Source organism: Theropithecus gelada, chromosome 10 (assembly GCF_003255815.1).
Source record: "Theropithecus gelada isolate Dixy chromosome 10, Tgel_1.0, whole genome shotgun sequence".
NCBI classification, from domain to species: Eukaryota; Metazoa; Chordata; class Mammalia; order Primates; family Cercopithecidae; genus Theropithecus; species Theropithecus gelada.
The window spans coordinates 53,267,016-53,409,834 of NC_037678.1; the positions used below are offsets into that span (position 1 = coordinate 53,267,016).

Here is a 142,819-nt window from a genome sequence, read left to right on the forward strand (position 1 = left end):
CATTCTGACAGCACTTGGGGAGGCTGAGGAAGGTGGACCACCTGAGGTCAGGAGTTTGAGATTAGCCTGGCCAACATGGTGAAACCCCATCTCTACAAAAAATACAAAAAATTAGCCAGGTGTGGTGGCAGGTGCCTGTAATCCCAGCTACTCGGGAGGCTGAGGCAGGGGAATCACTTGGACCCAGGAGGAGGAGGTTGCAGTGAGCCGAGATTGCACCATTGCACTCCAGCCTGGGCAACAAGAGCAAAACCCTGTCTCAAAAAAAGAAAAAAAACAGTACAACAAAAAGATTGTAGGTGGGTGATATTGGGGTCAGAATAGGAGGGTCCTGGTTCTCTAGTCAATAGCCATGTGACTTGGACAAGCTTTGTCACCTCCTTGAGCCTCAGTTTCCCTGTCTGTAAGAAGAGAATAGTAACGCTGACCTCACAGAGTCAGAGCCAGGTCATGTGGTGAGGCACTTGGCACATATTAGCAAGTCAGGATGACCTTCCCGATCTTCCTCAGGGAAACTAACATCTTTACAGGAAGTGATGACCCAGGAATGGCTGGATGGGGGTGGCAGGGGGTAGGGAGAGGGATTTCAAGCAGAGGAAACAACATTCCCACTTTTCATCACCCCACTACCACCTCCCTGGTCCAGCCACCATAGTCTCTTGCCTGAACCATTGCAGCCACCTCTTCCCTAGGTTCCCTGATTCCCTCTGACCCCTCTCAGTCTGCTGTGCACATAACAGTCAGAACAACCTTTTGATTGATTGATTGATTGATTGATTGATTGGATTGATTTCTAGAGATAGGGTCTTGTAGTGCAATCAGTTCACTACAACCTCAAACTTCTGGGCTCAAGTGATCCTCCTGCCTCAGCTTCCCAAGTAGCTGGGACTGCAGGTGTGCTCACCACCACACCCAACCTGATCCTTTAAAACACAGGCAGAAGGAGCAAGGAAACCAGGTCTCAGAAGGCAACAGCCAGCCCACATGGAACTTATATGCCTAATGAGGAGTTTGGGCTTTAACCAGAGGACAATGGGCAGCTACTGAAGGATTTAAAGCAGGAGAGTGACGCCATGGTGGGATCTGTGTTTCAGAATAGCCTTCCCTCCCCATCAGGCTATAGCCTGGGGAGAGATTGGAAGGGGACATTTTAGCTCCATTGCTTGTCTTCTACCCCTTAGGAAAACCACTTTCATTCTCTTGGTCAGTGTCTTCAGCTATAAAATGGGCATCACCACTTTTTGTAGCCACAAAAATCACGACCTGTTTTTTGTAGCGACCTTGACCAGGGTGAACAATGTAGCAGGCATCTGTTGCTTTGCCTGCCTGGCAGCCATTCTCCACAATTGTCCTTTGAGAACACCCCTCTCTACTCTCATTCAGATGGGGCTGAGTCACCTTTGCAGCTTCAAAGGCAGCACGTGCCCCAGGCTTGGCAGTCAGAGTATGCCATCTCCCTGACCACACTGATTGGTTCAGCAGTGGACACAGGACCTGGGTCAAGCCGTAAGACTTCATCCTAGGATATTTGCTGGAACTATGGGAAAAGAGGCCTTCTCTTCAGCTGCGAGGCTGGTTGGAGGGAAACCTGAAGTTGTCAAAGACCATTACAGGGAAAAGCCTGCCTGAGAACGAGGTCAACTGAGAGGAAAACAGAGCTGAGACATGGAGAGAGATTCCTGGCAACATTGCTTGAGCTCCTGGATCCAGCCATGCCTGAATGCAGCCCCTGGAATTTTTGTTACAGGAGCCACATGGTTTTGCTCAGTTCAGGTTAAGTCGGGTCTCCTATCACCTGCATCAAAAGTCCTGACTGATTCACACAGGGAGAGGTTCAGAAAGACTGAGAAGCCCAATGGAGTTCAGAGCTTCTGAGCTCAGTCACAAGACGAGAAGGGCGATCAGGGCAAAGGAAGGCTAAGCCCCACTCCAAACTCAGATCCCACCCAGGAACTCATGGAGGGCCCTGCAGTCCAGCCTGACTGTTCCCACTGAGAGCTACCCCTGGGGCCCACCCCCACTCACGCAAGGACTGCTGGCACTCCAGTCCCTGGTGGCTCCAGTACTCCACACAGCCAGCCCGCTCTTCCAGCGGGGGACAGGGGACACCTGCATTCCTCGGCTCCTGCAGGACATGCCTCTGGTGTACACGGTAGGAGACCTGGCAGGGCTTCACACAGCGACTCCAGCCACTCCACTGTGCCGCAGTGCAGGAGACTGCTGGAAGAGAAGGTGGTGTCTTCAACGGAGACCTCTGTGGGGTTTAGCTAGCCAGCATCCAAGTCTTCTCCACCTTCCCTACAATCTGAACCCCCAAAACACCACACCAAGTGCTAGAACTCTTGCAAACCTCAGTCTATGTCTTCCTTGAAAGTTTCCCTATGGCAACTGTTCATACGTCCACCTAAACTTAGAATTCCACCTTTATCCAAGCATCCTATTGATGATCACTTCATTCATTCCTTCAATAAACATTTCCTAAGCACTTAAGGCAACTGATGCCTCGATTTCTTCTTTTGGCAAATGGGAATAAGAATAGTATCTAACAGGGTGGCCTTAAGGGTTCAACCAAATGTGAAATATAAAGCATTTGCTCCTGGCACATAGCAGGTGTTTAATAAACACTAACTATTCCTCTACATCAGTGAAAATGAGCCACAGCTGCACTATCAGTAACCTGAAGGGGAAATAAACTACTTGCAAAAGGATTCACATGTCTAACGTGATGCTTTTTATGTACAGTCTTTGTTTGTTTGTTTGTTTGTTTGAGACGATGTCTCGCTGTATCGCCAGGCTGAAGTGCAGTGGTCTGATCTCGGCTCACTGCTACCTCCGCCTCCCGGGTTCAAGCGATTCTCCTGCCTCAGCCTCCTTAGTAGCTGGGATTACAGGCACCCACCACCATACCCAGCTAATTTTTTTGTATTTTTAGTAGAGAAAGGGTTTCTCCATGTTGGCCAGACTGATCTCAAACTCCTGACCTCAAGTGATCCACCCACCTCGGCCTCCCAAAGTGCTGGGATTACAGGTGTGAGCCACCGCGCCCGGCCTATATACAGTTTTTAAAACCTGCAAAAGGGTACTAGAAAGTATTTAGGCATTCATACAGGTATAGTAAATACATACACATGCAGCCAGTCCTCATGATTTACAGATTCTGTATTTGCTACTTTGCTTATTTGTTAAAATTATTTTTAACCCTAAAATCAATAGTTGCAGCACATTTGTAGTTACTCACGGACAAGCGAAGATGAGTGAAAAATTTGAGTTACTCAATGTGCAGGTTCCAAGCCGAAGTCAAACAGGGCCCCACTCTGTCTTCTTGTTCCAGCCTCATATGGATGTTACCAGAGGACAGAGACAGTAGAGACAGGTCTATGTAGCACAAGAAGCTCCAGCCCTGGGCCAGTTGGATGGGGTTTGAATCCCAACTCCAGCACCTGTTAGGGAGGCAGCCTCGGGCGAGTCTCCTAACACTTCCTAACACTCTTATAAAATGAAGAAAATGGAATTGATCAGAATGAGTTGTTTTTAGGATCTAAAGCATAATCTAAGTGAGATATGTGTGTACATATTTCCCCTAAGGGCCACTGGTTAATTCGGTATTGGTTAATTCAGTCTTTGTGGCAACTTTACAGAACATAACTACTGTGGATCACAAGAACTTCCTGTAGCCAGGTGCCATCACTCACACCTGTAATCCCAGGACTTTGGGAGGCCAAGGCAGGAGGATTGCTTGAGCCCAGGAGTTTGAGACCAGCCTGGGCAACATGGTGAAATCCCATCTCTACCAAAAAAGAAAAGTACAAAAACTAGCCAGGCATGGTGGTGCATGCCTGTAGCCCCAGCTACTAGGAAGAGTGAGGCAGAAGGATCGCTTGAGCCTGGGAGGTGGAGGTTGCAGGGAGCCGAGATTGCACCACTGCACTCCAGCCTGAGCGACAGATCAAGATTCTGTGGGGAAAAAAAAGTACGATATATATTTATGTACATAAACACACACACACACACACACGCATGGGAATTTTAAATGTCAAATTCTGCATTGTGATTATCTCTGGGGAGAGTGAGAAAGAAGGTGACTGCAGGAGGGAAACAGACACTCCAGTGGCAATTGTCAAGGTTTGTTTCTTAGCTTTTCCCGAGGGTTTGTTGTGTTATCTCTCTACATCGGTGGTGTATGTCCGAAATATTTCATCATCACAAAAGAAACATGCTGGGTTCCCCCACCCTTGAGGTGATTCACCTGTCTACCACAGGCAGTATTTCTAATGATGTCGCCCCTGGGACCAATGCTTCTTCATTCCAAGTCCACAGTCCCAGCTCAGGACTGGAGCAAATCAGACAGGGAAAGGCAGTCTGGCAGAAACGGAATCTGGGCACTTCCCCAGCGAGAGACTTTCTACGGATGTGCCAGCAGGTTTTGTCAACGGCGCACACACATTTGCTGCACATGCAAGGCGGCTACCACCGTCAGAATTAATTCACTCATTCCCCAAATATTTAGCAAGCATCTGCAGCGAGCCCAGAACTGTCTTGGATGCCGGAGACACAGAGTTTAACAAGAAAGATGAGGTCTGTCTTCAGGAAAAGCACTCCCAGCTATGAGACATGTCCTAATTCAGCAACGTGAAAATGTGAAGGGGGAAAAAAATCGTGCGCATCCTTAATGAAGGAATGGCGTTATTGCGCTGAAGACAAACAGCAGTGCCTCTGGCATGTCAAGAAGTCACATATTCTTTGCATAAATCTCAGAGGTTTAAACATTTTTTCTTGGAGCAAAGAATCCTTCAATCTGCCCATCTTAGCAGAGTTGAAATGCTCAGAGGGAAGGAAGGAAAAAGAAAGAAAGGAAGGTAAATGAGAGAAGAAAGGAAACAGAAAGAGGGAGGGCAAGGAGGAGGGAGGGGAGAAATCCAGTGTGACAACCTAAGAACGACCAAGTGCTTTCCTTATCCATCTAATAACCCCATTCATTGTGCTTTGGGTGCTAAACCAAGCAAGTCATATACGTGACTTCATTTAATTCTCACAACAGTCTCCTGAAGCTCTGTACTCCCTATTCATACTCAGCCCTCAGCAAGCCTGTGCATCTCCCAGCCTCTCCCTGGCTGCCAGTAGGGTTGAACCAGTGGGGAACACCAGCAGGGATGAGAGGGGCAGAGGGCAGGAGGAGAGTGCACCCAAGGTGTTTCTTGTCCCCCATTTTGGGGAATGGGGCCCTCGGCTGCGGATCCTACCCTCACAGGCTCCAATAATACCATTTCCTCCTGTCCTGTACTGCTGCCCCCACCTCTGTGAATACAGCCCTTGTTTTCTATTATACCCTTCTGGGGGTACCATCTGTCACTTGCCAGGACCCCAACTCCTAATGTGTTTGCACTATTGTCAAACCCAGCTCAGGGATGAGGCCACTGGGGCTTAAGAGGCAGAATCCCTAAGTCGAGTCAAGGATGCAGAGTCAGACAAACCTGGATTTGAACCACAGTCTCGGGTTTGCTGCAATGGTGAATGCAAAGCACTGGCCATATTGTAAATGCCCAATTCAACGGTCTTTATGCATTCCTTCAACAACAATTTAGGACCTACTGTGTGCAGATCACTGGGCTGGGTGCTGGGAACGCAGATGAGCAAAGCAGGTACGGCCCTGCCCTGGAGGAGCTGACATTCAGTGGGGGAAACAAACAATAAACAATAACACATAACCATGTAATTTCAACTAGTGATGGGTGCTCTGAGAAAAAAACAGCAGGTTAAGAGTGACAAGGGTTGGGGGAGAGGCAGGGAAAAAAAGAAAGAGTGCCAAGGGTGGGTTAACAAGAAACTATTTTAGGCAGGAGTCAAGGAAATCCTCCAAGACAGAGGACATCTGAACAGAGACCCCAAGGAGGTGATGAAGGGAACTGTGTAGGAATCTCGGGGAAAGTATTCTGGGCACAAGTGCAAAGTCGCTGAGGCACGATAAAGGCAGGATATTGGAGGGACAGTGAGGAGGCCAGTGTAGCTGCAGGAAAATAAGCCAGAGGGAAAGTGGTAGGAAGTGCCATCAGAGAGGGAGGGGACAGATATAGCATACAGGGCCTTGAGGACTGTTGTAAGGAGTTCAGATTTTATTGTAGGCATGATGAAAAGCCATTGCCGAGTTCTGAGCAGAGGTGTGATGTGGTGACGCCAAAGGTTTCAAAAGGATGACTGCCCATCTCTCTGGGTGGGGGTGAGGGTAGAAGCATGATGGCTCCTGCAGTTTCCCAGGAGAGAAAAGATTATCTACAGTAGAAGAAGCTACTAGAAGAATGAGTTTTGTGTCACTGGAAGTGTTCACAAAGTGACTAAAAACCCTAGCAGGAAGACTGCAGACCAGATTCAAGCACTAGCTGGACAGCCGGACCAAGGGGGATCCCCAAAGTCCACCACAATCTCCTGCTCTGCCTGCCAGGCAGCTGAGAGATTTTGCAGAAAATTAGGCAGACACCACCCTGCACGTGTTCTACCCATCTCGCTGGCAGCACGCACGCAAGAGAGAACCATCATCACCCCTCGCATAGGCCCAGGATCACAAACTCAATACATCTGTGGTTATTCGCGCCGTGCCTGCCTCCTCCACTAGAGTGTCAGCTCCACAGCAATGGGGTCCTCATTTGTCATGTTCCCTGCTGTGTCCCATCACCAAGCACAGGGCCTGGCACACAGCAACTCAGGAAGTGATGTGCCACTGAACACTGAGTGAGCAAATCTTGCCTTAGCAACAACAAACGAAATACAACCACGGGCTGACATTGCAAAAAAGCACCACCAGATAGCGATGTTCCTCAAAGCAAAGCCTGGCCCGCTTTTCCTGACTAAAGGAGAACTTCTAGCTTCCCAGTCTTACAGAAAGGTGGAGGGCAGTGGTAAGGCTGTTCACTGAGTCCTGGATACCCAGATAACATCATGCCAGCTGAGCCTGCCATGGCCAGGCCACATTTCCCACAGACCCCTTAGAATTGCTGAACCCCATCCTTACAGGCCCAGGCTCATGAAGGAACATCTTTTTTTTTTTTTTAAGATGGAGTGTCGCTCTGTCGCCCAGGTTGGAGTGCAGTGGCGCCATCTCGGCTCCCTGCAAATTGCACCTCCCTGGTTCAAACGATCTTCCTGCCTCAGCCTCCTGAGCAGCTGGCACTATAGGCACATGCCACCACACCCAGCTAATTTTTGTATTTTTAATAGAGACAGGGTTTCACTATGTTGGCCAGGCTGGTCTCAAACTCCTGATCTTGTGATCCACCTGCCTCGGCCTCTCAAAATGCTGGCATGAGCCATGGTGCCTGGCCAAGGAACCTCTTTCTACATTATCCAAACGCTGCTCTCTCCTCTGAACCTCACTGCCCAGCCTCCTTACCATCTGCCCTCCTTATTGTCTACCAAAAGGATTTTCTAGAATACAGTTCTGGCCTGTGCCCTGAAATCCCTCAGCGGTTCCCATCTCCTACTGAGGAGGTTCAAGAAAGATCTTTGATAGTGGATCATAGATGGAGACCCCCACAAGCTCAGCGGCTAAACATCTACCTTTTCCTGCAACTCATCCACAGTCATTTACCGCGCCCTCCTCCAATTCAATGTCTCGGCACACTGTACCCAAAGTTTCCCAAAGCACGTGGTCTCCCACAGCTGAGTAGTACCCTCCCAGCCTCCTTTCCCCCATCTTCTGGGAACACCACCTCAGTTTTCTCTTGAGAAACCAACACTGCCTGCTCTCAGTTCACATGGTTTGGACAGGGCTGATCTCACCCTCTCGTTCCTGGTGTGAGGCAGGTGACCCCGACATGGCCAATTGATATATTCCTTCCCCCTAGGCTCAGTGATTGATTGGGTCAGCAATGATCCCATTTAATCCAAACTGGGCCCATGAGAACCAGAGCAAGACTCCATCTCTAGAAGAAGGGGGTGGGGCGGGCGAGGGGGAGGCAGCGTCCTTCCCACTAATGATTCAACTAAAATAGCCCCTAATACAGCGCTGTAGGTACTACTCTGGAGCGGCCTTTACCAGGAATGCTTGGACTAGTCCGCTGGCCACGCCCAGCACGCGGACCGCAGAGGGACTTCACCTGCGTATCTATCAGGCCTCTCGGCTTCTGGATCCGCCTGCCCGAGTTCTAACCAGCTTGGGTACACTAGTTTTGGAATCACTCAGCCCATTCCGCCTTCGCTTTGAGCGTCCATCCTTGTTCTCCAAGCGTGAGCCCTTTTCTTGGTTTCTCCATTCGCCTTGTCAACTCCATTCGCCTTGTGACCCCTCCGCCCGAAAGAAGCTTGCAACCCCTCCTCCCTCGCAGCGCTCTGGCCCCAAGCCCATCCCCCAGCTAGGGCTCTCAGATAAAATACTGAACTCCGAGATAGATTTCAATTTCAGAAAAACAACCAATAATTTTTTAGTGTAAGTATATCCCATGAAATATTTAGGACATATTTTTCTCTAGAAAGATTTGTTTATCTGAAATTCGAGTTTAACTGGGTATGCTATATTTTGATTTGCGAAATCTGGCACCCTACCTCAACCCAAGCGCCTCCGCCGCCTCGAAGCCCTCCAACCTTCATGACCCCCGACCCCTTCCTCCCTCGCACCAGGCGCTCTCCTTCCTGCCTGCGCCTCTTGTGCTCATTTCCTTTCCACCAGCTGCATCCTGCACCTGGGCCGAATCCCCCACCTTCCTGTCGCCCTTCAAGCCCTGTGCGCAGTCCTTGCGCCCCTCCTCGAAAGCACCGCTCAACTCTCCACGAGTCCTTCTCCTTCAGGTCCCCCGAGATGAGCGCACCCAGGTTCGTAGCCTGCGCGTCTTTCCCGACTCGCAGCTCCACAGCCCGTGCTTCCCCTTTAGGTCCTGAGCGTCTGCGTCCCTCCTTGCCCGCGCGACCCCCTGCACGTCCCGCCTGCCCCGCAGCGCACCCTTCCAGTCCCCAAGCGCCCCGCCCTCGGCCTGTGTGCCCCCTCCAAGCCCAGAGCCCCCTAGGTGCTAGGCTCCCTTCCTCCGCGCGTCCCCCTCCCCAGCTCCCCTCCCCTCTGAGCGTTCCGCTAGTGCCTTGCCCGTCCCCGCGCAGACCCGCGTGTAGTCTGCGCAGCAGTCCCGCGCCGCGCGGCACGCTTGGTGGCAGAAGCAGCGCTGGGCCCCGCGGGCGACGCACATCGGGTCACGGCCGGGACAGCAGCGACCCAGCGCGGCGCAGCCCTGCCAGGGCAAGAGCACGCCCAACGGCCCCCGCTTCCAGGCCCCCGTGGCCACCTCAGCCAGGACAAGCGACAGGGACAGGATCCACGCCACGCAGGCCCATGGTCGGGCTCAAGCTGGGTACCGGGACCCCAACGGGGACAGATCCTGTGCAGTCTGCCTTGAGTTGGGAGCGGAGGCTCCCAGACCCGACCCCTCCTCGGACCCACCTCCTACCTGTCACCGAACTGATATCCACCCCCATTCGTACCGTCCAAACTTTGCGCAGCTTTTTGTGGTGGTGAAATACCAAGATATGGTCATAATAACCTCAAAAACTTTGCAAAGCTCCTCATTGCCTCCAGGTTCCAGGAAGACAGTGGCGATACAGCCCCTATGCCATTAATTGTAATAGCAAAAATACCAACAGTAACTGCTAATATTATTAAAATAGTAGTAACCACCATAATAATTGCCAGGGAACCAGGCGGTATGTGTTATCCATATTGCCCAAGCCTGGGTCTCTTGGGTGCCCTTTCATTTTTCACCGTATTCTACCACCTTGGCTATTATTTCCTGGGTGTTGCTCTTTAAATGGACTTCTTTTTAAACTTAAAGTTTAAAAAGTGCCGTTTTTGTTTTTTTATTTTTATTTTTTTTAATGCCACATCACTCAAGAGAATGAGAAGAAAAACCTACCAAACCCACAGACTGGGAAAAATTATTTGTAAAAGACACGCCTGATAAAGAACTGCTGTCCAAAATATATAAAGAACTTTTAGAACTCAATAACAAGAAGACAAAAGACCTCATTTAAAAAATAGGCAAAAGGCCGGGCGCGGTGGCTCAAGCCTGTAATCCCAGCACTTTGGGAGGCTGAGACGGGTGGATCACAAGGTCAGGAGATCGAGACCATCCTGGCTAACACGGTGAAACCCCGTCTCTACTAAAAAATACAAAAAACTAGCCGGGCGAGGTGGCGGGCGCCTGTGGTCCCAGCTGCTCCGGAGGCTGAGGCAGGAGAATGGCGTAAACCCGGGAGGCGGAGCTTGCAGTGAGCTGAGATCCGGCCACTGCACTCCAGCCCGGGCGACAGAGCGAGACTCCGTCTCAAAAAAAAAAAATAGGCAAAAGAGCCCAGGCAACATGGCTCACATCTGTAATCCTAGCAGTTTGGGAGGCCGAGGTGTGTGGATCACCTGAGGTCAGGAGTTCGAGACCAGCCTGAACAACATGGTGAAACCCCAACTCTACTAAAAATACAAAATTTTAGCCAGGTGTGGTGGCGGGTGCCTGTAATCCCAGCTATTCAGGAGCCTGAGGCAGGAGAATCGCTTGAACCCAAGAGGGGGAGGTAGCAGTGAGCCAAGATTGCACCATTGCACTCCAGCCTGGGCAACAAGAGCAAAAAAAAAAAAAAAAATAGGCAAAAGAACTAAGCAGATACCTCAACCAAAGAAGATATACAGATGGCAAATAAACATATGAAGCAATGCTCAACATCACAGGTCATTAGGAGATTGCAAATGAAAATACTAATGAGATACCACTACATGTCTATTCAAAGGATTAAAATCCTAAACGCTGGTGAGGACATGGAGCAAAGGGAACTCTTATTCATTGCTGGTGGGAAAACAAAATGGTATAGCCATTATGGGAGACAGTTAGGCAGTTTCTTACAAAATGAAATGTACTCTTACCATATAATCCAATATTCATGCTCCTTGGTATTTACCCAAATGAGCTGAAAATGTTTTTCCATACAAAGACCCGCACACAGATGTTCCTAGCAGCTTTGTTAATGATTCCCCAAACTTGGGAGCAACCAAGGTGTCCTTCAGGAGGTGAATGGATAAATATACTGTGGGAAATCCAGGCAATGGAATATTATTCAGCACTAAAAAAAAAATAAGCTATGAAGCCACAAAAAGACATGGAAGAAACTCAAGTGCATTAAACTGAAAGAAGACAATCTGAAAAAGACTACATACTCTATGATTCCAACTATACGACATTCTGGAAAAAGCAAAACCATGAAGACAGTAAAATTATCAGCAGTTTCCTGGGGTTAAGCTGGAGGAAGGGATGAATAGGTGGAGCACAGAGGATTTTTAGAGCAGTGAAACTATTCTGCGTGATGCTATAATGGTGGATACATGTTATTGTACATTTGTCCAAACCCATAGAATGTGCAGCACCAAGAGTGAACCCTAAGGCAAACTATGGGCTTTGGATGGTAAGGATGTATCAGTGCAGGTTCATCGATTGTAACAAATGTACCACTGGTGTACGACCTCGGTAGTGGGAAAAACTGAGGGGTGCGGGGAGCAGGGAATATATGAGAACTCTGTACTTTCTGTTCAATTTTGCTGTGAACCTAAAACTTCTCTAAAAAATAAAGTCTATTTTAATAAGAAAAGGAAATGGGGCCAGGCGCGGTGGCTCACACCTGTAATCCCAGCACTTTGGGAGGCCGAGACGGGCAGATCACAAGGTCAGGAGATCGAGACCATCCTGGCTAACATGGTGAAACCCCGTCTCCACTAAAAATATAAAAAATTAGCCAGGTGTGGTGGCAGGTGCCTGTAGTCCCAGCTACTGGGAGACTGAGGCAAGTGAATGGTGTGAACCCGGGAGGCAGAGCTTGCAGTGAGCCGAGATCGCACCACTGTACTCCAACCTAGGTGACAGTGAGACTCCATCTCAAAAAAAAAAAAAAAAGAAAAGAAAAGAAAAAGAAAAGGAAAGGAAAGGAAAAAATATATCACTACCATAAATGGAAAACCAGCAAAATTTTTCATAAATACAGAGAAGAGACCAGGCAAGGTGGCTCGTGCCTGTAATCCCAGTACTTTTGGAGGCCGAGGCAGGTGCATCACCTGAGGTCAGGAGTTCAAGACCAGCCTGGCCAATGTGGTGAAACCCCATCTCTACTAAAAATACAAAAATTAGCTGGGTGTGGCAGCGGGCACCTGTAATCCCAACTACTTGGGAGGCTGTGGTAGGAGAATTGCTTGAACCTGGAAGGTGGAGGTTGCAGTGAACCAAGATTGTGCCACTGTACTCTAGCCTGGGCAACAAGTGAGACTCTGTCTCAAAAAATAAAAATAAAAACAAAAAAGAGAGAAGGAAGGAAAGGTAGAAAGATAGGGGAGGTGCAAGGATAACACTGTAAGTGAGCTAAATCCTCATGTACTGGAGCAAAAATCAATAAATAACGTCTAAAGCTGATAAATCAATGAATGGCTACATTCAAGCATTACTTAGCTCTATGGAAATAAACAACTAGAAGAAATCGCTATAAAGGCTAGAAGTGGTTGTCATGACAATTAAGCATATGAAGATGCTCAACCTTCTAACAATATATTTCAAATGTAAAAGTACATAAATATATTTCTTACCAATTCTACAGCAGAGATTTAAAAATGTTGATTTTTATTCAGATAGAATTGGGGAAGGTGCAGAGAAAGGGGCACTTAAGTATGAAGTCTGCAAACAAGAGCATCAATGTAGTCTCATTTTGTCAATACCTATTAAAATCACAAAAGCACAGCCTATAATCCCAGTACTTTGGAAGGCTGAGGTGGGAGGATTGCTTGAGCCCAGACGTTTGAGACCAGCCTGGGCAACATGGGAAGACCCTGTCTCTACTAAAAATAAAATTTAAATATTAGCCAGGCAGGGTGGCACACACCTGCAGTTCCAGCTACTCAGGAGGCTGAGATGGAAGGATCACTTCAGCCTGGGAAGTCAAGCTACAGTGAGCCATGATCGTGCCACTGCAATCCAGCCTGGGTGACAGAGCGAGACCCTGTCTCAAAAATAAATGAGTAAATAAAAATTTTTAAAACAACAAAAGCACACATCTTTTGATTCAATAATCTTTACTGAGAGAGGCATACATGTGCCAGAAAACATGAGTACAAGATTATTTGCTGTTTCACTGTAATATCAAAAGGTTGGCATCAACCTCAATGTCCCTCAGTAGGGGCTGGTTACATGAATTATGGTCCATCCCTACAGTGGAATATTGTGCAGTCCCCTAAAATAATAAAGCAGTTATTTACTGACTGATAGGGAAGACCTCCAAAATATATTGTTAAGTGGAAAAGCAAGGTGCAGAACAATATTTGTAACAAGTTGCCCTTTCTGTGTTGGTGGTGGTGGTGGTTGTTATTGTTGTTTTTGTTGTTGTTTTTGAGACAGTGTTTCCCTCCTGTTGCCCAGGCTGGAGTGCAATGGCATAACCTCAACTCACTGCAACCTCCGCCTCCTAAGTTCAAGCAATTCTCCTGCCTCAGCCTCCCAAGTAAGTGGGATTACAGGCATGAGCCACCACACCTGGCTAATTTTGTATTTTTAGTAGAGACAAGGGTTTCACCATGTAGGTCAGGCTGGTCTTGAACTCCTGACCTCAGGTGATCCACCCACCTCAGCCTCCCAAAGTGCTGGGATTACAGGCATGAGCCACCATTCCCAGCTCTTTCTGTTTTATTTTATTTTTTTTTTTTTTGAGACGGAGTCTCGCTCTGTCGCCCAGGCTGGAGTGCAGTGGCCGGATCTCAGCTCACTGCAAGCTCCGCCTCCCGGGTTCACGCCATTCTCCGGCCTCAGCCTCCCGAGTAGCTGGGACTACAGGCGCCCGCCACCTCGCCCGGCTAGTTTTTTGTATTTCTTAATAGAGACGGGGCGGGCGCGGTGGCTCAAGCCTGTAATCCCAGCACTTTGGGAGGCCGAGACGGGCGGATCACGAGGTCAGGAGATCGAGACCATCCTGGCTAACAGGGTGAAACCCCGTCTCTGTTTTATTTTTTTAATGCTGTTTATATTATATGCTGACATATGCATAGCACATCTCTGGAAGGAGATGTAATACACTGGTAAAAGTGGTTGGCTTTAGGGAGAGGAGCTGGGTGGGGAGATGGAAGGAGGGGGACTTAATCTCTTTACCTTTTTTGTACCTTTTGAAATTTTTAGCATATGCCTTGTATTACGTATTCCAATAAATGTGAAAGAAATGTTAAGCAATTGCCTCTGGAGAACTGAACAAGGAGTGTTTTGTTTTGTTTTGTTTTGTTTCATTTTGTTTTGTTTGAGACAGGGTCTCACTGTCACTAGGCTGGAGTATAGTGGCATAATCACAGCTCACTGCAGTCTAGACCTCCCAGGCTCAGGTGATCCTCCCACTTCAGCCTCTCGAGTACCTGGGACTACAGGCATGTGCCACCACATCCAGCTAATTTTTGTATTTTTTGTAGAGACGGGGTTTTACCATGTTTGCCAGGCTGGTCTCAAACTCTTGGCCTCACGTGATCTGCCCACCTCAGAGCCATTGCGCCTGGCCAGGAACACTTTTATACATATATATATATATATATATATACACACACACACACACACACACACACACACACACACAACGATTAATAGGTACTTTTTTTGGTGGGGGTTGGGGGGATGGAGTCTCCGTCACCCAGGCTGGAGTGCAGTGGTGTAATCTCAGCTCACTGCAACCTCTGCCTCCCGGGTTCAAGTGAGTCTCCTGCCTCACCCTCCTGAGTACCTGGGATTACAGGTGCCCACTACCATGCCCGGCTAATTTTTGTATTTTTAGTAGAGATGGGGTTTCACCATGTTGGCCAGGCTGGTCTTGAACACCTGACCTCAAGTGATCTGCCTGCCTTGGCCTCCCAAAGTGCTGGGATTAAAGGCTTGAGCCATCATGCCCGGCCTGATTAATGTGTATTTTCCAAAATGTTTACAAAGAAAGATCTGCAAACATTTACAAAGAAAGAGAGAGCTCTCTAGAAGAGAGGAGGTCCCTATGACATAAGGGTCCAGAGAGGGTAGGCAGCCACTCCCAACCACGGTGTGTCCCCATGACAAGGACCAGTGGCTTCCTATGAAGTTCCCAGTCTCCTTTATCTGATGTTTCTCTGTTCTGCCAGGTTTGAAGCATCTAAGTAACCAGTGACCCAGTTCTCAGAAAAATCTCCCCTGCAGTCCTTTTGTAAGGACCCTGGGCACAGCAGGGCACTTGGCAGTTGCCAGCTTTCTGGGCACAAAGAGAAAATTATTCTTCTCCCCACTAAGGCAGGAAAGGGGGAGCCTTCAGAGTGTGGAGGGCTGCCCAGCTGAGGTCTGCTCAGCCACCTCTCCATGGGTCTGGGTGAAGAGGGCTGTGCTCTGTTGGGGGCAGGGGACTGGTCAGTCTCCCTTTGCAATGAACTCCTGTCTCCATTATCTACTGCTGTGGAATGAGCCACCCCAGAATGTAGAGCCTTAAAACAACAGTGCGTCACTATCTCTCCTGGTCCTGTGGGTTTCTCCCTTGGGGTTTCTTATGCTGGTGCAGCTGTAGCCAAAGTCATCACAAGGTTTGATTGGACTGGATGTCTAAAACAAATTCTTCTCTCTCGTGGCTGGTGCCTCAGCTGAGATGGCTGGAACAACCACAGCCCTGGTTGACCATCTTTTCCCTCCATACTGGGCTTCCCACACGCTTAGCTTGGGCTTCCTCACATCATGGTGGCTCAGAGTAGTCAGACTTCTTTGATGGCAACTGGTTTACCCCAGAGCAGTATTCAAAAACGCTAAGGTAGAAACTGTGAGGTTTCCTGTGACCTGGCCTCAGAAGCCAGGCTGTCACTTCTGCTGCTTTTTATTGGTTCCATGGTGCCAGCCCAGAGGAATGTGGCTGGGGCCGAGCAAGAGTGTGAACTGCAGCGTGCAGTTCTTGGCGGGCCATTTCCCACAGCCAGCTACCATGATGCTGCTTGTCATTCAGTACTTTCTTCTCTTAGTTCTCTTCCTACCTCACTGTCCACAACTTCTTAACCTCTTCAGGTGGTTCTTCCTCATCTTGTGGCTTTGAATTAATCAAGTGCCCAAAGCTCAGGCTTGGGCCTCTTCTCTCCCATTTCGTCCAGACTCATGGCTCTAAACATTAATAAGCTGACAACTTCTGAGTTTACATCCCCAGCCTGGACTTCTCCCCTGAAGTCTAGATTCTAGTCTCCAACTGCCAACCTGGCATCTCTGCTTGGATATCTCACAGGGACCTTGATGTTTGGCAGCTCCAAAGCCACCTTTCAGCCAGGCGTGGTGGCTCACGCCTGCAGTCCCAGCACTTTGGGAGGCCAAAATGGAGGATCACTTCAAGCCAAAAGTTTGGGACCTGCCTGGGCAACATAGGGAGATCCTGCCCCTACAAACAAATTAAAAAATTAACCAGGCGTGGTGGCATGCATCTATAGTCCCAACTACTCTGGAGGCTAAGGTAGGTGGATCTCTTGAGCCTGGGAGGTCAAGGCTGCAGTGAACCATGATAGCGCCACCACACTCCAGCCTGGGTGACAGAGCAAGACCCTGTCTCAAAAAAAAACAAAACAGGCCGGGCACGGTGGCTCAAGCCTGTAATCCCAGCACTTTGGGAGGCCGAGATGGGCGGATCACGAGGTCAGGAGATCGAGACCATCCTGGCTAACACGGTGAAACCCCGTCTCTACTAAAAAATACAAAAAAACTAGCCGGGCGAGGTGGCGAGCGCCTGTAGTCCCAGCTGCTCGGGAGGCTGAGGCAGGAGAATGGCGTGAACCCGGGAGGCGGAGCTTGCAGTGAGCTGAGATCCGGCCACTGCACTCCAGCCTGGGCGACAGAGCAAGACTCCGTCTCAAAAAAAAAAAAAAAAAAAAAAACAAAACAACACACACACACACACACACACAAAGTAAAATAAAATAAAATAAAATAAAATAAAGGGGCCTTTCATCCTTTGCTCTCAGTCAATGTTCTCCTTACAAAGTTTCCCCAAATCAGCTACTAGCAGCTCTGTCTTTCCAGTTGCTCAGGTCGAATATCTTGGAGTTGGCCTGGATTCCTCTGTGTTGTCACCCTTAGCAAATTCTTCAAATATCCATCATGGCTCACTTGAACCAGGTGAAAAAAAACAAACAAAAAAAAAAACAAAAAAACCTCATAATTTGTTTTCTTCCACCTTTGTCTCCCAAGGTCTGTCCTCCAACCAGCAGCCAGGGATTTTATTAAACTTAAGTCAGATCATGTCCCTTCTCTGCTCAGAAACCTCTAATGTTTTCTCATCTCACTCAGTGGAACTGCAAGGGCCTACATGACCCGACGCCCTGTTATCACTTTTTCCTTTTTTTGAGACAGAGTCTCTCTGTGTCACTCAGGCTGGAGTGTAGTGGTATGATCTCAACTCAATATAATCTCCGCCTTTTGGGTTCAAGCAATTCTCATGCCTCGAGTGGCTGGGACTACAGGCACCTGCCACCACACCCGGCTAATTTTTGTATTTTCAGTAGAGATCAGGTTTCACCATGTTGGCCAGGCTGGTCTTGAACTCCTGACCTCGGCCTCCCAAAGTGGTGGGATTACAGGTGTGAGCCACGATGCTCAGCTGCCCTGTTATCTCTCTAACTCCGTGACTTGGTACTCTCTCTCTTGCTGTCATCACTGGAGCCACACTACCTTGGCTGTTCTTAGAACACTTCAGGCAGGTTTGTGCCCCAGGGCCTTTGCTCTTGCTGTTCTTGCTGCTGGAATGCTCTTTCCCGTATCCTCTTGGCTTGTTTCATTTCCTTCAGCTCTCTATTCAGATGTCTCCCTCTCACCGAGGTCTCTGCAGACCACCTGATATAAAGTAAGAATGCTTAGTCTCCTCCTGCCCCCAGCCCTGCGTAACCTCCTCCACATGATTTTCTGCATTTTAGCATCATCTAACGTGTTATGTTTTTATTTATTTGTTTGCTTTTTGTGCACTTCCCCTGACCAGAAGTTAAGCTACATGAGAAAGAGACTTAGTTTAAATGGTAGGCAGACTTCTCAGATGACTCCCACTGACCTAGGCGTTCACACCTGTGTTTTCACTTATGTAATTTATTTCCCTGAAGTGTGGGCTGGACCTAGTGACTCACTTCCAATGAATAGAATAAGGCAAACATGATGGGATGTCACTTCCATGAGGAGGCTACAAGATACCATGAGGACTTCCTTTCTGCTCACTTTTTCCCCACTCACTCACTCCTTTGATAAAACCAGGTGGCATGCTGTGAGCTGCCCAAGGGAGAGGCACATGTGGCAAGGAACGGACCTCACCCAAGAACCCTTAGAACGGAATCCCTCCAACGAAAAAGACGGAGAGCTTGGAAGCAAATCTTTCCCTAAGCAGATCCTTCCCCAGTCAAGCCTTAAGATGAGAATGCAGCCCCACCCAACAGCTGGACTGTTGCCTATGAGAGGCCCCAAAGCAGAGGACCTAGCTAAGCCACACCTGGATCCCAACCTACAGAAATCATGAATGAATAAATGTTGTTTCAAGCCACTAAGATTGGGAAGTAATTTGTTATGAAGCAATAGATAACTAACACAGTTTATTTCAGAGGTATCTGCCATGCCTAAGCTGTGTTTGTTGTGGAAAAGTTATGTTCAGTTTGCAAGGAAGCATTTAGCATGGTAAGGAAGAGCACAAGCTCTGAAGTTGGACAGCCCTGAATTCACATTCCAGCTCTGCTCCTGACTTGCTGTGTGATTTGGGGAGAGTCATTTCACCTCTCTGGACCTTAGTTTTCTCATGTACAAATATAGCTTCCTACATTCACTCAATAAGTATGTATTAAGTCTCAACTTTCTATTTTTATCACATCCAGCATGCATCCAATTCCTCAGCAAATCCTGTCATCTTCACCTTCAAAATATACAGATAGGCTATACCAATGTTGGGGACTCAAGAGTGAACAAAACAGATGCAGCCCCTGGTTTCATGGAGCTTGCAGTCTGAAGGGCAGAAATATATTACACAGATAATCACACAAATATTTAGTTAATAGCTGTGATAAGTGCTGTGCATGAAAGATCAGCGAGCTATGTGAGCACATCAGAGGTGCCTCATCTCTTCTGCAAGTCAGGGAGGGCTTCTCTGAGGAGGTGGCTGAGGAAGGAGGTGGCTGAGGAGAAAGCTGAGACCAATACAGAGAGTCACTCCTGCAAAAGTGCTAAAGTTGAATCCCACTGGATCCATCCGGGTTACCTGCACATTCTGGAGCCAGGAAGATGAAAATGCTGATTGGCCAGGCCTAGGTCATGCCCCTCCCCAGGAGCCAGGGTTTAGGGTCAGCTTCACCCAAATCACAGGTACTAAAAGTGGTGGAAGAATGATTCTCCCTGGAAAACACTGGGGTGAGGTGTTATCAGAAAAGGTGTAAATACTGGGCAGAAAGAAACAACAGCCATCCACAGTAGGACTTAAAATTTTATCTAGAGTTTTTAATCTTAGAGTTTGAACTTCACCTTCCCCATGGATGGGCTTCCAGAGCCCAACTCCTCCCCTGACGATGATAAAATTAGATAAAATTCATCAATCCCACTTTGAGGACACCACTATATTAAAATGTAGCGTTTTAGACATTTAACATATGTAAAGAACCCTTACTACTCAACAATAAGAAAACAGCCCAATAAAAGAAAAAGCAACAAAATTTTCAACAGACACTTCACAAAATAATACACGCAAATGGCCAATAAGCACATAAAAAGATACTCAATAGCATTAGGCATTAGGGAAATGCATATTAAAATCATAATGAGATACCACTTCATATTCATTAGAATGGCAAACATTAGAAAGAGTGATCATCACAGGGTTGGTGAGGATGTGGAGTGCATAAAACTCTCACCCGGGGCTGGTGGGAACACAAAATGAGATAAATCACTTTGGAAAACAGTTCGGTAGTTTCTTGAAAAGTGAAATGTACCTACCATGTGACATGACTCAGTCATTCCACTCCTAGGTGTCTGCCCAAGAGAAACTAAAATATTTGTCCACACAAAGATTTGTACACATATGTTCACAGCAGCCTTATTTGTAATCACCATAAATTAGAAGCAACTTAAAAAGTCCATCCACAGATGAATGGATAGACAAATTGTGATATATCCATACCATGGGATATACTCAGCAATAAAAAGCAACAAATTATTGATTCCTACAACATAGATGAATCTCAAAATTATCATGTTGAGTGAAAGAAGCCAGGCAAAAGCATATATATGCATGCTGCGTGATTCCATTTACATAAAATCTAGAAAATGCAAACTAATTTATAGTGACAGAAGTTGTTCAGTAGTGGAGGGGATGCAGGGGGGAAGGAACCACAAAGGGACACATGGAAACTTTTGGGGGTGATGGATATGTGCTCTACCCTAGTTGGGGAGATGGTTTAATGGGTCTATGTCAAGAGTAATTAAATTGGGGCTGGGCTTGGAGGTTCATGTGTATAATACCAACACCTTGGGAAGCCAAGGCAGGAGGACTGCTTGAGCCCAGGAGTTCCAGACCAGCCCTAGGCAACAAAGTGAGGAAGGAAGATTGTTTTATTTATTACGGAAGATTTATTATCTCTACAAATAATAAAATAAAAAAATTTTAAAGACCAATCAAGTCTTATACTTTAAATATGTGCCACCATCCAGGTACACTGTCTCAAGGCCTGTAATCCCAACATTTTGGGAGGGCGAGGAGGGCTGATCACTTCAGGCCAGTAGTTCAAGACCAGCCTGGCCAACATGGTGAAACCCAGTCTCTACTAAAAATACAAAAATTAGCCAGGAGTGGTGGCAGGTGCCTGTAATCCCAGCTACTCAGGATGCTGAGTCAGGAGAATCACCTGAACCCAGGAGGCGAAGGTTGCAGTGAGCCAAGATTGTGCCACTGCACTCCAGTCTGGGTGACAGAGTGACTCCATCTCAAAAAATAAATAAATAAATATATGCCATGTACTGTACTTTAATTATACCCCAATAAAGTTTGGGGGTAAACTTTGTCTGGAGAAGAAAACAAACAGAAAAAGAAATATATTTGGAAGACTATACACCAAAGAGTTAAGTATAATAATTACCTTCGAAGAGTGGGAAAGGGGACAAGAGCTGTCACTTTAAGTTGTTTACAACAGGCATGTATTACTTATGAGTTTAAGGAAAAAAGCAATACTGGTTTTGCCCGCAAGCCTCAGCCCAGCCTTTAGGAGACCGTCACATATCCGGAAACCAACCAGGTCATTCTGCCAAACAAAGATACTTCCTGGATTTGAGTCAAGGGTTTCTGGGGGCAAGTTCCCATCTGAAGACAATGAAAACTGTGCTCCCTCAGAAGAAGGACTTTATTTATACCTTATATCTACATTCCGGACTGGGGCCCGCACGGGATGATAGCCTAGGAAGATAATGGAGTCATTAATCTCTCTCAAGGTTAGGCTCCTGCCTGCCAGCTTCCCATCTGGGTAATTAAACCAGCTGGCAGCCCTGTTATCAGTCTCTGCGGTGTCTGCAGGGCAGAGGAGGAGGGCGCCTCTGGACACGGCACTGGCTTCTCCAGAAAGGCAGGTTCCTGGGTAACCTTAGGAGAAGCAAACTAAGCCCACACTGGGGTATTCAGGCCTGACTCTGGCTAGGAAGGAGAGCCAAGACCTAGGCAAACATGGCCCTCCTGGCACATCAGGGAGTTGGGAACAGATGTCTGAACTTTTGCATTCATGTGGTTGCCCAGGTGTAAGCTTCTAACCTCACCCTAACCTTTAATTCTTTGAATGCCACGGGAGTTGCCTACCCCACAGCTAGTCCTCCATGAGCCCCACTTTCTTCCTTCCTCACTAAGACCACCAAGATGTTTCAGGGGAGCGCCCCTCTGCCTGCCCGAGAAGGTAGACGTTGACCAGGCCTGGCCCTCGCTCCCTAGAGCATGGTCCAGCATCAGCATCCCCGGAAGTGTAGTGGAAATGCCCAATTTCAGGCCCATCCAGACCTGCCGAATCAGAATCTTCATTTTAACTCCCTGGAGATTTGATCATACTCATTCACAAACCTGGCTGAACGTGAGGAACACCTGGAGAGTTTTCCATGATATCAGTGCCCGGGATCTTCTGCTACATATTTTGACTTAATCAGTCTGGAATACAACCTGGACATCAGTATTTTTTTAAGTTGTGATGTACGTTTAGTAGCATGTGTAAGGTGCACAAACTTTAAATGGATAGCTTGATTTTTTTTTTTTTAGACAGTCTCACTCTGTTGTCCAGGCTGAAGCACAGTGACACAATCATAGCTCACTGCAGCCTCAACCTCCTGGGCTCAAACGATCCTCCTGCCTCAGCCTCCCTAGTAGCTGGGACTACAGGCATACATTGCCATGCCTGGTTAATGCTAAAGTTTTTTAAAATTTATTTTTAGTACAGAGGGAGTCTTGCCATGTTGCCCAGGCAGGCTGATCTCAAACTCCTGAGCTCAAACAATCCTCCTGCCTTGTCCTCCCAAAGTGCTGGGATTACAGGCTCAAGCCACAGTGCCCAGCTCAGCTTGATATTTTTTACACATGCGTACACACATGCAACCACCACCCAGAGGATGGGATAGAACATTTCCAACACCCCAGAAAGTTCCCTCTTGCTCCATCAAGGTAAGGTGGCAAACCATCCCAATTTGCCCAGGATTGAGGGGATTTTCCGGGACAAAGGACTTTCAGTACTAAAACCAGGAAACTCCCAAGCAAACCACAAGTTGGTCACACTACTTCAGGGTCTATACTCCAATGCAGCCTACAGAGGTAACCACCATTCCGATGTCTATGCAGCAGTAGCTTTAAGAGTTCCCTGGATAATTCCAATGCGCAGCCAGGGCCAATTCTAGTGTGTATCACAACTATCTGGAGCCCTTGTTAGAATCCATTGCTGGGCCTCACCCCTAGACTTTCTAATTCAGTAGGTCTGGGGTGCAGCCCCAAAATATGTATTTCTTTTTCTCTTTTTTTTTTTCTTTTTTTTGAGATAGAGTCTTGCTCTGTTGCCCAGGCTGGAGTGCAGTAACATGATCTAGGCTCGCCACAACCTCCGCCTCCCAGGTTCAAGCGATTCTCCTGTCTCAGCCTCCCGAGTAGCTGAGACTACAGGCATGCATCACCATGCCTGGCTAACTTTTGTATTTTTAGTAGAGACGGGGTTTCACTGTGTTGGCCTGGCTGGTCTCGAACTGCAGACCTTGTGATCCGCCCGCCTCGGCCTCCCAAAGTGCTGGGATTACAGGCATGAGCCACCGCGCCCAGCCCAAAATATGTATTTCTAACAAGCTTCCCAGGCGATGTGATGCAGGTGCAGCTGGTCCCAGCACTTCAGTTTGAGACTTCTGGCCTGAGCCAATCACAGTCATTCTACTCCCCTAGCTATGACTGGCTTAAGCTTGAAGCACATGACACACATCTGGCTAATGAGATGTAAGGAGAAGGCTGCTGCGACTTCTGGGGCAACATTCCCAGAGACTCTATTAAAATGGTACTCCTGGCTTGTGCCACACGGCAGCCATTGGCTGGGATGAGTGATGGGGGTTGGACAAAGGGGCTCCTGGGAAAGATTTCCCCACTGATAGAGAGATGCCTGGAAGGGTACGTGCTCCTCTTCCTTTGAAAGTTCAGTCATGTCTGGGTGTGGTCCCTGGTATTGTGTACTTGACCTTGTAACCTTCAGGCAACAAGCCTGGGGACAACACACCAACCATCCAGGATGGCAGGCAGAAAAGTGGGAGAGATCTCGGGCCCTTGAAGAACTTGTTGAAATGGTGGATCAGCCAACCCTAAATGGTCCTCCTTAGGCACATGTCTCAAGCTCCACCACAGACCCACTGAACCAGAATCTGCATTTTAGCTGAGAACCATCCAAAAGCACTGCTCCAATTTATACAGCAGCACACATGCTTTGGATTTTCTGGGCCTTTCTATTTAGCCCCACGTACTTTTTTTTTTTTTTTTTTTTGAGACAGAGTCTCACTCTGTCACCCAGGCTGGAGTGCAGTGGCCTGATCTCAGGTCACTGCAACCTCCACCTCCCAGACACAAGCGATTCTCCTGCCTCAGCTCCTGAGCAGCTGGGATTACAAGCGTGTGCCACCATGCTTCGCTAATTTTTGTATTTTTAGTAGAAACAGGGTTTCACAATGTTGCCCATGGTGGTCTTGAACTCCTGACCTCAGGTGATTCACCTGCCTTGGCCTCTCAAAGTGCTAGGGTTACAGGAATGAGCCACCACGCCTGGCCCCATCTACTAATAGCATGAAATCATATTATTAACCACGTGAAAACAAAAAATCACAGGCACTACATACAGAAGCTCCCTAGCCAATTTTTCCATGCATCTCATTGGCCAGAACTAGGTTGCATTCATCAGCTGCAGAGGAAGTTGGGAAGGTAAGGGTCTGGCCTCATCTGCTTCTGTCATGGGAGAAGGAAGCAAAGACCCAAGAGGGGAAAACAGCTGTTGGGTAGAAACCATCAGTGTCTACCACAAATAAATATTATTAATGCCCATTTTCAGAGGTTAAGACAAGGCTCAGAGGTGTGAAGTCACTTGCCTAAGGTCACACAGCTAAAAAGTACCTGCCACTTTGTAAGAAACTGGTGTAACTTTTTTTTTTTTTTTTTTTTGAGACGGAGTCTCGCTTTGTCACCCAGGCTGGAGTGCAGTGGCGTGATCTCGGCTCACTGCAAGCTCCGCCTCCCGGGTTTACACCATTCTCCTGCCTCAGCCTCCCGAGTAGCTGGGACTACAGGCGCCCACCACCGCGCCCAGCTAATTTTTTTTTGTATTTTTAGTAGAGACGGGGTTTCAACGTATTAGCCAGGATGGTCTCGATCTCCTGACCTCGTGATCCACCCGCCTCGGCCTCCCAAAGTGCTGGGATTACAGGCGTGAGCCACTGCGCCCGGCCTGGTGTAAATGTTTACAAATGAGAGGGCCGAGTCAGTTAGTGTGTGAAATGGGCCTTGAACCCAGATTCTGTAAAGTCCAATATAGTGATCTAGCCACTTCCTCAAGTTGCCTTCCTTTTGCCTTTTGTGTGTGTTTATATCTTAAGAAAGATTTTTTTGGCTGGGCACAGTGGCTCATGCCTGTAACGTGGTGAAACCCCATCTTTACCAAAAAATTAGCTGAGCATGATGGTGGGCGCCTGTAATCCCAGCTACTTGGGAAGCCAAGGCAGAAGAATTGCTTGAATCCAAGAGGCAGAGGTTGCAGTGAGCCAAGATGGTGCCATTGCACTCCAGCCTGGGCAACAAGAGCAAGACTCCATCTCAAAAAAAAAAAAAAAAAGTTTTTTTTTTTTTTAAAGACAGAGCTAAATCAGGGAGCAGTAAGGTACCCATGTGACTTCCTGAGTGGCTAGCCACAGTCAGAGAGAAGAGGTGAATGCCTGATACAACTGGAATTTTCCCAGCTGCTTCTGGATGCCACCCAACCCAAAACGCATATGGAACCATTAGACACACAGGCAAATCTTAGTTTCACTGTTTTCTGCCAAATGTCTAGCTGTGTCCACTGATAAATGATAAAGCTCAGGGTGGAGCCGGGTGCTTAACTTTCCCTGATGGTTCACTTTCTAGCTCAATTTCCCTTCCTGGCAGAGGGTTTGAGAAACTGGAGCCCCATGATTTAGAGATGAGGAAAATTCCTCCTAAGCAAACGAAACACGCTGAGTGTTTATGGAAATGTCTGGAGTTTGACATTTTTATTCTACTTTGAGTCCAGCTCTGATAAGTGTTTAACTGATGTCTGTCGTATGTGTCTGGGGCCCAAATTTATCATGAACAAGTTTTTCAGCAGCTGAAGAAGAACGTTGGACACAATTCTGTGTAGTGTTGCCAAGTTCATTCTCATCTCTGAGCCTTTGCACTTTCTGTCCCCGCTCCCAGAATGCTCTTCCCTTTCAGATTTTCTTGTGCCCAGCTCCTATTCATCCTTCAGATCTTGGCTCACATGTCACATCCTCAGAGAGGCCTTTCCTGAATATTGTAATCAAAGTAACCCTCTAGTAATTTTCTTTCCCATCTTTTTTTTTTTTTTTTTTTTTTTTGAGATAGGGTCTTGCTTTGTTGCCCAGGCTGGAGTGCAGTGGTGCAATCTCAGCTCACTGCAACTTCTGCCTCTCGGGTTCAAGCAATTCTCCTGCCTTAGCTTCCCAAGTAGCTGGGAACTCCCGACCTCAGGTGATCCACCCACCTCGGCCTCCCAAAGTGCTGGGATTACAGGCATGAACCACCGTGCCCGGGGATTTCATTCTTTTTTCATGGCTGTGTAGTATTCTGTTGTGTATATGTACCACATTTTCTTTATTCCAGTGCTGATGGGCACCTAGGTTGATTCCATGTCTTTGCTATTGTGAACAGTGCTGTGATGAACATATGTGTGCATGAAGAGCTAATGTCGAAACATGTTCTATTTAGATGTCCTCTCTCCTTAGGCTCGCTCTCTCTCTTTTTGAGACAGAGTCTCACTCTGTTGCCCAGGCTGTAGTGTGGTGTGATCTCAGCTCACTGCAACCTCTGCCTCCCGGGTTCAAGCAATTCTTGTGTTTCAGCTTCCCAGGCATTAAAGAGATTTATAGGCCAGGCACAGTGGCTCACACCTATAATCCCAGCACTTTGGGAGGCCGAGGTTGGTGCATCACTTGAGGCCAGAAGTTCGAGACCAGCCTGGCCAACATGGTAAACGTTCATCTCTACTAAAAATACAATTAGCCGGGTATGGTGACACACCCCTGTAATTCCAGCTACTTGGGAGGCTGAGGCAGGAGAATTGCTTGACCCCGGGAAGCAGAGGTTGCAGTAAGCCGAGATCACCCCACTGCACTCCAGCGTGGTGACAGAGCAAGACTGCATCTCAAAAAAAAAAAGAATGAAATCATGCCCTTTGCAGCAACATGGATGCAGCTGGAGGCCACTATCATAAGCGAATTACCACAGAAACAGAAAAGCAAATACCATATGTTCTCACATATATATGGGAGCTAAACATTAGGTACACGTGGACACATACAGATGAAACATTAGACACCAGGGACTACAAGAGGGGGAAGAGAGGGATGGGGCAGGGGGTGAAAAACCCTCTACTAGGTACCTTGCTCACTAGCTGGATGACAGGCTCAATCATACCCAAACCTCAGCATCACGAAATATATCCTTGTAACAATCCTGCACGTGTACCCCCTGAATCTAAAGTAAAAGTTGATTTTTTTTTTAATGTGCTCTTGGGTTAGATCTTAGACCATAACAAGGATATTAGTAGAAAAATGGCAACATTTGAATGAAGTCTATAGAACAGATTGGTAATTCTTAAAGTATGGTGTTTAAGACCCTTTCAGGGGGGTGCAAGGTCAAAAGAATTTTCATAATGATAGTAAGACTTTATCTTTTAACATTCCCCTGTGTGACATTTGCATTAAATGATATAAAAACAAAAGAGAGCAAAGCTGCTAGCTCCTTAGCATGAATCAAAGTAGTGGCACCTAATTCTATTAGTAATCACTGTATTCTTCACCTCTACAAGCCCACAGTAACAAGAAAAGACAGCCAGTTTCACTTAGGAATGTCCTTGATAAAGCAGTACAAATTGCTAATTTTATTGCATGTCAACCCTTGAATACACTTTTAAAATGTGTTTTTAAAATTCTGTGTGAGGTCGGACACGGTGGCTCACGCCTGCAATCCTAACACTTTGGGAGGCCAAGGCAGGTGGATCACTTGAGGTCAAGAGTTGAAGACCAGCCTGGCTAACATGGCGAAACCCCGTCTCTACTAGAAATACAAAAATTAGCTGGGTGTGGTGGTGGGCACTTGTAGTCCCAGATGCTCAGGAGGCTGAGGCAGGAGAATCACTTGAACCTGGGAGGCGGAGGCTGCAGTGAGCCGAGATCGCGCCACTGCACTCCAGCCTGGGCAACAGAGTGAGACTGTCTTAGAAACAGTCTCAGCCAAGCATGGTGGCTCATGCCTGAAATCCCAGCACTTTGGGAGGCCGAGGCAGGCGGAGATCGCTTGAACCCAGGAGTTCAAGATCAGCCTGGGCAACTTGGCGAAACCCATCTCTACAAAAAAATACAAAAATTAACCAGGTGTAGTGGTGCATGCCTGTAGTTCCAGCTACTCGGGAGGCTGAAGTGGGAGGATCACTTGAGCCCAGGAGGTAGAATTGCAGTGAGCCGAGATCATCCTGGGCCACAGAGTGAGACTGTCTCCAAAAAAAGAAAAAAAAGAAAGAAAGAAACAAAACCAGAATCTCACTCTGTTGCCCAGGCTGGAAGATATCACCTCTATGTGGCATCTACACATAAAAGTCAAAGTCATAGGAGAGAAGCAGAGAGAATTGTGTTCAGGAGATATTGATCAAAGGGTACAAAATTCCAGTTAAACAGGAGGAATAACTTCAAGAGCTCTATTGTACATCATGGTGACTATAGTCAATAAGAATACTCTGTGTACTTAAAAATTGCTCAAGAGATTTTGTGTTCTCATCACAAAAAAATGTGAAGTATCATGCCTGTTATCACAGCACTTTGAGAGGCTGAAGTGGGCAGATCACCTGAAGTCAGGAGTTTGAGACCAGTGTGAGCAAAATGGTGAAACCCGTCTCTACTAAACACAAAAAATTAGCCGGGCATGGTGGCAGATGTCTGTAATCCCAGCTACTTGGGAGGCTGAAGCAGGAGACTCGCTTAAACCTGGGAGACGGAGGTAGCAGTGAGCTGAGATTGCGCCACTGTACTCCAGCCTGGGCAACAAGAGCAAAACTCTGCCTCTTTAAAAAAAAAAAAAAAAAAAAAAAAAAAGTGAAGTAATACATATTTTAATTGGCCTGAGTTAGCCATTCCACAACATACATATATTTCAAAACATCGTGTTATACACTGTAAATATATACAACTTTTATTTGTCCATTAAATATAAAATGTGATGTCACCTGATGTGCACAGCATCATCATCTATGATGCTTTCTTGCCAAAATATTTAACTTGATCTTATCAAAACTTTAGAATGACTCTCCAATTTACAGAGGATGCAGGATACAGAGGAACAAATGAAATGACACCCCCAGAAGGCAACACTCAGATGAATCCAGAAGGTGAGACGTTCTCCAGGACAAGCTTCTATGGTAAAGGGGAAGAAAGGGTGGTGCTAGGTTGGAAGAACCTGAAGGACCTAATGGCCTCCAGTCACATATACCCTCTGCCAGCTGTACAGGACTTTTGTGGACAAATGGGAAATTTATTGATGTGAAAAAATGGAGATGGTTAACTGACAGAGGTTACAAAACAGCATTATTGGCCGGGCACAGTGGCTTACACCTGTAATCCCAGCACTATGGGAGGCCAAGGCAGGTGGATCACTTGAGGTGGGGAGTTCGAGACCAGTGTTGCCAACATAGCGAAACCCCATCCCTACTAAAAATACAAAAAATTAGCTGGGCGTGGTGGCGGGCAACTGTAGTCCCAGCTACTCGGGAGGCTGAGGCAGGAGAATCACTTGAACCTGGGAGGCAGAGGTTGCAGTGAGCCAAGATCACACCACTGCATTCCAGCCTGGGCAACAGAGTAAGACTGTCTTAAAAACAAAAACAAACAAACAAACAAAAAACAGCATTATGGTATGATCCCACTTTGGTAAAAAATACATATAGTGTATATATAAACATGTAGAAAAAGACCTAGAAGTGGCCTGACGCAGGGGTTCACACCTGTAATCCCAGCACTTTGGGAGGCCGAGGCGGGCGGATCACCTGAATCAGGAGTTCGAGACCAGCCTGGACAACATGGTGAAACCCTGTCTGTACTAAAAATACAAAAATTAGCCAGGCGTGGTGGCGGGCACCTGTAATCCCAGCTACTCGGGAGGCTGAAGCAGGAGAATCGCTTGAACCCGGGAGGTAGAGGTTGCAGTGAGCTGAGGCTCTTTTCAAAAAAAAAAAAAAAAAAAAAAGACCTAGAAGTATATAAAATAAAATAGGGTTCAACAATGGAGTCTGAGTTGTGTCAGTATTTTCTTGTTTTTATCCTTTTATATTTCCCTCAATAGTGCACCACATATTCTCCTCTGGTTTTTGTTGTTGTTTGTTGTTTATTTTTTCTGATCTAGTAATGAAGTTTTTTTAACATTTCAGTTGGAAATAACATTGATTCACAGAGAACTGCAAAAATAGTATGTAGAATATCAAGTACACTTCACCCAGCTTCCCCCAAGTGTGACATCTTTTTTTTTCTGTTTTGTAATTTTAATTGAAGAAATTGCTTTTTTTGTTGTTGTTTTGCTTTTAAACAGGGTCATCAGCCTGGCAGTCACAGAGAACGCATTTGGCAACTTCCTGCAATTGTTGTGGAAATGACAGCAGACCATGGTCCAAGCCAGAATGGAGAAGCCGGGCCTGGCAGAAGAAACCAGCAGGCAGCTCTGGGAGGCCATTTGCACAGAGCTTATTTTGAAGTCCTGGGGTTTAAATCCCAACTCCGCCTCTGGATAGTCACAACCCGCTGGATAGAGAATAGTTCAAGCAGAGTGTAATTTGAGAATAACAAAAGTGTGCCCAGGATATAAGGAAACCACATAAGCTAGTGTTGACCCATGAAGCACCCCCTACACCTGACAGGGCAGGCAGGAAGCAGTTACCCGAGCCTGGAAAGTCAGGTGGGGAAGCACTTGAGGGCCTGTGGCCTTAGACAGAGGCGGCCAGGCTGAGGCATGTGCCTTAGGGGAACACACATCTCAGCCTCACCCTCCCTGCCTCCTGGGGAACCTTGAGGCCACCAGACAAGGAACTGTTAATGCAGTTCATGCTCCAGAAGCATGGAGCAGAGAGGAGCAGAGGGGACAAGGGTGACAAGGGGATCTGGAGGCGCCAAGGAAGACACTGGCAGAGCCATTTATTGTGCATCTGAGGCAAGTCACTTCCCCTGCCCAATCTGTTTCCTTATCTGTAAAACTGGGATATTACCTCACTCACCTGAGGTGAAGAATAAATTATTTAAAACATACCATGGTGGCTCACACCAGTAATCCCAATACTTTGGGAGGTTGAGGCAGGAGGATCGCTTGAGCCCAGGAGAGATCAGCCTGGGCAACAAAGGGAGACACTGTCTGTACAAAAAAATAGAAAAATCAGCCGGGTGTGGTAGCACACGCCTGTAGTCCCAGCTATTCAGGAGGCTGAGGCAGGAGGCTCGCTTGAGCCCCGGAGTTTGAGGCTGCAGTGAGCTGCGATCACACCACTGGACTCCAGCATGGGGGACAGAGTGAGACTCTGCCTCAAAAACTAAATAAATAAAAATAAAACATGGAAAGTACCTAGCATGAAGCCCAGTAGGAAATTTTTTAAAAGGCAGTTGTTATTATAACTCAAGTGGGGAGAAATCAGGCTGAGAGAGGTACGTTAGAGTTGGCTGAAAGGTACGACAGCGAGGGATGTTTCAGGCAGCCTAACATACACTATGAAAAACACCACCACACTCAACAAGCGGCCTCTCTCCCTATGAAAACATCAGGCCAACCTGGGCAGAGGCAGAAGACTGCACATGCTGCCATTTTAATATCAGGGCAAAAAAAAAAGTTCTCGCCCACTCGGCCCACTCCCATCTCAACCCTTCCTACCCACACAGTAGGGCCAGTCTATTTTAGCAAAAGACCATTTAGTTAAAGGAGCCTGACAAGGGAAAGGATCCAGATTTCTCCTTTTCTGTCTTTTAAAAAAAGTCACAGATATAAATAAGCCCAAGACGGTCTGTTTCTGCCACCTTCTAGACAGACCTGTGATGAATTAATATCAGGACCATGGGAGGCTGTGACCGAAGGATGGGTTTGGCTGGCTGCAGACCCTGCCAATTCCACAAGCCCAGGCTTTGAAGCCAGTTTGGAAACTAGCCATTGGGAAACTCCACAAACCTCAATTTCTCCCAGACAATTTTGGAGGAAAAACCCAAGTCAGCAAAGAATATGGAAATTACTGAGAAGGTACGAGGTCCACGGAGGCTGCATCTTAAAGAATGAATGCCATCGACCAGGCGTAGTGGTTCACACCTGTAATCCCAGCACTTTGGGAGGCCGAGGCGGGTGGATCATGAGGTTAGGAGATCAAGACCATCCTGGCCAACATGGCGAAACCCCGTCTCTACTAAAAATACAAAAATTAGCTGGATGTGGTGGTGCGCGCCTGTAATCCCAGCTACTCGGGAGGCTGAGGCAGGAGAATTGCTTGAACTAGGGAGGCAGAGGTTGCAGAGAGCTGAGATCACGCCACTGCACTCCAGCCTGGCGACAGAGCGAGACTCCATTTCAAGAAAAAAAAAAAAAAAGAAAGAAAGAAATTCAAATTTAACTGACCATCCTATGTTTCAGCTGGCATCCCAGCTCAGGAATGACAAGAACAGTGCTGAAAGGGACACAAGCTACAGAGGTCTCCAGCTGGTGGCCTCCAGGCCATATGAGGCCCATGCATGTGTGTTGCTCAGTCTTCACAGTTTACAAAATTGGAACAGGCTACAAACATTTTAAAGAACTTTAAAGGATTTCTGGCCTCTTTAAAAATGGGAAGCTCCAACCATGCAGGTAGAAGCTGCCCCACTATGGGAACATAATGGAGACAGAAGGGAACGTGGAAAAGTGAAAACTGATCACTGACTTGTTAGGATGGAGAGACTGTGGATAAATCTGTTTAGGGGTTGTTTATCACATGAGGAGTCTGTAAGTGACAGTGGCAATAGCCCACGCCTGGGGAACTGGCCCTCTGCAGGCTCCACTGCTGCGGTCCCAGAAGTGCTGGCTGCAGTGTCTGAAAAACTTGCCCATCTGCACCATCTCTGCCAGACAGACTTGGACTTCCCCCTTTCCAGGCACAAGATGAAGGCCTCTTGCCATGGGCTGGAGAAATCAGTCCCTACAGCACCCCCTGCAGACACAGGCTGGAGTTGCAAGTCCTGGGAGGGACCTGCTCTATCTTCTCTGGCAATCATGGCCACTACTAGAGGAACTCAGGCAGGCAAAATCTAAGAAAAGAAAAAGAAGATTGAGCCAATGGATAATACATAGCAAATCCAGGATTTGAACTCAAGTCTAACTCCAGAGACTATGTTTGTTAACATTTTTAAAAGCACTTTGGGAGGGTGAGGCAGGAGGATCGCTTGTGGCCAGGAGTTCGAGATCAACTCCAGCAATATAGTGAGACCCCTATCTCTACAAAAAATTTAAAAATTAGCTGAGTGTGGTAGCACACACCTGTAGTCCCAGCTACTCAGGACGCTGAGGTAGGAGGATTGCTTGAGCCTGGGAAGTCAAGGCTGCAGTGAGCTGTGGTTGTACCACTGCACTCTAGCCTGGGTGACAGAGCAAGACCCTGTCTCAAAAATAAATAATAAAAAAATTGCCAATCAAACTATTTTTAATTTTGCTGTACAGTTCTATAAATCTGGGTTTTTGTTTTGTTTTGTTTTGAGGCGGAGTCTCACTCTATTGCCCAGGCTAGAGTGAAATTGTGCAATCTCAGCTCACTGCAGCCTCCGCCTTCCAGGTTCAAGCGATTCTCCTGCCTCAGCCTCCCAAGTGGCTGGGATTACAGGCATGCACCACCACGCCCAGCTAATTTTTGTATTTTTAGTAGAGATGGGGTTTCATGATGTTGGCTGGGGTGGTCTCAAATTCCTAACCTCAGGTGATCCACCTACCTTAGGGGTTGGCCTCCCCAAGTGCTGGGATTACAGGCGTAAGCCACCATGCCTGGCCCAGTACTATGAATCTTAACACATGTACACATTCATGTAACCACTACCGCACTCATGATACCCCAAAGACTTCCTTGTGCGATCCCTTCACATCCATATCTGCCACCCATCCTAACTTCTGGCAACACCATCATCTCTTCCCAATCATACCTTTGTCTTTTCCAGAATGTCAAATGGAATCACACAGCATGTGACCATTTGAGATTTGAGGCTGGCTTCCCTCACTCAGCGTCACGTCTCCGGGGTTCATCCAAGTTGTTGCACAATCACTAGTTTATTCCTTTTCACTCTGATGAAGATGACTATTACTGACCTAACCCTGTGGCCAAGCATTTAGAGGACACATTTTCATTTGATCCTCACAGTAACTCCAGGAGGAAAGACATGTTATGCCCACTTTATAGACAGGAGATCTGGGGAAGTTACTGCTGACTGCCAGGAGCTGGGAATAAGCAAGCCCAAGCTCCAAACCGTTTGTAAAACTGCTCTGTTCCCAGAAAACGTATAGTGAGGTACGGGGGATATAATACCACCACCTCTCAGCTAAAATTCTGGAAGACATTGTGAATCTCTTATTTTTTCCCACAGCTTCCCAGAAATGCTTGTGTGGGTTTTTTTGTTTGTTTTTGTTTTGAGATGGAGTCTCACTCTGTTGTCAGGCTACAGTGCAGTGGTGCAATCTCAGCTCACTGTAACCTCCACCTTCAGGGTTCAAGTGATTCCCCTGCCTCAACCTCCCAAGTAGCTGGGACTACAGGTGCATGCTACCATGCCCAGCTAATTTTTTATTTTATTTTATTTTATTTTATTTTTTTTTGAGACGGAGTCTCGCTGTGCTCCCAGGCTGGAGTGCAGTGGCGTGATGTCGGCTCACTACAAGCTCCGCCTCCCGGGTTCACGCCATTCTCCCACCTCAGCCTCCCAAGTAGCTGAGACTACAGGCGCCCGCCACCACGCCCGGCTAGTTTTTTTTTGTATTTTTAGTAGAGACAGGGATTCACCATGTTAGCCAGGATAGTCTCGATCTCCTGACCTCGTGATCCACTCGCCTCGGCCTCCCAAAGTGCTGGGATTACAGGCTTGAGCCACCGCGCCCGGCCTAATTTTTTATTTTTAGTAGAGACGGGTTTTCACCATGTTGGCCAGGATGGTCTCGATCTCTTGACCTCGTGATCTGCCCTCCTTGGCCTCCCAAAGTGCTGGGATTACAGGCGTGAGCCACTGCGCCTGGCCATGCTTGTGCTTTTACCCATGCAGTTGGTGAGGGTCTTAAGCAAAGGCCCTGGCAAATTAGGGGCCTAGGATAGTACTGGTTCACATCCCAGCTTCCAAGAACCACCTTCAAGGTGTATGAACTCACCAAACCTCCCTGAGCCTGTTTTCCTATCTATAAAATAGGGTAGTAACAGAGTTGGGGTATAGATTAAATAAGGTAATAGCACAGTATCAGCACGTGGCAAGCCCCCAATAAACCTCATTTCACAGATGAGGAAACTGAAGCTTATAGAAGGAAAGGACTCCTCAGTCAAGAAGACGAAGAGCTAAAACTAGACTGAAGCATCAAATGTTTGGTGGGACTCGTGGGAGCTAAAGCTAGAGATGGGTTGCAAATGGTTTGATCATTAGAGGCCTACAACTACCTTGGAGCTCAAAAAAGCAACAGCAAAGCTGAGACTATAGGTGTGGCTGGGAGTTCTCCAGGAAGCTGGCCCTTGGCTGGCAGGTATTTGGGGCCATTTCTGACCTCCGTGGTATCTCAACAACACAGAAATCCAGCAAAAGCATTTGAGCTTTTAAGAGCCAGAAATTATCTCCTTCCTGTATCCATTAGACTGCATTTAAGTAACATGCTGCAATTAAGCCAACGGTCACAAATACAAGTGCCAGGCCAGGCACAGTGGATCACTCCTGTAATCCCAGTACTTTGGGAGGCCTAGGCAGGTGGATCACTTGAGGACAGGAGTTCGAGACCAGCCTGGCCAACATGGTGAAAACTCACCTCTACTAAAAATACAAAAATTAAGACACACTGTGCGGGCATCTGTAATCCCAGCTACTCAGGAGGCTGAAACAGGAGAATTGTGTGAACACAAGAGGCGAAGGTTGCAGGGAGCTGAGATTGCACTCCAGCCTGGGGGACAGAGCAAGACTCCGTCTACAAAAACCCCAGAAATACAAGAGCCAGACTGGCAGAATCAAATGCATGCTCTGCCACTTACCAGCTGTATAACACAGTATACACATATACAGATGTATATACACATATGTATATAGCATACACATAGGCAGTATGTGTTAGGCAGTAGGTAAAAACATGGCCAGGCATGGTGGCTCATGCCTGTAATTCTAGCACTTTGGGAGGCCAAATAGGGAGGATCCCTTGAGCCCAGGAGTTTGAAACCAGCCTGAGCAACACAGAGTCTCTATTTAAAAAAATTAAAAACCAGGTAAGGGAATAGAAAGTGATAGGGAAGATGATTGGTTCCCCAGAGGGAATATTTGAGCAAATACCTGAAAGACACAAGGCAGACAGCCATGCAAAGCTCTGCAGGTCTAGGGCTGGTCATTCCAGGCAGAGGGAAAAACAAGTGCTAAGATACTGAGGTTGGAATAATCCTAAAGGAATGGAGAAGTCAGGGGGCCCATGTGGCTAAGATTGAAAGGGAAGAGATGAAGTTGGGAGGTTAAGGGAAGGGGAAGGTCATGTAGGCCCTGATGGACTTTGGCTTTTACTGTGTGAGGTGGGGAGACACTGGAGGCTTCTGAGCAAAGAGCTCCATACCTAATTCAGGTTTTCACAGATCGCTCTGGTTCCATCTGAATTGACTGTAGGGAGCAAAGGTTGAAGTAGAGACCGGTATTCCAAGCTTGTTTGATGGTCTGTACCAAGGTGGTAGCAATGAAGATGCTAAGGGGGTGGGTTTCAGACGTATTTTGAAGGTAGAACCAATAGGATTTGCTGAGGGATTCACATGGTACATGAGGTTGATTCCATAGCTCCTGACCAGCTGGACTGCTGGTGTTGCCAATACCTGGAAAGGGAAGATTATAGGAAGCACAGACTTGTAGGGAATGGGGTTAGGGGAGTGAAGCATCAGGCATCTAGTTTTGGACATGTTAAGTCAAATGCATGTTAAGTATGAAAATGCAGATTGGGGCCAGACATAAACGCTTCAAATGCTGTGCAGAGAAACTGAAGTAGACTTAGGTAATGGAGATGACTTAGGTAATGACTAAGGTAATGGAGATGCCCATGTCAGGACCTTTAGAGTGGGCATTACAGAGTTGTGAATTTACTGCTTTGTAGCAAGTTATCTCAAAACCTAGTGGCTTGAAATATATTTCCCATAGGTCAGAAATCCACGCACAATCTGGGTGGGTCCTGTTTCAAGGTTTCTCACAAGCATCTCTGAGAAGTCTGCTGGGGTGGCATTCATCAAGCCTCCACTATAGAAAGTAATCCAACAACCATGTGTACTTACAAACTTACATGGTTGTTGGATTACTCCTCCCACACTAATGGTTCACCCTCAGTTGATTGCTACATTGGCCTCTCCCAACATGGCAGCTTATTTAAAAGTGAGCAAGCTAGGCCAGGCGTGGTGGCTCATGCCTGTAATCCCAACACTTTGGGAGGCAGAGGCCTGCAGATCACTTGGGGTCAGGAGTTCAAGACCAGCCTGGCCAAAATGGTGAACCCCCTCTACTAACTATGTAAAAATTAGCCAGGCGTGGTAATCCAAGCTACTTGGGAGGGTGAGGCAGGAGAATTTGCTTAAACCCAGGGGGCAGAGGTTGCAGTGAGCTATCTCAAAAAAAAAAAAAAAAAGAATAAGAAAAAGAGCTAGTAAGACTCAGAAGTTACACTAGGTCCAGCTTAGTCAAGGGGAGGGGATTCTGAGTCAATACCAGGAGCCGTTTTAGAAATCTAGAGGTCCCAGGCCAGGCGCAGTGGCTCACGTCTGTAATCCCAGCAGTTTGGGAGGCCGAGGTGGGCAGATCACAAGGTCAGGAGATGGAGACCATCCTGGCTAACACAGTGAAACCCCATCTCTACTAAAAATACAAAAAAACTAGCCAGGTGTGGTGGCAGGCGCCTGTAGTCCCAGCTACTCAGGAGGCTGAGGAAGGAGAATGGTGTGAACCCGGGAGGCAGAGCTTGCAGTGAGTCGAGATCACTCCACTGCACTCCAGCCTGGGAGACAGAGCGAGACTCCGCCTCAAAAAAAAAAAAAAAAATTTAGAGGTCCCATCTTTGAGGTGATATTTTAAGATACTTAAAAATTATTCAGTGTGTATTATTTTAAATAAAAAAAATCATCATTGATAAATGATACAGCCTATATTTGCAATTTTCTATGAAGTTTATAAACACAAATACCATAGCCCAAATCATCCTTACTCATCTCATGCAACCATTAAGGCCCAATACCCACGATTTAACATATACAATCTTGCACAGGTGTAAGCACACAAGTGAGATACCTTTGTATTGACCCTCTGCTTCTCTGCCCCTGGAGTTCGAATTCTGGCCCAAGTGTGCTTGCTTATTCTTAGGTTTCCAATGCAGAAGCCAATCATGAGGCACTTAACACCTGTGGAAAGCCATGCTTTGTCCACAGAAACCAACTGCCCACTAGGGTGATTTTCCCCTCAAAAAACTAAAACCAAATGAAACTGCAAATACCCAACTACTACTTGTTATTCCTGTTCAATGGTTATCTCCAATGGCCAAACAAACAGCATTTTGATTTAAAAGATTTTATTTTCTTTATCCAGGTAGGCAGTTAGAAATTTCAGCAAAGTCTAACAATGACATTCTTCAAAGTGGGCATAGCCTTTTAAACCCAGGCTATGTATACAATAACCTTGTGGAACTGGTTCAGCCAGATCTTCACTTTCATGAAAGCACAGGGTCTGTTCTTTTCTTTCCAGAGGACTCCTCTCATATTCCTTCGCCAGTTTCTAAGAAAGAAGGTGGATTACAATCAATGCTCCATTCTGGTCTATGGTGCTTCCTGTTGAGGGTATGAAAATATGTATGTGACTAAGACTTGGTCACTCCAAGCCCATCTCTTTATCGGTACAGCCAAGTACTCATAAAAGGAGCAGGGAAACTTCCCAGTCTCTAATAAGACAACTAATTCTGTACTTTTATTGAATCCCATATTGTACCTGTGTTGGCAAAACGTTTAACCTTCATCTAAAAATGACTTCATGTCACAGTAAACACAGAAGACAGAAACCCAGAATGAGGACACTACCAGTAAAAATCTTTTAAAGGATGAGAAGCTGAGCAGTGGGGTGTGTGGCTGTAGTTGCAGCTATGGAGGATATTGAGGTGGGAGTTTCCCTTGAGGCCTTGAGTTTCAAGCAATCATGCCTGTGAATAGCTACTACACTCCAGCCTGGGTAAACGTAGCAAGGCTGCAACTCTACAAAAAAATAAAACATTAGCCAGGCATGGCAGTGTGTGCCTTTAGTCCCAGCTACTTGGGAGGCTGAGGCAGGAGGATCAAGGACGCAGTATGCCATGACTGCACCATTGCACTCCAGCCTGGGTGCTGGAGAGACCCCATTTTCTTAAAAGAAATTGGATACCTTTGTGTTCATTCAAGAGACAACCCAAAAGTAAGGCCGGGCGCGGTGGCTCACGCCTGTAATCCCTGCACTTTGGGAGGCCAAGGCGGGCGGATCACGAGGTCAGGAGATCGAGACCATCCTGGCTAACAAGGTGAAACCCCGTCTCTACTAAAATACAAAAAAAATTAGCCGGGCGCGGTGGCGGGCGCCTGTAGTCCCAGCTACTCGGGAGGCTGAGGCAGGAGAATGGCGCGAACCCGGGAGGCGGAGCTTGCAGTGAGCCGAGATGGTGCCACTGCACTCCAGCCTGGGGGACAGAGTGAAGACTCCGCCTCAAAAAAAAAAAAAAAAGAGACAACCCAAAAGTAATGTGTACTAAAGACATTTTAGGGGCAAATAAGGATACTTTAATAAAGTTATACCAGGCTTAGGATCTATTTAACATCTTAGAGGGTAATTTTATATGCAAGAAGTCTTATTACATGAATGTTGGACTTTAGTGAACTATGCACATTCATACATCCATAAACAAAATACTTCTAAGATGAATCATCACTAACTGACATGAACTACAATTTCTTTTTGAGGTTTTGGTTTTTTTATGTAAAAGTTGGAGAATTATCACGAGCCACTCCTCATCTATGATGGCAAGCTTTGCAACACAGGTATTTGGTGAAAGAACTTCCCTGTGTTAATGCAATTTATTGAGTGATTGTAAAGGTCAGCAGAAGGAAAGCATACAATCATGTCTCAGACCGCAGTATGCTTATCTGCTGTAAATTCCAGCCATGTGATCAGACATGGAGGCAGTGTCCCCAAGGGACACAGAAAAGGAGTGGTGTTACTTTCTCTTTAAAGGGGGTGGAAGGTGTAGCTTCAAACATCTGTCTCTGCTATGTCTGTCTCTCCCGGGTTCACTCATTGACAAAGCTGCCATGTTAACAGGCCCATGTAACAAGGAGCTAGGGTGGCTCATGGCAGTAGTATGAAGAATCTTACACCTGAACCTCACAAGAATTAAGTAAATTGACTCCCAACTTAAATACAACTTGGAGCTCCTTATCTAAGTGCATTGGCCAGGGAAAATTAGCTCCACCCAATGTTCAATCACTTTGTCATCCTTTCTTACAAGACTGTTAGGTATGATGGGTTTCTCTTCAAAGTTTAACTTCCTTGTTCTTTGGTCAACTTCCTCATACGTTCCCACTCCTAATTACCCATTCTGTAAACATTTCTCCCACCAATTCCAACCTGTAACCCGCATCTGTTATTTGGAAAAGTCCTCCTTACTCCTAGCAACCAGCTCTGTAAACTGCTCTTCCCACCGCTGTAACCCACACCCCTCCTGTTTAACATAGCCAATTGGCCCCAACACTCTTCCCCTTGGGAGAGGAGGCATCAGCGTCATAAATGCCCCCTTAACCAGCTCAGAAGTCCCAAATCTAAAAAAACACTCAAGCCCTTGTTAAGATGACCCTTATGAGGTAGAAAATCAAATTGATCAATTTTTAGGACCCCAATTGTATGGTTGGGTCAAGCTTATGTCCATTTTAGGCATTTCCTTCTTAAAAGAACTATGATCCATAGGGTTGCTATGGTAGTCTGGGAACATGAACACCCTACTGGTCAAAATGTTCCTGCTGCAGAGCAAAAATTCCCAGCCCAAAATCCCAGTGGAGTAACAACGCAGCTCACTGAGAAAATGAGACCTTAGGGATATGATAGTCAGGGGAGTTTGGGAGTCAGTATCCTGAACTGAGAATATTTCCTGAGCATTCAACATACAAGGGATGGATGAAGGACCCACGGAATTCCTAAATAGGCTTAAAGAACAGATGAGACAATATGCAGGTTTAGAAATGGAAGACCCACTGCGACAAGGGATGCTAAAGCTTCATTCTGCTACTAAGATTTGGCCAGACATCCCTAAAAAAACTACAAAAGATAGAGAATTGGAAAGATCGTCCCAGAGACAAACTTCTTAGAGAAGCATGTAAATAGGGATGAAGAACAGCAGAAACAAAAGGCAAAAATCATGCTGTCTACCTTACGACAGGGAGCTCTGCAATAGGAGACACAAGGAAGTAAAACTTATAAACCCTCTAGGCCACCAGCAACCAAACTCTATACAAAGAGTAAGGGAATAAAACCTGGAAGTCACAGTGCAGGACAGGGAAGAGGGGAAAACAATGTTTCAAATGTGGAAGAGTAGGTCACTTCAAAATGCCCCAAAAGGGAAAAAGAGAAAAAATACCATTCCACTTACAGCCTTTGAGGAAGAACAGGGAGGTCAGGGGCTCTGTCTCTTTTACCTTGCGTCCCACCAAGAGCCCTTGATAAATTTAGAGGTGGGACCCAAATGTGAACTTACAACCTTTTTAACAGATTCAGCTGCAACTCGCTCCTGTTTCCTCCCATCTATCACCTATTCTTCAGAAGAACTTTCTATCTCAGGGATTAAAGATTTAAAGCAAAAATCTTAAAAAGACAGAGATCAAATACAAAACTCGATCAGCCCATGTTAAATTCCTGTTAGTCCCTGAGGCTGGAACTAACTTATTAGGAAGAGACTTAATGCTAAAACTAGGTATAGGCTCACATGTTGGCCCAGAGAGATTCCTCGTCTCATTAAATCTACTTACCACCACAGAAGAAAAATACATTTGTCTTGATGTACGGGCAGGAAAAAGAAATCAGGGAGGCTGGGCGTGCTGGCTCACGCTTGAAATACCAGCACCTGGGAGTCCAACATGGGCAGATCATGAGGTCAGGAGTTTGAGACCAGCCTGGCCAATATGGTGAAACTCCATCTCTACTAAAAATACAAAAATTAGCTGGGCGCAGTGGCAGGCGCCTGTAATCCCAGCTACTCAGGAAGCTGAGGCAGGAGAATTGCTTGAACCCAGGAGGCAGAGGTTGCAGCGAGCTTAAGATCACACCATTGCACTCCAGCTTGGGTGACAGAGCAAGACTCCAACTCAAAAAAAAAAAAAAAAAAAAAAATCAGGAAAGACTTCAAGTCACTCCAATGCATATAAAGCTAAAGACCCCAGGGGAAATAGTAAGAAAAAGGCAATATCCCATTCCCCTAGAGGGCAGAATAGGCTTAAAGCCTGGAGTTGAAGGTCTCATTCAGGACGACTCCCTGAACCCTATGTCCCCCTATAACACCCTAATATTACCTGTAAAGAAATCAGACAGGTCATATCGACTAGTACAAGATCTCTGGGCTACCAACCAAATAGTCCAGACTACCCACCCTGTTGTCCCCAATCCTTACACCATCCTCAGCAGAATGGTTCAGAGTAATAGATTTAAAAGATGCCTTCTGGGCATGCCCCTTGGCTGAAGACAAGAGATGTACTTTTGAGTGGGAAAAATCCTCATTCTGGATGGAAGCAGCAGTACCAATGCAGAGTCCTACCCCAAGGGTTTACAGATTCACCTAATTAAATCAGACTGCCCCTCGGAAAGATACTGGCCTCTCTATGAGAGGACTGCCTTATTTACACTCTACTACTGACATTCCTACCTTTGAAACAAAGGATCAAATTATATACTTGGTTTATCTTCCACTTTCTCTTCCCTCAGAACTAAAGGTCTTTTAGCACAGATGCCACCTTTACAGTTCCTGGCACATCAATACCAGCCTGGAGATCACATCCTCATCAAGAGCTGGAAGGAGGGAAAACTTGAGCCAGCTTGGAAAGGACCATACCTAGTACTCCTAACAACTGAAACAGCAGCCCGAACCGCTGAAAAGGGGTGGACCCGTCATACCTGAGTCAAAAGAGGATCGCCATCTTCAGAGTCATGTGCTATTTTTGTTCCAGGACCAATTTCTACCAACCTAAAGCTAAGAAAACTTTAACCCTCTTATACTGCCTTCTTTTTTCCTCTCTCTACCGTCAGCTACCTTATCATTAATGTAACTAGATCAAGCTCACCTCAATCACGTTTGATGCCTGTCTTGTCATACCCTGTGGGGATCTCCAAAACCAGAGGCAGCTGGCCTCCTCAGAAAAGTATATCTGCCGTTCCAAGATAAATTCTAAATCCTCACACGACCCTTGCATGGGAGCTGCAACATCAGGGATAGACCCCATGAGATCTTTCGAAATGCGCTTCATTGCTCCTCCAACCCCTTCTTCTAAACAAACACCCAATGACAAAACCAAAGTGACCATTGTAGAGGTTAAAGATCTAAAGCAAACTCTACCAACTGTAACAGGGTACCAAGATGCAAATGCCTGGGTGAAATGGATAAAATATTCTGTCCACTCTCTAAACAAAGCGATTGTTATGCTTATGCACATGGTAAACCAGAGCCCCAGATTGTCCCCTTTCCACTCAGATGGCCCTCCAGCCACTGAGGCATGAGTTGCATGGTAGCTCTCTTCCAAGACCCCACAGCCTGGGGCAATAAGCTATGCCAAACTCGCTGCTGTTCCCTGAAGTCCGACACCCTGCAGGTCAGCCCCCGAGGGTCATCCAGCATCCCTCTTTCCAATGCCAATTTTACCTGTCTCTCTCACAGGGGGAGAACTTGGCATTCCTTGGAGACCTAACGAGACGCAGTGAGCTTAAGCCCTTCCAGGAGCTTACCAATCAGTCGTCCCCTATTCATCCTCTAGCAGATGTATGGTGGTATTGTGGTGGACCATTACTGAATACTATGCCAAGTAACTTGGAGTGGCACTTGTGCTCTAATCCAATTGGCTACTCCCTTTCACCCTGGCATTTCAACCAGAAAACATAAAACATAAAAACAAAACATCGTAAAACAATGGATGTCCCTCGTGACTCTCATGTTTATAGATACTAGATAAACTTAAGGCCCTAAATCAAATAGCTACAAGGTTTGAATCCATGTTGTTCTGGTGGCCAACTCTAAATAAAAATAGATTGGGCCGGGAGCAGTGGCACACGCCTGTAATCCCAGCACTTTAGGAGGCCGAGGCAGGTGGATCACGAGGTCAGGCATTTGAGACCAGCCCGACCAACATAGTGACAACCCATGTCTACTAAAAATACAATAAATTAGCCAGGCGTGATGGCACACGCCTGTAGCCCAGCTACGCAGGAGGCTGAGGACGGAGAGTAGCTTGAACCCGGGAGGTAGAGGTTGCAGTGAACCGAGATTACACCATTGCACTCCAGCCTGGGCGACATTGAGACTCCAACTCAAAAGAAAAAAAAAAAAAAGGTAAGCCAGCAACATTTCATTAATTATACTAGGGATGCTATTAAGGGAATAGCTGAACAATTAGGGCCCACCAGTCAAATGGCCCAGGAAAACACAATAGCATTAGACATGACACTAGCAGAGAAAGGTGTAGTTTGTGTCATGATTGGAACCCAGTGTTGTACTTTTATCCCTAATAATACTGCTCCTGATGGAACCATAACAAAGGCACAAGGACTTACTACTTTATCCAATAAGCTAGCTAAAAATTCTGGAATAAACGACCTCTTCATGAATTTAATGGAAAAATCGTTTGGCAAATGGAAAGGATTTACGTCCTCAATCATCACCTCTCTTGCCATCAGCTCATTCTTGCAGGAGGCTGTATCATACCCTGTATCTCAGGATTAATACAAAAGCTTATTTGAACAGCTATCACCAAAATCTTCCTCAATCCTTCCTCGCCTTATTCAGGTAAGTTTCTCATTTGAGGACCAAGAGGAACAAAGACATGCTAAAAAAGTCTCAAGAGAAAGAATTATAAAAATCAAAAGGGGGAAATTGTTAGATATAATGGGTTTCTTCCTTATTCTTAAGGTCAACTTCCTCATACCTGCCTGCTCCTAGTTACCGGTTCCATAAACAACTTCTCTGGCCAATCCCAACCTGTATCCTGTTCCTTATTTGGAAAAGTCCCCTTCACTCCTAGCAACCCGCTCTGTAAACAAGTTTCCTGCCCTTCCCACAGCTGTAACCTACACCCCTCCTGTTTAAAATAGCCAATCAGGACTAGTTTAGATTGTGCTGTAGACTCCAGCCAATGGGGATAGAACACAGAAACAGGGACTACTTGCATTAGGGATAAAAAATGCCTCTCTTTTGTTTTGTTCGGTGTGCTCTTGCCAGGAATGCTAGCAACACCCTCCAGCAGAAGTAAATTTGCCTTGCTGAGAAATCTTGTGTTCCAGTGCTCATTTTCTTTGCAACTCCAAGCTCTTACTTCCAACAAAGACCTATTAATACCAACAGGCCAATGTCAGTCCTAATGACTTATTCTTCCAGTTTTACACCCAACTTGGAAATGGGTCCTGAAGCTAGGCCCAGTTGGACAAATTTTGCTGTGGGGTTTGACAGCTAGAAAGCAGAAACCTCACCTGACTGAATCAAGCCGAGATCAACACACTGGTGCATGTGGCTCCCAACCTATAGAAAGTTAATAGATCAAAATAAGCCATCTGAATGCTGGAAAAAAGAGAAGCCCAATTCCCATGAACAAGCAATAATCTCTGATAAAGATAAGCAGAAAACAAAGATATGAGTTATTACTGGGGCCAATGCATCAGACAAAACTGGCCAATAGTGTAGAGATCAACAGGGTCGATCTGATGGGGAAAGAAGCTGTATCATCAGCTGCAAAGGCCACATTTGAGTCATACAGGAAGTAGGGTGACAAACCCACACTGAAAAGCAGCTACAACCCCCTCCATAGAGCCTATGTCTACTCAGCCAAGGAAGACATGTTGGCACCACTTACCAGTTTTATATGTATATATATATTCTATTCCCAACACCTGCATTCATCCTGGTTCAATCAAAGCCTGGTTTTGGCCAACAATAAACCTGAAATTAAAAAAAAGCAGAAAAATGAGCTCCCATCAGTTAGATGCCCAGGGGAGATGGGACAAAGGAGCTACTCAAGCTGGCATATCAGACAGAAACTGGCTTAGAAAAGTTAGATCAACATGGTCGATCTGTCGGGGAAAAAAGCTAAGTCATCATATATGCCAGCAGGAAGTTCTTGAGTGAGGAGTAAGATTCGAAAGCCATGAGGAGTAAGATTTAGTTGGTATGTTTGGTATCTGCAAATCTGCATGCAGGGTTTAAGCACCACTGTGTTGTATCCTGTAACTGGCAATAATTTAGTAGACAAAACAAACACCCCTGTCTTCGGTGCTTCCACTCTATTTGAGTATATAGGCCCATGATAGAAGCCAGCGTGGCTGGAAGAGTTGAGGAAGTAGTCGGCATTTACTGAGTTGGGAAGTGAACGAGTGCCAAGAGGTTGCATTTTAACACAAGTTACCTGACAAAAGAACAATCTGGAACAATAAGCTTCACATGTGTTCCCATGAAGCCCAGACTTTATAAATGCCTCACTCCTGGACTCCAGCAAAAATATTAGTTATGTAGTCGGGCACTGGTTTGAGGGGCTAGTTCAACAGAAAAACACATTTGGCTTTCCAAAATATGTCAATAAATCACCCCTCCACTTGGAAATTTAAGTGTCCCACACACAGGAAGAATGGAATCCAAAAAGATGTTTAAGTGGCACTAAAATGTTAAACGCCTTTTCATTAACAAGGTTCTTCCACTTTAGGCATTTCTCTTAAACCTGTTTCTTCACCAGAAACCTAGGTCCAATAGTTAAGTTGTGAGAATAAAACATTCAGAACATTTTTTTTTTGAGACGGAGTCTGACTCTGTTGCCCCGGCTGTAGTGCAGTGGCGCAATCTCGGCTCACTACAACCTCCGCCGCCCGGGTTCAGGCAACTCTCCTGCCGCAGCTTTCCGAGTTGCTGGGATTACAAGGGCCCACCACCACGCCCAGCTAATTTCTGTATTTTTAATAGAGACGGGGTTTCAACCCGTTAGCCAGGCTGGTCTCGAAATCTTGACCTCAGGTGACCCACCTGCCTCAGCCTCCCCAAGTGCTGGGATTACAGGGGTGAGCCACAGCGCCCGGCCGTCAGAACACTTTAAATACCTAACGGGTACTCGATAAAAACTGCTTTATTAAATCCCACGTTTTCCCAGGAAGCTAAAGCTTCTCAAAGCACGTGTTTTCTACAGTAGGCCCATAGGAGACAAAGTCTTACTCGTCAGGAGATCGAAGGTTGTAGATGTCTGCACGTGGCTTCCTTGGAGGCCCAGTGGTGACTCCCTCCTCCAAAATCCATTCTATACCCGCTGGCTGCTCTAACCTGTGAACCAACAAATAAAGGGCGTCAACCGCCATCTTCCCACGGTCAGAAATGAACAAGACCAAGACTTTAGAGGCCGATGTATCAGAACTAACTGGCAAAATATAAGACGTCAGCATTGTCGATCTGATGGGGAAAAAAGTGAAAAGTCATCATTTACACCAGCCAAGGGCTTCTCAGGCCCGTGCAGAAGGCACTGGCTTTTCCAGCTCTATAAACTCATTTCTCCCACGCCCTTAAGGCCTGTTTGGGATCAGAGCCGGAGAAGCCACGAGAGGGAGATTAGGGCTGGCCGCGGAAACGACCGCACAAAGAAGGGAAGGGAGGACCAGGGGTCTCCAACGAAGAACATGGAGTTTCCACTCACCACCCACAAAACGGGAACTCACGGGCAGGACGATAGCGTATGAAGCCTGGCTGTAAGCCGCACAACCACCACACCGCGAGCGCCCCCGACGCAAAGGAACGAATGGGCGCCTAAACCTCCCTTATATAACCAAGGATGGCTCTCGCACCTGCGCACTGGATCCGAGGCGGTCTCTTTTCCGCCCGCTCCGCGCGGGCCCCCCCTGGGAAATGTAGTCTCGAGCCGCACAGCCCGAGGCGCTCTAGTAGATGTCAAGGCCGCATCTAGCCCCGCCCCCTTCCCTGTACACGCTGGGCCACCCGGGCTCGTCTGCTTCCCCGCCATGTCGCGCTTCACACGCACCAAACCGCTCGACTGGTCCCCCTTCCTCTGGGGCCGACTGAGGCCCGCAAAGGCTCTGGGCGCAGTCATCCCGCCCCCTGCGGTCCGCTCCCCTCCACCGCGCCCGCCTGAGCCCGCCGGCTCCGCCGCCCGGGGGAGCTGAGGTGACGCCCTCCTCGAGGGCGGAGGCGCAGGCTGTGCCTGGGCCAGGCCCTCGCGCTCTCCACCCGGGGCCCCCGCCTCCTCCTTTTCCTCCTCTGGGCCGCCCGCCCGGCTCCGCCCAGGGTCTGCGGGGAACGGAAACCGAAAGTGCGCGGCGCCGGGCGGGGCCACCGACCTGCCTGGGCCGAAGCCCCAGTACTCGCCGGCGGCAGTGAAAGGACGCGCCGGACCCGGGTGAGTGGCCCCGCAACTGCCCCTGCCCCTGCCTCTTCCTTGCCCCGCCGCGACCCCCGGCGCCCGCGCCGCCCGGCCACTGCTTCTGCCCGGAAGACCTGTCACCCTCTCAAGCCCCCAGCGCCCCCGTCACCCACTCAGAGCCCCTGGCCCCTCAGCGCCCCGTCGCCCCCTCAACCCCCAGACCCCCGTCACCCACTCAGCCTTGTCACCTCCTTAATCCCCGGGGGCTTCAGACCCAGACCTCCATCACCCACTCAGCGCCCCGTCACCCACTCAGCCCCTGGCCCATCTCAGCGCCCCGTCGCCCCTTCGGCTCACCTGTACTCTCTTTAGTGTCCCCATCCCCTCTGAGCTGGCCCGTCGCTCTCCCCAGCACCCCCGACACCATCACCGCTTCTGCCCTCAACACTTCGATCTCCTCTACCCCCACCCCTGTCTGTGCCCTCCCTTCTGCCACTGGCACCCCCTCATTCCTCCGGCCTCACCACCTGTCACCTTATCAATCCCCCTCTTCTACAAAGCACCTCGGCACCCCCTTCAGCCTGCTCCCTACCCCCCACCTCCGTCCTCAGCAAGAACCTCCAGCTGCTCCCTGCCACCCTCTCCGGGAGTCCCCCATAACCCCGCCACCTCACAGCCTTGGCGCTCCCTGACCCCATAACATTTCCATTAGGGACAGTGGGATTCCCCAGGAGCCTGGAGACTTTTCCCAAACCCAGCTCTGCCTCCGGCCTCAGCCTCCTGCGTCCCACCCTGGTGATGACCAGCGCCTCTCATTCTGACCCCAGGCCAGCTTGATCATCACTGATTTTCTTCTTCGTGCCCTTTAGGCCTTGATTCACCCCCCAAAAAAACACTTCAGTCTGTTTTCGATCCCAGCATTTCCTGTTCATATCTACTCCTCTCTTGCCTTTTCTTTTTAACATTTCTTTTTTTCTTCCGTTTCTTTAAATTTTCTGGAGTTTCTATTTTAGCATTTTTCAACCAGGGGAAGAAGGAATTTTCCCCTCGGAGAATTGAAAATAAACAAACAAACTCTAAATACTGAGCCTGCGCCAGGGGGGCTGGGTTTGATAAGATGAGGGAGGGGAGTTACCAGAGATATTCCCATGGGGAAGAAAAGAGACTCCTTTTTCAGATGAGGATAAAAGCTGCCCCTCATATAATGCCAAATGTAGTCACAGTTTCCAAGTATGAATATTTTAAAACTCGGTGAAGACCGTCTCAAAAATCCCTTTGCTGAGGACTCTGAGTCACCCACTCTTTCCTTAGACCCAGCCCACACAATGTGTATGAGTTGGGTTGAGAAGTTCCCTTAAAGGGGCTTCCTCTTCCTCTTATAGGAGCAGTGTCAAAAATCATCAAGGTAGAAGAATGAGGAGGAAGAAAGAATATCAGATTTCCAGTTGGTCCTGAGGAAACAGCACCTCGTAGTTGCCAAGCCTCCTGGTTATTGAAACATGTAATTTCTTTCTCTTGATTCAGTAGAGCAGAGAGCTTAATCATTTGGCTCCATTCCAAAGAGTAGGCTAAGGGGATAACTGCTCACTAATTATTTATAAACTATAGGGTACTGCAAGCTATTTGGGTACTATGTAAGTGGCAGATTTGTAAATGCCAGATAGGGTGGTGACTACATGATTTTGGTTAACAAAAATGTACTCCTTTTTGCCCTGGCAACAATATTATCTGCTTCTTAGGAAAGGAAAATGAAACCTAGCAACTGATTAAGTAACTTGGCTAAAGGCATAAACGAAACAGCAGTTTTGAATGGGAATTGATGACATTCCCTCTACCCTAAGAAAGTCCAAGGGTAAAAGAAAGGGGAATTCTATCTCTTGAAATCAGCTAAATTGTGAATTTAATACTTTATATCATAATTGGGCATTTGCAGAGTTGAGCACTTGTGCTCTAGATTAAAATCTGTATTTAACCCTTAGTTAACAAATCATTAAAATGTTAACAAAGGCAGAAGGACTGGCTTGATGATGTTGGGGTTTTTGCTGCTAGATGCTGTGTTTCGAGGACACTGATAACTCAACATGTACAGTTTTCCAGATAACAGAAAGTAACGTGGAGGAATTCAGGTGACTCAGACATGGAGGAGAGAAGACCTCATCTGGATGCCAGGCCCAGGAATTCCCATACCAACCACAGAGGTAAGCAAGGTTTCCTACCTAATGAGAAGGAAATTCTAGTAATAAGAAAAGGAAATCAGGCTCTCTATGAATGAGCAGGCCTACCTAAGATTATCTGCATCTCTCAAGTAAAGAATGACTATGGCTGGATGCAGTGGCTAAAGTCTATAATCGTAGCACTTTGGGAGCCTGAGGCAGGAGGATTGTTTGAGCCCAGGCGATTGAGACCAGCCTGAGCAACATGGTAATAGCCTTTCTCTACAAAACATATAAAAATTAGCCACATGGTGCTATGTGCCTGTAGTCCCAGCTACTTAGGCTACTGGGGAGGCTGAAGTGGGAGGATCCCTTGAACCTCAGGAAGGGGTGGGTGCAGAGGGCAGAGGTTGCTCTGGACTATGATCTGGCCCCTGCACTCCAGCTTGGGTGACAGAGACCTTGTCTCAAAAAAAAAAGAATGACTTATTTCTTAATTACAGCATGAATTACTCTGAAAAATAGCCAACCCTCCGCTTTTCCTAAGAGAACTGATGAATGGATGCAGTTCACTGTAACAAAAACAGTGATAGAGTTTCAGAAAGGGAAGTAATGTTTGGTGTAGAGCAGCATCCAACAGAAACAACGTAAGCCAAGAGCATAATTTTTTATTTTCTAGAAACATCATTTTAAAACGTAAGAAGAAACAGATGAAATTTATTTATTTATTTATTTATTTATTTATTTTGAGATGGAGTCTTGCTCTGTTGCCCAGGCTGGAGTGCCGTGGCACGATTTCGGCTCACTACAACCTCCACCTCCCAGGTTTAAGCGATTTTCCTGCCTCAGCCTCCTGAGTAGCTGGGATTACAGGCACCTGCCACCATGCCCGGCTAATTTTTGTATTGTTAGTAGACAGAGGGTTTCACCATGTTGGACCAGGATGGTCTCAAACTCCTAACCTCAGGTGATCCACCCGCCTCTGCCTCCCAAAGTACTAGCATTACAGGCGTGAGCCACCGCGCCCGGCCTTGAAATTTATTTTTTAAATTTGATGACAATTTAATAAAATTTAGTAATTTAATAATGTCTTATTTAACCCAGTATAACCAAAATATTATCATTTGATTGTAATAATTGACTATAGTTTATTATCATACTTTAATAATTCACATATATTTATTTCCCTCAAATACTCATTTTAAGATACTATCAACATAAAAATTTTTAATGTAATGCTTAACAGTCCTTGGTACTAGCCTTCAAAATCTCCTGTGTGTTTTACACATCTTAATTCAAAGTAGTTACATTTCACAAACATAGCAGCCACATGTGGCTAATGGCTTTGTATTGGATAGCGCAGATCATGAATCCTAGTCACCAAAGCTAAATTAGTTCCAAGAGCATCACTCTACTAAAGGAATTATTCTGCTTGCTCAACACTTTCTAAAACTGAACAACCAAATGGATTCCTGTTTTTCCGGAAGTTTGCAATGTGTTTTCCAAAGAGTTTTAGTTGTGCAACAAGTGAGGAAGAACTATGGGCTCTTATGAGCTATGTGAATGGTTTGTTTTTTTGTTTTGATGTTTTGAGACAGGGTCTTGCTCTGTTGCCCGGGCTGGATTGCCATGGCACAATCTTGGCTTATTGCAGCCCCGACCTCCTGGGCTCAAGCAGTCATTCCACCTCAGCCTCCCAAATAGCTGGGACCACAGGCATGCACCATCACGTGTGGCTCATTTTTGTGTTTTTAGTAGAGACAGAGTTTCTCCATGTTGCCCAGGCTGGTCTGAAACTCCTGAGCTCAAGCTATCTGCCTGCCTCAGCCTCCCAAAGTGCTGGGATTACAGGCATGAGCCACCACACCCAGCCATGAATGCTGAAAGAATAAATGATACGATTTTCCATTCTTCCACAACATAGCGTCTTCTAATCAGATAAAAATATTAAAAGTAGTACTTTCTTCTGATTTTAGGGGTAGTTTGAAAAGTAAATACGTGAGTTACACTTGTACAAATTTAGGGTTCAGTTGTAGATCATTTATATTTTACTGAATATTCCTTTATGTTGTCACATTAAAATCTCAGCCGGGCACGGTGGCTCACACCTGTAATCCCAGCACTTTGGGAGGCCAAGGCAGGCGGATCATGAGGTCAGGAGATTGAGACCATCCAGGCTAACACAGTGAAACCCAATCTCTACTAAAAATACAAAAAATTAGCCAGGTGTGGTGGCGGGTGCCTGTAGTCCCAGCTACTCGGGAGGCTGAGGTAGGAGAATGGTGTGAACCTGGGAGGCGGAGGTTGTAGTGAGCCGAGATTGTGCCACTGGACTCCAGCCTGGGTGACAGAGCCAGACTCCCTGTCAAAAAAAAAAAAAAATTAAAAAAAAAAATTCTCTACAAAATGCAAAACAAGGGAAAGTGTACATAAATGGATTTAGTATCTGATGTCAGGAAATGGTATAATCATCTCAAATATAACATGCATTTAGAGCTTTTATAACTTTTTAATCAAATCATTGTATACAGTCATATTTTGTTTGTTTTTAAAATCTCCATGTCATTCTGCTAAGTTAGGTCAGCCCCTGAATCAGTTTTAGCAAAAAGGAAAGTGAAAAAAACTGGACTTGGGTATGCTGGGCTTCCTGTATAAGGGTTGGTCATTGGTAAGTACTATGAGGGTGAAGTTCATGCTACAGAAAGGAGGAAAACTTGAGTTTCATTTTTCAGTTTCTTTCACAGTCCGTTAGCTCAAAAACATCTTAGTAAAGGAAACCCCACCTTTCTCTTTCCCATTCAAAGTGCATTTGCTGATGCTGGACAGCATTCAGGTAGTACTTCCCTTTGTAATATTATTTCACTTGATGTCTCTGTTGGCTGTGATAATTGTTTAGTGGTAGAACCAGTGGCCCCCTTAGAATCAATAGGATATTCCCAATTACTGCTACTAGTAATAACTAACATTTATGGAGAGTTTTTAATGTGTCCAGTACTATACTAAGCACTTTATAAACATTTAATCTTTATAAAAACCCGGCCAGCGGGCACGGTGGCTCAAGCCTGTAATCCCAGCACTTTGGGAGGCCGAGACGGGCGGATCACGAGGTCAGGAGATCGAGACCATCCTGGCGAACACGGTGAAACCCCGTCTCTACTAAAAAATACAAAAAACTAGCCGGGCGAGATGGCGGGCACCTGTGGTCCCAGCTACTCGGGAGGCTGAGGCAGGAGAATGGCGTAAGCCCGGGAGGCGGAGCTTGCAGTGAGCCGAGATCGCGCCACTGCACTCCAGCCTGGGCGACAGAGCCAGACTCCGTCTCAAAAAAAAAAAAAAAAAAAAAAACCCGGCCAGGCACAGTGGCTTATGCCAGTAATCCCAGCACTTCCAGCTGAGGTGGGTGGATCACAATGTCAGGAGTTCAAGACCAGCCTGGCCAAGATAGTGAAACCCCATCTCTACTAAAAATATAAAAATTAGCCGGGCGCGGTGGCGGACGTCTGTAATCCCAGCTAATTGGGAGCCGAGGCAGGAGAATCGCTTGAACCTGGGAGGCAGAGGTTGCAGTGAGCCGAGATCACGCCACTGCACTCCAGCCTGGGAGACAGAGCGAGACTCCGCCTAAAAAAAAAAAAAAACGCAGAAACTGAGACTTAGAGAAATTATACAACTTGGCAAAGGTTATATAGTAAGGAAGTGGCCAGGCCAAGGTTTGAACCAAGTCAGTTTGGCCTCTAAACTCATGTTCTGAGTGTTATTTGGTACTGGGGTGAGATTAGAAGCAATGAGACATACTGTATGTATTTCTTTTCTTTTTTTTTTTTTTGAGGCGGAGTCTTGATCTGTCACCCAGGCTGGAGTACAGTGGCGCAATCTCAGCTTACTGCAAGCTCTGCCTCCCAGGTTCACGCTGTTCTCCTGCCTCAGCCTCCCGAGTAGCTGGGACTACAGGCGCCTGCCACCACGCCCAGCTAATTTTTTTGTATTTTTAGTAGAAACGGGGTTTCACCATGTTAGCCAGGATGGTCTCGATCCCCTGACTTCGTGGTCCGCCCGCGTCAGCCTCCCAAAGTGCTGGGATTACAGGCGTGAGCCACTGCGCCCGGCCTATGTATTTATTTTCTAACACATATCAGATACTCAACAAATGTTTATTCCTTTTCCCTTTTGCATCTTTTGGAAAAATAATATTTTCCTAACCTCTACAGCAACAATAATTGTCTTTCATTTATCATATGACTTGGTAGAAACCATTTTTCTCATCATATAAAACCTGAGCTCTTCAGTTATTTTGGAAAATGAAAACATGTTCGTTGTTGTTCTATTGGGTTTCCAACAGAACTTGGTTCTTGTGGTTACTCAGTATTTCATTGTGTTTAGGCCCTATGGATGGAGAGTTACCACCAAGAGCTAGAAATCAGGCCAGTAACCCACCAGCCAGTGCTCTCCGAGGAGGAGTCAGCCATCCTGGAAGGCATCCTAGGGCCAACAACCATCCTGCTGCTTACTGGCAGAGGGAAGAGAGATTTAGGGCCATGGGCAGGAACCCACATCAAGGAAGAAGAAACCAGGAGGGGCATGCCAGTGACGAAGCTAGAGACCAAAGACATGATCAGGAGAATGACACCAGGTGGAGAAATGGCAACCAGGAGTGTAGGAACCGCAGACCACCATGGTCCAATGACAACTTCCAGCAGTGGCGGACTCCCCACCAGAAGCCTACAGAACAGCCACAGCAGGCGAAGAAACTGGGCTACAAGTTCTTAGAAAGTCTTCTGCAGAAAGACCCTTCTGAGGTGGTCATCACACTTGCCACAAGTTTAGGGCTGAAAGAGCTCCTTTCTCATTCTTCCATGAAATCTAACTTCCTTGAGCTCATATGCCAGGTTCTTCGGAAGGCTTGCAGCTCCAAAATGGATCGTCAGAGTGTTCTCCACGTACTGGGCATATTGAAAAACTCCAAATTTCTCAAAGTCTGCCTGCCTGCTTATGTGGTAGGGATGATCACTGAACCCATCCCTGACATCCGAAACCAGTATCCAGAGCACATAAGCAACATCATCTCCCTCCTCCAGGACCTTGTAAGTGTCTTCCCTGCCAGCTCTGTGCAGGAAACTTCCATGCTGGTTTCCCTCCTACCAACCTCTCTTAATGCTCTGAGAGCCTCTGGTGTTGACATAGAAGAGGAGACAGAGAAGAACCTGGAAAAGGTACAGACTATCATTGAACATCTGCAGGAAAAGAGGCGAGAGGGCACTTTGAGAGTGGATACTTACACTCTAGTGCAGCCTGAGGCAGAAGACCATGTTGAGAGCTACCGAACCATGCCCATTTACCCTACCTACAATGAAGTGCACTTGGATGAGAGGCCCTTCCTTCGCCCCAATATCATTTCTGGAAAATATGACAGCACTGCTATCTATCTGGATACCCATTTCCGGCTCCTGCGAGAAGATTTCGTCAGACCTTTACGGGAAGGCATTTTGGAACTTCTCCAAAGCTTTGAAGACCAGGGCCTGAGAAAGAGAAAGTTTGATGACATCCGAATCTACTTTGACACCAGGATTATCACCCCCATGTGTTCATCATCAGGCATAGTCTACAAGGTGCAGTTTGACACAAAACCACTGAAGTTTGTTCGCTGGCAGAATTCCAAACGATTGCTCTATGGGTCTTTGGTATGCATGTCCAAGGACAACTTTGAGACATTTCTTTTTGCCACCGTATCTAACAGGGAGCAGGAAGATCTCTGTCGAGGAATTGTCCAGCTCTGCTTCAATGAGCAGAGCCAACAGCTGCTAGCAGAAGTCCAGCCCTCTGACTCTTTCCTCATGGTGGAGACAACTGCATACTTTGAGGCTTATAGGCATGTCCTGGAAGGACTCCAGGAGGTCCAGGAAGAAGATGTCCCTTTTCAGAGGAATATCGTGGAGTGTGACTCTCATGTGAAGGAGCCAAGGTACTTGCTAATGGGGGGCAGATATGACTTTACCCCCTTAATAGAGAATCCCTCAACCACTGGGGAATTTCTAAGAAATGTCGAGGGCTTGAGACATCCCAGAATTAATGTCTTAGATCCTAGCCAGTGGCCCTCAAAAGAAGCCCTGAAGCTGGATGACTCCCAGATGGAAGCCTTGCAGTTTGCTCTCACAAGGGAACTGGCTATTATTCAAGGACCTCCTGGAACAGGTAAGACAAAATGTTTCAGAGTACATAAGGTCTGCTTTGTAAGATAAGCAAGGGACAGAGCCTTGACTCTAGATTTCTAGAATGTCTTCTTATTTACTTATTTATTTTATTTTCCAACTTTTATTTTAGGTTTAGGGGTACCTGTGCAGGTTTGTTACATGTGTAAATTGTGTGTTGCAGAGGTTTGGTGTACAGATTATTTTGTCATCCAGGTAATGAGTATAGCACCTGATAGGTAGTTTTTTGTTGTTGTTGTTTTTGGAGACAGAGTCTCACTCTGTCACCCAGGCTGGCGTGCAGTGGCACGATTCCAGCTCACTGCAACCTCCGCCTCCTGGGTTCAAGCAGTTCTCCTGCCTCAGCCTCCTGAGTAGCTGGGATTACAGGCGTGCGCCACCACGCCCAGCTAATTTTGTATTTTTAGTAGAGACAGGGTTTCACCGTGTTAGCCAGGCTGATCTTGAACTCCCGACCTCAGGTAATCCACCCACTTTGGTCTCCCAAAGTGCTGGGATTACAGGTGTGAGCCACTGCACTCAGCTCTTGATAGGTAGTTTTTAGATCCTCACCCTCCTCCCACCCTACCCTGAAGTAGGCCCTGGTGCCTGTTCCCTTCTTTGTGTCCATGTGTACTCAATGTTTAGCTCCCACTTATGAGTGAGAACATGTGGTATTTAGTTTTGTGTTCCTTAATTAATTTGCTTAGGATAATGGCCTCCAACTCCATCCACTTTGCTGCAAAGGACATGATTTTGTTCTTTTTCATAGCTGCATAGTATTCATGGTGTATATATGCCACATTTTCTTTAATCAGTCCACCATTGTTGGGCATCTAGGTTGAGTCTATATCTTTGCTATTGTGAATAGTGCTATGATGAACATGCATATGCATGTGTCTTTATGGGAGAATGATTTATATTCCTTCCCGTTATATACCCAATATTGGGACTGCTACGTCAAATGGCATTTCTGTTTTAAGTTGCTTGAGAAATCTCCAAACTGCTTTCCACAGTGGCTGCACTAATGTACATTCCCACCAGCAGTGTATAAACTTTCCCTTTTCTCTGCAACCTCGCCAGCATCTGTGATATTTTGACTTTTTATAGTAGCCATTCTGACTAGTGTGAGATGGTATCTCATTGTGGTTTTGATTTGCATTTCTCTAATAATTAATGATGTTGATGTTGAGCATTTTTTTCTTATGCTTGTTGGCCATGTGTATGTCTTCTTTTGAGAAGTGTCTGTTCATGTCCTTTGCTCATTTTTTAATGGGGTTCTTTAATTCCAGATATTAGACCTTAGATGGATGCAGAGTTTGCAAATATTTTCTCTCATTCTGTAGGTTGTCTGTTTATTCTGTTGATAGTTTCTTTTGCTGTGCAGAAGCTCTTTAGTTTAATTAGGTACCACTTGTCCATTTTTGGTTTTGTTGCAATAGAATATCTAGTTAATAACATTCCTCCCGAAATGGGCATAAAAATTGTTTATAAAGTAGCTGGTTATAGGAATTTTCCAATAGGAACCCATCGTCATGCATAGTAATAGATACAGGACTGCTAGAGGTCAAATGTAGTGAGATGTGTGATCTCTGCTTTATATAATTGGTTCTATTTTGTATTATTTTAAAGTAAATAGTATCAAATATATAATAGCACTATGTGTGAAGCAACATTTTGCTTGCTTTACATATGTTAACTAATTGCATCCTCACAACCTTGTGAAATAGAAACCATTACTAAAACCATTATACAGTTGGCTGGGTGCGGTGGCTCACTCCTGTAATCTCAGCACTTTGGGATGCCGAGGCAGGTGGATCACAAGGTCAGGAGATCGAGACCATCCTGGCTGACACAGTGAAACCCCATCTCTACTAAAAATATAAAAAATTAGCCGGGCCAGGTGGCGGGCGCCTGTAGTCCCAGCTACTCGGGGGGCTGAGGCAGGAGAATGAGGCAGGAGATTTTTGAGGACAGTGTCTACCTTACCAGCCTGACACAATGTGAGAATTTAGCAGGCGAGGCATGGTGGCTCACGCCTGTGATCCCAGCACTTTGGGAGGCCGAAGCGGGCAGATCACAGGGTCAAGAGATCAAGACCATCCTGGCCAACATTGTGAAACCCTGTCTCTACTAAAAATACAAAAATTAGCTGGGCATAGTGGCACGCGCCTGTAGTCCCAGCTACTTGAAAGGCTGAGGCAGGAGAATCGCTTGAGCCCAGGAGGCAGAGGTTGTGGTGAGCCAAGATCACACCATTGCACTCCAACCTGGGCAACAAGAGTGAAACTCCATCTCAAAAAAAAAAAAAAGAATGCAGCAGTTTTTAGTCTAATTAATTAATGAATGGCTATTTACTAATGAACCTGTAACTCATTCCAATGTTGATTTCTACAAGTTTTCCCCTCCCATCACAAAAGCAAATCTACCATGTATATAAAAAGTATTTCTAAAGAATTTGCTGCAAGATTGGAAACAACATATATGTCATCAATAGAAAACTGACTAAAACTACCTTACAGCTGTAAAAAGAAAACGGGGGACGGGACGAGATTCTCGTGTGTATTGATAGAGAACAACCTTTTTCAAGATACGTTAAGTGGCCGGTCACAGTGGCTCAATCCTGTAATCCCAGCACTTTGGGAGGCCGAGACAGGCGGATCACGAGGTCAGGAGATCGAGACCATCCTGGCTAACACGGTGAAACCCCGTCTCTACTAAAAAATACAAAAAACTAGCTTGGCGAGGTGGCGGGCGCCTGTAGTCCCAGCTACTCGGGAGGCTGAGGCCGGAGAATGGCGTGAACCCAGGAGGCGGAGCTTGTAGTAAGCTGAGATCTGGCCACTGCGCTCCAGCCTGGGCGACAGAGCAAGACTCTGTCTCAAAAAAAAAAAAAAAAGATAGTTAAGTGAAAAAAAATCAAGATGTAGAATGGTGAAAATAGTCTGTTACTATTACTATTTTAAGGAGAAAAGGGGAAGGCTAGAAAAAGAATATACATTTGTATTTGTTTGTATATACATGGATATACTACCACTGTAAAGTTACAAAAGAAACTGGTAACATTGGTTGCTTCCACCCAGAGAACTGGGTGACAGAGTACAAGAGGGACTTTTCACAATATACCATGTATGCTTCTTAGATTTTAAACTATCTTAATGTATTAAATTAAAAAAACAAGATTTTGCTCTAAGTAATTACTTTATTTAGAAAATACCTAAATTATTAAATTCCTTTTTCCTTATTTTCTAGGCAAAACCTATGTGGGTCTAAAAATTGTTCAGGCCCTCCTAACCAACGAGTCTGTTTGGCAAATTAGCCTCCAGAAGTTCCCCATCTTGGTTGTGTGTTATACTAATCATGCTTTGGACCAGTTTCTGGAAGGTAATATTTATAGGCAAATTTGCTCTCTATCAAGATGTTGATGATTGAACCATCAGCAACCCAGTAGCTTTCTATTGCTCTTCGAACAAAGTTGACAGTCCTTATCATCACTTACATGGCCGTTTGTGATCTGTCCCAGCTGGACTGTGAACCACAGCTCCTACTTCTTAACCTTGTTCTCCCTAACTCCAGCAACACTGGTTATCTTCAGTTCCTTGAAAGCCTCTATGTCCTCCATTGGCCCATGCCATCCTCGTGCCTGGAATAGTTTTTCCCTCTCCATCTTGAGCTTATTCAACCTGGCTGGCCTTACTCATTCTTCTAGTCCCACTTTAAATCTCTCTTCTCAGGTGGACTTTTTCTGTAGCCCTGAAGTGAAGTCTCTTTTGCATTTTTTATTTTTTTATAATCTATTTTATGTATCTCTACCCTAGATGAGGATTGGTCCTTTTCTTGCTGTATTCACATATCCTGGCACATATTAGGCACTCAAAAACTACTAAGTAACATTAATGGATGAATGAATATGCTCTTCCTGTATTTTTCATTCTTCTATACTGCCCTTTCACCTAGATAAATCTTTATTCTTAGAGTCTGAGTTTAAATATTAGATTCTTAAGAATAGATCCCTACGCCACCCAGACTAGGTGATGTCCCCTGCTACCAGTACTCACTACATTTATTGCTGTCGTATTGATTATTTAATAAGTAACTTCTTGCCAGAGACAAAGAAATGATAACAAATCAGAAACTGGGCCTGTTTTTCTACTGCTATATCTTCAGAACTTGGCACATGCCTAGAACATATGAACAATCAGTAAATCTGCAGAGTGAAAAATATGTAACATCTCCTGGATGCTTGCTTTGTGCTGGACCCTAGCTAGGAGCTTTAAAGATTTTCTTTCATTTATCCAGACTGTAGCCCTATGTGGGAGATGTTGCCATCTCTAAATCACAGACAGAGAAACTGAGACTCAAGTAACTTGCCCCAGGTTACACAGCAATAAGTGGTAGAGCTAAGAGTTAGATCCCTAGTTGTATGATTGCAGAACTTGTACTCTTTAAGCGCTATACTTTACTGCTCTGCAGGTCACATCTTCTCGGGGACCTTCTCACTCATTAATGGGGTACATTTCCTTTAAGCACAAGTGTGTTCTCTAAGGAACCAGACTAGATCCCAAATACACACAGCTCTCACCTGAGAGAACCTAGCATAGCTCCTTTCAACTCTGCCGTGCTCCACTTTGCTCCACAGGCATCTACAAGTGTCAGAAGACCAGCATTGTGCGGGTGGGTGGAAGGAGCAACAGTGAAATCCTGAAGCAGTTCACCCTAAGGGAGCTGAGGAACAAGCGGGAATTCCGCCGCAACCTCCCCATGCACCTCCGAAGGGCCTACATGAGTGTAAGTCCCAGCTCTGAAATATCTGAGGTAACGAGGGACCTAAACAAGATAGCAGTGGCTTTCTGCATAGGCAGCCCAGGGTAGATGTAGAGGCTCCTCAAAGCTCTGGAGGACCCAGGTTCCTTTCAGCATTGTATTCTGCTAATCCTTTGGTATGACCTTTGCCTTCACAATCCAAGATGGAGAAAAGACAAGGACACACTGCCCATCCCACCCTCCCTTAAGGCTCCTTCCCCCATACCACCCACAGCACCTCTATGTAGAGCCAACTGACCAGGGAAATGTCATCTTTTAGCTGGGCAGCAATGTCCCCAATCAAAATCTGGATTCTTATTACTAAGGAAAAGAGAGAGAACAGATATTGTGAAGCTTGAAGTCTCTGCCACAGTATTCTTGGCCTGTTTGTTTTTCTGTTGTGTAGGTTGAGAATCTCAAATCAGAAAATCCAAAATCAAAACTTTCTGAATGCCAACATTATTTTTTTTCTTTTTTCTTTTTTTTTTTTTTTTTTGAGACAGGGTCTTGCCCAGTTGCCCAGGCTGGAGTGCAGTGGCACAGTCTCAGGTCACTGCAACCTCCACCTCCTGGGTTCAAGTCATTCTGTTGACTCAGCCTCCTGAGTAGCTGGGATTACAGGCACCTGCCATCACACCTGTCTAATTTTTGTATTGTTAGTAGAGACAGGATTTCACTATGTTGGCCAGGTTGGTCTCGAACTCCTGACATCAGGTTATCTGCCCGCCTCAGCCTCCCAAAGTGCTGGGATTACAGGTGTGAGCCACTGCGCCCTGCCCAACATTATTTCACATTTTGGATTTTCAGATTTGGGATGCTCAACCAGTAAGTATAAATGCAAATATTCCAAAATCTGAAACACTTCTAGTCCCAAGAATTTTGGATAAGGGATATTCAACCTGCATTCCTTGTTTTCTTTTTTTTACTGATTGGTAGGAATCTTTCAGAGATTTTGATTTTTTTTTTTTTTTTTGAGACGGAGTCTCACTCTGTCACCTAGGCTGGAGTGCAGTGGCACCATCTCAGCTCACTGCAACCTCTACCTCCCGGGTTCAAGCAATTCTTGTGCCTCAGCCTCCCAAGTAACTGGGATTACAGGTACTCACCCCCATGCCTGGCTAATTTTTGCATTTTTAGTAGAGACGGTGTTTTGCCATGTTGGCCAGGCTGGTCTTGAACTCCAGACCGCAAGTGATCCACCTGCCTCAGCCTCCCAAAGTGCTGGGATTACAGGCATGAGCCACCACGCCCGGCCGATACTAGTTCTTTGGTTTCAAGACCACAATAATGTGCCTTGGGAAATTGGTTTGTTGACCAGTCTATTTATTCTCCCTCCTTACTGTCCTGTCTTAGCTTTGTTTTCCCTCAAGGTGAGGACTGAGTTTGGGGGATGATGATATTTCCTCATCATTTCTTTCCCTCTCTTCTTGGCAGATCATGACACAGATGAAGGAGTCAGAGCAAGAGCTTCATGAAGGAGCCAAGACCTTGGAGTGCACCATGCGCGGTGTCCTACGGGAACAGTACCTGCAGAAGTACATCTCACCTCAGCACTGGGAAAGTCTCATGAATGGACCAGTGCAGGTAGGGGTCATCCTGGGGGACACAAATATGTCTCTGGCCTCAGTACTTTGAGGTAGCCTCCAGGAGAATCATCAGTCCAAAACTTTAGCTGTTTGATAATCTGATGCTGCCACAATGTGCAGAGTTACCTTTTGTGATGAGAGGCAGCTGAATATGCTGGTCAGGAACAAAACTCTGGAACCAGCCTGCTGGGGTTTTTTGTTTTTTGTTTGTTTTTTTTTTTTTTGAGACAGAGTCTCGCTTAGTCACCCAGACTGGAGTGCAATGGCGCGATCTCGGCTCACTGCAAGCTCCGCCTCCCGGGTTCACGCCATTCTCCTGCCTCAGCCTCCCGAGTAGCTGGGACTACAGGCGCCCGCCGCCTCGCCCGGCTGATTTTTTGCATTTTTAGTAGAGACGGGGTTTCACCGTGTTAGCCAGGATGGTCTCGATCTCCTGACCTCGTGATCCGCCCGCCTCGGCCTCCCAAAGTGCTGGGATTACAGGCGTGAGCCACTGCGCCCGGCCTGCCTGCTGGGTTTTAATCTGGGCTTGGCTCTGGACAAGTTACTTAATTTCCTGTGGCTGTTTCCTCTTTTATAAAATGGGGATAATAATAAGCATTAAGTTGAACCATATGAAATTGCCAATATCTATAATATTGATTTGCAAAAAGGCAATTTCTTACAGATATTTGTTCTTACAGGATTGTTATTTAGATGAGCAAGGTAGTATTTGTAAACTTATTAATTTAGTAACTGTACTATGTGTTTGTTAAATGAACAAAATCATAACCAGAGGCAAACTAGCACAGATAGAGAACTTGGGAGTTGATAGATATAGTCATGCAGACTGACTATGTGACTTGGGCTCATGTGATCCTCAGTGATCAAACATGGATGATAATAATGCCTGCCTTCAAAAGATATTGTAAGAAATAACTGAGACAGTCTGTGTAAAGTGGCGGGCCAGGAACCCAGTGAAATGGTAGCTTTATTATCATTAGGTTGCTGATTTATAGGATTACAAATCCAAAAGCTTACAGAGGTCATTCAGGTCTTACAAATAAGTGAAGCAATCTAGATTTGAAATATTAAGAAGCAGAGAGGACTGTGGCAAACTGGAACAGATGTGGTAGCAACCCAGCTCCAGCCATTTGTTGCCATAGCTCCTGATTTTGTCAAAATAGGCAGGACAATTTTTTAAATTCTCTTTTTTTTTTTTCCCCCGAGACAGAATCTCACTCTCTCACCCCAGGCTGGAGTGCAATGGTGCAATCTTGGCTCACTACAACCTCCGCCTCCTGGTTTCAAGCGATTCTCTTGCCTCGGCCTCTTGAGTAGCTAGGATTACAGGCACCTGCCATCATGCCTGGCTAATTTTTGTAGAGACTGGGTTTCACCACGTTGGCTAGGCTGGTCTTGAACTTCTGACCTCAGGTGACCCACCCACCTCGGCCTTCCAAAGTGCTGGGATTATAGGCATGAGCCACCGTGCCCAGCCCTTTGATTTTTAAAATTCTATGCAAGTCATGTTAAATGTTCCAGTTGTCCAAGGAGATGCCAGTTTGCAGCCTATGAACTGTTTTTTTTGTTTTGTTTTGTTTTGTTTTTTAGCGATATAATGTTTCTTTTTTAATTTTTTTTAACTTATATTCAGTGGTACATGTGCAGGTTTGTTACATAGGTAAACTTGTGTCATGGCAGTTTGTTGTATGTCACCTAGATATTAAGCCTAGTACTCATCAGTTATTTTTCCTGCTCCCTTCCCTCCTCCCACCCTCCACCCTTCGATAGGCCCCAGTGTGTTGATCCGCTCTATGCGACCATGTGTTTTCATCATTTAACTCCCACTTATAAGTGAGAACATGCAGTATTTGGTTTTCTGTTCTTGTGTTAGTTTGCTAAAGATAATGCCCTCAAACTCCATTCATGTCCTTGCAAAGGACATGATCTCATTCTTTTTTTATGGCTGCATAGTATTCCATGGTGTATATGTACCACGTTTTCTTTATCCAGTCCTTTATTGATGGGCATTTAGGTTGATTAGATGTCTTTGCTGTTGTGAATAGTACAGCCTATAAACTTTAAGGGAATTACTTTTGATTCTTTTTTCTTTTGAGATAGGGTCTTGAGCCCAGGCTGGAGGGCAGTGGCATAATCATAGCTCACTGCGGCCTTGGCCTCCTGGGCTCAAGCAGTCCTCCCACCTCAGCCTCCTGAGTAACTGGGATTATATGCACATGCCATCACACCCAGCTTTTTTAAGAGAGTCTTGCTTTGTCACCCAGGCCGGAGTGTAGTGGCACAATCTCCACTCACTGCAACCTCCGCCTCCCGGGTTCAAGCAGTTCTCCTGCCTCAACCCCCTGAGTAGCTGGGACTACAGGCATGCACCACTATGCCTGGCTAATTTTTGTTTTTGTTTTGTTTTGTTTTGTTTTTGAGATGGAGTCTCACTCTGTCCCTCAGGCTGGAGTGCAATGGCGGGATCTCGGCTCACTGCAAGCTCCGCCTCCCGGGTTCACGCCATTCTCCTGCCTCAGCCTCCTGAGTAGCTGGGACTACAGGCGCCCGCCACCGTGCCCAGCTAATGTTTCTTTTGTATTTTTAGTAGAGACGGAGTTTCACTGTGGTCTCGATCTCCTGACCTTGTGATCCGCCTGCCTCGGCCTCCCAAAGTGCTGGGATTACAGGCGTGAGCCACCACGCCCAGCCTAATTTTTGAATTTTTAATAGAAACGGGGTTTCTCCATGTTGGCCAGGCTGGTCTCGAACTCCTGACCTCAGGTGATCTGCCTTGCCTCGGCCTCCCAAAGTGTTGGGATTACAGGCGCAAGCCACCACGCCCAGTCTTTTTTTTTTTTTTTTTTAAGACATGGGGTCTCACCATATTGCCCAGGCTGGTCTTGAATTTCTGGGCTCAGGCAGTCCTCCTGCCTTGGCCTTCCAAATTGCTGGGATTAGAGGCATGGGCTACCATGCCCCAATCTGCTTTTGATTCTTTGAGGAGACCCTGCCTTCACATTGGTTGTCATAGAATCCTCACAAATGATCTTTCTTCTTTCCTTAGGATAGTGAATGGATTTGCTTCCAGCACTGGAAGCATTCCATGATGCTGGAGTGGCTAGGTCTTGGTGTCGGTTCTTTCACCCAAAGTGTTTCTCCAGCAGGACCTGAGAATACAGGTAAGAAGTGCATGTCTTACTAGAATCAAATCTTAAGGTAGAATATAGTAAATACCAGAACAGGGAGACTTAAAAATAATTCCCAGAATAAATAAAGAGCTATAAGTCAGTCAGAGAAAGACAAATAGCTTAAAATAAGGAAAAGAGAAAATACTTTTTTTTTTTTTTTGAGATGGAGTTTCACTCCTTTTTTTTTTTTTTTTTTTTTTTTTGAGACGGAGTCTCGCGCTGTCACCCAGGCTGGAGTGCAGTGGCGCGATCTCGGCTCACTGCAAGCTCCGCCTCCCGGGTTCACGCCATTCTCCTGCCTCAGCCTCCTGAGTAGCTGGGACTACAGGCGCCCGCCACCGCGCCCGGCTAATTTTTTGTATTTTTAGTAGAGACGGGGTTTCACTGTGGTCTCGATCTCCTGACCTTGTGATCCGCCCGCCTCGGCCTCCCAAAGTGCTGGGATTACAGGCGTGAGCCACCGCGCCCGGCCGGAGTTTCACTCTTGTTGCTCAGACTGGAGTGCAATGGCGCGATCTCGGCTCATCGCAACCTCTGCCTCCTGGGTTCAAGTGATTCTCCTCTCCTGCCTCAGCCTCCCAAGTAGCTGGGATTACAGGCATGTGCCACCACGCCCAGTTAATGAGATAAAAGACTTCTAACAGGCACATCACAAAATAGGAAATCTTACTGTTCAATAGATATATGAAAAGTACTCATTAAAAACTAGAGGAATTAAAACCACAATGAGATACTATTACATACGCACCAGTTTGGCAACAATTAAAGTTTGATATAACCCCATGTTGATGAGAATTTGAAGCAATGGAAACTCTGTGCACTGCTGCTGGGGATATTTAAATTTATATAACCACTTTATCATACCAGAAAATCAGAACTCAAATGTTCATCAACATTTCTTCAATAGATGGATCAATTAAGTCAACTCAGATAGTGAAATACTGTACAGCAGTGAAAAGGAATGAATCACAGCATATACAGTAACACATATGAATCTCAAAAACATGCTGAATGAAAAAGGCAAGTTAGCCAGGCATGGTGGCGCATGCCTGTAATCCCAGCACTTTGCAAGTACAAGGCAGGAGGATCGTTTGAGCCCAGAAGTTGGAGACCAGCCTGGGCAACATAATGAGACCCTGTCTTTATCAAAAAAAAAAAAACAAAACCAAAAAATAGCTGGTTGTGGTGGTGGTGCCTGTAGTCCCAGCTACATAGGTGGCTGAGGCGAGGGGATGGCTTGAGCTCAGGAGGTTGAGGCTGCAGTAAGCCAGGACTGCAATGCTGTACTACAGCCTGAGTGACAGACATGGTCTAAAAAAAAAAAAAAAAGACAAGTTATGGAAACATATATACTAGACAGTGTATTACTTTGATACAGTATAAATGTGGTAACATTATCTTTTAGAAAGGAAATGAGTAATATAAAATTCGGGTTAGGAAGGCTCACAAAGGTCTTCAAAAAACTTGGCAGTTTTCTACTTAAATTGGGTGGAGGGTACGTGGGTATTTTATATATTTTTATTATCCTTTATATTACGTATTTACATTGAATGCTCTCCATTGTATATGTATTTGGTATAAGTAAAACCTTTTATTTATTTATTTATTTTGTATTTATTTATTTTATTTTTTTATTTTTTTTTATTTTTTTTTTTGAGACTAAGTCTCACAGTCTCACTCTGTCCCCCAGGCTGGAGTGCAAAGGCGTGATCTTGGCTCACTGCAACCTCTGCCTCCCAGGTTTGAGCAATTCTCCTGCCTCAGCCTCCCAAGTAGCTGGGATTACAGGCACAGTCACCATGCCCAGCTTATTTTGTATTTTTAGTAAAGATGGGGTTTCCCCCTGTTGGCCAGGCTGGTCTTGAGCTCTCACCTCAGATGATCTGCCCGCCTCGGCCTCCCAAAGTGCTGGGATTACAGGCATGAGCCACCGCGCCCAGCCTTATTTATTTATTTTTGAGATGGAGTCTTGCTCTGTTGCCCAGGCTGGAGCGCAATGGCATGATCTCGACTCACTGCAACTTCCACCTCCTGGATTCAAGCGATTCTCCTGCCTCAGCCTCCCAAGTAGCTGGAACTACAGGCATGCACCACCACACCTGGCTAACTGGCTAATTTTTGTATTTTTAGTAGAGACAGAGTTTCTTTTTTTTTTTTTTGAGACCGAGTCTCGCTCTGTCGCCCAGGCTGGAGTACAGTGGCGCGATCTCCACTCACTGCAAGCTCCGCCACCTCCGGGTTCACGCCATTCTCCTGCCTCAGCCTCCCGAGTAGCTGGGACTACAGGTGCCCGTCACCATGCCCGGCTAATTTTTTTTTGTATTTTTAGTAGAGACAGGGTTTCACTGTGTTAGCCAGGATGGTCTTGATCTCCTGACCTCGTGATCCACCCGCCTTGGCCTCCCAAAGTGCTGGGATTACAGGCATGAGCCACTACACGGCTGAGACAGGGTTTCACCGTGTTGGCCAGGCTGGTCTCGAACTCCTGACATCAGGTCATCCACCCGCCTCAGCCTCCCAGAGTGCTGGGATGCAGGCATAAGCCCCACGCACAGCCAAAACCTTTCTTTAAAAGGCATACATTCATATGATTTTTTAAAATGTAAAACATGTAACAAAAAGTATATAAGGAGACCTAAGCCTTTCCTAACTCTCCTCTCATTCCTTCTAGTTTCTTGTCTCAAAAATAATCATACAGGACCCGGTGCAGTGGCTCACGCCTGTAATCCCAGCACTTTGGGAGGCCGAGGCAGGCACATCACCTGAGGTCGGGAGTTTGAGACCAGCCTGACCAACATGGAGAAACCCTGTCTCTACTAAAAATTCAAAATTAGCTGGGCATGGTTGTGCATGCCTGTAATCCCAACTACTTGGGAGGCTGAGGCAGGAGAATCACTTGAAGCCGGGAGGTGGAGGTTGTGGTGAGCCAAGATTGTGCCATTGCACTCCATCCTGGGCCACAAGAGCGAAACTCCATCTCAAAAAAAAAAAAAAAATCACATAAACCCTTGATAATGTCTTCATGCATCTGAGCTCGTGTAGGTGCCCTCTTCTGTCCCTTAGCTTCAAGAGTTTCTATCTCTGGCCAGGCACAGTGGCTCACGCCTGTAATCCCAGCACTTTGGGAAGCCGAGGCAGGCAGATCACAAGGTCAGGAGTTCGAGACCAGCCTGGCCAACATGGTGAAACCCCATCTCTACTAAAAATACCAAAATTAGCCAGGCGTGGTGCTGGGTGCCTGTAATCCCAGCTACTCGGGAGGCTGAGGCCAGAGAATCACTTGAACCCAGGGGGCAGAGGTTGCAGTGAGCCAAGATCACACCACCACACTCCATCCTGGGCAACAGAGTGAGACTTCGTCTCAAAAAAAAAAAAAAAGAGTTTTCATCTCTATCTGTTTCTCTTAGCCCAGGCAGAAGGGGATGAGGAGGAAGAAGGGGAGGAGGAGAGTTCGCTGATTGAGATTGCAGAGGAAGCTGACCTGATTCAAGCAGACCGAGTGATTGAGGAGGAAGAGGTGGTGAGGCCCCAGCGACGGAAGAAGGAAGAGAGTGGGGCAGACCAGGAGTTGGCTAAAATGCTTCTGGCCATGAGGCTAGACCATTGTGGCCCTGGGACAGCAGCTGGACAGGAGCAAGCCACGGGAGAGTGGCAGGTAAACTCACTTCCTTGGGTTGAAACAGGCCTGAGAGTGTTCTGACCATTTATTTTCCCCCACTTCTGATACAGTATATTCACCTCATCATTGCAATTAACTAAGTACCTGTATTACAGCCTACCCTGGTATAAGATGGGTGTACTAATTCCCATGGATATAAATACTACAGTTCTTCAGAGGGCCTCTGGCAAGAAATGCCAGCTTAGAAAGACAGGTAGCAGGTAGCCAAGTGCTTTTGTAGAACTTGTGGAAGAATGTAGCACATATGAGTCAGGTCAAACACGGTCTCAGCACTTAATGCCTTCAGGAGTGTTGTCTTCTCATTTCAAATGAGTTTGTAAACATGTACTAAGATTTTAGAGGATTAAAGCAAGCAATGAAATGAGACCTCCAGGCTGGATGGAATATTCCTCCTTCATTCACCCTGGAATTTGACACTTCTCTTAAAGCCAGAATTGTATGAATGCCCAGGTGTCTTCATGTAGCTTTCCCTCTGCTCCTTTTGGTGGAGCCTAGTAGCCCTCACTATTTACCATGCATAACTACGATGATCGAGGATTAGATACTCAAAATAAGAATTTGTAAACCTTACCAATGATTCGAGAACTTTGAAGGGCAACTTTGGATGCTGTTTTCACCTGAGTGCTGGGTTTGCCCCTGATCTCCTAGTTCAGTTCAGTATCACTATATGTGGTGAGCAGAGTCATGATCTCAATTCTTAGAAGCATGGTTTCAGCATCTCTCCCAGGAGGCATCAGGAAAGGTTGATTTGTTTCATTTTGAAGCAGCAGGGAGATCTTTATTTAGTGACATCTGTTTGACTTGCGAGTCCTTCTAAAGGCTCATAGCCTCAGACTCAGTGACAGAAGAGAGCACTTTCTCATAAACTGCTTTCTACCCACTTGTTAAAGGTACTGTGTTGATACGATGGCAGTAGGACCATTTTAGCAGGCACTGTGCCAAGTCCTGTGTGAAGCACCAGTTGCTGGGCACTGGTTGTGTAGCATTCAACAAGAAAATACCACCCCCATGACTTTCATGGCATACATTTTAGGAACAAGAAACAGGCTATGGTCAAAGATGTTTAATGATAACTAGTGCTAGCAGTAGTATAAATGCTTTCCATGTATTTATTCCTGACAAGCCAACAATCCTATAAAGAGATACTATTATTATTCTCATTTTATAGAAGGTGATACTGAGGGACACAGAGGGTAGGTCATTTACCTTAGGTTCCACAACCTAGTAAGAGGTAGAGTAGGGCTTTGAAGTCAGGCAAACTGGCTCCAGAGTCCTTGTTTAGCCACTCTACAGTGGAAGAGCTGTTGGGAGAATGTAAGACACTTGACATTAATCAGGGATGCCAGCCCTTTTTCTTGTGCTGTGGCCCCTGCCTTGGGCTTAAAACCAAGCCTGCCTCTGCTGGTATTGATGTCTGCAGACCCAGCGCAACCAGAAAAAGAAAATGAAAAAAAGAGTGAAGGATGAGCTTCGCAAACTGAACACCATGACTGCAGCCGAGGCCAATGAGATCGAGGATGTTTGGCAGCTGGACCTCAGTTCTCGCTGGCAGCTTTATAGGTACTGTGTTCCACATCCAGCCAACCCATGTAATTTCCCCAGGAAGTTCTGTTCCTGGAACGTTTTCCTTTTCTGTTCCTGGAACATTCTCCACCTCCGTTCAAACATTCTCCACCTCCAAGACCTTCAACGAACCACTGAGCTGAGTGATAGGGATACAGCCATGGGATAGAATAGACACTTTGCTCTACCTTCATGGAGCCTATGGAGTCTATCCAGGGCAACAAATTAATTATTACCTTCATGGAGCCTATGGAGTCTATCCAGGGTAACAAATTAATCACATAATTCCAGAAATAAAAAGTTACAAATGGGTATAAAAACTCAGAAAAGAACAGAGCGGTAACAGGCACAGTGACTCACACCTGTAATCCCAGCACTTTGGGAGGCTGAGGCTAGAGAATCACTTGAGGCCCAGAGTTCAAGACCAGCCTGGGCAACATAGTGAGACACCTCATCTCTACAGGGGGGAAAAAAAAAGAGTAGTAGAAAGCCGTTGGAAAGTTTTACAGCGATTAGTGACATCATCACTTTTAAAGTCTCTTATTCTCTTCCCATAGTTAACCTTTGTTCTTTATCTCACCCCTTTCCTTAGCTCCTGACCACTCTGGACATCTTTCTGTTGGGCATTTTGGATTCTTGGTTCCCTGAATATATCTGTTTGTCACTATGCTCCAAAGGTCCAAGGTTCTTCCACCTTCTCAAAGAGCATGTGGCTTTCTTTCCTTGGTTCTTCCCATTCTCCAGGCTCTGGCTACAGTTGTACCAGGCTGACACCCGCCGGAAGATCCTCAGCTATGAACGCCAGTACCGCACATCAGCAGAAAGAATGGCTGAGCTGAGACTCCAGGAAGACCTGCACATTCTTAAAGATGCCCAGGTTGTAGGAATGACAACCACAGGTGAGAAACTGTGGAGAAATTTACCTGTTGCATCTAAGTTCACTTCTGGTGCCAGATTATCTAAGGACAGGTAAAGAGGAACTTCTTTGGTAGGTTAGAGGAAAATAACATGAAAAGCTACTGAAAGCACCCATATTTTGAGAACTTTTGGTGAAATTCACTCACTTTCGCCAGGCGCAGTGGCTCACGCCTGTAATCCCAGCACTTTGGGAGGCCAAGGCAGGTGGATCACCTGAGGTCATGAGTTTGCAATCAGCCTAGTCATCATGGTGAAATCTCATCTCTACTAAAAATACAAAAACTGGCCAGGCGTAGTGGTGGGCACCTGTAATCCTAGCTACTCGGGAGGCTGGGGCACAAGAATCACTTGAACCTGGGAGGTGGAGGTTGCAGTGAGCCAAGATTGCACCACTGTGCACTCCAGCCTGGGTGACAGAATGAGTCTTTGTCTCAAAAAACAAAAGAAAAGAAAAGAAATTCACTCACTTTCTCCTACTGGGTTTGAAACTCTAACAGTGACCAACACAGCTTTAATGTTCTGGAGACCACCCAGAACGCTATAAGGACTACTTGTCGCTGATCCAGGTTCAGGGAAGATACAAAAGCGGATTCCCAGAGGCTCAGTGGCCCTGTGGGTCCTGTGCCTCAGCCCAGAGGAGCCTTTCTCTTCTTTCCTCACTTGAGGTGCTGCCAAATACCGCCAGATCCTACAGAAGGTGGAGCCGAGGATTGTCATAGTGGAAGAAGCTGCGGAAGTCCTTGAGGCCCATACCATTGCCACATTGAGCAAAGCTTGCCAGCATCTCATTCTGATTGGGGACCACCAGCAGGTAAAACAGGAGCCCCCCTAGAAGATGGGCTGGCTCTCTTTGGGGGTGAGATCATAAAGGAAGACCCTGGCCTCTGCTTCAACAGTCCTCAAGCTTATTATTAGCTTTTTGTGATTCCTCTTGCCTTCACCTCCCACATTCAGTCTAAGAGCAGGTGCTATTAGATTTGGGGTATATTTTAGTGGCAACATCATTTATTTCATCCATTCCTTCTGCTGTTTACCTAGTCCACCATGGTCTCTCGAGTGGACTGTATTATAATAGCATGCTCCTCAGTCTCCCTGCTTTCATTTTTGCGACCCTCTAATGCACTCTACATAAAGGAGCCAAAGTGAATTTAAAAAAAAAAAAAAGAAAGAAAAAGGTAGATAGATAATATCACTTTCCAGCTAAAAACCCTCCAGTGGTTTCCCATTGCACTTGAATAAAAATCAAGCTTCTTAAAGTGGCCCACAAAGGCTTGTGTGATCAGGTTTCAGCTTATTTATCTGACTTCATCCCATTTGCTTATGGTGTCCCTCTGTGTCCTTTCCACTCCCCATTATGGATCTTGCTTTTCAAATGAATGAAGAACTGGCAACCTCTGCCATGCTAGTGTCTACTCAGATGTCACTGTTCAGAGGCCTAGCTAGAAAAAACCCACCATGGGGCACTCTGTCATACCACCTTTAGTTCTACTAATCCTTAACCCTTGTCATTATTAATCCTTAAACTGTGAATATGTAGAAGAGTACCTGGCACATAGCACTTGAAAAACATTTGATGGTTGGTTGGATGGATGGAAGTATGGATGGTTAAATGACTTTATCAGTAGAGAATCTTCAGCCATGTTTCTCTTCTCAGCTGCGCCCCAGTGCCAACGTGTATGATCTGGCCAAGAACTTCAACCTTGAGGTGTCCCTTTTTGAACGGCTAGTGAAAGTAAACATTCCCTTTGTCCGTCTGAACTACCAGGTGAGAAGCTGGGCCTCTGTTATTACCAAATGCCCAGGAGAAAGCTCTTGGGAAGCTGCCAGTTGCCCGCAAAAGAGGTCTCATATAAATAAAAATAATGTAATACTGAAATGACTCTGTCAACCTCACATTTTCTGTTTTAAAACACCACAAGATCACCCTGTGTTGAGTTTTTGTTGGACAAAGGATCTGTTTATGTTATGCCTTCTCATTATTTTTTTCAAATGATAATCTCTATATCTCTAGATTTTCTTTCCTTTTTTTTTTTTTAAGAAAAATAGAGGCCAGGTGTGGTGGTTCACACCTGTAATCCTAGCACTTTGGGAGGCCGAGGTGGGTCGATCATGAGGTCAGGCATTCGAGATCAGCCTGGCCAACATGGTGAAACCCTGTCTCTACTAAAAATACAAAAATTAGCCTGGCATGGTGGTGGGCGCCTGTAATCCCAGCTACTCGGGAGGCTGAGGCAGGAGAATCGCTTAAACCCAGGAGGCAGAGGTTGCAGTGAGCCGAGATCATGCCACTGCACTGCAGCCTGGTGATAGAGTGAGATTCCATCTCAAAAAAAAAAAAAAAAATAGAGGCCAGGTGTGGTGGCTTACGCCTGTAATCTCAGCACTTTGGGAGGCCAAGGCGGGCGAATCACGTGAGGTCAGGAGTTCGTGAGCAGCCTGGCCAACGTGGCAAAACACTGTCGTTGCTAAAAATACAAAAAATTAGCCAGGTGTTGTGCCTCATGCCTGTAGTCCCAGCTACTTTTGGAAGGCTGAGGCAGGAGAATCACTAGAACCTGGGAGGCAGAGGTTGCAGTGAGCTGAGATTGTGCCACTGCACCCCAGCCTTGGCGACACGTCTCAAAAAAAAAAAGAAAAAAAAATAGAGACGAGGGCTCACTATGTTGCCAGGCTGGTCTCGAACTCCTGAGCTCAAGTGATCCTCCTGCCTTGGCCTCCCAAAGTGATGGGATTACAGATATGAGCCATCACAACTGGCCCTCCCTAAATTTTCTAACAGCAACCTCATCTTTAAAGAAATTGTCCGTGTGTGCTCTGCCCATGTTTCTAATGACATGCATGTGTTTTTTCAGCACCGTATGTGCCCTGAAATTGCCCGCCTTTTGACCCCCCACATTTACCAGGATCTGGAGAATCATCCATCTGTTCTTAACTATGAGAAGATTAAGGTGAGTCTCTCTTACCCGATCTTTCTTGGATGGTGTCAGCAACCTGAAAAGGCTGTAATTTTCTCAAGATGAAAAAGCTTTTCAGCAGCTGGGCACGGTGGCTCACACCTGTAATCCCAGCACTTTGGGAGGCCGAGGTGGGCAGATCACTTGAGGTCAGGAGTTCAAGACCAGCCTAACTAACATGGTGAAACCCTGTCTCTACTAAAATACAAAAATTAGCCGGGCATGGTGGCAAGCACTTGTAATCCTAGCTACTCAGAAGGCTGAGGCAGGAGAATTGCTTGAACCCACAAGGTGGAGGTTGCAGTGAGCTGAGATCGTGCCACACCACTGCACTCCAGGCTGGGCAGCGGAGAGAGACTCCCTCTCAAAAAGAAAGCCTTTCAGAAGGGAGTAGAGCCAGCTTTTTAAAAGCTGGTTACTGGGAGGAAATTGAAATACCAGGGGTTTTTAATCCCAACTCTGCCTGTTAGTAGCCATGTAACCTTAAGCAAGTTATATAAGAATTCTGGCCAGGCGCGGTGGCTAATGCCCGTAATCCCAGAACTTTGTGAGGCCAAGGCAGGCGAATCACGAGGTCAAGAGATCGAGACCATCCTGGCCAACATGGTGAAACCCCGTCTCTACTAAAAATATAAAAATTAGCTGGGTGTGGTGGCGTGTGCTTGGCTGGGTGTGGTGGCTCATGCCTATAATCCTAGTACTTTGGGAGGCCAAGATGGGCAGATCACCTGAGGTCAGGAGTTTGAGACTAGCCTGGCCAACATGGTGAAACCCCGTCTCTACTAAAAATACAAAAATTAACTGGGCATGGTGGTGGGTGCCTGTAATCCCAACTATTTGGGAGGCTGAGGCAAGAGGATTGCTTGAACCTGGGAGGTGGAGGTTGCGGTGAGCCAAGACCGTGCCATTGTACTCCAGCCTACGCAACAAGAGTGAAACTCTGTCTCAAAAAAAAAAAAAAAAAAAAAAAAAAAAATTGTCAGCTGAGGCCAAGAGTTCAAAACCAGGCTGGGGAACATAGCAAGACTGTTTCTATTTTAAAAATAAATAAATTCTGAGTATCAGGTTCTTCTGGACAATAAGAATAATGGCTCCTGCCATATCCCATTACTGTATGGAAGGAGGTAATGTATATAAAGCAGTCAGCACAGTGGAGTGCTCAGTAAGTTAGCTGCTCTGTCATCATCACAGCACTGCTTGTTCTCTCAGCTATAATGGTTGGGTTGTGGATGGCTGTTTTTTTATTTTTTTTTGAGATGGAGTCTCACTCTGTCACCCAGGCTGGAGTGCAGTGACATGATCTCAGCTCACTGCAATCTCTGCATCCTGGGTTCAAACTATTCTCCCGTCTCAGCCTCCTGAATAGCTGGGATTATAGGCGGCCACTGCCACGCCCAGCTAATTTTTGTATTTTTAGTAGGGACGGGGTTTCGCCATGTGGGCCAGGCTGGTCTCAAACTCCTGACCTCAGGTGATCCACCCACCTTGGCCTCTCAAAGTGCTGGGATTATAGGCGTGAGCCACTGTACCCGGCCAGCTGTTTTAAATATTAACATCAAACAAGTACTTTGAAAACTGAAAGAGACATAATCTTTTATTTTCATAACTTGCTGTGGCCCCAAAGCACACAGTGACTAACTAAAGATAGTGATGTTGAGGGTACAAAAAGCCTTCCAAGGTCTCTCTCTGGAGCAGTCAGTGGCCAGTGCATGTGAAGAGAGGAAGAAAAAAACAAGTGCCATGAGTGAACCTTTTAACATGTCACTTCTTTTCCCTGTCAGGGGGTGTCTTCCAACCTTTTCTTTGTAGAACACAGCTTTCCTGAACAGGAAATCCAAGAGGGCAAAAGCCATCAGAACCAGCACGAGGCTCACTTTGTGGTAGAGCTGTGCAAGTACTTCCTGTGCCAGGAATACCTGCCTTCCCAGATCACCATCCTCACTACCTATACCGGGCAGCTCTTCTGCCTGCGCAAACTGATGCCTGCCAAGACATTTGCTGGCGTCAGGGTCCATGTTGTGGACAAATACCAAGGGGAAGAGAATGACATCATCCTCCTCTCCCTAGTGCGGAGCAACCAAGAAGGCAAGGTGGGTTTTCTGCAGATATCCAACCGCATCTGTGTGGCCTTGTCCCGAGCCAAGAAGGGAATGTACTGCATCGGAAACATGCAGATGCTGGCCAAGGTGCCCCTGTGGAGCAAGATCATTCATACACTTCGAGAGAACAATCAAATAGGCCCCATGCTCCGGCTCTGCTGCCAGAACCACCCTGATACCCACACCTTAGTATCCAAAGCTTCTGACTTCCAAAAAGTACCCGAAGGAGGCTGCAGCCTGCCCTGTGAGTTCCGCCTGGGCTGTGGGCATGTCTGCACCCGTGCCTGCCACCCTTATGACTCTTCACACAAGGAGTTCCAGTGCATGAAGCCATGCCAGAAGGTCATCTGTCAGGATGGGCACCGGTGTCCCCTTGTTTGCTTCCAGGAGTGTCAGCCTTGTCAGGTGAAGGTGCCCAAAACCATTCCTCGGTGCGGCCATGAACAAATGGTCCCTTGTTCCGTGCCTGAGTCAGATTTCTGCTGCCAGGAGCCTTGCTCCAAGTCTCTGAGATGTGGGCACAGATGCAGCCACCCATGTGGTGAGGACTGTGTGCAGTTGTGTTCAGAAATGGTCACCGTAAAACTCAAGTGTGGGCACAGTCAGCAGGTAAAATGTGGTCATGTGGAAGACCTCATGTATGGTGGTCTGCCAGTCAAGTGTACCACAAAGTGTGGCACTATCTTGGACTGTGGGCATCCTTGCCCAGGCTCCTGCCACAGCTGCTTTGAAGGGCGTTTCCATGAACGCTGTCAGCAGCCCTGCAAGCGCCTGCTTATCTGCTCACACAAGTGCCAGGAACCATGCACTGGTGAGTGCCCACCCTGCCAACGGACCTGTCAGAACCGCTGTGTCCACAGCCAGTGCAAGAAGAAATGTGGGGAGCTGTGTAGCCCCTGCGTGGAACCCTGTGTCTGGCGCTGCCAGCACTACCAGTGCACCAAACTCTGCTCTGAGCCCTGCAACCGACCCCCATGCTATGTGCCTTGTACTAAGCTGCTAGTTTGTGGCCACCCCTGCATTGGTCTCTGTGGGGAGCCATGCCCCAAGAAATGCCGGATCTGCCACATGGATGAGGTCACTCAAATATTCTTTGGCTTTGAGGATGAGCCTGATGCCCGCTTTGTGCAGCTGGAAGACTGCAGCCACATCTTTGAGGTGCAAGCCCTAGACCGCTACATGAATGAACAGAAGGATGATGAAGTCGCCATCAGGTTGAAAGTCTGCCCTATCTGCCAGGTGCCCATCCGCAAAAACCTGAGGTATGGAACTAGCATAAAACAGCGGCTAGAAGAGATTGAAATCATCAAGGAAAAGATCCAGGGTTCAGCAGGGGAAATAGCAACCAGCCAGGAACGGCTTAAGGCCCTGCTGGAGAGGAAGACCCTCCTCCACCAGCTGCTTCCTGAAGACTTCCTGATGATAAAAGAGAAGCTGGCCCAGAAAAATTTGTCAGTGAAGGACCTGGGTCTGGTTGAGAATTACATCAGCTTCTATGACCACCTGGCCAGCCTGTGGGATTCCCTGAAAAAGATGCATGTCTTAGAACAGAAAAGAGTGAGGACTCGACTAGACCAGGTCCATGAGTGGCTGGCCAAGAAGCGCTTGAGCTTCACTAGCCAGGAACTAAGTGACCTCCGAAGCGAAATCCAGAGGCTCACGTACCTGGTGAACCTTCTGACCCGCTACAAGATAGCAGAGAAGAAGGTGAAAGATAGCATAGCAGTAGAGGTCTATAGTGTCCAGAATATCCTTGAGAAAACATGTAAGTTCACCCAAGAGGATGAACAACTTGTGCAGGAAAAGATGGAAGCTCTGAAAGCTACCCTTCCCTGCTCTGGCCTGGGCATCTCAGAGGAAGAGCGAGTGCAGATTGTCAGCGCCATAGGTTATCCTCGTGGTCACTGGTTCAAGTGCCGCAATGGCCATATCTATGTGATTGGCGATTGTGGGGGAGCCATGGAGAGGGGCACGTGTCCTGACTGTAAGGAAGTGATTGGTGGCACAAATCATACTCTGGAAAGAAGCAACCAGCTTGCTTCTGAAATGGATGGAGCCCAGCATGCTGCCTGGTCTGACACAGCCAACAACTTGATGAACTTTGAGGAGATCCAGAGAATGATGTAGGAAGATGGTATACCACTGCCTTTTGCTCTTGCCACCGAATGACTGGGGCCAGCTCCCTTTTGAAGGAACCGAAGTTTGTTTTTTATTTTAGGCCAGGCGCGGTGGCTTATGCCTGTAATCCCAGCACTTTGGGAGGCCGAGGCAGGTGGATCACAAGGTCAGGAGTTCGAGACCAGCCTGACCAACATGGTAAAACCCCGTCTCTACTAAAAATGCAAAAATTAGCTGGGCGTTGTGGTGGGCGCCTGTAATCCCAGCTACTTGGGAGGTTGAGGTAGGAGAATCGCTTAACCCCCAGAGGCGGAGGTTGCAGTGAGCTGAGATCATGCCATTGCACTCCAGTCTGGGCAATAAGAGCAAGACTCTGTCTCAAAAACAAAACAAAAAAAATCATCCTTTTTAGTCTTAGCACCTATTTAAGGATCCACTTTTAGGGCTCGCCCACATTTGTTTCTAGATTTATCCCTGCGCTAGAGTAAGCACTTTATCTCCAGAACTGAGAGCAAAGTTAACAAATCTCACCTCTTCTCCCCTGCAAATTAGTGGACAGACTCCTGGAATATGTTTGGGGCTTCCACCTAGGGCCACCTAGTGGTATCTCTGGGTCTTTACTTGGTCAAATGTTTATTCTATGTTCCCCAGGAACAGAGTATGAGCTCATTGATGCAGACTGATTCTAACTGCCAGGCCCTAATTTGCAAACTAACTCTCATAATAAACAGAGGCCCAGAGTTGTTTATGAACTGCTTATCTCTTAAAAGGAGCACAAGAACCCCTCCTGCCCTCCTTGGGCACCCTGCCTCCAGGAGATGGAGGCATGTAATAAGACAAAGACTGCACCAACTCACCCTGACCCAGTTACATAGTCACCGAGAGTGGGGAAGATGGGACAGCCCACATGCTGCATAAGATGGGCCTTATGCAGCAGGCCCAGGTCGTCATTAAGGAGTGACCCCTTTCCTGTAACCTGCACTTTGGGATGGTGGAAATTTCTTTACCTGCTGTCTGACAGGTTTGGTGGCACTGCTGGTTACCCCTGGGCCCTGAGTGGAGCTAAAGTCACATTTGGTACCAGCAGCACCTATCCCAAGTGTGATCCTTCATCCCAACACTCCCTCTTGGAGCTTTTGCCTGGGTAGGGCTAGCATGCCAGCAGCTTCTGCAGGCTCCAAACTCAGGCCAGAAGCCAGACCCAGGCCTGCTGCCTGCATCTGCATTCCCTCCTTCCAGTGTTCCTTAGAACAGACATTTAGGTATCTCAGGTCCTTTCTAAGTGTCCCTTTCCTATGTATGCATTTCCTTTTTTTGTCTTTACTATGCACTTTAGCTTATAAAGCCAATTAAAAACGATGATTGAGAAAATCAGTGGTCCATGTGTATCCTCAATTTTCAGAAGCAACTCAGCCAAAGACAGTGAAGACAGGGACAAGGCAGGCACTGTCCACAATGAGGCTGTGATTTTGTTTTTGTGATACAGGATTTTTATTTACCTGGTGAATGAATCATTTTTACCCATGGTAAAAAGAACATTTTTCAACCTGTACAAAGGGTATACTTGAAGTTTCCTTCCCCAGAGGCAAACCCTGCACTTCCTGAGTCCTCCCAGAGAGAGCTTATGCACATGTAATACATATCCCTTAGGCCAGGCATGGTGGCTCACATCTGTAATCCCAGCACTTTGGGAGGCCACAGTGGGCAGATCGCCTGAGCCCAGGAGTTCAAGACCAGCCTGGGCAACATGGCGAAACCATCTCCACAAAAAAAATACAAAAATAAGCCAGTTGTGCTTGCTCACACCTGTGGTCCTAGCTACTCCAAAGGCTGAGGTGGAAGGATTACCTGAGCCTGGGGAGGTCGAGGTTGCAGTGAGCAGTGAAGCCACTGTACTCCAGCCTGGGCAAGAGTGAGAAAAAAGGTTCAAAAAAAGGAAAAGAAAAAGTACACAGTTCTGCACTTGGTTTTTTTAGCTTAATAACCTACTTTCTGTAAAATCCAGTAAGACAGTAGTCTGAACTGTACTCCTATCACACAGTTGTGCCATCATTTTCTGAATTGGACCCTCTGTTGGTGACTTAGGTGCAGCCTGAATGAATAGCTTTGACCACACTCTTTAGTATCTAGGGTATGTGCTACTGGATAACTTACAATTTTTAAGCTGGGGGTAGGGTGGTTAAGTACTCCCTGAAATTATAACAAACTATACAGTTTTCCCAGGTGGGGCCCTACAGCTTTCATCTCATTCTGAGTCAGAAAAGGATGAGAACCGACATTCTTACAGGATCAAAACTGGTTTTTGGCCACGTATGGTGGCTCATGCCTGTAATCTCAGCACTTTGGGAGGCCGAGGTAGGTGAATCACCTGAGGTCAGGAGTTCAAGACCAGCCTGGCCAACATGGTGAAACCCTGTCTCTCCTAAAAATACAAAAATTAGCCAGGCGTGGTAGCGGACGCCTGTAATCACAGGTATTCGGAGGCTGAGGCAGGAGACTCACTTGAACCCAGGAGGTAGAGGTTGCAATGAGCCAAGATTGTGTCACTGCACTCCAGCCTGGGGGACAAGAGACTCTGGTTTTTGCAGCAAGTAACTAATTTATGGTGTCAAGACTCCTGTCCTTTTTGGGCTTCCATTTCTCCAGCAGCATTTCCACAGTACAGCAGCAAGAGGTAGGGTGTGGGTTCAAGTAGATGTTGGTTGAAAACCTGAATTCCTAGCTGTGCAACTCTGGAAAGTTAGTCTTTCCAAGCCTCTGTTTATTGGAAAATGAGGATATCACTGCCTGCCTCACAGGAGTGCAGTGAGTTGATTGGATTCTATTCAGCACACAGAATATCTGGTGCATGGTTGGCATTCATGCTAAAGTTCTCTTCTGTTGATGTTTTAGAACTAAGAGTTATCATTTAGCTATCTTCAGCTATCATTTAGCTCTTAGTTCTAGAATATCAACAGAAGAGAACTTTTTTTTTTTTTTTAAGAGACAGGGTCTCGCTATGTTCCCCAGGCTAGAAGAGAACTTCTACCAAGAATTTCCTCACTCCATACCCAGTTCCTCTATAAGCATAAAGGTGATGCATTCCAGTGGTATATGGTGATACCAAGCTAGTAGACTGTGGGCACACTTTGCCATTGAGGACGAGATAGTAATAAGATATACACTTGGATTGGTTTCTCTTCCAAAAATAGTTCCATTTAATATAGTCATTATGTGAAAGCTAATCAGCAAGAAAGGAGATTGATAGACATGCTTAGGAAAATAGCTACATACCATACCACCACACCAAACTTTTTTTTTGTTTTTTGAACAAACGGAGAAAAGACAGACCAGCCAGGATGACTTCCCACAGGGAAGGGATTTAAGGGCTGCCCCCATGAATTTCTTCAGGCCACAACAGCTACTTCCTCCTCTTGTATCTGTAAGAAAATCAGAGAGTGAAGACCAGAATGAGGATGGAGAAGCTCCTTTTCCATGAAAGGTTTTTATCCCTAATCCCAAACAGCCATAACCTATGCCCCTCCAAAACAGCCAGTATCACCTGGATTTAGATTTAAAGTTTCCTCCTCGTCTCTGGTGGGGCAAGCCCAACTGTTTCCTTTCTTCAAAAGAAGGGCTGTGAAAGAGAAGATGAGATGCTGAAATGAGCAAGCTGTTGAACAAATGGGTGTTGTCTCACCCCCACCCTACCCAGCTCCTACATGAAGCAGCAGCATCTCTGGGATGCATCATTTTCAGGCCCTAAGTTCTAAGCCTTTATGTGTTTCCACCTGATAACGTGTGTTTCTGGAAGTCAGGGCCCAACTTTAAAATAAGGTTGAAAGAGGCCCTTCTTAAGTATATACAACTACTTGGGAAGCTTAGTCTGCCCCTATCCCAACCTTGGGCTGGGGAAAGTGGCGTGGGACAACATGCCTAAGAGCAAGCCAGGACTCTGTTTGGGGTTCTGTAGGATGGAACTTGAGATGAGTTATCACTCCCCTGAAGGAAAGCTCCATTTCTGAACCCAACAATGTACTATTTCTCCTCCAAGGCAGGAACAGTGCTAACTGAACACCCGTCTCCTGGTCTCATCTCGGGATCCTCAGGTGGCCCTGAGAGGGGTGGGGGGTGAAGAACAGACAGGTACCCTTGAATTTACATAGTATAAAGCTATAGGTATGTGAGAACTGGGAACGGGGAAGGAGGGAGAAGACTCATAGCTTCCATTAGAATACCAAGGGCTCCATGATGACTTAAAATCCTACCCAGCTCGATACTGTTTCAGGGCCTTCTTGCTTGTGTTGGTGAGTTCTTCATCAAATACAGATTTCTTCCCCTGCTTCTGCTTCTTGGCTGTGCACAGAGAGAATGGGTTACATATGGTTGTCTTTGGCCCAAGCTCCTAAATCTCCTTAAGTTCAAGGTAATGATTCCAAGTTCAGTGGATGCTCTGGCATCCAAAGACTATCTTCATTCTGTCCTCACCAGATCCTCCAAGTAGCAGCTGGTAAGGCCTTAGGTTCCGGAGTCAGAAAAGCTGGCGTTCAAATCCTAGTTCTTACCAACCACAAGATCACTGCACCCCTTACACCAATGGAGGGATAGCTGTACACATTGGCACATACTAATTACTCAAATCATGTGGGCTATCGTCGTCATCCCTCAGATTTTCTCCCTGACCCAAAGCACAGGTTTCAGGAAAACCTTCCTACAAGCTCCTTTGGGGTCCCCATTCACCTACCAGGACCTCTCACTGGCTCCTCCTCAGGCATTGCTCGGGCCCGCTTGGCTCTGCGATTCCTCTTCGCTAGCCGTTCAGCAAACATCTGCGCCTTGAGGATTTCAAACTGGGACCTTTCCTCTGCCTAGGGGGAGTGGGGAGGTGTGAGTGTGGAACACACCAGGCCGCTCTGACCCACCCCACCGAGTGGGTCCAAACTCCAAAAGGGAGGCCACTCACTGTCATCTCCCCCTTTTTTTTGGCATCCTTCATAAACTTCTTCCTTTTCTTCTTTCCTCTTAAGGCCAAGTCAAATTCCTGCAGAGCTTTGGCAACTGGGATGAGAAGAAAGCATAAGATTTCAGGGATGATTTTATCTTTTTTTAAGCTTATGATAAGAAGTACACATGTTTTAAATTGGTAAGTTAGCCGATTAAAATGAAAAGTGGCAAGCACCACTTGGCCGGGTGCAGTGGCTTGTGCCTGTAGTCCCAGCACTTTGGGAGGCTGAGGTGGGTGAATCACCTGAGGTCAGGAGTTTGAGACCAGCCTGGCCAACATGGTGAAACCCTGACTCTACTAAAAATACAAAAATTAGCCGGGCATGGTGGTACACCTGTAATCCCAGCTACTTGGGAGGCTGGGGTGACAGAATTGCTTGAACCTGGGAGGAGGCTGCAGTGAGCTGAGATCGCGCCACTGCACTCCAGCCTGGGCGACAGAGCAAGACCCTGCCTCCAAAAAAAAAAAAAAAAGCCGCAAGCACTTCTTCCACTGACTACCTCCATCTCACTAAATAACATGCTTTTCTGACTATTTCTCAATCCATTTAAGATACTCATTACAAACCTCCTGCTATGAAAGATGAAGATTTAGGTCACTTACACTACTTTACCACCAATACGGTTATGACTCTATTTTTATCAGAAATTTAACTTATAAACAGCCTTTTTTGTCCCATCAAATATAGACAGTATTTCTAAAACTGCTGGTATACCCTCTAGGAGGGTAATTTTGCAACCTCTAACATAACTAGAAATACAAATATCCTCTGACCCACTATTCCACTTTTAGGAATGAATCCTGCAAGGCAAATATATACTTGCTTAATTGTAAAAGGGCATATGTACAAGGTTATTCACTACATCACTTGTTTATAATAACAAATGATTGTTTTTTGGGTTTTTTGTTGTTGGTGATGGTGGTTTCTTTTGAGACAGGGTCTCATTCAGCTGCCCAGGCTGCAGTGCAGTGGCAGAATCTTAGCTCACTGCAACCTTGACCTACCTAGGCTCAGATGATCCTCCTACCTCAGCCTCTCAAGTAGTTGGACTACAGGCATGTGTCACTACGTCTGGCTAATTTTTTTATTTTTAGTAGAGATGGGGTTTTGCCATGTTGCCCAGGCTGGATGGCAAATGATTGTAAACAACCTCAGTGTCCCTCAACAATCTACTCATATGATGGAGGAACGTGAAGCCATTAAAAAAAAACCAACAGGGGGCCGGGCATGGCGGCTCACGCCTGTAATCCCAGCACTTTGGGAGGCCTCAAAAAAACTAATAGGGGGCCAGGTGCAGTGGTTCACGCCTGTAATCCCAGCACTTTGGGAGGCGGAGGCAGGCGGATCACAAAGTCAGGAGATCAAGACCATCCTGGCTAACATAGTGAAATCCCGTCTCTACTAAAAATACAAAAAATTAGCCGGGTGTGGTGGCGGGCACCTGTAGTCCCACCTACTTGGGAGGCTGAGGCAGGAGAATGGGGTGAACCCAGGAGGCAGAGCTTGCAGTGAGCCGAGATTGTGCCACTGCACTCCAGCCTGGGTGACAGAGCAGGACTCCGTCTCAAAACAAAAAACAAAAAGGGCAGCCATGTGTGGGCCTATATAAAACATATCTCTAAGCTTCAAAATTAAGTGAAAAGGCAAGGCATAGAACAATATGAACTTATAAGTGTTTTGGGTGTTTTTTAAAGGAAGATGGAGAGGAAATCTATATTAAATATATCCTGACCTTTAAAAAATTATTTTTATTGTGGTTATATATACATATATAAAACAAAGGTTGCCATTTTACCCAATCTTAAGTATACAATTCAGTGGCATTACTTAAATTCACAACATTGTATAACCATCACCACTAACTGTTTCCAAAACTCCTACCAGGAGGCTACTCACTGCCATCATCGAAAACAGAAGCTCTACAACCACTAATAATTTCCTATTACCCTCCTTCCCCTAGCCCCAAGTAATCCATAATCTACTTCTATCTCTGTGAATTTGCCCAGCTAGGTACCTCAGGTAAGTGGAATCAGACAGTATCTGTCCCTTTGTGTCTGGATCATTTCATTCAGCTTAATATTTTCAAGGTTCATCCTTATGGAATGTATCAGAACTTCATGGCTGAATAATATTCCATTGTGTGTATATATACACACACCCCAAATTTTGTTTATCCATTCACTTGTTGATGGACATAGTTTGTTTCCACCTTTTTGCTATTACGAACAGTACTTCAAAGAACACTGGCATCTAAGTATCTGTCTGAGTCCCTGTTTACAGTCCTTTACGACAGTGGTCTCCAATCCCCAGGCTGACGTACCGGTTCCAGTCCATGGCCTATTAGGAACCAGGCTGCACAGCAGGAGGTGAGCGTTGGGCAACCAAGCATTGCCACCTGCGCTCGGCCTCCTGTCAGATCAGCAGCAGCATTAGATTCTCATAGGCGCATGAACGCTATTGTGAAGTGCGCATGCGAGGGATCTAGGGCGTGTGCTCCTTATGAGAATCTAATGCACCCCCCAACACGCCAAATGTGGAAACACTGTCTTCCACAATACTGGTCCTTGGTGCCAAAAAGGTTGGGGACCGCTGCTTTACAGTATAGAACTAGGAATGGAACTGCTGAGTCCTGTGGGGTAATTCTGTATTGAGATTTCTGCAGAACCTCCCTGACTTACTTTTCTCCTTCTTCCTCTCTTCTTTGGTCTGGAACCAGTTCCTCTCGGGCTCTTGGACCACTGCCTCCTTCCCCTTCTCCAGGAGCCGCTTTGCTGTATTGATCTGTAGAGATAACAAAAGGATGCCTGCTGTGAAACCTTTATCTACTAACACAGGAAGCCATGGCCTGCAAATGCCTGTGGCTCTGATGGGAGAAACATTTCAGAAGGGCAGCACTGGCAGGGATGCAGCAGCTTGCTCACTGAGCAGCCTCGTGAACAAGATCCCACCTTGCAGCCTCACCTGGGCTTCCGACTGCTGCATCTCTTTCTCCTCCGCCTCTAGCTGCAGAACTGCATACACATCTTTCTCCATTTTCTCAATCTTGTCCCGGAATTTGAGGATGACATCTCAACGGGAGAAAATAAAAAGGATTTAAAAATAAGGGTAGGCCGGGCATGGTGGCTCACAACTGTAACTCGGCACTCTGGGAGATTGAGGTGGGAGGACTGCTTGAGCCCAGGAAGTTGAGGCCAGCCTGGGCAACATGGCCAGACTGTGTCTCTACCAAAAAAAAAAAAAAAAAAAAAAAACACCAGGCACAGTGGCTCAGTGGCTCCCGCCTGTAATCGCACGCTTTGGGAGTCCAAGGCAGGTGGATCATCTGAGGTCAGGAGTTCGAGACCAGCTTGGCCAACACTGTGAAACCCGGTCTCTATTAAAAATACAAAAATTAGCTGGGTGTGGGGGCACACACCTGTAATCCCAGCTACTACTCAGAAGACTGAGGCAGGAGAATTGCTTGAACCCACGAGGCGGAGGTTGCAGTGAGCCAAGATGACACCACTACACTCCATGCTGGGCGACAGAGTGAGACTCCATCTAAAAAAAAAAAAATTAGCCATCATGGTGGCATGCACCTGTAGTCCCACCTACTCAGAAGGCTGAGGAGAACTGCTTGAACCCAGGAGTTCGAGGCAACAGTAAGCTATGATCGCACCACTGTACCTGGGCAACAAAGCAAGACCTTATCTTAAAATTAAAAAAAATAAGGCGGTGGCTCAAGCCTGTCATCCCAGCACTTTGGGAGGCCAAGGCGGGTGGATCACGAGGTCAAGAGATCGAGACCATCCTGGACAACATGGTGAAACCCCGTCTCTACTAAAAATATAAAAATTAGCTGGGCATAGTGGCACACGCCTATAGTCCCAGCTACTTGGGAAGCTGAGGCAGGAGAATCGCTTGAACCCGAGATGCGGAGGTTGCAATGAGTCAAGATCGCACCACTGCACTCCAGCCTGGTGATAGAGCAAGACTCCATCTCAAAAATAAATAAATAAAATACGGGTGACTACTAATACTATGTAGCTGATGAAAATAATTTAGCTGTGCATTTACTGACATAGGAAATGGTGTTTGTAATGTGTGCCTTCTCTGCTTCATACCCCCCAAAGTCAGAGTGGCCCCTGCCTACTGCTCTGATCTTCTGTGTGTCCCTGCTCACCACGCCTGAGCCTCCTGCCCTTTCTCTTGTTCTCACACACTAAGCTCGTTCCTACCTCACAGCCTTTGCCCTTGTTCTCTCAGCTCAGCACTTTGCCCTCAGACCTCTCCTGGCTGCCTCATTCTGATCATCCAGGACTCAGCTCCAATGCCAGCTGTGCAGAGGTCTTTCCTTAACAGCTTAATGAGGCACTCTCTTCCTGTTGTTCTCAATCACATCTACTGTTAGCTTATTTATTGTCTCTTTCTCCCACCACAGTGACAGCCCTGCTTTGTTCCCTGCTGTATCCCCAGCACCTAGAACATAATAAATAGCACTAGGCCCACAGCAGGACTCAATAACTAGTCACTGATTAAATAAAGACTATGAAAATGAAAAAAATAAAAGGGACATTTAAGAAAGGAAAGGCCGGGCGCGGTGGCTCAAGCCTGTAATCCCAGCACTTTGGGAGGCCGAGACGGGTGGATCACGAGGTCAGGAGATCGAGACCATCCTGGCTAACACGGTGAAACCCCGTCTCTACTAAGAAATACAAAAAACTAGCCGGGCGAGGTGGCGGGCGCCTGTAGTCCCAGCTACTCGGGAGGCTGAGGCAGGAGAATGGCGTGAACCCGGGAGGCGGAGCTTGCAGTGAGCTGAGATCCGGCCACTGCACTCCAGCCCGGGGGACAGAGCGAGACTCCGTCTCAAAAAAAAAAAAAAAAAAAAGAAATAAGAAAGGTAAAATGGTTTGAAAGGACATACACCTAAATGCTACCAGTGGTGAGCTCTTTGACACAGAATTACATTTTTGTTTTTTTATTTACTAATTTCCATCAATCAATATATACTTTTTATTTCATTTTTTAGAGACGGTCTTGCACTTTTGTCCAGGCTGTAGTGCAGTGGTGCAATCATAGCTCACTGCAGCCTCAACCTCCTGGATTTAAGTGATCCTCCTGCCTCAGCCTCCTGAAAAGCTGGGACTACAGGCACACACCACCACGCCCAGCTAATTTTTTTTTTTTTTTTTTTTTAAAGAGACAGGCATCTCACTACATTGCTTAGGTTGGTCTTGAACTCCTGGCCTCTAGCAATCTTCCTGCCTTAGCCTCCCAAAGTGCTGGGTTACTTTGGGTTACAAAGGCAAGAGCTACCATGCTCAGACTAAATATGTATTATTTTTATAACTTAAAAATTTTTAAGGCTGGGCATGGTGGCTCATTACTGTAATCCCAACACTTTGGGGGCAAAAGGTGGGTGGATTGCTTCAGCCTAGGAATTCAAGAACAAAACAAAACTAAAAAAGACTTTAAAGAGGTTGTGCTTTATAGGACCCCCACAGATCAGAGGAACAAAAACAATGAAAGGACCCAAAAAGAATGAGTACTGATCTCTCTCTTCCCCCCACCAATAGTAAGGGAAAGAGGAGGTTAGTGAGAATTTTGCCCCAAGCGACCCTCTCTTCCTAATTTTCCACCTAAATGGGGCACTGTGTTTACAATTCTGTCATAATTCCCTTCTACACACAGGAGGCAAGCTCAGAGAGGTGAGGCAAAACCTGTACATGGTCACTCGGCAAGGAAGCAGCAGGGCTAGAATTCAAATCTGGCTCTGAACTGCAAAGCCCTTACACTCTGCCCTTGCCCCACCCACCCAAGCCATTCTGCACTGCCACAGGGCTGCCTGCTCACCTTGGGGAAGTATCCTGGCCTTCACAGGGGCCTTGGCAGCTTTTACAATCTCCTTCAGCATCTTCCGCTCATCTTCTCCCACCAGAGAGACTGAGCGCCCAGCCCTGCCAGCACGCGCTGTTCGCCCCACCCGGTGGACATAATGCTTGATAGTATTAGGCATTGTGAAGTTGATTACCTAGAAGGTCAAAAATGAACATCAGTCAGGCCTGGCAAGGGAAGGGGGGTGCGAAGAGGCAAAAAGACTTCCACCAAAAGTCCAAGGAAGATAGGGTCTGCTCACCGTTTTGACCCCCTCAATATCAAGTCCACGGGCTGCCACATCAGTGGCCACGAGGATGTCAATCTGTTCATCCTTAAAACGCCTAGAAACAATCACAAACAGCTGTTCATCCAGACACCCTCCCCTAATAATGTTCCACAAGAGCCTGAGCCAGCAGAGGACAGAACAGGGCATTAAAATGGGGATAGATTCTAAATGTGAGCACATGGGATGTTTACACCCACCCTTCAACAACCCATCACACAGAGCAAGCGTAGTTCTGTGTCTGCTAACAGCATGGGCAATTGTCTCAGTTTAAATCAGCCTATCTTTAACAAACACCTTTCGGCACCCTCTGATGAACAGGGTGGAGAGTTCTAAAGGGTTCCTCCTTGCCAACCACCTTGATGCCATTCTCTGAGGATTAAACAAGAAATCACGTGGAAAGCACACAGCACAGTGCCTGGCAAAGTAGATGCTCAAGTAATGGCTGCTGACTTTGACTCTAAATCTTGTTCAATCAGACCCAGGAATGTTCACCACTCTCAGAAAGCTTCAGAGAAGGGACCATGTGCTGCCTTTCCAAGCCGGCTTCCTCTGTCACCCCACACAACAGCTCCCATGCTAGGGACAAGCACCCAAGGGCATGAGGGTCATCTCTGACTATGAAGTTGGAGTTCTACATGCATCTAAGACATGACCTCACAGTGGTTGGGTTAAAATGTTCAAGGCCAAGATCATCCTATGTGTCCCCTGCTAATGCTCTAATAGAATGCTCAGGGTCCTCTTCTTCCCTCTATCTGCTCTGCCCCAGAAGGATGGTGGGAGCCTGAGTCCCCACCCCAAATGTTACCGGAGGGCCTCCAGCCGCTGCGTCTGTGACAAGTTGCCATGGAGCTCGCCCACCTGCAGTCCCATGAGCCCCAGGAGGATATGCATGCGGTGGGCCTGCTTCTTGGTCTGCGTGAACAGCATCACATGGTCAGTGAAGGTCCTCGTCAACAAGGCTGGCAGGAAGAGAGGACTGAGCTGGCAGCTGTTTCTAAGCTCTTATTCAACATGTACCCCCTCCTCATCCACAAAGTATGGTCACTGTGCCTGGCACTGGATAGACAGGCATTGTCCCTGTCCTGTGGAACTCAAATTCCAGGGTGGATACAGAGAAACCAATTCCTGGGGGGTGAAAAATGTTGTAAGAGAGAGTGCAGGGAGGAGGGGAAGCAGCTAAGGGCTGGCCTCTCTGAAGAGGTGACATTAGGTTGAATGACAAGGCAGATGATCCATGGGAAGATCCAGGGGAAGATTCTAGACAGAGGAAATGGCAAACATGAAGGCCCAGAGGCAGGAACGAGCTTATAGTGAGAAGTGCAAGCAGGCGGCCGGATGTAGTGGCTCACGCCTGTAATCCCAGCACTTTAGGAGACCAAGAAGGACAGATCACTTGAGGCCAGGAGTGCAAGACCAGCCTGGCAAACATGGTAAAACCCTGTCTCTACTAAAAATACAAAAATTAGCCAGAAGTGGTGGCGAGTGCCTGTAATCCCAGCTACTTGGGAGGCTGAGGCACGAGACTCATTTGAACCCAGGAGGCAAAGGCTGCATTGAGCCAAGAGCGTGCCATTGTACTCCAGCCTGGGCGACACAGCAAGACTCTGTCTCAAAGGAAAAAAAAAAAAGTGCAAGCAGGCGAATGTGGCTGGAGCCATGAGCAAGCCTACATGGCTGGGGACCCCGGGCAGGCAAGGGCCAGGCCCGAAGAGTCCTAAAAGACTCACTAAGATGTTTGGATTTTAGTCTAAAACCAATGGAAGCCACCGCAGGGTGTTCAAATAAGGATGTAACAAGTACAAATGTCTTCTGCAAGCAATCATCATAAATGCTCTGCAATGCAGTCACAAACGGCCGAGTGGAAGCGGGGAGCTCGAGCAAGAGGCTGCACAACGATCCAGGCGACAGACCAGTGGTCTGGACTGATGCGTACAACCGCAGCTGATGCCAAGTGGTTGGGAGTTGAACAGGACACAAAGAGGATTAGTGAGGCGATAAGGCAAAGGGAGGAAGGACCCATGGAGAAGTGAGGCAGCGGATCATCGTTAGTGCAGTGCAGCCTCTGCGCTGGGGAAGACTGGATGGCAGAGGCGCGGGGGAAAACCAAACACTTCGGCATGGACACCACGAGCTCAAGGAAGCTGACCAGCCCACCCTGCCCAGGCTCGCCCTCAGCTGCCACCTGCCACGATGGCTTCCCGGTCTCCTTCCCGATTAGGCCGGATCCGGATGAACTCCTGCCGCAGGAAGGGAGCCACATCCGTGTTGCTGTTCACAAATATCCGGACAGGATTCTTCAAGGAGACAGAAGCCAGATCTTTCACCTGCCAAGCGCAAAGCCGGGTTTGCTCAGCTGGCAACCGGGTAGTGGGGAAGGAGGCAGCAATGCTCACCCCAGGCAAACCCCCTCAACCCCAGTCAGGGTCCTCTGCACAGCCCCCTCTGCGCACACCTGCCACCCGCCACAGAGAAGTCCCTCGGCCCACCTCGTCTGTCATGGTGGCTGAGAAGAGCATGGTCTGGCGGTGGTGGGAACACATTCGGATGATCTCCTTCATCTGCTCCTCAAAGTACTCATCCAGCATCCTGGGAGCAAAGAAAGACATGTCAGAACTGGGGAGAGTGCCCTTCGGTCACAGTGAGGGGCATAGGATCGCATACCGGCTGCTGTTTGTTGTCACTGGTTACATTTAGGAATCATCTATTTTATTATTTTATCTTTTCACCAAGAATTATCATTTTGCCACATTTGCTTTGTCTTTTTGTGGCAAGTCAGTCGCAGATGTCATAACACCTGACCCCAAATATTTCAGCACACAACTCCTAAGGACTAGGGCCTTCTCTTACAGTAACACAACTTCATCAACACGCCCAAGACTTTCAAGCGGGTGAATATCTAAAGTACAGGCCACATTCACATTCCTTCAGCTGCCTCCAGGTGTCTTTTTTTTTTTTGAGATGCAGTTTCACTCTTGTTGCCCAGGCTGGAGTGCAATGGCGCAATCTTGGCTCACTGCAACCTCCGCCTCCCAGGTTCAAGCAATTCTCCTGCCTCAGCCCCCTGAATAGCAGGGATTACAGGCATGCACCACCACGCCCAGCTAATTGTGTATTTTTAGTAGAGATGGGGTTTCTCCATGTTGGTCAGGCTGGTCTCAAACTCCCGACCTCAGGTGATCCGCCTGCCTCAGCCTCCCAAAGTGCTGAAGTTACAGGTATGAGCCACCATGCCAGGCCAAGTGTTATTTTATAGTTACCTTTTGTTTTAGTACAAGAACCAAAGTTCCTGCCTTGCAACTGGCTGCCACGTCTCTAGTCTTCTTGCATCTAGAAAAGCCCCCTCAGCCTGGGCAGCATGGCAAAACCCCGTCTCCACAAAAAATACAAAAATGGGCTGGGGCCGGGCAAGGTGGCTCATGCCTATAATCCCAGAACTTTGGGAGGCTGAGGCGGGAGGGTCACTTAAGCCCAGGAGTTCAAGACCAGCCTGGACAACACAGCAAAACCTTGTCTCTACTTATTTAATATAAAATAAGCCAGGCATGGTGGTGTGTGCCTGTAGTCCCAGCTACGTGGGGGGACTGAGGCGGGAGGATCACCTGAGTCTAGGAAGTAGAGGCTGCAATGAGCTAGTGTTCACACCATGGCACTCCAGCCTGGGTGACAAAGGAAGACCCTGACTCAAAAAAAAAAAAAAGAACGAAAAGGCCCCTCATCCTTCTCGCACTCTGGATTCATCTAATTGTTTCCCAGTAACTGGATTCAGAGAAATTCTCAAGGGGACAGCACTGCTGGGCGCAGCTGTGCCCTGTATTCATGCTCCATCACCAGACACTGACGGCCGGTTTGTTCTAGAACCAGGGATGTGAGGTTGGTCACTGGCTATAGTGTCTGCCAGATCGCTCCACTGTAAAAGATCCTTTTTCTCTTTATATATAATAGTAATCTGTGAGATTCCTTGGATTCCATATTTTCAGCAAGCCCAACCCCTTACAGCATTTCTCCCCCAGTGCAGGCTGCAGTCTAGGTCCAGGTGTCACACAGAGCTGTCTTCTGATCTTCCAAATCTCAAATACTTCCTCTGCCTTTTTTGGTCTTTTGAGATACATACTTGAATAGTTTCCCTCCCCCTTTAAAACCTGAACCAGATCAAGTCCCCTTGACTTAAAATGATCTCCTTTTCATCCTTTAGGCCTCAGGAATGGGTCTTTTGTTCTGAGGGAGTCAGCCAATCGGTTATTCAACAAGTATTTACTGAGTGCCTGCTATATACTAGACACGCCCCTATGCATGTAGCCCCTTCATGAATACTGTATCCTAGGGAGACAGGGGAGACATGGCACTCCATGAACCCTCAGTGACAATGCAGGCAGGACGGGAGGAGCAAGTTAGGGCAGGACCATCACAGGGCGGCCAGCAAAGGCCCCACTAACAAGGTGACAACTGGAACAGAAACCTGAAGGGGCAGGAGATGGCTCCAGGCTGAGGAAAAGGCAAACATAGAAGACACAAAGTGGGGGCATGTGGACAGTCTGTGCTGACAGGCGGGCTGTGGGGTGTGAAAACAGGAGAACACGCAGAGAACTCAGAACAGCTGGAAGGATGGAGCTGCCATTCCCCAAGCTGGTGAAGATTCAGGGAGGGGTGTCAGGATCAGAAGCGGTTTAAGGGCCTGTAACCTTAGCATGCCCTGGGGCTGTTTGAGAGCTCCTTCCCCTGCCCCGCCTCCAGCCTCAGTCCAGAGTTCAGGAAGAGTTCCTTCTGTTCAGTCCCAGAGCAAAGAGGTGAGCAGACGGCACACGTAAGAGAGGAACAGAGCTGGGGGGCAGGGTGGGGGGAGAGGGAGTCCCGGCTGCAGTCACAGAGGCCCTGTGGGAGCCGCGCTGGCACTTCCTCTTCCTCCCTCCTCAGCTCCTCGACACTGTGATGTGCGTATGTCCTTATCTCCCATTTACAAACGAGAAAAGATTTTGTTTTGAGAATCTAAATGTTTCCAGATCTCCCTTAGGAAGTGGCAGGGCCAACATTTGACCGGCCTCATCACTTAACCACCATAATAGAGAGAGAAAGAGAAAAAACAGGAAAACACAGGCTAAGGCTGGACAGAGGCCCCAGCACCAGTGGCTGATCTGGTATCGCACACCAAAGGCCATGGCCCAGAGCCGCAAAGAACAACGCAGTGTAGCAGGTCCACATCCTGGTTGTGGGCCTTGGAACCCCACAGTGCCCTGGGCCCCACGCTGGGAGGAGCACCTGTCAGCCTCATCCAGGATGAGCACCTCGATGCTGCTCAGGTGGAAGGAAGGGCAGTTGTGGAGGTGATCGATGAGCCGGCCTGGGGTGGCGATGAGGATGTCAGGCGCTGCCCGAAGAGCTGCTTCCTGAGACTTCACGTCCAAGCCGCCTGCAAAGAGGAAGAGCCCCACCAGGCGGCCAGGTCAGCTGCTCATGGGTGTTGACTGAGCACCAGCCACTCACCAGGCCTCAGGCCAGATGCAGAGGAAACCACTGAGAGAGTAAGACTAACAAAGGCCCAAGCACATGGGTTTCCCAACACACTGGGAAAGACAGATCATGTCATTAAAATTGTGCTAAGTGCAAAAATCAACAATGATGATGACACAAAAGCACTTCAGAAGAGAATGCATGGGCTAGGAGCGGTGGCTCACGCCTGTAATCCCAGCACTTTGGGAGGCCAAGGCAGGTGGATCACTTGGGGTCAGGAATTCGAGACCAGCCCACCCAACATGGCGAAACCCCATCTCTAGTAAAAATATGTAAATTAGTTGGGCGTGGTGGTGCACGCCTATAATCCCAGCTACTTGAAAGCGGTGGGAGAATCGCTTGAACCCAGGAGGCAGAGGTTGCAGTGAGCCGAGATCATGCCATTGCATTCCCGCCTGGGCAAAAGAGTGAGACTTCCTCAAAAAAAAAAAAAAAAAGAGAATGCCTGAAACATCCAAGGACTAAGAGAAGCAGCTGTGGAAAGTGATGAAGTCTCTGTTACAGGGAGACAAAGATCACTTCTGACTTCCAATTGCACAAGGAGGACAAAATGCAGGCTAGATAACACTATCATATAACTTCATTGGAAAAACGCTGTCCAAAATAATATTTATTATTCTCACAAAGCAAAAATTATATTCCAAATTTGTTCAGTACCAAGAAAAAAATGTTCATAGTTGTCAGGTTTCATTTGTCAAGGTTGGTTAAGTTTCAATCAAATCCCACCTGCCTAAAGCACTATGAAAACACGTCAGCTGGGCACAGTGGCTCACACCTGTAATCCCAGCACTTTGGGAGACAAAGGCAGGTGGATCACAAGGTCAGGAGATCGAGACCATCCTGGCTAACACAGTGAAACCCCATCTCTACTAAAAATATAAAACATTAGCTGGGCGTGGTGGCGGGCACCTGTAGTCCCAGCTACCTGGGAGGCTGAGGCAGGAGAATGGTGTGAACCGGGAGGAGGAGCTTGCAGTGAGCCCAGATCACGCCGCTGCACTCCAGCCTGGGTGACAAAGCAAGACTCCATCTCAAAAAAACAAAAAAACATGTCTTCCAGGTTTTTTTTTTTTTTTTTTTTTTGAGATGGAGTCTCACTGTGTTGCCCGGGCTGGAGTGCAATGGCCGGATCTCAGCTCACTGCAAGCTCCGCCTCCTGGGTTTTTATGCCATTCTCCTGCCTCAGCCTCCCGAGTAGCTGGGACTACAGGCGCCCGCCACCTTGCCCAGCTAGTTTTTTGTATTTTTAGTAGAGACGGGGTTTCACCGTGTTAGCCAGGGTGGTCTCGATCTCCTGACCTCGTGATCCGCCCGTCTCGGCCTCCCAAAGTGCTGGGATTACAGGCTTGAGCCACCGCGCCCGGCCGTCTTCCAGGTTTTAAGTGTTGTGTTCAATCAACACAAAGGCCTATCCTGGCACCTGGCACCAACACCAACAGATGGCAGGGCACATCCATCCTCCACCCCACCACAGTCTCTGAGGGGCTGGCAACCCTTGGCCAGAAACTCACCCACAGCCAGGCAGGTGGTGATGTTGCAGAACTGGGCCAGCTGTCTGGTGACAGAGTGCACCTGGATGCCCAGCTCTCGGGTGGGCACCAGCACCAGCACGCGGGTGACTGGAGCCTGGCGGGGTTTGTAAATCAGACGCTCCAAGACAGGCAGGGCAAAGGCGGCAGTTTTACCTGGAGGGAAGGGCAGCAAGGAAGCAATGAGAAGACGTTCAGTTCCCTCCAGGGTTAGGTTTTCACCAGAGCACAGAAAAACCACGTCTGGTCGGGGAAAATAAAGGAATTAATTTTTCATAGAATATTTTTTCTGCTTTCAAATCATATGGTCAGGCTCACATATGTAATCCCAGCACCTTGGGACACCGAGGCAGGTGGATCACCTGAGGTCAGGAGTTCAAGACCAGCCTGACCAACACAGTGAAGCCCCAATGCTACTAAAAATACAAAAAACTTAGCTGGGCATGGTGGCAGAAGCCTGTAATCCCAGCACTTTGTGAGACCAAGGCAGGCAAATCACCTGAGGTCAGGAGTTCGAGAACAGCCTGGCCAATACAGTGAAATCCCATCTCTACTAAATACATAAAAATTAGCCAGGCATGGTGGTAGGCGCCTGTAATCCTAGCTACTCAGGAGGCTGAGGAAGGAGATTCGCTTGAAACCGGAAGGCAGAGTTGCAGTGAGCTGAGAACGCGCCACTGCACTCTAGCCTGCGTGACAACAGCAAAACTCTGCCTCAAAAAAATAATAATAATAATATGGCCGGGCGCAGTGGCTCATGCCTATAATCCCAGCACTTTGGGAGGCTGAGGCAGGTGGATCACGAGGTCAGGAGTTCAAGACAGCCTGGCCAAGATGGTAAAACCCCATCTCTACTAAAAATACAAAAATTAGCTGGACATGGTGGTGTGTACCTGTGATCCCAGCTCCTCAGGAGGCTGAGGTAGAAGAATCGCTTGAACCCGGGAGGTGGAGTTGCAGTGAGCCGAGATTGCACCACTGCACTCCAGCCTGGGCAACAGAGCAAGACTCTGTCTCAAAAAAAAACTTTACTCCTCTGACATGACAGGGCCAGGAAGCCATGGTCACAGAGATCAAGGATACCGCAAGAGCATTAAATGAAAATGACCTTCACCAGACCCTTTGAAATTTGTGGCCCATTACTAGACCGGGCCCATTACTAGGCCCAAACATCCTCTCATGCACTGTTTATCTTACAAAATTAATCCTTCAGTAGGCCAGGCATGGTGGCTCATACCTGTAATCCCAGCACTCTGAGAGGCTGAGGCGGGTATATCACTTGAGGTCAGGAATTCGAGACCAGCCTGGCCAACACAGTGAAACTCTGTCTCTACTAAAAATACAAAAATCAGCCAGGTGTGGTGGCAGGCACCTGTAAACCCAGCTACTGGGGAGGCTGAGGCAGGAGAATCACTTCAACACAGGAGGCGGAGGTTGTAGTGAGCTGAGATTGTGCTACTGCACTCCAGCCTGGGGGACAGAGTGAGACTCCATTTCAAAACAAAACATTAATCCTTCAGTAAACTGAATAAGCTCTGCAGTCTAGGAAACACTGTTATATCAGTGTCAATTTCCTGGTTTTGATTTTGTCCTACAGTTATGTGGCATGTCACCACTGATGAAGGATTCGAGAGACCCTACACACTATTTTTGCAACTTGCCATTGATCTACAAATACTTCAAAATAAAATGCTTAAAAATTTAAAAGTCCTTTACTCTCTCAATTGCACCAGTATATCTTTTTTGTGTTAAAAAAAATTTTATGGCCAGGCACAGTGGCTCATGCCTGTAATCCCAGCACTTTGGGAAGCCAAGATGGGAAGATCGATCACTTGAACCTGAACCTAGGAATTCGAGACCAGCCTGGACAATAAAGTGAGACCCCTATCTCTATGAAATAAAAAATAAAAACAAAATAGTTCAAAAAACCAAGAGTATTTATTTAGCAAAACAGACTTTTGGTAAGTCAGCCTAGAGCCCAGCCCTGGCTGTAACACCCTTCCGCCTACCCCGGGTCCCTATCCTTTTCACCTGTCCCAGTGGCTGCACAGGCACAGATGTCCTTCCCCAACAGACCCACAGGTATGCACGCCTTCTGGATCGGGGTGGGCTGCTTGAAGCCCATGGCTGTAATGGCCTGAGGAAAAAAGACTGAGTCAGACAGGGTTGAGCAGGGGAAGTCTCAGCACGACGCAAACAGGGCAGGTTTCCAGACAAGTGGGGACCACACCAATCCCCACCAATCATTCATTCCATAAACATTCACTGAACTGAGCGCCTACTACATGTGAGGTGGTGTTCTAGACACTGGGGACACAGCAGTAAATAAAAGAAATAAAACCCCTAGCCCTCAGGAAACTTACAGTCTGGTAGAAACAGACCAAAACCAAACACACGTCATATGGAGATATGCTGCGGAAAACAATGCAGCGGTCAGAGGGGCAGCGGGGGAGTGCTGTTCACAGTAGGGCTGCCAGGGAAGGTGTCACTGAGCAAGGGATACTGAGTTGAACCCTGAAGGAAGCTAGAGAGCACCCCCAAAGATTTCTGGAAGAGGGCCGGGCGTGGTGGCTCAAGCCTGTAATCCCAGCACTTTGGGAGGCCGAGATGGGCAGATCACGAGGTCAGGAGATCGAGACCATCCTGGCTAACATGGTGAAACCTCGTCTCTACTAAAAAATACAAAAAACTAGCCAGGCGAGGTGGCGGGCGCCTATAGTTCCAGCTACTCGGGAGGCTGAGGCAGGAGAATGGCGTAAACCCGGGAGGCAGAGCTTGCAGTGAGCTGAGATCTGGCCACTGCACCCCAGCCTGGGTGACAGAGCCAGACTCCGTCTCAAAAAACAAAACAAAAAAAAAAAGGTTTCTGGAAGAGGCTTCCAGGCAGAGGGAACAGCAAGTGCAAGGGTCCTGAGGAAGAGGAGGCCTGACCTGTTTGAGGGCCAGCAAGGAGGCCAGTGTGGCCAGAGCAGAATGAGTGCAGAGGTGTCATCAGAGAGGGCCAGAAGGGGCAGAGCCTTGTAGGTCAATATAAGGACTTGGGCTTTTAAGCTGAGTGAGACTATAAAGTAGTGAAGGGCTTACAGAAGAAGAGGGACATGATGGAACTCATTGCTTAAGAGAGTTCTCGGCCGGGCGCGGTGGCTCAAGCCTGTAATCCCAGCACTTTGGGAGGCCGAGGCGGGTGGATCACGAGGTCAGGAGATCGAGACCATCCTGGCTAACATGGTGAAACCCCGTCTCTACTAAAAATACAAAAAAAAAACTAGCCGGGCGCGGTGGCGGGCGCCTGTAGTCCCAGCTACTCGGAGGCTGAGGCAGGAGAATGGCGTGAACCCAGGAGGCGGAGCTTGCAGTGAGCCGAGATCGCGCCACTGCACTCCAGCCTGGGCGACACAGCGCGAGACTCCGTCTCAAAAAAAAAAAAGAGAGTTCTCTGGCAACTGTGTGGACAAGAGAGTTGAGGAAGGCAAACAGATAAGCAGAAAGTCCAGTTAGGGGTGGCTGCAATAATCCCATGGTTGCCAAAATAAGCCACTACTGGCCAGGCGCAGTGGCTCAAACCCCAGCACTCTGGGAGGTTGAGGCAAGAGGATTGCTTGATGCCAGGAATTTGAGACCAGCCTGGGCAACATAGCAAGACTCTGCTTCTGCAAAGAAAATTTTTTTTTTTTTTTTTTTTGAGACGGAGTCTCACTCTGTCGCCCAGGCTGGAGTGCAGTGGCTGGATCTCAGCTCACTGCAAGCTCCGCCTCCCGGGTTCACGCCATTCTCCTGCCTCAGCCTCCCGAGTAGCTGGGACTACAGGCGCCCGCCACCTCGCCCAGCTAGTTTTTTGTATTTTTTTAGTAGAGACGGGGTTTCACCGTGTTAGCCAGGATGGTCTCGATCTCCTGACCTCGTGATCCGCCCGTCTCGGCCTCCCAAAGTGCTGGGATTACAGGCTTGAGCCACCGCGCCCGGCAAGAAAATTTTTTACAAGAAGCTGCTACCTTCAGAAGAGGGCGGGAAAGGTTCATGTCCTGGAACGAGAGGTTTTCATCGTACTGAGAGGCATCTTCAAAAAATCCTCCTGCTTCCTACGCCAGAAAACCAAAAGAGAGATGAGAATTCAACAAAAGGGCCAAGAAACCCAAATGACCTTAAACTCCTTTCAGATTGCCAGCAAGCCGCACACTATCTTGCAGCCCCGAGCTCACCTGTCCTTTCTTCTTCTTCTTCCGATCCTTTACTTTGAGTGTATCTATGGAGAAAAACTTAGCTGATGACCACGGTTCAGACTTACAAAGCACTTGCATTCTGCTGGACACTGTCCTAAGTGCCAATACCACACATCAGCCTCTGAGGGGTGACCATCATCAACCTCATTTCACAGATGAGGACACTTTGTGGCAGCATGGTGAAGTAACTTGCCTAAAGTCAGAGAGAAAGCTAACCCAGTGTCTCTGGTCCAGAGACCAGGCTCTCGACCACTACACTGTATTATGATGCTTTAGCACACATTTCTGCAAGAAATACTTAGTGAGGGCAGAAGCGGTGGCTCACGCCTAAAATCCCAGCACTTTGGGAGGCCGAGGCAGATGGATCACCTGAGGTCAGGAGTTCAGGATCAGCCTGACCAATATGGTGAAACCCCATCTCTACTAAAAATACAAAAATTAGCCAGGTGTGGTGGTGTGTGCCTGTAGTCCCAGCTACTTGGGAGGCTAAGACAGGAGAATTGCTTGCACCCGGGAGGCAGAAGTTGCAGTGAGCCAAAATTATACCACTGCACTCCAGCCTGGGTAACAGAATGAGATTCTATCTCAAAGGAAAAAATATATATATATATTGAGCACTCACTATGTGGCTGGACCCATCTGAGTATGTCACCCCAAATGAGTTTGTATCACAGAGGCATCCGGCAGCCGCACGGGGCTAAATGGGAAAAGAGTAAACTACCTACAAAGTACAACAACCCAAACAAAATCCCAAGAGAAAAGAGAACCTAAAAGAAAGGATTCAGCGGGCACAGTGGCTCATCACTCCTGTAATCCCAGCACTTTTGGAGGTCGAGGCGGGAGGACTGCTTGAGCCTAGAAGTTTGAGACTAGCCTGAACAACAAAGCAAGAGCCCATCCCTATGAAAAAAAAATTAGCCAGGCGCAGGGGCATGCACCTGTAGGCCCAGCTACTTGGGAAGCTAAGGCAGGAAGATCACTTGAGCCAGGGAGTTCAAGCCTTCCAGTGAGGTATGATGGCACCACTGCACTCCAGCCTGTGGATGGAGTGAGACCACATCTCTTTTGTTTTGCTTTGCTTTGTTTTTTGAGACAGGGTCTCATTCTGTGGCCCAGACTTAAGTACAATGGGACAATCTCGGCTCACTGAAATCTCCACCTCCCAGGTTCAAGTGATTCTCATGCCTCAGCCACCTGAGTGGCTGGGATTACAGGTCCATGCCACCACATCAAGCTAATTTTTGTATTTTTAGTAGAGACGGGGTTTTACCATGTTGCCCAGGCTGGTCTCAAACTCCTGGCTTCAAGCGATACACCCATCTTGGCCTCCCAAAGTGCTGGGGTTACAGGCATGAGCCACCGTGCCCAGCCAACATCTCTTAAAAAAAAAAAAAAAATAGAAAGGAGTTCAATGGAGTTCAATGTAGTAGGCAGAATATCTTAAACTGTGCAGAAGAGTGAAGGAAACCCTACAAAATAAAGGAGGATGCCTTCTGATCTCCTGTCCCCGTTGCTGACACCTCCGCCGTAACGTCTACCTGCTTTGGTGAGGATGTTCTCATCAGCTGATGAGTAGTCAGTCTCTGAGGCTTCATCTTCTGAGCCTTCCTCATCATTCCCTTGAAGGTCTTCCTGCTCTTTTGGTTCAGAGCCCTCCTTTGTTTCTTTCTCCTTCTCCAACTTCCCAGACTTGGCTTCTTTAACCTGGGAAAAAAAAATTAAAGCGAGGGTGATGACAAACTTCTACAGATCCAGAACTTAAGTAGAGCAACAGGAAGCTCTCCGGCCTGAACAGACGGCTGTGGGGATTCTCAGTACTGATGCACAACAAACGCACAGAAGAGCGTGCCTGCCCCAGCCATGCCCCGCTCTGTAAGGGCTTCCAGAGAGATGCTGGGGTCGCGGTGAGAGTAAAGTGTGGGGCATAACAATGAGAAATAGCCACTTTTCCCCTCACCTCTGTTTTCCTTTTCTTTCGAACTTTCTCAATCTTCTCATCTATTGTAGTGGCTGCCCTCTGCAGATAAAAATAAAGAGGTGAAAAGAAATTTTCATTGAAACATCGAATAAGAGAACAAATTCTTCATAATTAATTTGAAAAAGAAAAAATATTGGCATTCTCTGAAAATATATATACATATTATATATACAAAAATTTTAAAATCCTCTCCAGATGATCTTGAAAAGGCAATGCTGGTAAGGCTGAGCGCAGTCGCTCACGCCTGTAATCCCAGCACTTTGGGAGGCTAAAGCAGGCAGATCACCTAAGGTCGGGAGTTCCAGACCAGCCTGACCAACATGGAGAAACCCCATCTCTACTAAAAATACAAAATTAGCTGGACATGGTGGCACATGCCTGTAATCCCAGCTACTCAGGAGGCTGAGGCAGGAGAATCCCTTGAATCCAGGAGGCAGAGGTTGCAGTGAGCCAAGATCGCACCATTGCACTGGGTGACAGAGTGAGACTCCATCTCAAAAACAAAAAAAAAAACACAAAAAATTAGCTGGGCGTGGTGGTGGGCACCTGTAATCCCAGCGACTCGGGAGGCTAAGGCACAAGAATCACTTAAAGCCAGGAGGCAGAGGTTGCAGTGAGCCAAGATAGCGCCATTACACTCCAGCCTGGGAAACGGAGAGAGACTCTGTCTCAAAAAAAAGAAAAGGCAATGCTGGTTTATTTCAATCAGAATAAGGACCAGCAAAGCCTGGATTACACTGTTCTGGACAGGCAATCTTTCTCTCTGATGCACATGAAATGGTAAATAACTTGGATGCATCTTCTAGTTTAACCAGATTCACAGAAAGGCATGGGATCTTGGCAAACAAGCAGATGACAATGACATCTGTGGTAGCTTTGGCTGTGCTGTGTGGGCAGGGACACTGCACAGTGACACCACAGGAGACACCTGGCAAGTGCTCATACTTCATTTGGTATTAATCAAGATGAGACTTCCCCAGCAAGCAGACTCAAAAAAAAAAAAAAAAAAAAGACAGTGAGTCATTTCTGATCTCATCAAAAGTATACCAGATACTTTCTTTCTTTTTTTTTTTTTTTTTAAACCAGTTATTTTCAAAGGAGTTCTAGTATCTGCTGAATGTAAACAGATGGTCAGTCAGGTCAGGACTAGGCCCTGAAACCCACAGTCCAATCTTAATAGTCCAAGGTCTGGAACTGTCCATCACTGTCAGACTCACCTTCTTCTTGAGTTGGCTCATGACATCAGCCAGGGCCCAGCTGCCATCATAAGTCCCCTCCTTCTCAGTGAAAACGAAGTCAGGATTGAAATCAGCACTGCGGTTCTTCCCCAAGGCTTTTTGTCGTCTGCCCAGCACAATAGGCCCCTGGGAAGAGTAAGAGACAGAGTGACTTTGGGGCTGAGATAAAGAACAATAGAAAGGAAGAAGGGGACAGGCACAGTAGCTCACACCTGTAATCCCAGCACATTAAGAAGCCAAGGCATGTGGATCATTTGAGGTCAGGAGTTCAAGACCAGCCTGACCAACATGATGAAATGCAGTCTCTACTAAAAATACAAAAAAGACAGGCATGGTGGCTCACGCCTGTAATCCCAACACTTTGGGAGGCCAAAGTGGGCGGATCACGAGGTCAGGAGCTCAAGACCAGCCTGGCCAATATGGTGAAACCCCGTCTCTACTAAAAATACAAAAATTAGCCAGGTGTGGTGGCACGCACTGGTAGTCCCAGCTACTCGGGAGGCTGAGGCAGGAGAATTGCTTGAACACGGGAGGCAGAAGGTGCAGTGAGCCAAGACTATACCATTGCACTCCTGCCTGAGCAACAGAGTAAGACTCCATCTCAAAAAAAATAATAATACAGAAAAATTAGCTGGGCGTGGTAGCGCATGCCTGTAATCCCAGTTACTCAGGAGGCTGAGGCAGGAGAATTGCTTGAGCCCAGGAGGCAGAGGTTGTGGTGAGCCAAGATTGCACCAGCCAGTAGGCCGCCCACGCCCACAGGGGACATCAGGGAAATGGGGGCAGTGTGCAGGACCCACAGGCTGCCTGAGGAGTCTCTGCAGAGTGGACAGGCCTGGGGCTCTCTACCAGCAGGCTGGAGAGTTTTAAGCAAGGGAGGTCTCTAACGTGACTGTATCACAAAGAGATCCTTCTGCTGCTAAGCGAAGAATACACTGGAAGTGCTCAAGATAAAGAGATGAAGTATGTTTGGACTGGTGGTGTGCTGGTGTGCAGGCATGAGACAGCAGTGGCCGGAGCTAGGGTGGGTACAGTGTGAATGGAGAGAGGCGGGAGAAGCTTAAGAGAGATTCATGAGCTAGCTTGCAGAGCACTGGCGGCGCTGAGGAAGAAAAAACTATCAAGAATAACTCCAAGGTTGCTGGCTTGAGAAGGGAACAGTATGAGAGCGAACACAAGTTCAACTTTGGAGGAGTTGAATTTGTAGAGGCCATGGGACATCTGAATAAATGTATCAAGCGGACAGATGAGACTGCAGAGGGGACAACATCTAGGCTGAATGTTTGAAGGGCAAGCATCCTTTTCAGAACACCGATCCCTCTTTAATTGCCATACTGCTTAATATCTGCAAGCCCCCACACCACCATACGCTTCAGAAGAGTGGCACTCACCTTGTTCATTGCTACGTCCCCAACGCTTAACACTAGGTCTAGCACACATAAGTATACAATAAACACTGGCTCGATGAACATATGAATGGACAGCTAACCACGGCTCCTTGAGCAGGAACCAGGGCTGACTTCACCTCTTACAAGGTGTAAGAGACCTGCATGTCTCTTACACAGGGCGTGGTTAAATATCAATTCAGTGAATGGATACTGAGTTCAGCAAGGAGACAGGGAACGACATGGCCAAAGAAGCAGGCGGACGTAGAGAAAACCTAGTCGCCGGAAAACTGAGGAAGATCTTGGGGTCCCGGCGAGATCCTTTTAGGGAAACTTCCCGGGCTGGCAGGCGATGATGAGGATTCGGGGACAGGGACCTGAGGAATCGCGGGGAAGAGAAGCAGTCAAGGAAACTCAAAGACCAGAACCGTCCTCATACCTCTTCTTCCTCGTCACCAGAGTCAGACTCGGGCTCCACCGGCACCTCGTCATCCTCGCCTATGGTCCCGATTAAGCCGAGGTCTGCAAGCATGCTGTCGCAGAAGCCACTTCCGGAAGCGAGCACAGCGTGCGGACCAGCCCTTGACTTTTGGCCACCTCCTCGTCATCATTGCGCATGTACCATGCGTCACTTCCGTTCGAGAGCCCCTGCCCCTCTTCCCGTTACGACCTCTTAAGAGTGCGCATGCGGCAATCTGGGGCGTAGTTTCGTATGACGACATCAAGGGGAGGGGCTTTTTTCAGTAAGCAAATTCCACGGTCTCCGGCCTCAAAATGGTGGGAATGTTTGAGGAAAGTGCAAGGGGTGAGAGAGTCTAAAGAGTTGCATTTAAAAACTCTAGATGTGGATATTTATATTAACAAAATGTAGAAGAAAATACAATAAGCAGTTAGCTGTGATTGTTTCTGGGTGGTAAAATTCTAAGTAATTTTTTTTTCTTTTTTTTCTTTTTTTTCTTTTTTTTTTTGGAGGCAGGATTTGGCTCTGTCCCCCAGGCTGGAGTGCAGTGGAGATCATGGCTCACTGCAATCCCGACTTCCCGGGCTTAAGCGATCCTCCCGCCTCAGCCTTCTGAGTAGCTGGAAGTACGGGCGCCACCACCATGCCCGGCGGAGTTTCACCATGTTGCCCAGGCTGGTGTCGAACTCCTGGGTTCAAGCAATCCTCCTGCCTCAGCCTCCCAAACTGCTGGGATTACAGGTATGAGCCACTGCGCCCAACCTGAAACTTTTTAATGAAAATTAATGTTTATTATAGGGGAAAAAAAAATCTCAGAAGAAAATAAAAATCAAGACCAGACAAAGTGGCTCACACCTTTAGTCACAGCACTTGAGGAGGCCAGGTGGGTGCATGGCTTGTGCTCAGGAGTTCCAGACAACCCTGGGCAACATGGCAAGACCCCATCTCATATATATATATATATTTTTTTTTAATTAAAAAAAATGTTGGCTGGGCGCGATGGCTCATGCCTGTAATCCCAACACTTTGGGAGGCCAAGGCAGGCGGATCACGGGGTCAAGAGATCGAGACCATCCTGGCCAATATGGTGAAACCCCGTCTCTACTAAAAATACAAAAACTAGCTGGGCATGGTGGCACGTGCCTGTAATCCCAGCTTATGGGAGGCTGAGGCAGGAGAATTGCTTTAACCAAGGAGTTGGAAGTTGCAGTGAGCCAAGATCATGCCACTGCACTCCAGCCTGGTGACAGAGCATGGCTGGGCATGGTGGCACACGCCTGTAGTCCCAGCTCCTCAGGAGGCTGAAGCAGGTGGATCCCCAGAGCCCACGTTAAGGCTGCAGTGAACTATGATCGCGCCACTGCCCTCCAACCTGGGTGACTGAGCGAGACCCTTTATTTCAAAAAATGAAGAATGAATGACTATGTGTTGTATTGAATACATGGAGACCTCCCCACCACCCTCACTGCCGTCCTTCCTTTCTCAATGGGCCAGTAACTACCACACAGGTCTTCTAGACTTATCCCCTCCACTTTCTTCTCCTCGAAGCAGCCAGAACAAAGTCTTTAAAATGCAAAAACTGCAGGGGCTCATGCCTGTAATCCTAGCACTTAAGGAGGCCAAGGTAGGAGGATTGTCTGAGCTCAGGAGTTTGAGACGAGCTTGGGCAACATGATGAAACCCCATCTCTACTAAGTACAAAAAAAACTACTATAATACAAAATACAAAAAAAAATAATAATAAAATGCAAATGAGAGCCAACCACTCCTTTATTTAAAACCTAGTTTAAGGATCACAACATCAAAGACCAATGTAGAATCAGGGACATCAAAACAATTTTAATTCCTTTAAATCAGGAATTTCTCCGTCTTGGCTGTGGGGGCTGCCCTGTGCATGGTAGGATGGTAGGCAGCATCCCTGGCCTGCACCCACTAAATGCCAGAGGCACCCCTCTCACCCATTGTGATAACCTAAATTGTCTCCTGATTATCACGGTTGAGAACCTGCTGCTTTAAGTAGAATCCACACTCTCAGCTCATCCTCTCATCCTAGATCTCTCTGCACCCTGGGAGCACCACACTCTTCACACATTTATGCTTCCTGCGGGCCCTAGAAACATTTTAGTTTGTGTGGGTAGCTTAAACAATAGACACGTATTTTCTCACAGTTTGGTAGTCTAGAAGTCTGAGATCAAGGTATCAGCAGGGTTGGTTTTCCCAGGGCTCCCCCTCCACTTGGAGATGGCCATCTTCCCTCTATGTCTTCACTTGGTGTTCTCTATGTGCATAAGACCTAAGTCCTTTTCTTTTTTATTTTATTTTATTTTTTTTTTTTTGGTGTGTGTGACACGGTCTTGCTCTGTCACCGAGGCTGGAATGCAGTGGCACAATCACAGCTCACTGCAGCCTCAATCTCCTAGATTTAAGCAATCCTCCCACCTCAGCCTCCTGAGCAGCTGGGACTATAGGTGCACGACACCATGCCTAGCTAATTTTTTTTAAGTTTTTTGTAGAGATAGGAGTCTTGCTATGTTGCCCAAGCTACTCTCGAACTCTGGGGCTCAAGAGGTCCTCCCATCTCTTGAAGCCCTGGGATTACGGGTATGAGCCACCTCACCAAACCCTAAGTTCTTCTTCTTTTTTTTTTTTTTTTTTTTTTGAGACGGAGTCTCGCTCTGCCGCCCAGGCTGGAGTGCAGTGGCCGGATCTCAGCTCACTGCAAGCTCCGCCTCCTGGGTTCCCGCCATTCTCCTGCCTCAGCCTCCCGAGTAGCTGGGACTACAGGCGCCCGCCACCGCGCCCGGCTAGTTTTTTGTATTTTTTTAGTAGAGACGGGGTTTCACCGTGTTAGCCAGGATGGTCTCGATCTCCTGACCTCGTGATCCGCCTGTCTCGGCCTCCCAAAGTGCTGGGATTACAGGCTTGAGCCACCGCGCCCGGCCCCTAAGTTCTTCTTATCAAGACATCAGCCATATTGGCTTAGCACCCCATTAATGACCTCATTTTAATTTACTTACCTTTTTAAAAGCTCTATCTCCACATATGGTTACAGTCAGAGGTGCTGGGAGTTAGGACTTCAATGTGTGAATTTTAGGGACAAACAATTCCGTCCTTATCAACTTGCTACTCCTACTCCATTCTAATGCATCAGCCTCACTGTATCCTAATAAAAGGTTTACTTAAAAAAAAAAAAAAAAAAAAGCTTTAGGCTGGGCACAGTGGCTCACGCCTGCAACCCCAGCACTTTAGGAGCCCAAGGTGGGCAGATCACTTGAGGTCAGGAGTTCGAGACCAGCCTGGCCAACATGATAAAACCCCATCTCTTCTAAAAATACAAAAATTAGTGGTGGCAGGTGCCCAGCTATTCAGGAAGCTGAGGCGGGAGAATCGCTAGAATCTGAGAGGCAGAGGTTGCCATGAGCTGAGATCGTGCCACTGTACTCTAGCCTGGGTAACAGAGTGAGACTCCATCTCAAATGAATTTTTTAAAAAGCTTTATTGGGATATAATTTACATGTCATACAGTTCACTGATTTAAAGTGGACAGTTTCATGGTTTTAGTGTATTCAGAATTGTGCAGTCATCATCACAGTATAATTTAAAAACATTTTCATCCTGAGGTGGGAGGATCACTTGAGGCCAGAAGTTTGAGACCAGTCCAGACAACATAGTCAGACCCCATCACTTAAAAAAAAAAAAATCGCCGGGCGCGGTGGCTCAAGCCTGTAATCCCAGCACTTTGGGAGGCCGAGACGGGCGGATCACGAGGTCAGGAGATCGAGACCATCCTGGCTAACACGGTGAAACCCCGTCTCTACTAAAAAATACAAAAAATTAGCCGGGCGAGGTGGCAGGCGCCTGTAGTCCCAGCTACTCGGGAGGCTGAGTCAGGAGAATGGCGTAAACCCGGGAGGCAGAGCTTGCAGTGAGCTGAGATCCGGCCACGGCACTCCAGCCTGGGCGACAGAGCGAGACTCCGTCTCCAAAAAAAAAAAAAAAAAAAAAATCAGCCAGACATGGTGGCTCATGCCTGTAGTCCCAGCTACTCAGGAGGCTGAGACAGGAGAATCCTATGAGGCTTAAGCCCAGAAGTGCAAGACTGCGGTGAGCTATGATCGCACCATTGCACTCCAGCCTGGACAACAGAGTGAGACCCTGTTTCTAAATAAATAAATCTAATGTCCACTAATAGGACAGTAGATAAATAAAATGTGGTTAATATTAGAATGTGAGTAGCAGTTCACATGATATAACTAAAAATATAGATATCAACATGGATAGATCTCAAAAACATGATTATGAGTGAAAAAGGAGTTGCAGAAAGATGTGTCCATAGAATAGAAGCTATGATTTGTGTACATAGGAACTACAGCATAGTGGTTAAAAGATTGGGCTTTGTAAGAGTGATGGAAAATGTGAATTAAAAAAATATATTGCCAGCTGGGCACGGTGACTTGCGCCTGTAATCCCAGCACTTTGGGAGGCCAAGGCAGGTGGATCACCTGAGGTCAGGAGTTTTAAGACCAGCCTGACCAACATGGTGAAACTCTGTTTGTACTAAAAATACAAAAAATTAGCTGGGCATGGTGGTGTGTGCCTGTAATCCCAGCTACTCGGGAGGCTGAGGCAGGAGAATTGCTTGAACCCAGGAGGCAGAAGTTGCAGTCAGCTGAGATCACACCATTGCACTCCAGTCTGGGCACAAGAGCAAAACTCCGTCTCAAAACAACATAAAAAAAAAAAAATTTTATTTTATTTATTTAATTTTTTTTTTGAGACAGGGTCTTACTCTGTCACCAAGGTGAGAGTGCAGTGGCACGATCTCAGCTCACGGCAGCCTCCACCTCCGGGGTTCAATCGACTCTCCTGCCTCAGCCTCCTGAGTAGCTGGGATTACAGGCATGAGCCACTGCTCCTGGCCTAAAAATATATATATATGTATTTTAAAAGGAAAAAAAAAAAAAGGATGGGCTTTGGAGTCACACAGCCTTGATTCAAATCTGCTTCTGCTCCTTACTGTGTGGACTTGGGTAACTTCCTAGTTTCTGTTCCAGTTTGCTTATTTATAAAATAAGGACACTGTTAGGAAGGATATACAACAGCTAAAGAAAAACTCTGGATACAAAGGATGCAAAATGGTATTGGGAAACACAAGTTTTTGTTCTTGGTTCTTTGTGTAGTTTCATCTAATAGTTTTCAAATTAATAAGCTGTGCCCGTTATTAAGGTACTGTCAGCTTCAAACTAACCCTTCTATACCTGGCTCAGGTGCCTGGGGCGGGACTCCGGGAACCATGTTTGTCTTTTGCCGTCAAGTTCCTTGTTAGGATCTGCCAGCAGGGGGCGCGTGTGAGAGAGAACGGAGCGCAGGAGTAGGAAGTGGAAACTTGGTCTTGTTATATTTCGCATTCCTGTGTCACTCCAGCAGCACTTCTGCCTGGAAGCAGCGATTCATTCCAGTTGGCAGCGCGGGGGGATTTTGTTTGTTTTTCTTTTTAACACTCACAGAACCAGCTTTTCTGTACCCAGGCAGAGCACCAGCAACAGCTGAGCAGCGCCTCCTTCTCCAAGGTTTGGGTCCCAGCGCCATGGGAACCTCTGGGCTGAGATATCAGCACCATCTCTTTGAAGATCTGAGCTCCTTCCACATAGGATCCTTTCTCTAAACTACTTAGTTTTATTTCATTTTAATTTTTTAAGATAGAGTCTTACTCTGTTGCCCAGGCTGGAGTGCAGTGGTACAACCCTGGCTGACTGCAACCTCCGCCTCCTGGGTTCAAGCAATTCTCCTGCTTCAGTCTCCCAAGTAGCTGGGACTACAGGTGCCCACCACTACGCCCGGCTAATTTTTGTATTTTTAGTGGAAATGTGGTTTTGCCATGTTGGCCAGGCTGGTCTCGAACTCCTGACCTCAGGTGATCCTCCAGTCTCAGCCTCTCAAAGTGCTGGGATTACAGGTGTGAGCCACCGCACCTGGCCCTATTATGCAAGACATATTATATAAGACATATTATGCAAGACATATTATAATATGTCTGCAGATTATTTGATATTCTCCCTTCAAGGGGTGGAACTTAAGCCCGGGCACGTTGACTCATGCTTATAATCTGAGCGCTTTCAGAGACCAAGGAGGGAGAATCCCTTGAGCCCAGCAGTTTGAGACAAGCCTGGGAAACATGGCAAAATCCATCTCTACAAGAAATAAAAAAAATTGGCTAATCCATCCTGGCTAACACGGTGAAACCCTGTCTCTACTAAAAACTTCAAAAAATTAGCTGGGCGCGGTGGTAGGTGCCTGTAGTCCCAGCTACTCGGGAGGCTGAGGCAGGAGAATGGCATGAACCCAGGAGGCGGAGCTTACAGCGAGCTGAGATCGTGCCACTGCACTCCAGCATGGGAGACAGAGCGAGACTCCGTCTCAAAAAAAAAAAAAAAAAAAAATAGCTGAGGCCGGGTGCGGTGGCTCACGCCTGTAATCCCAGCACTTTGGGAGGCTGAGGCAAGCGGATCACCTGAGGTCAGGAGATCGAGACCAGGCTAGCCAACATGGTGAAACCCCATCTCTACTAAAAATACCAAAATTAGCCAGGTGTGGTGGTACACGCCTGTAATCCCAGCTGCTTGGGAGGCTGAGACAAGAGAATCTCTTGAACCTGGGTAGCGGAGGTTGCAGTGAGCTGAGATCGCGCCATTACACTCCAGCCTGGGTGACAGAGCGAGACTCCATCTCAAAAAAAAAAAAAAAAAAATTAGCTGAGCTTGGTGGCTTGCACCTGTGGTCCCAGCTACTCAGTAGGTGGACGTGTGAAGATCATTTGTGAAGACCTCAGGAGGTCAAGGCTGCAGTGACCCATAATAATGTCCCTGTACTTCAACCTGGGCAACTGAGCAAGACACTGTCTCAAAATAAAATATAAAATAAAATAAAACAGGTAGAGCTTAATTCTCTTCTTGAGTGTTTGCTGTACTTAGTGACTTGCTTCGAAAGAATATGGCAGAGTTTGAATTCTGTGGGTAGATCATAAAAAACTGGCTTTTACCTTGCTCTCTTTCTTGAATCACATGCTGTGGGAGAAGTTAGCTGCCTTGTCTTAAGGACACTCAAACAACATACAAGAGGCCTATGTAATGAGGAATTGGGGCCCCCTGCTGACAGCCAGCAGGAAACTGAGGCCTCTGTTAACAGCCTCATGAGGAAGCCACCTTGAAAGGGAATCCCTCAGCCCCAGTCACACCTTCAGATGACTGCGGCCCCTGCCGCCATCTTAGCCACAACCTCATGAGAGACACTGAATAGAATCCTGCACGCAGCTCCACTATTTCTGAATTCCTCACCCACAAAAACAGATGATAAGTATTTGTTTTATTTTTAAATGTTTATTTTACCGTGTGGTGACTCATGCCTGTAATCCCAACACTTTGGAAAGCCGAGGTGGGTCGATAGCTTGAGCCAAGGAGTGCTAGACCAGCCTAAGCAAGATGGTGAGACCCCATCTCTACACAAAATAAACAGATAAATTAGCCAGGTGTGGTGGTACCCACCTATGGTCCTAGCTACTTGGGAGTTGAAGTGTGAGGATCACTTGAGCCCAGGAGGTCAAGGCTACAGTGAGCTTTGGTAGCACCACTGCATTCCAGCCTGGGTGACAGAGTGAGACCCTGTCTCAAAATCATGATAATAGTATTAAAATGTTTATTTGAAGCCACTAAGCTTCACATAATTTGTTTTATAGAAATAAACAGGGCAAATTCACCTGATTAACAATTCGTCACCCTTAAAAGGCATTGTTGACCTTGTGGAGTGGCTCACACATGTCATCCCAGCACTGCAGGAAGCCAAGGCAGGAGGATCACTTGAGCCCAAGAGTTTGAGACCAGCCTAGACAACATAGTGAGATCCCATCTCCACAAAAAATAAAAATAAAAAAATTTAGCAGGCCAGGCGCGGTAGCTCATGTCTGTAATCCCAGCACTTTGGAAGGTCGAGGTGGGTGGATCACGAGATTAGGAGTTCGACATGAGCCTGACCAACATGGTGAAACCCCGTCTCTACTAAAAATACAAAAGATAGCCGGGCGTGGTGGTGGGCACCTGTAGTCCCAGCTACTTGGGAGGCTGAGGCAAGAGAATTGCTTGAACCCGGGAGACAGAGGTTGCAGTGAGCCAAGATTGTGCCACTGCACTCCTGGGGTACAGGAGTAAGCCACCACACACAGCCTGTTCATTTACTTTCTTAGTAAACTTGACTTCACTTAAAAAAAAAGAAAAGAAAGACTAGATACAATAAAATACACTCAGCAGCTGACAGTGGTATTGTAAAAGTGTATTTATTGACTTGTAAATATATTTGCAACATACTGTTCGATGAAAACATAAAGTAACAGAACAATATGTGCAGCATAATGCCATTTTTCCAGCAATGAAATATTCATATAAAAGTCTGCTTGGATATACCATAAAATGTTAATAGAACTTATCTCTGGTTGTGCATTAGAGGTAATATCTTGTGTTGGTGGTGTTGTTGTCTTTGGTTTATTTTCCTTTTCTTTTCTTTTTTTTTTTTTTTTTGAGAAGGAGTTTTTCTGTGTCACCCAGACTGGAGTGCAGTGGCTCAATCTCGGCTCACTGCAACCTCCATGCCCTGGGTTCAACAATTCTCCTGCCTCAGCCTCCCTAGTATCTGGGATTACAGGCACCCGCCACCACCCCCAGCTAATTTTTGTATTTTTAGCAGAGATGGGGTTTCGACATGTTGGCCAGGATAGTGTCCAGTTCCTGCCCTCAGGTAATCCATCCATCTTGGCCTCCCAAAGTTCTGGGATTACAGGCGTGAGCCATCACGCCCAGCCCTTCTTTTTGTTTGGTTTTGTTTTGTGATGGAGTCTAGCTCTGTTGCCCAGGCTGGAATGCAGTGGCACAATCTCGGCTGACTGCAACCTCCACCTCCTGGGTTCAAGCTATTCACCTGCCTCAGCCTCCCAAGTAACTGGGATTGCAGGTGTGCACCACCATGCCCAGCTAATTTTTTGTATTTTTAGTAGAAACAGGGTTTCACCATGTTGGCAAGGCTGGTATTAAACTCCTGACCTCAGGTAATTGACCTGCCTCCGCCTCCCAGAGTGCTGGGATTACAGGTATGAGCCACCGCACCTGGCAAGGTAATATCTTTTTTTTCTTTTTTTTTTTTTTTTTTTTGAGATGGAGTCTCATTCTGTCACCAGGCTGGAGGGCAGTGGTGTGATCTTGACTTATTGCAACCTCTGCCTCCTGAATTCAATCAATTCTTATGCCTCAGCCTCCTGAGTAGCTGGTATTACAAGCTGGCTAATTTTTGTATTTGTAGTAGAGACGGGGTTTCACCATGTTGGCCAGGCTGGTCTCCAACTCCTGACCTCAAGTGATCTGCCCAGCTAGGCCTCCTAAAGTGCTGGGATTATAGGCGTGAGTCACTGCGCCCAGCCAACTATTCCACATTTTAAAATTTTGTTCTAATCAACATTCATTATTTGTGTACTAAAAGTTTTTAAATAAAAGAAAATTTTGTTTTCTCTTTTAAATTTATCTTTATTTTCAAATTTTTCTACAAGGAGGAGGCTTTTCATTAAGAAAAGTTTACCATAGGCCTACCACAGTGGCTCATACCTATAATCCCAGCACCTTGGGAGGCCAAAGCAGGAAGATCACTTGAGATCAGGAGTTTGAGACCAGCCTGGGCAACGCAGTGAGATCCCATCTACACACACACACACAGGCACACACACACACATGCTAGCGGGTGTGGTTGCATGTGCCTGTAGTCCTAGCTACTTAGGAGGCTGAGGTAGGAGGATCACTTGAGACCAGCAAGTTGAGGCTACAGTTAGCTATGATTATGCCACTGCACTCCAGCCTGGGCAACAGGTATGACTGAGCCACTGAACTAATGGCCTGTCTCTTTAAAAAATTTAAAAGGAGGCGGGCGCGGTGGCTCATGCCTATAATCCCAGCACTTTGGGAGGCTAAGGCGGGTAGATCACGGGGTCAGGAGATCGAGACTATCCTGGCTAACACAGTGAAACCCTGTCTCTACTAAAAATACAAAAAATTAGCTGGACGTGATGGTACGTACCTGTAATCCCAGCTACTCGGGAGGCTGGGGCAGTGGCAGGAGAATCACTTGAACCTGGGAGGCGGAAGTTGCAGTGAGCTGAGATCACACCATTGCACTGTAGCCTGGTGACAGAGTGAGACTCCGTCTCAAAAAATAATAAATAAATAAATAAGTAAATCAAATTTAAAATAAAGATAATAAAAGAAAACTTTTTAAAAAAACATATGAGGCCGGGCGCGGTGGCTCACGCCTGTAATCCCAGCACTTTGGGAGGCCGAGGCGGGCGGATCACAAGGTCAGGAGATCGAGACCATGGTGAAACCCCGTCTCTATTAAAAATAGAAAAAATTAGCCGGGCGCAGTGGCGGGCGCCTGTAGTCCCAGCTACTCGGGAGGCTGAGGCAGGAGAATGGCGTGAACCCGGGAGTCGGAGCTTGCAGTGAGCCGGGATTGTGCCACTGCACTCCAGCCTGGGCAACAGAGCAAGACTCTGTCTCAAAAAAAAAAAAAAAAAAAAACCATATGAAAAGGGAGAAAACTGGAAAGAACTTTGTGGTGTTAGGTAGGGATCAGATGTATTGCTGCTCACTTATGGCTTTCAGTATATAGGGAAATAAGTGTAGATGCAAATGCATATGTGTGAATATGTGTCTGTGTGCGTGTGTGTGTGTGTAATACATTCAGTGATGTGCTGGAATCAGATCACACTGCTTAAGAGAGTCATCATGGGAGTGTCTCCCCAATGTCATGTTCAGTGACACCATGTTGGTAGTCTGAGTTAGCCGTGATGCAAGTATTTATACCATAGAAATCAGCAAACATTACCAAACACTACAAATTCCCCCTGCCCATTTCCCTGATAAATTACATTTATCAGCACATCACTGCCTAGCTTCCCTAGCATACCACTGAAGGCATGTTTTCTTAGAGGATCTGGAAATAGTGACTCAGTAGCAATGAACCTGTCTGGCGTCTAGATCTTGGCTTTTAAAATACCATTCTACGCTAACAGGAACCAGAGTCACTTGGAGAAATGACTAATTCCAGGGTTGGGACAGGAAAAGTGCATGATTATTCTGGAACATCTTGTTGGGCCAGAAAGCAAGGAAGTGCTCAAAGTATGATGGGATATGCAAAACAAATAAAACAAAACCAAAACCTTGTCTTGTTCCTGATCTTAGATTTCCTCTAAATCTAAGATCCTTCGAAGAAATCCTTAGAGGAAATCTAAGATCAGGAACAAAACAAAGATATTTGCTTTTGCTACTGCTCTTCAATACAGTACTGGAAGTCCTAGCCAGAGCAATTAGGCATGAAAAAGAAATAAGGCCAGGCACAGTGGCTCACTCCTGTAATCTCAGCACTTTGGGAGGCCAAGGTGATTGGATCAGATGAGGCCAGGAGTTCGAGACCAGCCTGGCCAATATGGTGAAACCCGGTCTTTACGAAAAATAGCCGTGCGTGGTGGTGCACATCTGTAATCCCAGCTACTCGGGAGGCTGAGGCACAAGACCTGCTTGAACCCAGGAGGTGGAGGTTGCAGTGAGCGGAGATCGTGCCACTGCACTCCAGCCTGGGTGACAAAGAGAAATTCTGTCTCAAAAAAAAGAAAAGGAAAGAGAGCCGGGCGCGATGGCTCATGCCTGTAATCTCAGCACTTTGGGAGGCTGAAACAGGTGGATCATGAGGTCAGGAAATTGAGACCATCCTGGCTAACACGGTGAAACTCCGTCTCTACTAAAAATACAAAAAAGTAGCCGGGTGTGGTAGCACATGCCTGTAGTCCCAACTACTTGGGAGGCCGAGGTAGGAGAATTGCTTGAACCTGGGAGGCGGAGGTTGCAGGGAGCCGAGATCGCACCACTGCACTCTTGCACTGTAGCCTGGGTGGTGACAGAGAGAGACTCCGTCCAAAAAAAAAAAAGAAAAGAAAAAAGAAAGGAAGGAAAGAGAAAGAGAAATAAGAAAGAAAAGGCATTAAGATTGGAAAGAAAGAAGTAAAACTAGCCCAGGCACGGTGGCTCATGCCTGCAATCCCGGTAATTTTGGAGGCCTAGGCAGGAGGATCACTTGAGCTCAGGAGTTTGAGACCAGCCTGGGTAACGTAGTGAGACCCCATCTCCACAAAAAATTAAAAATTAGTTGGGTGTAGTGGTGAGCACCTGTACTCCCAGCTACTCAGGAGGCTGAGGCAGGAGGATACTTGAACCCAGTAGGTTGAGGCTGCATTGAGCCATGATTGTGCTACTGCACTCTAGCCTGAGCAACAGAGTGAGAACCTGTCTCAAAAAAAAAAAAAAAAAAAAAACACAACAAAAAAAAATAAATTTATCTCTGTTTCTCTGTTCACAGATCACATGATTAGATATGTAGAAAACCCTAAGATTCCACCAAAAAAAACCCTACCTGTTAGAACTAATAAATGAATTTAGTAAAGTTGCAGGATACCAAATGAACATACATATATCAGCTACATTTTCGTACACTAACAATGAACAACCTGAAAAGGAAATTCCATTTATAATAGCATGAAAAAGAATAAAATACTTAGGACTAAATGTAACCAAGGAAGAAAGAGAGTTATACAATAAAAATTACAAAATGTTCATGAAATAATTTTTTTTCTTTTTTCTTTTTTTTTTAAGACAGAGTCTCTCTTTTGCCCAGGCTGGAGTGCAGTGGCACGATCTCAGCTCACTGTAACCTCCACCTCCTGGATCAAGCGAGCACGTCCTGCTAATTTTTGTATTTTTAGTAGAGATGGGTTTCACCACGTTGGCCAGGCTGGTCTTGAACTCCTGACCTCAAGTGATCTGCCCCAGCGCAGCCTCCCAAAGTGCTGGGATTATGGCGTGAGCCACCACACCCACCCGCCTTTGAAAGAAATTTTAAAAGACATAAATAAACAGGAAAACATCTCATGTTCATGGGTTGGAGCAATTAATATTGTTAAGATGTCTATATTACCCTCTCCTTGAAGTCTGGGTATTTGGGGAAAAAAAAAAAAAAATATATATATATATATATATATACACACACACACACACTACCAAAAGAGATCTACAGATTCAATGCAATTTCTCTCAAAATTCCAATGACTTCTTTTTTCTAGAAATAAAAAAATCCATCCTAAAATTTACGCTAAAATTCAAGGGAACCCCAAACAAACAAAATAATCTTGAAAAAGAAGGAACAAAATTGGAGGTCTCATATTTCCTGATTTCACAACATACCACAAAGATATCATGATCAAAATAGTGTGGTACTGGCATAAAGTGGACATACAGACTAATGAAACAGAAAAGAGAGTACAGACATTTACCTTCATATACATATATATATACACACACACACACACACATGGTCAACTGATTTTCAACAAGGGTTCCAAGGCCATTCAACAGGGAAAGAGCAGTCTTTTCAACAAATGGTGTTGGGAAAACTGGAAATCTATGTGCAAAAAAAAAAAAAAATTGAAATAGGACACCTACTTTATTTATTTTGTGTTTTATTTTTTAAGACAGAGCCTCACTCTGTCACCCAGGCTGGAGTGCAGTGGCTCGATCTCAGCTCACTGCAACCTCTGACTCCTGGGTTCAAGATATTCTCTGCCTCAGCCTCCCGAGTAGCTGAAATTACAGGCGCCCACCATTGTGCTCAGCTAATTTTTGAATTTTTTGTAAAGACAGGATTTCACCGTCTTGGCCAGGCTGGTCTTGAACTCCTGACCTCGTGATCTGCCTGCCTCAGCCCCCACAAAGTGCTAGGATTACAGGCGTGAGCCACCATGCCTGGCCTATTTTATATTATTTTTGAGACAGAGTCTCACTCTGTTCTCCAGGCTAGAGTGAAGTGGCTCGATCTTGGCTCACTGCAATCTCTGTCCCCTAGGTTCAAATGATTCTCCTGCCTCAGCCTCCTGAGTAGCTGGGACTACATGCGCGCGGCTTCATGTCCAGCTGATTTTTGTGGTTTTTTTTTTGTTTTTTTGTTTTTTTGTTTTTTTTTTTTTGAGACAGAGTCTCGCTCTGTCGCCGGGGCTGGAGTGCAGTGGCCGGATCTCAGCTCACTGCAAGCTCCGCCTCCCGGGTTCACGCCATTCTCCTGCCTCAGCCTCCCAAGTAGCTGGGACTACAGGCGCCCGCTACCTCGCCCGGCTAGTTTTTTTGTAGTTTTAGTAGAGACGGGGTTTCACCGTGTTAGCCAGGATGGTCTCGATGTTCTGACCTCGTGATCCGCCCCTCTCGGCCTCCCAAAGTGCTGGGATTACAGGCTTGAGCCACCGCGCCCGGCCTTTTTTTTTTTTTTTTTTTTTAACTAGAAAAGGGATTTCACCTTATTGGTCAGGCTGGTTTTGAACTTTTGACCTCAGGTGATCCTCCCACCTCAGCCTCCCAAAGTGCCTGGATTACAGGTGTGAGCCACCAGACCTGGCCTCGACCCATACTTTCTACTTTATATGAAAATCAGGCCGGGCCCGGGTGCCTGGGTGCCTGGGTGACAGAGTAAAACCGAGTCTCAAAAAAAAAAAAAAAAACAAAATAAGCATATATATATCTCCACACAAAATATTGTACATGAATATTCATGGCAGCATAATTCATAATAGGCAAAAAGTGGAAACAACCCTAATGTCCATCAATTGATAAGTGGATAACAGAAATGTGATATATAGCCACACGATGAAATATTATTTAGCAATAAAAAGGAATTAAGTACTGCTGCCACATGCTACAAAATGAACCTTGAAAACATTGTGCTAAGTGAAAGAAGCCAGTGACATATTGTATGATTCTGTTTATGTGAAATGTACAGGAGGCAAATATATAGAAGCAGAAAGTGGATTAGTGGTTGCCAAGGGCTTGGGAGAGAGAAGAAAGCAGAGTGACTCTTCATGGGCATGATGTTTGTATTCGGGGTGATGAAAATGTTCTGGCTGGGCAGGGTGGCTCATACCTATAATTCTAGCATTTTGGGAGGCCGAGGCAGGATGATCACCTGAGCCCGGGAGTTTGAGACTAGCCCCCCAAAAGAGCTGGGCATGGTGGCACATGCCTGTAGTCCCAGCTACTTTGGAAGCTGAGATAGGAGAATGACTTGAGCCTGTGAAGTTGAGTCTTCAGTGAGCCTGGATTGTGCCACTATACTTCAGCCTGGACTATAGAGTGAACTTCTATCTAAAACAAAAAAAAGGGCTAAGCATGGTGGCTTATGCCTGTAATCCTACCACTTTGGGAGGCCGAAGTGGGTGGATCACCTAAGGTCAGGAGTTCAAGACCAGCCTGGCCAACATGACAAAACCCTGTCTTTACTAAAAATACAAAAATTAGTCAGGTGTGGTGGCATGCGCCTGCAATCCCAGCTACTCAGGAGACTGAGACACAAGAATCGCTTGAACCCAGGAGGCAGAGGTTAAAGTGAGCCAAGATCACGCCACTGCATTCCAGCCTAGGCAACACAGTGAGACTCTATCTCAAAAATAATAATAATAAAAAAATAAGAAGAAGAAGAAAGAAGTCTAAAGACTAGATGATAGTAAAGTATCATATTAATATTTATTTTGATGGCCGTATCATGTAGAAGGTTCATGTTAAGCCAGTTGCAGTGGCTTATGTCTGTAGTCCCAGCCATTCTGGAGGCTGATGCAGGAAGATGGAGTAAGACCCGAAGTTTGAGACCAGTCTGGCCTACATGGCAAAACCCTGTGTCTACCAAAAATACAAAAATTAGTCAGGGGTGGTGGCTCGTGCCTGTAGTTCCAGCTACTCAGGAGGCTGAGGTGAGAGGATGGCTTGAGCCCAGGAGGTTAAGGCTGCAAATAAGCCATGATCAAGCCACTGTACTCCAGCTTGGGCGACAGAGCGAGACGCCTGTTACAAAACAAACAAACAAAACAAAACAGAACAAAACAAAGCAAAAACAGTGCCAGACGCATACTTAATGCTCCATAAATATTATGTATTAGCATTTGGAATTGTCCAAAGAAAACAATGAGTGGTCAATGCAGGATTTGAACCCAAGTTCATCTGAAACCAAAACTTGAGCTCCTCATTATGGCAACCCTTTATCATAACAGTAACTGAGTCATGGTTCTCCCTCTTTTCTCCTAAGTGCTGATGAAAACCAAGGGATGTTCCTTTACTCACCTACCAGTAGTTACTTCCTTTTGTGTTCTTCTAAGGCTTATAAAACAAAAACTTGTCAAGCCAGCTGCTCCTTTCAGAAGCCCAGTTCATGCCTACACCATCCAAAAGCTTTTGCTTCACGGGTCTACTCTGTTTGCCTTGGATTATACTATTCTTTTAAGTATGAAGGATATTTAATCTAAGTAATACCATCCCTGCTCTTTGATCTAGGCATTCAACCGCTGTAGCTGTGATGTAATGTGCTTGCTTCATGCAATGTCTGTCTGCCTGGTCCCTAAGCATGAGCCATCCTTCTAATATTTAATGGAAAATATCAGGACAACATATGAATATGTGAAAGAGTAATGCCATTCCCTGGAAGGTGTTGCATTAGTCATATTTTTTATTTTTTTTTCTGCACCAGACACAGCAGCTCATTTCTCTAATCTCACATTTTGGGAGGCCAAGCAGGGAGGATCATTTGAGGCCAGGAGTTCGACACTAGCCTGGACAACATAGAGAGACCTCACTGCTACAAAAAAATATATATAAAATTAGCCAGGGGTGGTGATGCATTCCTGTAGTCCTAGCTACTCGGGAGGCTGAGGCAGGAGGATCACTTGAGCCCAGAATTTGGAGGCTGCAGTGAGCCAAGATCATACCACTGCACTCTAGTCTGGGTAATGGAGTAAGACCCTGTCTCCAAAAAAAAAAAAAAAAGGGTATTTTATGATGTTTTGACATTCCCAAGTTAACCCAAATAAGAGTCTGGCTCAGGCTTTCCCCCTTACTCCTATTTTCTGCCACCTGACCAAAATCTGGTGCTTCCCCTGTTGTCCTTCAGGGCATGCAGAGATCCCCTCTCTGGGACCTGTGAATATAATAAACGTCCTTCTTCCAAGTCTTGTTGTCAGTTCCTCCTGTAGCTGCACCAACTTTTAAATACCATATCCGACATTTACAGTCTTAGAACAGGTATTATGAATTGACTGGATGCGGTGGCTCATGTCTTTAATCCTAGCAGTTTGGGAGGCCGAGCTGGGAGGACTGCTTGAGGCTAGGAGTTCAAGACCAGTCTGGTCAACATAGCGAGACCCCATCTCAATTTATTTTTATTTATTTTTATTTATTTATTTATTTATTATTTTTTTTGAGACGGAGTCTCGCTCTGTCGCCCAGGCTGGAGTGCAGTGGCGCGATCTCAGCTCACTGCAAGCTCCGCCTCCCGGGTTGACGCCATTCTCCTGCCTCAGCCTCCTGAGTAGCTGGGACTACAGGCGCCCGCCACCACGGCCGGCTAATTTTTTCTATTTTTAGTAGAGGTGGGGTTTCACCGTGTTAGCCAAGATGGTCTCGATCTCCTGACCTCGTGATCGGCCCACCTCGGTCTCCCAAAGTGCTGGGATTACAGGCGTGAGCGGCTGTACCTGGCCCTCTTTTTTTTTTTTTTTTTGAGACAGTGTCTTGCCGCGTCACCCAGGCTGGTCTCGAACTCATACTCCTGGGCTCAAGCTATCCTCCCACCTCAGCCTCCCAAGTGGGTGGGATTCCAAGTATCAGCCACTGTATCTGGCCTAGATAAGAAAATTGACTGGAGATCTAATGAGCTAGAAGAACGGTTTTCATGAGTCATTGAATGTGGAAGGATTGCGGCCTACAACTGAATGGCCAGGTCTTGGATTGGCTGTCCGTGTGAATGTTGAGGTCACAAGAATGATGGATGGAAGGGAATTATGTGAGTCAGACGCCAAAATACATGAAGGCAGTAGGAAAAGGACAGCAGGGTCAGAGCGGAATGAGTAGCTGGGATTACAGGCGTATGCCACCATGCCGGGCTAGTTTTTGTATTTTTACTGGAGACGGAGTTTCACCATGTTGACCAGGCTGGTGTTGAACTCCTGACCTCAGGTGATCTGCCCATCTTGACCTCCCATAGTGCTGGGATTACAGGTGTGAGCCACCATGCCAGGCTATTTTTATTTTTTATATGGACACATGATTTTCAAAAAGTAAAGGAGTCTATTACAATTTAAAAATTGAGGCCGGGGCCGGGCGTGGTGGCTCAAGCCTGTAATCCCAGCACTTTGGGAGGCCGAGACGGGTGGATCACGAGGTCAGGAGATCGAGACCATCCTGGCTAACACGGTGAAACCGCATCTCTACTAAAAAATACAAAAAACTAGCCGGGCGAGGTGGCGGGCGCCTGTAGTCCCAGCTACTCGGGAGGCTGAGGCAGGAGAATGGCGTAAACCCGGGAGGCGGAGCTTGCAGTGAGCTGAGATCTGGCCACTGCACTCCAGCCTGGGCAACAGAGCGAGACTCCATCTCAAAAAAAAAAAAAAAATTGAGGCCGGGTGCAGTGGCTCATGCCTGTAATCCCGGCACTTTGGGAGGCCAAGACGGGTGGATCACAAGGTCAGGAGTTTGAGATTAGCCTGACCAACATGGTGAAACCCCATCTCTACTAAAAATACAAAAATTAGCTGGGTGTGGTGGCACACGCCTGTAATCCCAGCTACTCAGGAGGCTGAGGCAGGAGAATTGCTTGAATCCAGGAGACGGAGTTTGCAATGAGCCGAGATTGCGCCTTGGCACTCTAGCCTGGGTGACAGAGCAAGACTCTGTCTAAAAAAAAAAAGAGAGAAATGAGCCTGGGCAACATAATGAGACCCCCATCTCTACAAAAAATACAAAATTACAAAAATTAGCCAAGCATGGTAATACATGAATGGATAAACAATTTGGGGTATATCCATATAATGGCATATTATTCAGTTATAAAAATGAATGAAATGAGATACATGCAACATTGTGGATGAACCTCAAAAACATTATGCTAAGTAGAAGAAGCCAGACACCAAAAGTTACATATTATTTTATTCCCTTCATATTGATTATTTAGAATAGGTAAATCCTATTTAGGTAAACAGGAAGCAGATTGGTAGTTGCCAGAAATGTGGGGGATTAGGGAATTGGGAGATGGGGACTAACTGCTTAATGAATGCAGGTTTACTTTTGGAGTGATTAAAATGTTTTGGAACTACATAGAGATTATGGTTGCATAACATTGTGAATGTACTAAATGTCACTGAATTGTTCACTGTGAAATGGCTAATTTTATATTATGTGAATTCATCTCAATATATAATTTCTAAAAAGAAAAAATTAAAAGGAAGAGTTGCAGTATTGGGGATGACAGAAAAGTCATTTTTACCATTTATGAAGATACAAGCACAAGTTTTTCTACCAAGAAAAGCCAGACATGATTACATAAGCCTGCTCTCCCTGTTAACAGTAATTCAAACAATATGCAAAGTGTAAGTGCCAAGTCCTTTTTCTGCTGTGTAAATAAAGTCTGTGTTAGGAAAACAGCTGTGTGCTTTTTGACAGCTCTAGAGTTTGAAAACCTAATGATGTAGAATTTTCCCCCACCACTACCAGAAACAAGGAGAAGGAAGAAAAAAAGGAGAAAGAGAAGAGAAGGAAGAAAAAAGTTGGTTTCCCATCCATGTGTAAAGTAGCTAAGAAACACATTTGCCCCCTGGAATGAGAAAGAACACCATTGCTGAAGGACAGTGATTTCTAACCTAGCATTGTATACCCAGCTAAATTATCCATGAAGTGTGAGAACAGAAAGACATTTCCAGATATGTAGTGTCCACCCCTTTGACAGGAAGTGAGTGGAGCATGAGACAGAAAACTATGCAAAAGGAACTCATGGAATTGAGGAAATAGGAGATCCAGCCCAGGAAAGAGGTTAAAGCTAGACACAATGCCACAGCTGCCCAACTGGTCTGGAGAGGAAACCATGCCAATCAGAGATAAGTATACAGAAAACTAAGCATAGCCTATTTATTTATTTATTTATTTATTTATTATTATTATTTTTTGAGACAGAGTCTCACCCTGCCGCCCAGGCTGGAGTGCAATGGCACTATCTCGGCTCTCTGCAACCTCAACCTCCTGGGTTCAAGGGATTCTTGTACCTCAGCCTCCTGAGTAGCTAGGACTACAGGCACCTGCCACCACGCCCGGCTAATTTTTTTGTATTTTTAGTAGATATGGGGTTTCACCATGTTGGCTAGGATGGTCTTGATCTCCTGACCTTGTGATCTGCCCACCTCAGCCTCCCAAAGTGCTGGGATTACAGGCATGAGCCACCTGGCTAATTATTATTATATATATTTTTTGAGACAGAGTTTTGCTTTTGTTGCCTAGGCTGTAGTATAATGGTATAATCTCAGCTCACTGCAACCTCTGCCTCCTGGGTTCAAGTGATTCTCCTGCCTCAACCTTCAAGTAACTGGGATTATAGGCATCTGCCACCTTGCCCAGCTAAATTTTGTACTTTTAGTAGTGACGGGGTTTCACCATGTTGGTCAGGCTGGTCTTGAACTCCCGACCTCATGTGATCCACCCAACTTGGCCTCATGCAAAGTGTGAGATTACAGGTGGGAGGTGCCATGCCTGACCTTCCTCTTTTTTTTTTTTTTTTTACTGTAGAGATGCGGTTTCACTATGTTGTCCAGCCAATTTATTGATCAGGTGGGACTCATGCATAGGGTGTAGACAGAAAACAAGTTTATTCTTTGCATGTTCAGTTTGTCTCTGGGAAGCCAGTTCTTCCTTATACCTTGAATGAAACCTAGGGAAAATCCCATGGCTTTTTTTTTTTTTTTTTAGATAGAGACAGGGGCCTGGCACGATGGCTCACACCTGTAATCCCAGCACTTTGGGAGGCCGAGGCGGGCAGATCACCTGAGCCAAGGAGTTTGAGACCAGCCTGACCAACATGGTGAAACCCGTCTCTTCTAAAAATACACAAATTAGCTGGGTGGGGCGGTATGTGCTTGTAATTCCAGCTTCTTGGGAAGCTGAGGTGGGAGAATCACTTGAACCTGGGAGGCAGAGGTTGCAGTGAGACGAGATCACGCCACTGCACTCCAGCATGGGTGACAGAGTGAGACACTTTCTCTAAATAAATAAAGAAAGAAACAGGATCGGCTGGTTGCGGTGGCTCACGCCTGTAATCCCAGCGCTTTGGGAGGCTGAGAAAGGCAGATCACGAGGTCAGGAGATGGAGACCATCCTAGCTAACATGGTGAAACCCTGTCTCTATTTAAAAAAGACAAAAAAATTAGCCGGGCGAGGTGGCGGGTGCCTGTAGTCCCAGCTACTCCGGAGGCTGAGGCAGGAGAATGGTGTGAACCTGGGACGCAGAGCTTGCAGTGAGCCGAGATCGTGCCACTGCACTCCAGTCTGGGCAACAGAGCGAGACTCTGTCTCAAAAAAAAAAAAAAAAGAGACAGGATCTCACTGTGTTGCCCAGGTTGGTTTTGAACTCCTAGCCTCAAGCAATCCTCCTGCCTCGGCCTCCCAAAGCCATTGCTTTCTTAGTGACTCTCAGGTAATACAATTTTCTTGGGCCAGGCGTAGTGGCTTACACCTGTAATACCAGCACTTTGAGAGGCCAAGGCAGGCGGATCACTTGAGATCAGGAATTCAAGACCAGCCTGGACAACTTGGTGAAACCCTATCTCCACTAAAAATACAAAAACAAACAAACAAAAAAAATAGGCCGCACACAGTGGCTCACACCTGTAATCCTAGCACTTTGGGACACCGAGGTGGGCAGATCACAAGGTCAAGACCATCCTGGACAACAGAGTGAAACCCCGTCTCTACTAAAAATACAAAAATTAGCTAGGCTTGGTGGCACATGCCTGTAGTCCCAGCTACTTGGAAGGCTGAGGCAGGAGAATCGCTTGAACCCGGGAAGCGGAGGTTGCAGTGAGCTGAGATGGCTGCACTCCAGCCTAACAAACAAACAAACAAACAAAAAATTAGCTGGGTGTGATGGTGCACACCTGTAATCCCAGCTACTCGGGAGGCTGAGGTGGGAGAGTCATTTGAACCCAGGAGGCAGCGGTTACAGTGAGCTGAGATCAAGCCACTGGACTCCAGCCTGCGTGACAGAGAGAGACTCCATCTCAAAATAAATAAAATAAAATTATCTTGGTCGCTTACAACCCCCAAACAGTCTTGGTTCAGTAATTTAAAAGCCCATTTGGGGCCGGGCGTGATGGCTCACACCTATAATCCAGCATTTTGGGAGGCCGAGACGGGTAGATCACGAGGTCAGGTGTTTGAGACCATCCTGGCCAACATAGTGAAACCCTGTCTCCACTAAACAAAAAAAAAAAAAACCAAAAACAAACAAATAAACAAAAATACAAAAAATTACCCAGGTGTGGTGGCAGGTGCCTGTAATGCCAGCTACTCAGGAGGGTGAGGCAGGAGAATTGCTTGAACCTGGGAGGCGGAGGTTGCAGTGAGCGGAGATTGCGCCACTGCTCTCCAGCCCAGGCAACGGTGCGAGACTCCGTCTCAAAAACCAACCAACCAAACAAAAAAACTTCAAAATTCATTTAAATTTAATTAAATTCCCTTCTTCCACTTCAGCCTGCTTGGACTGGCCACATGAAGACAGAAAAAGAGGGCTGCCTGGAGGACTGCTCCTATTTCTTCCACCCAAGACTTCCACTAACCCTGCTCCACTCACGAGTCGGCCCCTGGCTCCTCCAGGACAGAAGTGGGCAGTGGAGGCGAGAGAAAAGTGGCAGGGTGGGCACTCTGACTTGGTAGGTGCTTATAAGGGACTATTCCTCTCCCAGGGAACTTTTGACTTCTTTTTTTTTTTTAGGGTCTCACTTGGTCGCCTAGGCTGGAATGCAGTGATATAATCATAGCTGGCTACAGCCTCAAATTCTAGGGCTTAAGTGATCCTCCCACCTCAGCCTCCTAAGTAGCTTGGACTACAGGCACATGCACCACCATGCCTAGCTAATTTAAAAAAAATTTTTTTTTTTGGCCAGGTGTGGTGGTTCACACCTGTAATCCAGGCACTTTGGAAGGCCAAGGCGGGTGGATCACAAGGTCAGGAGATCAAGACTATCCTGGCCAACATGGTGAAACCCCGTCTCTACTAAAAATACAAAAATTAACTGGGTGTGGTGGCTTGTGCCTTTAATCCCAGTTACTCGGGAAGCTGAGGCAGGAGAATCACTTGAACCCGGGAGGCAGAGATTTCAGTGAGCTGAGATCATGCCACTGCACTCCAGCCTGGTGACAGAGCCAGACTCTGTCTCAAAAAAATATATATTTTTAAAATTTCATTTGAAATATTTATTTTTTTTAAAAATAGAGGCAGGGTCTTGCTATGTTGGCCAGGCATGGTAGCTAATGCCTATAATCCCAGTACTTTTGGCAGATCACTTGAGCCCAGGAGGTCGAGGCTACAGTGAACCATGACCATGCCACTGCACTCCAGCCCAGGTGACAGAGTGAGGCCCTGTCTCAAAAAATATGGAAGATGGCTAGGCGCGGTAGTCCAATTTCACACCACTGCACTCCAGCTGGGCGACAGAGCAAGACTCAGTCTCAAAAAAACAAACAAACAAACAAACAAAAAAAATGGAAGATGCTAAGAGGAAGAGTTGAGTGGACATTGTTTTTTATGATAAGCTTCTTAAAATTATTTGATTCTCTAAACTATGGACACATATTACTTTGATTAAGAAAATTAATTTTGGCCAGGTGCGGTGGCTCATGCCTGTAATCCCAGCACTTTGGGAGGCCGAGGTGGGTGGATCTCTTGAGGTCGGGAGTTCCAGACCAGCCTAGCCAGCATGGTGAAACCCCGTACTTACTAAAAATACCCAAAAAATCAGCTGGGTGTGGTGGTGAGTGCCTGTAGTCCCAGCTACTTGAGGGGCTGAGGCACAAGAATCGCTTGAACCCGGGAGCCGAAGATTACAGTGAGCCGAGATCATGCAGTTGCACTCCAGCCTGGGTGATAGAGCTAGACTCTGCCTCAAAAAAGGGGAGGGGAGGGGAGGGGAGGGGAGGGGAGCAGAGGGGAGCGGAGGGGAGGGGAGGGGAGGATAGGATCCGGGTGCCTGTAATCCCAGCACTTTGGGAGGCTGAGGCAGGCGGATCACCTGAGGTCAGAAGTTTGAGACCAGCCTGACCAACATGGAGAAACCCCATCTCTACTGAAAATACAAAATTAGCTGGGTGTGGTGGTGCATGCCTGTATTCCCAGCTACCTGGGAGGCTGAGGCAGGAGAATCGTTTTAACCTGGGAGGCGGAGCTTGCCGTGAGCCAAGATTGTGCACCCTTGCATTCCAGACTGAGCAACAAGAGTGAAACTCCGTCTCAAAAAACAAAAAAGAAAGAAAGAAAAAGAAAATTAATTTTGGCCGGGCGCGGTGACTCACGCCTGTAATCCCAGCACTTTGGGAGGCCGAGGTGGGCGGATCACGAGGTCAGGATATCCAGACCATACTGGCCAGCATGGTGAAACCCCATCTCTACTAAAAATACAAAAATTAGCTAGGCTTGGTGGCATGTGCCTGTAATCCCAGCTGTGGAGGCTGAGGCAGGAGAATCACTTGAACGCGGAAGGCGCGGGTTGCAGTGAGTCAAGATGGCGCCACTGCACTCCAGCCTGGCGACAGAGCTAGACTCCATCTCAAAAAGAAAATTAATTTTAAAAACTGTCATAAAGCATAGAAATTATCTAGAGACCACGCAATATGTGGATATAACAAGAGCACTTGTGTGCATAGTGAGAAGTAACTTGCACAAGGCCACCAAAAGCTATTTTGCATGACCAAAACACTCTCCATCATTATGAGGAGAATGATTCCCTTTAGCCTTCTACCTCGAGTATAATATGAAAATATGTTTTAAACTTATATAGCGAGAGATTTGCTTTTCCCATTGGGTTACTTGGTATTAAATTTGAGAAATAACCAGGTCAGTTAAGCCAACAGGGGCTATCTCGTTGACCTAAAATGAACTCATGATCACTGCTTCTCTCCTTAATTACCCTTGAGCCCATAATATTTCTGTACAAAATCTTGTGAATTTTTTTTATGACAGTGTGTGGAGAAAAAGACCACAAGTGGGCCGGGCATGGTGGCTCACGCCTGTAATCCCAATACTTTGGGAGGTTGAGGCAGATGGATCACCTGAGGTCAGGAGTTCGAGACCAGCCTGGCCAACATGGTGAAACCCTGTCTCTACGAAAAATACAAAAAATTAGCCAGGCATGGTGGCCGGCGCCTGTAATCCCAGCTACTCAGGAGGCTGACGCAGGAGAATGGCTTGAACCTGGGAGGCAGAGGTTGCGGTGAGCCGAGATTGTGCCACTGTACTCCAGCCTGGGTGACAGAGTGAGACTCCATCTCAAAAAAAAAAAAAAAAAAAAAGAAAGAAAGAAAAGACCAGGAGTAAAAAAGAGACAGGCTCTTCATGTAACCTCCTGACAGGTCCTGTCTGTGTTGTTTGTCTCAGTATTCTTAGTGCCTGACATAGTTAAGGCTCAGTAACATCTACCTACTATGTGACTAAATGAGTGACTGTAACACCCCACTTTCCCAAGGTCTATAAGGATGTGAATAAAGTTATCATAAGTTATATCTATAATTAGCAGATCTATGAAAAATCAACAGGTAAGACAGTCCTTACTAAAAGGTATGTCATGGGTGCCTTGGGAAGAAGCCGATAAAAAATATAAAAAATGGGCCAGGCTTGGTGGCTCATGCTTATAATCCCAGCACTTTGGGAGGCCGAGGTGGGTGGATCATCTGAGGTCAGGAGTTCAAGACCAGCCTGGCCAACATGGGGAAACCCTCTCTCTACTTAAAAATACAAAAATTAGCCAGGCATGGTGGTGGGCGCCTGTAATCCCAGCTACTCCGGGGGCTAAGGCAGGAGAATCACTTGAACCTGGGAGGTGGAGGTTGCAGTGAGCCAAGATCATGCCACTGCACTCCGGCCTGGGTGACTGAGTGAGACTCCATCTCAAAAGAAAAAGAAAGAAAGAAAGAAATATATATATATATGTGTGTGTGTATATATATGTGTGTATATATATGTAAAATGTAAAATCCACCAATTGCATGGGGAGATATACAAGAATGTTGACAGCAACATTGTTTACTATAGCAACAAAGGACACCAACCTAAGACCCGCGGAACAAGCCTAGGTAAATATAAAATAACATACCCATTTGTTGGAATACTGCACAGCACTGAAAATGAACAAAATAGAACTATGCGTATAAATATAGGCGAACCATTCAGAATGTAATGTTGAAGAGAAAAAACGCAAGTCTAGAAGAATTCAAATAACATGATGTCATTTACATAAAATTTTAAAGTACACAACAAAAAATACAAAAATTAGTCCGGCGTGGTAGTGCAGGCCCGTGGCCCCAGCTACTCAGGAGGCTGAGGTGGGAGGATTGCTTGAGCCTGGGATTGGGAGGTTTCAGTGAGCAGAGATCATGCCACCGCACTCCAGCTTGGGTAACAGAGTGACAGAGTAAGACTGTCCAAAAAAAAAAAAAGTAAATACACAAGACAATATTGTTTTAGAAAACCTTCATTTGCAGTACTCTGTTAGTATTAAAAAAGTGTGTTATAGAAATAATAAACACCAGTTATTAAATTAATGGATAAATATACCTTTTAAAACTACTACCCCCTGGCCAGGCGAGGTGGCCCACGCCTGTTTTCCTGGCACTTGGGAGGCCAAGGCGGTGGATCACGAGGTCAGGAGTTCGAGACCAGTCTGGCCAACACGGTAAAACCCCGTCTCTACTAAAAATACAAAAATTAGCCAGGCGTGGTGGCACAGGCCTGTAATCCCAGCTACTCGAGAGGTTGAAGCAGGGGATTTTCTTCAACCAGGGAGGTGGAGGTTGCAGTGAGCTGAGATTGTGTCACTGCATTCCATCCTGGGTGACAGAGCGAGACTCCATCTCAAAAAAATAAATTAAATAAATAAAAATATAGGCCGGGCGCGGTGGCTCAAGCCTGTCATCCCAGCACTTTGGGAGGCCGAGACGGGCGGATCACGAGGTCAGGAGATCGAGATCATCCTGGCTAACACGGTGAAACCCCGTCTCTACTAAAAAATACAAAAAGCTAGCCGGGCGAGGTGGCGGGCACCTGTAGTCCCAGCTGCTCGGGGGGCTGAGGCAGGAGAATGGCGTAAACCCAGGAGGCGGAGCTTGCAGTGAGCTGAGATCCAGCCACTGCAGTCCAGCCTGGGAGACAGAGCGAGACTCTGTCTCAAAAAAAAAAAGATAAATAAATAAAAAAAAAAATAAAGCAAAAGATTTAAAATTTTTTTTTTTTTTTTTTTGAGATGGAGTCTTGCTCTGTAGCCCAGGCTGGAGTGCAGTGGCGTGATCTCAGTTCACTGCCACCTCTGCCTCCCGGGTCCTGGTTCAAGCAATTCTTCTGCCTCAGTCTCCCGAGAAGCTGGGATTACAGGCACGCACCACCATGCCCAGCTGATTTTTGTATTTTTAGTAGAGACAGGGTTTCACCATGTTGGCCAGGATGGTCTTGAACTCCTGACCTCATGATCCGCCCATCTCGGCCTCCCAAAGTGTTGGGATTACAGACGTGAGCCACCGTGCCCAGCCGAATAATTATTGCATATGTAATTATATATGCATATTTAAAAGAATACTAAAAGGTATTTCAATGAAAGTGTTCTTTCTTCTCTCATCCCCAAGCTTTCCTCTTGAATCGTCGCCTTAAAATCCAGAGGAGCTATGTTCATTAACAAGCATATATGTATGCTCTGGACCTGTCACAAATATTCTGGCTTTTTTTTTTTTTTTTTTTTTTGATCATCCTAGTTAGAAACGTATCAATTTTATTGATTTTCCCTCATCAAAAAGATCACTTTTGATTTCACAGATTTTCTCTATTGTTCTTGGTTCACTGCAACCTCTGCCTCCCCGGGTCAAGTGATCTTCCTGCCTCACCCTCCCTAGTAGCTGGGACTAAAGGCATGCACCATCACGCCTGGGTAATTTTTGTATTTTTGGTAGAGATGGAGTTTCACCATGTTGGCCAGGCTGGTCTCAAACTCCTGACCTCAGGTGATCTGCCCTCCTCAGGCTCCTAAAGTGTTGGGATTACAGGCGTGAGCCACTGTGCCCGCCCCTCATTGATATGTACTCTTGTCTTTTATTATTTATTTTCTTATACTTACTTTGGGCTTAATTTGATCTTATTCTAATTTCTTTTTCCTTTTTTTTGTTTTTTGAGACAGAGCCTCCCTCTGTCATCCAGGCTGGAGTGCAGTGGCGTGATCTCAGCTCACTGCAATCTCTACCTCCTGGGTTCAAGCGATTCTCATGCCTCAGCCTCCCGAGTAGTTGGGGCTACAGGCAGGAGCACCACCATACTGGCTAATTTTTGTATTTTTAGTAGAGACAGGGTTTCACCGTGTTGGCCAGGCTGGTCTCAAACTCCTGGCCTCAAGCAATCTACCCTCCTCAGCCTCCCAGAAGTGCTGGGACTACAGGCGTGAGCCACGGAGCCTGGCCTCCTCCTCCTCCTCCTCCTTCTTCTTCTTCTTTTTTTTTTTGTAGAGACGGGGGTTTCCCTATGTTGTTGAGACTGGTCTTGAACTATTGAGCTAAAGCGATCCTCCTGCCTCAGCCTACCAAAGTGCTAGAATTACAGGTGTGAGCCACCACTTTTAGCCTATTCTATTTTTTTATTTTTTGAGATAGAGTCTTGCTCTGTCACCCAGGCTAGAGTGCAGTGGTGTATCTTGGCTCACTGCAACCTCCACCTCCCGGGTTCAAGCAAGTCTCCTGCCTCAGCCTCCCCAGTAGCTGGGATTACAGGCGTGCACCACCAAGCCCGGCAAATTTTTATGTTTTATAGTAGAGATGGAGTTTTACCATGTTGGCCAGGCTGGTCTCGAACTCCTGACCTCAAGAGATCTGCCTGTCTCGGCCTCCTAAAGTGCTGGGATTACAGTGTGAGCCATCACACCCCTTGTCCCAGCCTATTCTAGTTTCTTAAGGTAGAAAATTAGATTACTGATTTGAGGCATTTCTTATTTTCTAATGCAAGCATTTAATGCTACAACTTTCCCTCTAAGTATTTCTTTCTTTTTTTTTTTTTTTGAGACGGAGTCTCGCTCTGTCACCTAGTCTGGAGTGCAGTGGCACCATCTCGGCTCACTGCAAGCTCCACATCCCGGGTTCACACCATCCTCCTGCCTCAACCTCCTGAGTAGCTGGGAGTACAGGCGCCCGCCACCACGCCCGGCTAATTTTTTGTATTTTTAGTAGAGATGGGATTTCACCATGTTAGCCAGTATGGTCTTGATCTCCTGACCTTGTGATATGCCAGCCTCCGCCTCCCAAAGTGCTGAGATTATAGGCGTGAGCCACTGTGCCTGGCCCTCTCTAAGTATTTCTTTAGCTGCATCCCCAAATTTCTGACATGTAATTTTGTCTTCATTCAGTTCACGATATTTTAATGTCCTCCCCCCACCAACTTTTTTTTTTTTTTTTTTTTTTTTGAGACAGAGTATTACCCTGTCCCCCAGGCTGGAGTGGAGTGGTGTTATCCCGACTTACTGCAACCTCTGCCTCCCGGATTCAAGCAATTCTACTGCCTCAGCTTCGTGAGTAGTTGGAATTATAGGCGCCTGCCCCCATGCCCGGCTAATTTTTGTATTTTTAGTAGAGATGGGGTTTCGCCATATTGGCCAGGGTGGTCTTGAACTCCTGATCTCAGGTGATCCTCCTGCCTCAGCCTCCCAAAGTGCTGCAATTACAGGCATTAGCCACCACACCCAGGCCAATATTCCCCATTTTTGTGAGAGACAAATTTACCAACTAGAGTACAGTGTCAATGTGCAGTTCTTTTGGCTTTTGCCTTAGTTAGTCAAAACACATTTTCCAAAGTTAATTAAGTCAGTGACGGTTTTTTTCTCCCTTCCTCATCAGTGACATTAGTTTGTCACAGTTTTCATTCCATCCTCGTATCCTCAGACATCCTTGTTGATTCTTAAATATTTGTGTACACTAAAGGTTACTGCATAAGGGTTTTGAAATATGCAGTCATGTACCTATCATTTTAGTAGCATAGAGAACAGTTCAATCAAATTCCTTTCCCTTCCCCAGCCCTTGACAACCACTGATCTCACTGATCTATTTTCTTTTCTTTTCTTTTCTTTTTTTTTTTTTTTTTGAGACTGGGTCTTACTCTGTGCCCAGGCTGAAGTGCAGAGTGCAGTGGCATGATCACGGCTCAGTGCAGCTTCAATCTCCCGGGCTTAAGCGATCCTCCTGCCTCAGTCTCCTGAGCAGCTGAGACTGCAGGAGTGCACCACCATACCTGGCTAATTTTTGAGGGTTTTTTGGTAGAGACAGCATCTCACTATATTGCCCAGGCTAGCCTCAAACTCCTGGGCTCAAGTGATCCTCCCTCCTGGGCTTGCCAAAGTACCACTGCACCGGGCCTGATGTATTTTCCGCCCCTATAATTTTACCTTTTCCAGAATGTCATAGAAATGGAAGCAAACAATATGGGGGCTTTTGGGTCTAATTTTTTTCCACCTGGAGAGATGCAATTAAGGCTCATCCATATTGTTTCATGGACACAGCTCCTGTTCTTTATTATTACTAAGTTGGATTCCATTGTACAAATGTACCAGTTTGTTCGTCCAGTCACATGTTGAAGGACAGTTTGGTTGTCTCCAGGTTTTGGCTGTTATGAATTAAGCTACTATAAACATGAGTGTAAAATTTTAGTGTGAATGTAAGTTTTTTTTTTTTTTTTTGAGACGGAGTCTCGCTCTGTTGCCCAGGCTGGAGTGCAGTGGCCAGATCTCAGCTCACTGCAAGCTCCGCCTCCTGGGTTCATGCCATTCTCCTGCCTCAGCCTCCCCAGTAGCTGGGACTACAGGCGCCTGCCACCTCGCCCAGCTAGTTTTTTGTATTTTTTAGTGGAGACGGGGTTTCACCAGGTTAGCCAGGATGGTCTCGATCTCCTGACCTCGTGATCCGCCCGTCTCGGCCTCCCAAAGTGCTAGGATGACAGGCTTGAGCCACTGCGCCCGGCTGTGAAGTAAATTTTTAATTAAGTCATGTAAACATCTAGGACTGGGACTGCTGGGTTGTATGACAAGAGTATGTTAAGCATTGTAAGAAACTGCCAAACTGTCATGCCAGGTGGCTGTACCATTTTGCATTCCCATCAGCAATGAATAAGAGTTCCTGGCTGGGTGCAGCAGTTCACACCTGTAACCCCAACACTTTGGGAGGCCAAAGTGGGAGGATCTCTTGAGGCCACGAGTTGCAGACCAACCTGGGCAATATAGTGAGATCCCATCTCTACGAAATATAAAAAATATGGCCAGGCGCATTGGCTGACACCTGTAATCCCAACACTTTGGGAAGCCGAGGTGGGCGGATCACCTGAGGTCAGGAGTTCAAGACCAGCCTGGCCAACATGGTGAAACCCCATCTCCACTAAAAAATAAAAAAATTAGCCAGGCATGGTGGCAGGTGCCTGTAATCCCAGCTACTCGGGAGTCCGAAGCAGGAGAATCACTTGAACCTGGGAGGCAGAAGTTGCAGTGAGCTAAGATCACACCACTGCATTCCAGCCTGGGCAACAGAAGAAGACTCTGTCTCAAAAAAGTAAGTAAATAAAAGAAAAAAATAAAATAAAAATAAAGAATAAAAAAACATGGTCGGGCGCGGTGGCTCAGGCCTGTAATCCCAGCATGTTGGGAGGCCGAGGTGGGCGGATCACAAGGTCAAGAGATCAAGACCATCCCAGCTAACATGGTGAAACCCCATCTCTACTAATAATACAAAACTTAACTGGGCGTGGTGGCACATGCCTGTAGTCCCAGCTACTTGGGAAGCTGAGGCAGGAGAATCACTTGAACCCAGGAGGCAGAGGTTGCAGTGAGCTGAGACCGCACCACTGCAATTCAGCCTGGCAACAGAGCAAGACTCCATCTCAAAATAAAATAAAATAAATAAAAATTTAAAAAAAATCAGCCAGTCATGGTGGTATGCACCTTTAGTCCAAAAAGTTCCAGTTGCTCTGCATTCTCCTATTTGGTGTTGTCTGTTTTGCTTTGTTTTGAGATAGAGTCTCTCTCTCTTGCCTAGGCTGGAGTGCAGTGGCATGATCTCAGCTCACTGCAACCTCTGCCCCCCGGGTTCAAGTGATCCTCCCGCCTCAGCCTTCCATGTGGCTGGGATTACAGGTGCCCGCCACCACGCCCAACTAATTTTTGTATTTTTGTTGTTGTTGTTGTTGTTGTTGGGGGTGATGGAGTCTCATCTTGTTCTGTCACCCAGGCTGGAGTGCAGTGGCATTATCTTGGCTCACTGCAACTTCTGTCTCCTGGGTTCAAGCGATTTTCCTGCCTCAGCCTCCCAAGTAGCGGGGACTACAGGCACATGCCACCATGCCCGGCTAATTTTTTGTATTTTTAGTAGAGACAAGGTTTCACAGTGTTAGCCAGGATGTTCTCGATCTCCTGACCTTGTGATCTGCCTGCCTTGGCCTCCCAAAGTGCTGAAATTACAGGTGGGAGCCATGGCGCCTGGCCATTTTTGTATTTTTAGTAGAGATGGGGTTTTACCATGTTGGCCAGGCTGGTCTTGAATTCGTGACCTCAAGTGATCTGCCTGTGTTGGGCTACCAAAGTGCTGGGATTACAGGCATGAGCCACCACACCCATCCCATTTTAATTTTTATTTATTATTTCATTTTTTTTTTTAATTTGTAAGATGGTCTTGTTGCCCAGGCTGGAGTGCAGTGCATGATCTCAGCTCACTACAAGCTCCACCTCCCAGGTTCAAGTCATTCTCCTGACTCAGGCTCCCAAGTAAACTGGGATTACAGGCGCACACCACCACACCCAGCTAATTTTTCTATTTTTAGTAGAGACGCGGTTTCACCAGGTTGATCAGGCTGGTTTCGAACTCCTGACCTCATAATCTGCCCACGTCGGTCTCCCAAAGTGCTGGGATTACAGTTGTGAGCCACCGCACCCGGCCTATTTTTATTTTTACTTTTAGCCATTCTAATAAATGTGTAATGGTATCTCCCACATGTATGTATATGTGTGTTTTATTTGCATTTCCTAATGACATCTTTTTATATGCTTATTTGCCACTCATCTACTTTTATAAACTTATTTGTCAAAATGTCTGTACAGATCTTTTGCCCATTTGTTTTTATTGCTAAGCTGTAAGAGTTCGTAATATATTCCAGATATGGCTGGGCACAGTGGCTCACGCTTATAATCCCAGCACTTTTGGTAGATTGAGGCCAGAGGATTTCTTGAGGCCAGGAGTTAGAGACCAGCCTGAGCAACATAGTGAGCCCCCCATCTCTTATAAGAATGAAAAAAAAAATGACTTGGCGGTGGTGGTGTGCACCTGTATTCCCAGCTACCTGGGAGGCTGAGGCAGGAAGTTTGCTTCAACCTAGGTGTTTGAGGCTGCAGTGAGCCAAGATCAAGCTATCCAGACTGGACAACAGAACAAGATTCTGACTGGAAAAAAAAAAAAAAAAAAAATTATGGGCCCAGTGCTGTGGCTCAAGATTGTAATTCTAGCACTTTGGGAGGCCGAGGAGGTTGGATCACCTGAGGTCAGGAGTTCGAGACCAGCCTGGCCAACATGGCGAAACCCCATCTCTACTAAAAATACAAAAATTAGCTGAGCCTGGAGGCACATGCCTGTAATCCCAGCTACCCAGGAGGCTGAGGCAGGAGAAGCAGTGGAACCCAGCAGGCAGAGGTGGGGTGAGCTCAGATCGCACCACTGCACTCTAGTCTGGGCAATAGAGTGAGACTTTATCTCAGAAGAAAAAAATAAAAAGAAAAAAAAAATGTGTGTGTATATATATATGTATTCTAAATACAACTTTTTGTTTTACAAATGTTTTCTCTAAATCTGCAGCTTGCTTTTTCATTCTCTTTACGGTGTCTTTCCTCGTTTTTTTTTTTTTTTTCCCTTAACCACTGATCATTATTCTATTGTATGAATGTGTCATGACTTATTTAGCCAATCTTAGGTTGATAGACATTGATGTTTTTATTTTATTTTATTTTATTTTATTTTATTTTATTTTATTTTATTTATTTTATTGAGACAGAGTCTCACTCTGCCACCCAGGCTGGAGTGCAGTGGTCTGATCTCGGCTCACTGCAACCTCCACCTCCTTGGGTTCAAGCTATTCTCCTGACCTCAAGTGATCCACCCACCTCGGCCTCCCAAAGTGCCAGGATTACAGGCATGAGCCAGTGGGCCTGGCCATTACGTTGTTGTTTCTTTGTTTTTGTTTGTTTGTTTGTTTGTTTGAGATAGAGTCTCCCTCTATCGCCCAGGATGGAGTGCAGTGGCGCGATCTCGGCTCACTGCAAACTCCACCTCCCGGGTTCTCGCCATTCTCCTGCCTCAGCCTCCTGAGTAGCTGGGACTACAGGCACCTGCCACCGCACCCGGCTACTTTTTTGTTTCTTTTTTATTTTTTATTTTTTATTTTTATTTTTATTTTTTTTGAGACGGAGTCTCGCTCTGTCGCCCAGGCTGGAGTGCAGTGGCCGAATCTCAGCTCACTGCAAGCTCCACCTCCCGGGTTTACGCCATTCTCCTGCCTCAGCCTCCCGAGTAGCTGGAACTATAGGCGCCTGCCACCTCGCCCGGCTATTTTTTTGTATTTTTTAGTAGAGACGGGGGTTTCATCGTGTTAGCCAGGATGGTCTCGATCTCCTGACCTCGTGATCCTCCCGTCTCAGCCTCCCAAAGTGCTGGGATTACAGGCTTGAGCCACCGCGCCCGGCCTGTTTCTTTTTTAGTACAGACGGGGGTTCACTGTGTTAGCCAGGATGGTCTCAATCTCCTGACCTCGTGATCCGCCTCGCCCTCCTAAAGTGCTGGGATTACAGGCGTGAGCCACCGTGCCCAGTTGTTTCTTTGTTTTTCTTTTCTTTTCTTTTTATTTTTATATTTGAGAGGGAGTTTCACTCTTGTTGACCAGGCTGGAGTGCAATGGCGCTATCTCAGCTCACTGCAACCTCCGCCTCCTGGGTTCAAGCGATTCTCCTGCCTCAGCCTCCCAAGTAGCTGGGATTACAGGCATGCGCCACCACGCCCGGCTAATTTTGTATTTTTAGTAGAGACGGGGTTTCTTTTTTCTTTTTTCTTTTTTTTTTTGAGACGGAGTCTTGCTCTGTCCCCCAGGCTGGAGTGCAGTGGCTCAATCTCAGCTCACTGCAAGCTCTGCCACCCAGGTTCATGCCATTCTCCTGCCTCAGCCTCCCGAGTAGCTGGGACTACAGGCGCCCGCCACCACGCCCAGCTAATTTTTTGTATTTTTAGTAGAGACAGGGTTTCACCGTGTTAGCCAGGATGGTCTCCATCTCCTGACCTTGTGATCCGCCCGCCTTGGCCTCCCAAAGTGCTGGGATTACAGGCGTGAGCCA

At 46.6% G+C, this 142,819-nt stretch overlaps 3 protein-coding genes and 3 non-coding genes across 6 annotated transcripts; 1 reads left to right on the forward strand and 5 right to left on the reverse strand.

Moving 5' to 3' along the window:
* Positions 1-38,521: 38,521 nt before the first annotated feature.
* LOC112632467 (serine/arginine repetitive matrix protein 3-like) lies at positions 38,522-49,001 on the reverse strand. Its single transcript, XM_025398136.1, has 5 exons — positions 48,932-49,001; positions 47,916-48,555; positions 47,422-47,526; positions 46,079-46,164; positions 38,522-38,741 (listed from the first exon to the last, which is right to left on the reverse strand). The coding sequence occupies exons 1-4, from the start codon at positions 48,999-49,001 to the stop codon at positions 46,122-46,124; spliced, it is 858 nt and encodes a 285-aa protein (XP_025253921.1). The 3' UTR covers positions 38,522-38,741; positions 46,079-46,121.
* Positions 45,875-45,964, reverse strand: LOC112633891. Its single transcript, XR_003121651.1, has one exon. It is a non-coding gene; the product is annotated as a small nucleolar SNORD12/SNORD106 (small nucleolar RNA).
* LOC112633890 lies at positions 46,243-46,333 on the reverse strand. Its single transcript, XR_003121650.1, has one exon. It is a non-coding gene; the product is annotated as a small nucleolar SNORD12/SNORD106 (small nucleolar RNA).
* Positions 47,602-47,692, reverse strand: LOC112633892. Its single transcript, XR_003121652.1, has one exon. It is a non-coding gene; the product is annotated as a small nucleolar SNORD12/SNORD106 (small nucleolar RNA).
* ZNFX1 (zinc finger NFX1-type containing 1) lies at positions 48,201-81,179 on the forward strand. Its single transcript, XM_025400424.1, has 14 exons — positions 48,201-48,610; positions 50,664-50,772; positions 55,108-56,916; positions 60,165-60,296; positions 61,552-61,700; positions 63,150-63,299; positions 66,351-66,465; positions 69,882-70,129; positions 71,574-71,713; positions 72,461-72,615; positions 73,300-73,445; positions 74,289-74,399; positions 75,487-75,582; positions 77,370-81,179. Exons 2-14 carry the CDS (start codon positions 50,712-50,714, stop codon positions 79,812-79,814), a joined length of 5,757 nt encoding a protein of 1,918 aa, XP_025256209.1. The 5' UTR covers positions 48,201-48,610; positions 50,664-50,711; the 3' UTR covers positions 79,815-81,179.
* A 1,795-nt stretch (positions 81,180-82,974) lies between these two features.
* On the reverse strand, positions 82,975-107,477 carry DDX27 (DEAD-box helicase 27). Its single transcript, XM_025400425.1, has 22 exons — positions 107,230-107,477; positions 105,385-105,531; positions 104,147-104,206; positions 103,728-103,893; positions 102,169-102,212; positions 101,962-102,048; positions 100,001-100,106; positions 97,952-98,125; positions 96,189-96,339; positions 95,392-95,484; positions 93,422-93,521; positions 93,118-93,259; positions 91,741-91,894; positions 90,909-90,990; positions 90,626-90,803; positions 87,752-87,858; positions 87,469-87,571; positions 84,748-84,842; positions 84,529-84,652; positions 84,053-84,140; positions 83,347-83,421; positions 82,975-83,224 (listed from the first exon to the last, which is right to left on the reverse strand). Exons 1-22 carry the CDS (start codon positions 107,320-107,322, stop codon positions 83,206-83,208), a joined length of 2,388 nt encoding a protein of 795 aa, XP_025256210.1. The 5' UTR covers positions 107,323-107,477; the 3' UTR covers positions 82,975-83,205.
* Positions 107,478-142,819: the final 35,342 nt, after the last annotated feature.

Coding starts and splice junctions, on each gene's coding strand:
- LOC112632467 (XM_025398136.1), bottom strand. CDS start 49,001: ATGGTGTCGGGGGTGCTGGGGAGAGCGACGGGCCAGCTCAGAGGGGAT. Junction 48,556..48,931: donor GGACACTAAAGAGAGTACAG/GTGAGCCGAAGG, acceptor GCTTCGGCCCAG/GCAGGTCGGTGGCCCCGCCC. Junction 47,527..47,915: donor CATACGCTATCGTCCTGCCC/GTGAGTTCCCGT, acceptor GTTGGTTCACAG/GTTAGAGCAGCCAGCGGGTA.
- DDX27 (XM_025400425.1), bottom strand. CDS start 107,322: ATGCTTGCAGACCTCGGCTTAATCGGGACCATAGGCGAGGATGACGAG. Junction 105,532..107,229: donor CTGGTGACGAGGAAGAAGAG/GTATGAGGACGG, acceptor TACTCTTCCCAG/GGGCCTATTGTGCTGGGCAG. Junction 84,653..84,747: donor AAAAAAAGGGGGAGATGACA/GTGAGTGGCCTC, acceptor CACTCCCCCTAG/GCAGAGGAAAGGTCCCAGTT.
- ZNFX1 (XM_025400424.1), top strand. CDS start 50,712: ATGGAGGAGAGAAGACCTCATCTGGATGCCAGGCCCAGGAATTCCCAT. Junction 71,714..72,460: donor TCTCGCTGGCAGCTTTATAG/GTACTGTGTTCC, acceptor CCCATTCTCCAG/GCTCTGGCTACAGTTGTACC. Junction 72,616..73,299: donor TGTAGGAATGACAACCACAG/GTGAGAAACTGT, acceptor TCCTCACTTGAG/GTGCTGCCAAATACCGCCAG.